General features: G+C 39.4%; 3 protein-coding genes across 6 annotated transcripts in view; 2 read left to right on the top strand and 1 right to left on the bottom strand.

The window, feature by feature from the left end:
* Nucleotides 1–29,790: 29,790 nt before the first annotated feature.
* usp31 (ubiquitin specific peptidase 31) lies at nt 29,791–42,393 on the bottom strand. 2 transcript variants are annotated; one of them, XM_030736102.1, is made up of 17 exons: nt 42,189–42,393; nt 41,324–41,858; nt 40,508–40,642; nt 40,062–40,156; nt 39,877–39,969; nt 38,296–38,431; nt 37,802–37,949; nt 37,533–37,713; nt 37,212–37,323; nt 37,003–37,097; nt 35,912–35,989; nt 34,504–34,633; nt 34,044–34,163; nt 33,594–33,819; nt 32,826–32,984; nt 32,541–32,693; nt 29,791–31,563 (listed from the first exon to the last, which is right to left on the bottom strand). In XM_030736102.1, the coding sequence occupies exons 2-17, from the start codon at nt 41,846–41,848 to the stop codon at nt 30,074–30,076; spliced, it is 3,876 nt and encodes a 1,291-aa protein (XP_030591962.1). In that variant the 5' UTR covers nt 41,849–41,858; nt 42,189–42,393; the 3' UTR covers nt 29,791–30,073. The 2 variants fall into 2 exon arrangements, with proteins under 2 accessions (XP_030591962.1, XP_030591961.1); XM_030736101.1 differs by lacking the exon at nt 42,189–42,393 and having other exon boundaries at nt 41,324–42,128.
* Nucleotides 42,394–60,620: 18,227 nt separating this feature from the next.
* baiap3 (BAI1 associated protein 3) lies at nt 60,621–94,673 on the top strand. The gene is made up of 33 exons (XM_030736324.1): nt 60,621–60,754; nt 70,792–70,879; nt 74,755–74,838; nt 75,031–75,138; nt 75,658–75,717; nt 76,355–76,421; nt 78,481–78,694; nt 78,942–78,986; nt 80,714–80,791; nt 81,428–81,533; nt 82,163–82,270; nt 82,360–82,452; nt 82,798–82,901; nt 82,991–83,108; nt 83,285–83,409; nt 84,431–84,521; nt 85,730–85,786; nt 85,898–85,995; nt 86,164–86,215; nt 86,335–86,486; nt 86,580–86,703; nt 88,066–88,206; nt 88,362–88,457; nt 88,722–88,937; nt 89,053–89,121; nt 89,215–89,294; nt 92,506–92,614; nt 93,081–93,152; nt 93,545–93,628; nt 93,756–93,876; nt 93,958–94,081; nt 94,173–94,378; nt 94,570–94,673. Exons 1-33 carry the CDS (start codon nt 60,621–60,623, stop codon nt 94,671–94,673), a joined length of 3,528 nt encoding a protein of 1,175 aa, XP_030592184.1.
* Nucleotides 94,674–134,387: 39,714 nt separating this feature from the next.
* The window catches only part of gpr146 (G protein-coupled receptor 146), a 12,802-nt gene continuing 3,010 nt past the window's right edge, over nt 134,388–144,179 (top strand). Inside the window, exons 1-3 of one of the 3 annotated variants that reach the window (XM_030736436.1) lie at nt 134,388–134,746; nt 143,206–144,008; nt 144,113–144,179. The exon at nt 144,113–144,179 is cut by the window's right edge and continues 3,010 nt beyond it. In XM_030736436.1, coding sequence (XP_030592296.1) covers nt 143,247–144,008; nt 144,113–144,179 — 829 coding nt within the window. In that variant the 5' untranslated portion in view covers nt 134,388–134,746; nt 143,206–143,246. Of the gene's footprint in view, nt 134,747–134,806; nt 135,169–143,205 lie in introns of those variants that run through there. The other 2 variants (XM_030736433.1, XM_030736435.1) reach the window with 2 other exon arrangements.

Below are 144,179 nucleotides of genomic sequence, written 5' to 3'. Positions count from 1 at the left end.
AAGGTAGTTTTTCTACAATGCCATCCTTGTATTATTCAGAATAGATAAGAGTGTGATAATGTACTGCAGAGGTTACGAAATGTCACTGAATCAGCAATGTTTGAAATCAGGAGCCTTCAGCCGTGCTGCCTTAAACTTCAAAGGGAATCAGTTCACTGCTGTAGTTTTTGATCATTGGAGACAATTGATCTTTAGTGTTCAAAGAATATTTATGCTTCAGGCTTCCCTTAGAAATTTTTCAGACAACCTGCCATGAAGTGTGTGATTGTAATATCAATGTCAAGAAAAATTCAAATCACTTCGTGATAGTACAGTAGAGTACTAGAGTTCTGGGATTTGTCTGTTTTCCTGCAATTACTTAGAAATCTCTTGTTCAGCAATAGTCAGTCCCAGACAGTCTGAGGATTAAATCAGTTGGGTGGATGCTTAGAGGCACTCGTAGACACAGTTAATGCTAAAAAAGCAGTAAATGTAACAGTTTTTTAGCAGGTGTAGGATTGTGTCAGAGAAAATGGCATTCATGCACTTAAAATACTTGCTTTTTCTTTTCATGTCTTTAATGTCTTCATATACCCTGTAAGTACACAAATACATGCTCTAAGAACTCAACAATATATGCAGTTTTTGTCTATCAGTGCATCAAAGATTTGGGGGAAAAAATGTGTTTGTGTAAAGATTGTGTGAGAAAAGAAAACACATAAATGGAGCTCCTGGACTCATACAGTATAATCTCTATTTTAACAACATGAAGCAGGTGTTTGCTGCTAGTTAAAACCTACAGTGCATTTAAATAATTGTTCTTTAGCTTTTTGTTGATTGTGAGTTTTATCAGATATCTGAAAACCTGAAAAAAGGGACCTTTCACCAGGACTATTACTGCTAGTGTACAGCTGTGCTATGCTCCACAGCCCTCATCCACAATAACATCAGCATGTGTTAGTAACTGAGTGAGACTTAAGTGTGTGAAAGCTGGATTTCAGAATGGCATGTTAGCTTTTTTCTCTCTCTTTTTTGAGTGTTTAGTGTTAGTCTCTACCCTACCTCTAAATGCTTATTGTGACTGACTGCATGCACGCTTATCTAACTCAGGGTTGCGGCTATGCTGGAGCCTATCCCAGCTGTCAGGGCAAAAGGCAGCGAACACCCTGGACAGGTCGCAAGGCTAACAAAGAGACACAGACAACCACTCTCACTCACATTCACACCTAAGGCATGTCTTTGGGCTGAGAGAGCAAGCTGGAGTAGTATCCTCCTCTGTTACACCAACCCTCTGCATGTCCTCCTTCACTACATCCACAAACGCTCTCTGTGGTCTTCCTCTTTTCCGCTGGCCTGGCTGCTCCATATTCAGCATCCTTTGCCCAATGTATCCGCTATCTATTCTCTGCACATGTCCAACTCATCTCAGCCTTGCCTGTCTAGCTTTGTCTCCAAAGCTCTTAACTTGAGGTATCCCTCTTATATCCCTTTTTCTAATCTTGTCCATTCTGATCATTCCCAACAAAAATCTGAGCGTCTTCAATTGTGCTTCCTCCTGTCTTTTCATGGGCGTCACCGTCTCCAAACCATACATCACAGCAGGTCTCACTACCATCACGTAAACCTTCCTTTTTACTCTTGCTGTTATAATTCTGCCACCAATCACCCCGACACCCATCTCCACGTGCTCCACCCTGCCTGCGCTCTCTTCTTCACCTCTCTTGTGTACTGTCCGTTGCTTTAGATGATTGACCCCAGGTATTTAAACTCAACTCCAACTTCACTGCCTCTGCTTCTTGTAGCTTTGCTGTTACACTGTTGTAGACTGTCTTGCTTCTACTGACTTTAATTCCTCTTCTCTCCAGAGCATACCTCCACCTTTCCAGGCTCTCTACCACCTGTTCCCTACTCTCACTACACATCATAGTCCGCGGAGATTCCTGCCCGACCTCATCTGTCAACCTGTCACCACTGTAGCTCAAAGCTGATCACCCCCACCTTGAATCCATCTGTCACTCCTACTGTGCACCTCACCGGGGTCTTGCTGTCGTCATACGTGCCCTGCACCACCCTCACATTCTTCTTTGCCATTCCTGACTTCCTTATGAAGTACCACAGTTCCTCTCTTGGCACTTTATCATATGCTTTCTATAGACACACAAAGACACAGTGCAACTTCTTATGACCTTCTCTATACTGTACATCTCTATCAACACTCTCAGCAAACATCACATCTGTAGTGCTCTTTCTCAGCATGAATTCATACTGCAGCTCACTGATGATTACCTCTCTTTTCAGCCTAACTTCAACAGCTCTTTCTCATAGCTTTACTATATGGCTCATCAACTTTATCCCTCTTTAACTACGACAGCTCTTCACATTACCCTTGTTCTTGAAAATCAGTACTAATACACATCTCCATTCCATTGTTAAACAGTCAGGTTAAAAACTGCTCTCTCTTAGACATCTCCACACCTCCACAGGTATTTCACTTGGACCAACTGCCTTTTCAGTTCAATTCAATTTTATTTATATAGCACCAAATCACAGCAGTCGTCTCAAGGTGCTTACTTTTCACTCTTCATAACTGTCCTCACTTCCTCTTTCCTAATCCTCTGCACTTCCTCATTCCCTAACTGTCCTCCTCTCGCTCATTTTCTTCATTCATGAGCTCATAAAAGTACTCTTTCCACCTTTTCAGCTCACTCTTACTCGTTGGTACATTTCCATCTCAAGCCTTAATTGCTGTAATCTGCTGCACATCCTTTCCAGCTTAATCTCTCTGCTTAGCCAATCAATCCATAGAAGTTCTTTTCTCCTTCCTTAGTGTCCAACCTCACATACAGCTCACTATCAGCCTTTTCCTTTATTTTTGCCACCTCTCTTTGCTGTACGCCTAGCCTCCCAATACTCTTGCCTCCTTTTTTCCTCTCACTAACTATCCCACATTTTTTTTTTTTGTTAACCTCTTACTTTGAATATTTTCCTGTACTTCCTCATTCCACCACCATGACTCCTTGTCTTCTTTCCTCTGACCAGGGGGGGTACTTCAAACACCATCTTGGCATTTTGTCTCACCACTTCAGCAATGAAAATTAATTAACTGATTCAAAAACTGAGGATGTTAAATAAATTAGTAAGAGAAGTAACCAATATGAAAACCAGAGAGCTGTCTATGAGTGAAAACAAGTAATTGTGAAGCTGAGAGATGAAAAATCAATCAGAGCCATTGCACAAACACTGGCCATAGTCAATACAACCATTTGTACTGAAGAAGAAAGTCATCACTGGTGTACTAAGTAACAGATGTCGAACAGGTAGACCAAGGAAAACACAGCAGTTGATGACAGTACCGGTCATGGTCCTGGGCCCAGCGTTTTGTGTTCTTTCCTTTAAGGATTTGTTTTCATTGTGTTTCTAAGTTTCCTTATTGGACTCTTGGTTTATATAGTTTTCTGTTATTAGTTAGTTATCCCTCTCTGGTTTATCCCTCTGTGTCATTTCTCTTGTCTTGTGTGTTTTATTCTCCCCGTGCTTACTTATTTCCTGTTTTACTTAGTCAGTCGTTGTCTCTTGTGCTCTGTGTTTAGTTTACTTCCTTGTCTCGTTTTGTGGTTATGTTCAGCTGTGCTCCCCACCTGTTGCCTGTTCCCTGATTATCCCTCTGTGAATTTATTGTCTCAGTCTTCCCCTTGTCTATTATCAGAGTCTCATCATCATATGTGGCAGGGTTTGTTCCTGTGTTTCCAGTGTTCCTGAGTCTCTAGTGTTCCCTAGTTAACATTTCCCAGTTTAGGTTTTCCTTAGTTTCTGTTTCACTAAGTTCTGTTATGTTAACAGCCACAATAAAGGCTCATTTTCTGTTATCTGCATCTGCCTGCCTCTGAGTCCTCACCTCCACACTTGCCACACAGTCTGCTTCCACGCACCGTGACAGAAACATTGTAAGTGCTGTAAAGAAAGACACTAAAGCAACTATTAGTGACATCAGCAACAATCTCCAGAGGACGGGAGTGAAGGTATCACAATCTACTGTTTGCAGAAAACCTCATGAACTAAAGTACAGAGGCGTCACCAGAAGATCCAAATTACTAATTAACAAGAAGAAGGAAGGCCAGGCTGGAATTTGCCAAGAAGTACAGAGACAAACCTCAGAAATTCTGGGACAAAGTTTTATGGACTGGTAAGACAAAGATTAACCTTTACCAAGGTGATGGAAAGGATAAAGTTTGGAGAAAGAAAAGTTCTGCTCATGATCCCAAACATACAAGCTCATTTTGAGGTGCCTTGAGGCGACTGTTTGTTGTGATTTGGCGCCATATAAATAAAATTGAATTTAACTGAATCTGTGAAACACAGTGGAGATAATGTCATGGCTTGGGCTTGCATGGCCTCTCCTGGGCTCATTAATTTACACTGATGATGTCATGCACGATGGCAGCAGTGAAATGAACTCAGAAGTCTACAGAAAAACATTTTGTCAATTTAAAGAAAGATGCAGCCAAACTGACTGAGAGTTCCTTCATCATGCAGCTAGAAAATGACCCAAGACACACTGCATAAAGGAGTTCATCAGAGACAGGAAGTGGAAGGTTTTAGACTAGTCAATCTCCAGACTTAAGCCCTATAAAGCATTTTACCTGCTAAAGAGGAGACTGAAGGGAGTAACCCCCCAAAACAAACAACAACTGAAAGAGGCTGCAGTGAAAGCCTGGAAAAGCATCACAAAAGAAGAATGCAAAAGTTTAGTGATGTCAGTTGGTCACAGGCTTGATGCAGTTATTGCAAACCAGTGTAAGTTTCGTTGACGAAATATTTTCGTCATAGGTTTCGTCAACGACCCTTTTTTCATGACGAAAACGAGACGATAACAAAATTAAAACCACCTAGAAGGATAAAAACGATGACGAAATTAATTTACACTTTCGTCTTGACGAAAGTGTAAATTAATTTTGCAAGAAAATTAATTTACACTTTCGAAAATGGTTTCATCTTGAAGAGTCGTCATCATTTTTATCCTTCTAGGTGGTTGTAATTTAGTTATCGTCTCGTTTTCGTCATAAAAAAGGGTCGCTGACGAAAACTGTGATGAAAATATTTCGTCAACAAAATTAACACAGTTGCAAACAAAGGATTGGAACCTAAATATTAAGTCGTATTCACTTGAATCCATTTTAAGTTTATTTGTTCAAATACTTTTGCTCACAAGAAAAATGGGTGGCTTCAGATAAAAACACGCCATCTTCTGAACTGTGTATCAGATCCAGATGTAAACACCTGGAAATAAAAGCTGAGGTGTTGATTTTCTTTTGTCTCATTGATTGTTTAATGTCAAACCCAAATGTTTTCAGTCTACAGCAAAAATAAAGGGACTGGCCTCACTGTTCCAATACTTTTGGAGGAAAGTGTATGATTCAGAAACTACAACCAGATGTTATAAAGTGGGCCAGAATAGCATTCCAGCACCTTCAGTTAATGAGCAATTAAATATGACGGGCAGATGCATACATGATACTTTCAACTAAGTTCATGTGTGATGCATGCATGGTTCAGATGTCACAGCTGTCTTTAAAGTACTTCGGCATCTAAGTAGCATGACTGAAGAGGCATGATAAAAAGTAGTAATATTCTTTATTATTATTATCATTATTATTATTAGATATCAGATCTATATATGATGTTTTTCTCAAGTTATGTTTTTTTATGTTGTGAAATGTCATGATGACAGTTTAGTGCAGTTTGCCAATAGCTAAAGTGGTTAGTTTGTAGTATTGTGACATTTACAGTAATGTACTGTGTTGGACTGATACAGAGCATGCTGTGGTGTCCATGGTCAATGTTAGGTTACATCAAGGGTACCAGACATCAATTTAAATTTCAGGTGATGATGCTGAGAAGAATCATTCATTGCATTTTACCTTTTATATGAGCTTTATAGTGTCTAGAGGTTGGGAATCAGCCACGATGGCTCGTGAAATAGGTGTTTACATCTTGCTGAGGAGCAACAGATCACAGCCTGTACACAAAGTAAAATCTACTTGACCTCACAAAACAATTTATTGTGCTTTATTTCTAAGCAATTCATGTCCACTGCTACACCAAATCTCAGGGTTCCCCCCGCTTTAGCCCCTGATTAGAACAGATGTATGAAGCAGCTAAAAGAGATTACATTTTATCTGAGTCAATATCAAACATTAGCAGTGTCTCAAGTGGGAACACAAAGTGTTAAAATGTAAGCAAATCTCCCTGTCTTTGCAGTGTAACAAACTCCATGGTTGTTTTCAGTGTCATATACTCTAATTCATCCTGCTTACGTTATCAGTGCATAAATATTTCACTTTTTATTTTATATTATGGCAAGCAGCTATGAGTTTGACATTGTGTCATTTTGGCATCTATAGATAGATAGATAGATACTGCTGCAAAAACAATGACAAGTAGAAAAACATGGCTGTAACAATGAAACTACTGTATGTATATGGGAGAAATAATGTACATTGATAACCAATAGATTAGTACAACTACACTGCATTGTATTAAACTATTCATTTATGACATTTACACTAATCATACATACTGAAATATGTGGCTTGGGAAAATATGTTAGCGCACCAGTTTGCTGATACAGTATCATCTTGTGCAGCAGTAACTCAGGCTTGGGTGAGTATGTTAGGTCAGTCTGACTGAAACCCTTACAGTCACACGTGTCCATCTTGGCAGTGGAATAGATTCTGTCTGGAGCCTCAGGAAACCTGGCTGTTGTGCAAGAGCCTTGAGTCCAGAAACATGTCCAAAAAACAAAGAGGCACTGGCATACTCCCTGGCAGTTTTATCATCAGCGTTTAACATGTTCAGAAAATGGGACAGCCTGGAGTAGTTGTACATGCACTCCAAAGTCTTTGCACACTCCATTTGGTGTGAATGAAAAAGTCTCAAGTTGAATGAGAGTTTGAGCCAAATAACCCCTTGTCCAATGACACTGCTTCATAATTTAGCTAAATTGGCTAAATTGCAATTTGGAAAAAAAAAAAAGAAGAAGAAGACAGAAAAATATCTAAGATACATAACTATGTATTGCTAAGATTTTTCATCACAGAAGCTTTCTTAGTTTGGTCTTGGTTAAACAAATATCTGATGCAGATACACTGAACGTGATCCTGAATATTTATGGCACACAAACTGGCCTAAAGGAACAATCACAAGGCTCTGCTGTACAGTAGGAATCAGATTGCAGCTCTCTGACTGCACACCAGCCACACACAAGCTGCTCATTTGCACTGGCTTCACACTTCTGATTGCACAAGTGGTGCGACTTGCAGTGCGCATGATGAATTTATCTGTTAGGTGTGTGTTTGGTAGATACTTTCTTTTTCTTTTTTTCAAACAGTATATCTTCACCTAAATCAGATGTTGAGAGGACAGAGAGTGCAGCAAGGGTGTGAATGAAGTACATGGGTCACTTTGTTATGCAGTGAGTGGCCCCAAAAGTGGCCTTGATACTGACAATTCCCAATACTTAGCTTCCTGGCCCAATACTAATCTACATGCCAGAATTGTTGACAGGCATTTTAACAAGCTTCTAAGCTCTGTGACAATCAGGAGAGCATTTTTAAAAAGTTTTCTGACTGAACATGAATCTTCATTGTAAAACGTGCTACTGATTGGAAATCCAGAAACCATTTATTATTTATTCTCTAGTGTATTAGCAACGAATTGTCATGGATAGAAATTCCGCATCGGAGGTCAGTTTCAGTGCACAGAGACTTAACATAGGCTTGTTTTAGCCACTGAAGGGGAAATCTGCTGATGCTAGTAGTAATAAATATTTCTTCTGTGTAACTATAATCCTAGTTTCAAACTACATTAATCCTTATTTGAATTTCTGATTTCTGGAGGCTAATGGTAATGATTGAGCTTAATTGACCAGCAAAACGAGTAACACTGAAGCATCTCTGCTTTCATCATTGCTTTTTATTCAAGTGATATTTTTAAATTCCTTAGTTAACCTCCTACACATTCAGTTTTTTTCCTTCCAAATTACTACCTTGTAAATGGGCCATAAAAACTCCTTTATGTTCATTAGTTGAGACATTTTTCACCTTACAGCTGGAGTGAAATGTTGAAGAAACACCCTTCTGAGTAATGACTCCATGTAATAATTTATTTTTATTTTACAGTTCAACAACTGCAAAATGTAGTACAATCCTGTAGGATTACAGTGTTGTCCAAAAATTACCGCATCACTCCTCATTTCTTTATACTTTGCTTCCAAGGAGCCAGACTTTTTTGTAAATGTTTAAAAGTGGTCTTTACGAGAGTTCTCAGATTTTCTGAAGGTCTTTCAAAGTTTTTTCCTTTGGACACTGGCTGCTTTCTCACTCATTTTTCAGTCCAGACCTTGTACCTGACCATTTTCAAAGAAAGATTTTTTTTTTAAACCCACTTAACATTGATAGAGAGTTAGATGAACAGTATCTGAAAGTCATGCCCTTAAGAAAAAGGAGAAATTCAGCAAAGACCTGACATGAGACCTAAGAGATGTAACTGGCCCTCCAGCTGATCCATCTACTGTTCGTCATCAGAAATGGTCTTAATGGCTGTCAAGACAAGGGACCTTAAGAGAGCTGTGCATAAATGAACGTCTGCAAACCTCAGTGAACTGAAGCAACATGGCAAAGAAGAGCGAGTCAAAATTTCTGCATCAAGTCCTATGAAAACTTCCATTTTCACATCAGAATAAATGAATCAGTTTGAGTTGTTCCTTCACTGTTTTTTCGGTTTCTGAAGAACTACATGGCATAAACCATATGTTGAAATTAATGAAAGAAAAATTATTTGACTAAATGTGTGTAGACCTTTGATACAAAAACTAGTGAGAAATGGCAAAGTCGTGCCTGTACACAACAAATGCACTATTATTGCAGTTCTGACTATGAATGCACTGTTTTCTTTTGGTATCTACAACAAATTATCAAAGATTAACTTGCATGGGTGCAGACAGTAACAACAACACTTCATCATGAAGCAAGACCAGGAGATATTTATTCTGTGTTATTTCTTGCAAATCTTTGACAGGCACCATGGATTACCCCTTGCCGTCATGTCTCTTTCAGGGATACAGATGATTTGAAAACACTCTTTTCATCCATGGGATGTCTCGCTCTAGCGTTGCGTTAAAGAACAGCAACAGTCTGGTAAATAACATGTCCAAGTGACACATTGTTCGTTGGCAGGAAGTGGAGTGAAGGCGGACAGGTCACTGCCCTCAAAAACATTCGAGCGTATCCTAACCTCAGCTCTGACAGAGGGAAACTGAAAACAAACAGAAAAGGGCAAAACTGAGCCAAACAACAAGTCTTATATATAAAGTATATTAGGTAGACTTATGTTGCCTTTTTATTGATTTTTCATATAGAGTTCATGTCTTATAAAAAGATGCGTGCAGGGTATTGTACAAAAGATTCTTTTTGAACTGATATGCCCTAGAGGAGCAGAACCATGTCCTATATAATTTATCAGAAGTAAAACCCGACTTGTTTGATGTTCAGAAAAGCCTGCAGATGGACAGATTCTTGTAAAAGACCAGCTAATTGCTAAGTGTTTGCAGGACTGAATACAGTGTGCTAATTACTGCCAATTGTGACTGATCGATTGACGATCATTACCTTTAATGACTGTCATTTTTACAAAGGGCACTGGGTTACAGATAACTATCCACGTGTGCAGTGAAAAATGTGACATTTCAACACAACATGACCCCAAATCATTAGAATATTTTGTCACAAACTGGCTTGAAATGACACTACAAAAGGGGGACCCACTGTTTTCACAGTCAACAAAAATCATTTATGAGAAAAAAAAAAAAATCTAAAAATAATTAAATACAAAACAAAAGCGCAAAATACATAGAGCATGAAGATGAGTGTGGATTCGGGGTTGTGAGAGGCGCATGAGACTGGACATAGTGTGTGAGCGCCGTGAGGTGCAGGAAAACAAAATCAAAAGAAAGATTACCCACCAGGCACCTGAGACATGGGCAGACAAAGAAAACAACTGACAGAAAAGGCCAAGGGTCATCACAGTTTAACACACGCCTGCTGCTGCTGCTGCTGCTGCAGTGTATTCTTATGAGAAGGGCAAAGGCATATTTCAAACAAAAAGATGATTTTTATGTATCAGCGAGCTGCAGAACATCACTGATTGTAAAGCAACATCCCTTCAGATAAGAAGATTCACAGCAGCTCCAAACTGGATTCTCTCCATATTCATTATTGATTATGATGATGTCCATCACTTTAATAAACCCACAGCCACGTGAAATTGCATTTGTGTCTACTTTAACTTCTTTCAAACCAATCAGAAGATAAATTATTGCCAGAAAAAAAAAAAAAAAAAAGCTTCTCCTGAATCAAATAGTTGCAGGAGAAGCTTCTCCACTTTGAAATGATAAAAATACTCTTGGACCTCTGTTTGCAGATTGGAGAGAAGATCGATAACAATCAAGGCACTGATTAGAAGAAAAGGGCCTGTCTTGTTTGGATTGCCCTACATCAGATCTTTTAAAGTATTCAGGTCTGTGTGTTACCAGTGTTTGGACAAATAAAATCAGACATGTTGACTTTTAGTAGTAGTAACTAAAACAAAGCCTCTCTGCTTTTCCTGCTATAGGAAAACAAAGATTTTCATATATAAAGTTCTACACTCATAAAGGAAATGGCTGTGTTCATGTTTCCATTTGATAACCATTTTTTGGTGTTCATGTTTCATATTTTATAGAGAGTATGTGGGTAAAGCTATAGGTAGCTCACGCACTCACCTGTCTTGTATAGTGCACCAGACTGTGAGGATAAGCTCATCCATAGCTGCTGAGCGAGCAACAGTCTCAGTGATCCAGAGTGACTTTAAAGATGGCAGATCAGCCAAGAACTGCAGATGAGAGATGAGAGAGGGAGGGAGAATTAGAAAAGGAGGGCTAGGGGAGAAACAGAAAGAGATAGAGTGGGGTGAGGAGTTAATATCGCCCATATGACATATCCTGCATATCATCCAAGTGAAATAACAGCAAGTCCATCAACGCAAATATGCACAATTACAGCTACTTGATATTTTAGACACGACACGGGGATTTTGAGCTTGAACTTCAGACTGTGGTAGGAATCTAAGTATCACCAGCTGCTGTCTTGCAAAAGGATCAGCCCAATAATCTTTGTAATATCAAAAACACATTCATTAGTCTGCATCGTGAAGCAGGAGGATGTGCCCTTAACTGAGTCACTGATTCCTAGTTTAAACACATGGAAGTCCTCCAAAACTGCGCAGAGACTTCAGCGTATTTACTGTCCTGATTAGCATTCCTTTGCAGCTCTTAAGCTAAGGGTCATGTGGATACCTGATGGATCCTACAGCACATTGTGTCCTTTAGCAGATTTAAATAAATAAACTGTTGTAATTAAACCTTTACATGCAGCAGTGTGTCATCTGAGCTCTGATGTTTCACCTGTCAGTTGAGGTTATCTACATTTTGAAGCTGGAGCTCATGTCCAGGTTCATTTGTGGGGTTAGTACAAAATTGGAGCTGGCTCTGGATGATTTTTTAGGTGAAACAAATAGAATGTGAATATTATTTTTAAACATTTGACATTTGGCTTAATTCCCTGAAGCTCCGAGTCATATTTCATCTTTGTTAAGTTATGTGCAAACATAAATTAGATATTGCATTAGCATGTGCAGAACACATTAACTTCCATGTGCTTCTCCATCTCAATGCCTGGCTTATATTTCAAGTAAATATGACAGAGGGCAGTCATATAACACAGTCTGATTCACTATCAAATGACATAATAAGAAAACAAAATCTGAAAAATTAAAAATAAGAAAATAATTTTCTTTCCAAGTGAATGCAAACCTAACAACAGACACAAACGCAGCAACATTTCTCCTTTATAATATTCCCATTTGCTACTCTGTTGTGGTAATAATCATAAAGAAGTGAGAATTCACTTCTATTGCAAATACATTTCTCTGGTTTCTTTATGGAAACGCTACAATAAAACAAGTGATGGGTTATGACACGGTAAACTAGGGTGAAACAACAAAAGAATATTAGCTGTGGAGGTAGATATCCTGTGAAAATCACCCACATGCATGTCTTGTTTCATCATAATTTCTGCATCCCGACTGAGACTGTAAATCATTCCTGCAGCCTATAAGTTTTACTGAAGACAACTACTTGTGTTCTTGAGACCAGGGTAAGGTTCAACGTGACAGCAGACCAAACTCTGAAGCGTTAATACGTCCCTGTCCTGCCAATTCCTGTCCCGATATTAAGATTAATTACAGAAGAAGCCAGTATGCTGAAATGGGAAATTATATGCCCCCGGGAACAGGGCTCTTAGATGCTCTGTCTCCGTTAGTGGAACAGCCTTTAGATTGCTCTCACATATCCTTATGCTGAGCAAAGCAGGCATGGGATTGGCTGTCTTGGTCTATTCTATGGATCTGACAATACCAGGCTGAGGGAGCTCAGGATATGATGATACTGATTAAAGAAAATTTTACTGCACGTCAGGTGGCGGCTGAAGTCCCCTTATCTTTCTAGTCAGTCATTAATCACAGTAAAACAATGCACCACACAAATATGTGTGTTGTGATGCAGCTGTCAGTACAAATAGTTCTATAAAAAAGTAGGTGCCTGGCAGTATTTTGAGCTGTACTGTGGGAGTGTCATGGCTCACCTGGTGGCGGTGAGGAAGTGGAAATAAATTAGTAACACAACACGGACTTACCAACTATTTAAAATTAACATGACAAACTCTGCAACAAACTGTTTTGTTTTTTTCTGGCCAGCTGGCAAATTTCCAATATTCACTCTTGTTAAGCTTCGCTTTGATCTTTACTAAATCTGGAAAATGTGTGTTTGTCTGGAAATCTGGAAAATGTGTGTTTGTCTGGAAATCTGAAAATGTGTGTTTGTCTGGCTGCTAAATGTGTCACTATGTTGACTTGCTAGCTAAATCTTTTTAATTATTTAATCTTGTTTTGTTTGTTTTTTTCTGAAAACTGCAGCCTACTGCAGCCAAAATGACTGATAGATGTTCATAAGTGGTTGAACTGAAACCATTTTGCTAGCAGTTAATTAAAGGTTTTGTCAGGGCTTATTAATAATAATAATATTACAGCATCTTCTCAGGAGATTAAAGATCTCATGAAATGTCACTTTTGTTTTGGTGTTTTTACGTTTTGAAATGTTGTAACTCTTGCATCACATTGCCCAAGATTTGCTGCCCATTTTTCAAATGCTTCAGAGTTCCAGTTATTATCTTTTAGCTGATGTTTTATTTACACTGACACGAGTGGAATGACCGTCATTCTACAAAACTGCTTTTTGTTAAAACTTTGCCTCCTTGTTACTGCAGATTTTGCTTAAATTTTTATGTGTTGTGCCTCTGAACCGTGCACCCACTGAAATGGGATTACATGTGTAACATTTCTGTTACTGAACCAAAGCTGCACACATACAGAAGAATGATGACTATCACAGACTTTTTTCTCTGCAATCGTTACAGAAACAGCATCAAAGGCCCTTCATGTATTAGAGGAAAAGCTTTGACCAACTTGGACCAGCTGAACCGCCCAATCCCCTACTGTGAACATTACCAAGGGAAAATTCATGCTGAGAGCTGTAGGGGAGCAGAGGAAAGTGTAGCACCTGGCATGTTATGTAATGCAACCTCCTCATTGTTCATTGTGCAGCTCTGTGTGCTGTGATTTGCAGTCTGTGACACATTATGTCCTGGACTGTGTTCGATCCTCTCACCCAGGATGGAAGCTGAGCTGGGCAGCTGGTGGCTGCAACAAGCTTCTAAACTATTTCACACATGACAGACTCTGACAAAAATTTGAATAAATTCACTTTTGAAGAAAGACTGTGAAGAGAACACTGATGACTAATGCAATGAGTTCAGGACAAAAGGGAATCCAAAATCTGAATACAGTGGCCTCCAAAAGAGTGCACCTTCACTATTTTGTGCCGGTTCATAAAATAAATATTTCAAGCAAGACCTGAGATGATGTGAATGATACAGTACAGGTGTGCTCACTTTGGTCCCATTATAAAATGCTGGATTATCCTTTATCCTTTAAGTATTTGTTCTGATGAAGGTCCAGAGTAGGGGTGGGTGATATAGGTGATATCATGATATTTTAAGAAAATTCATGATAACAATAATTCTGAGAATATAGAGAAAAAAAGAAAGCACAGACAGCAACATTTATAAGTGTAAGTAAATGAAGGGCATTTTCCATCCTTCTTTTCCAGCGAGCTACTGTCATTGATGATACACTACCTAATTTGAAGTGTGAATCTATTGAAACAAGGTGCCAGCAGCAGCAGCAGCAGCAGCAGCACCAGCAGCAGCACCAGCATTATAGTGCAATAGTAGAGACACAGCATTATATCCAGTGACACAGCATAAGTCAAATGTAAGCACTTTCCTGGAAGTTTTAAGTGAAAGTAAAATAACTACTTCACACTTCAGTTTAACAGTAACTAAATAAACGTAACCTTGTAACTCTTCGGGAGCTGCACAATGTTGACTCATAAGAATACTGAAAGATATTTTCTACCTGGGATGTGGTGGCTTAAGTCAAACTTTTGAAACTTGCTTAAAGGCCTGCGTTCCCGCTGTGTCACCACAACAGTAATTTCCATCCACTGTTTGCTTTTCCTGTCAAATATAGAGCAACTAGCCAGTGCTCCATTGATGTTTGTGGAGCCATTTGGGTTGCACGCGACCAGATGCTAGATCCTCCATCATAGCCTGGTTATATTTGACAGTGTTTTTGCCTCAAGTGGTGAAACACATTTGTTGTTCCACCTTTAGCAGGAACAATTTCCTTGCATATTTTGCAAAGTACTGTGCTTTGTTGGAGGTTGTTGAAGTACCTCCCTTTTTTGGTAATAAATTCTCATCAGCTGGCAGGTGGCTCTTGCTGTCAGACATGCTTGGACTTGTCTCATTGTTGCGCTAGGGAACGTAAACACATGTTATAGCAACAATATTGTGATATAACAGTCAAAAAAAAAAAATATCGGTTCTATCGCAGATGATATGAAATAGCACAGCTTTAGTCCAGAGAATGTTTGGTTGTTATCGCACTGGCTTACCCAAAGTGTAAAAACAGTCGTAGTGTTAGTTATCAGTAACAGCATTTATAATGGGCAAAGAATGAATATTTTATTTATCAATATTATAAATATTACTCATCAGTGTCCCTGTTTTGAATGGCACAAATGCAGCAAAAGTCAAGTGATTTTTATGTTATTTTTCTATTTTACTTCAACATTTTTTTAATATGTGGTCCTGGCTTCCTCTCCTTTTCATGTATACATTTTCTTTTTTTGTTATGATAGTTGTTTGAAGAACTGAGTTATGCATGTAAGCACTGTATAGAGCAAAAATGAAAGACCTGGGGGGAAAAAAAAACATTACTGGATTTGAACAGTGCTTTTTAAGACTGGCAAGAATATCTGCTGAAGACAAGAGGAAAATACCAAGAAGAATTACTGGACCAAGCAGGAAGGCAGTAAATAATAACAATAAGTATCCATCTATCCATCCATTTATCCAATTCAGGGCTGCAGTTGGGCTGGAGCCTATCTCAGTTGTCTCAGGGCAGGAGGCAGGGTACGCCCTGGACAGGCTGCCAATCTATTACAGGGCTAATTATCAGAAAATCAGTATCCATCATAAAATATCATTAATACATTTTGCAAATAAAGATTTTGCAAGGTTCCCATGCTACGTGTCCCTCCTCTCATGGATTGCACCAAAGTGTAAAAATTTGAAAATATTAGATATATAAGACAAAATTAAATAAAACATCTTAAACAACTGTCCTGAGTAAAGCGTGTAAAACAAATAAAAGCATAAAAATGTGGGTAACTAAACTAAAGAAATGCTAACACTGGTGCAGCCACCACAAGGCCACAACAGGCTTTAGGGGAGAACTCCTGAAAATTTAAGCACTTGCATAGGACAACCTATAGCAATCTTTTAAGGCACTGATATTGATCGGTTAGTAGCCAAAACAAAAGCTGTGACAGAACACATGGACGTCACATCAGTTCCCATACATAAAAATAATCTCATTTAAGGCATAACAGCTCCCATTCCTGTTCTAAACTCACAGAACTTAAGTGAAGAGACATTTTCTTCTTCACTGGCACCTAATTGTGTTGTTCAGCAGACATATTTTTAGCTGTTTGCAAGTTACAAAACAATATGTTTGTCCTTCAAGATCAATACCATTTGACAGGCATTGTTAATATCACAAATCTCACCAATACTGATGATTCACAGTAATCAACAATGTAACCCGACTCCGACTCATTACTCTGGCTAAAATAGCAGATGCTGGGAAGAATTGAGAATAATGGCTTCACGTTAGCCCCAGATATAAGTATCAGTCATGTGAGGATAAATGATGCAGTCAAGGGAAAGTGAAAGTCTTCTGCTTCTTTGTAAGACCTGATAACTCTTTCCAAACTTATCTCGTCCTTCACCAGGATGTCAGAGTGAACCTGATTCAGAGACAAAAGAATGCAATGATTAAATTCCTGCCTTCAGCCATGGGGAAACTCGACACTCGAGAGGATAACAGAAGCCAAGGTCACTGCATTCACATTCCAAAACACGGTTTCTTCTGTTTGCTTGTTGTTGTTTCCTCTGAGCTCACTGTTAAAAAATATGAAACATGGAGAGGAAGGAATACCAGAGACAAATCAGTGGGAGAACCATCCACACGGTGGACTGTAATCTATTACAATGACGTTCCCAAGGATCAAAAGCAATGAGCTGCTGACTGTTTAATAAACTGCAAGCTTACACTGCAGTATGGTCTTAACTATGATTCATTACTGTCACTGCATCTTCTATGAAAATAAAAGAGGCGCCTGAGGAGGCTGCTGGATTCCAGCCACACTAAATTGCTGTAAATTGCCTCTGCATTACATGTAAAGACTTTTTTGTGGAGTTCATTTTGCTCTGTTTTCTTTCCCATTCCCTTTATTTTACCACCAATTAAAAATGCATGAAAGCAGGAGTTTTAAGATCCTCACGAGTTGCCAGGGGGTTTTCAAGTTTACACACTCAAGGCACAGTTTGATATTTTATTCATTAACGTGTTTCCTCGTGTCATAATTATAGAGGTAGACTTAAGGAGCTTGCCTCAGAGTCAGTCCTGACATTTCTTACTTCACGAGGAGCAAACTGCAGTGACTCCGCTGCAGCTCTTATGAGCATCATCTGATCTTTCACATCAACAGCTAAATGAACTCTTTAGAACATTCTGGCTCTGTGGAGACGATAAGGGGGTGTACGCTGAGGTTAGAAATCTGTAGAATGAGAGGTAATTCATTACTTATCACTTGGAATGATTTTTTTTTTTTATGTCTAAATTTGGAGGGGAAAAAAAGTCAAATTTGATATTCAGTTTCATGAAGTCCACCGAGAATCTGAAAATGTTTGTTTTCAGTCTAACCATTAATCGCTTTTGATCTTGGCATCTATGTCTCAAGAAAATGTAGTTCTTACGAAGCCGGAATAAATACTGCTTATTTGCATTTTAAATACCAGAATTAAAAAAAACAAAGGTAGTGTTTATCACTGAAGGAAGCCTGTTTGGGAAGCCAGCCAGAGGCTGGTAAGAAGTGAAGGAGAACACTTGAAGCGCAGCACACACAGCAGCAGGAGCAGGGCTCTGGTTTAGGGTGCCGCTCTGGTTAAAGCCAACACTTGGCTGACTCATTACAGCACCGTGAGTACGCCTCATTAGTCAGTTTCTGTGGGCACTGAAAACAGCTTAAAAGTGCCTTAAATGGTGACCAAAATTCACTGTGTACTAAAGCACTCGAATTATTCTTTAGAGTACAGGGCAATCTATAATTCATTCAGTAGGCTTCATTGTTATTCTCACTGGTGAAAAGGAGACTCTGGGGAATGTGATAGGGTCTCTTCTTACTGTTAATTAGCTGAGCAGAGAGGTTGGCTTTTTTTTTTTTTAAAAACTTGTCATGAACATGACACAAGGCCGTTCCTGAGTGCAGAATTTGATTTATTGCAATATAGCAGAGACACAATCTTTAGTTCACTTTTCTTTTTAAAAACTATATTTTAAGCTATCTTTCAGCAAGTAAATGTGAATAAAATAAAAAAATAAAATAAAATAAAAGGCCAGTCAAGTCCTTCTGGGTTTGTCCACTGCCTCAGTATGTGTTCGTGGTTGTGTTTAATTGAGGCGTTTCAAGGACACATGGGAACCTCGAAACCGAATAAATAAGCACAACTCAGTACAAGGGAGGCACTTTGTTGCCGTATTCATCAACAGAATTCAGCAGAGATTGTTATGAATAGTAAAAGCAGTTTTAAATGTATCTTTGTGTCAACTGCAATGCTATTCTCAAATGTTACAAAAATAGAAGTGCAGGAGCAGGGACATATCCCCTTCAAACACTGTTAGGTTTGTCATTCATTCAATTTCAAAGCACAAGATTGTGTTTATTACGTAAATATGTAAGTGGAGATGGAGTAAAAAGAAAACATAAAGAAATGAAGATCATTTCCGGTATTATCAAGGAGTTCCATTTTCTTTATATTCGGAAACTATTCGCTAGAGCTTTTACTGCTTTCCTGCTTTCACGAGCAATCAACAGCATTTGTGCTTCTGACGATTATGATCAAATTTTCATTTCAGTTTTTATAATGCATCAACTGCAGGATATAATAACAAAAGCGCTTATTTAGATCTTAGTGCCCCTACAGGCTCAGCTATCATCCATTGTCAGCTCCTGCAGATTTTCAGTATGGTCGGGGGGAGGGGGGGGGGGGGGGGGTGAAAGAAAACAGAAGAAAGTGCATGACAAAGTGTTAACTTTAGAGATATGACAGGCAATAAAGAATCCCAGACCAAGCTTAACAAAAATATTAGACCATTTCCCTAAGCCCAGGGACATATTAGGGAAGTTGCAGGATATTCATTCATGAATAAATAATGGTGAAACAGGTTATGGGGAGATCTGGCTTTATATTCGTATTAGCTGCTGTGCTCATGAAACCATGTATCATGATAAAGAGGATTCATAGCATCAAGCCTCTTTAAGATACGGTTCCTTTAAGCCTTTTCTTCCTGCAGAAAAACATAACGTTAAGAGTCGTGTTGTATTTCATATCCAAATCCAATAACATGAAGGTCTACACCAAAAACATACGATCAACAGAACATATCTTATGTCAGGCTAGACGTTTGTTGTATATCTACTCTAAGATATTCAGTTTGCAATCTTGTCCACACATGATCTTTGCAGTTTTTGCTTATTAACTGTACAAAGGGTGATCATAAAAATATGTGCGGAAATTTTTTGAAAGTGAGACAAATCGCATTTGTATGAAATGAGCCGAGATAAATACAAGCGTAGATTCTCTGCTTTAATTTAAAGGGTTGAACATGAATTATCGCATTAACCTCTGAGGAACTGCGTCCATTTGTATACAAAGTCAATCCTTTGCTATCATTCAGTCTTCATCCTTTTTGTGATGCTTTGCCAGCCCTTCAGTCTTCAGTTGTTTGTTCTTGGGTCTTTAGCCATTAGTTTTACATTCAACAAATCAAATGCTTGCTCAATGAGATTGAGATCAGGTGTTTGGCCCACTGTTTAATGTTCCACTATCTGACCTTCAAAACCTCCTGGCTGCTTTTGCAGTATGTTTTGGGTCACTGTCTACCTGTGCTGTGAAGTGCTGCCCTATGACCCTTATTCCATAAGGCGGACTATGAGCAGGACACAGTGTTCTATACACTTCAGAATTCATCCAACTGCCACATCATCAGTAAACACCAATGTAATGAGCCCCCTGTATTTTGTATTTGCTATAACAAGGTCATTTCTCCCTCGCATAAGGACATACCTGCCAGCTGGAAAGTGTTATTCACTTGGCTCGAGTTTGTCTTTACTATGGAAAGGATCCTGTGATCAGCAGCCACCACTGCCCTCTGTGGACATCCAGGACGTTTGATGTTGCCAAGCTCATTTGTGCATTTTTTTTTTCCTTAGAATGTATTAAAACTGTTTATCTGGCCACCTCTAAAGTTCCTGCTCTCACACACTGTTGGCTTTGCTTTGTTTTTGCAGCCTGTGGTCTATTTCTTTTGCAGTGATAACTTCTAATCTCTCAAAACAGGGAACTGTGCGTGGAAATTGTTGTAATTACTTTTTTTTTAACACTTTGAATTAAAAGTGAAATTCTGGACTTCAATTCGATCTTGATTATTGTGATAATGTACAAAAGCAAAATAATGAAAAATTGTCTCATTGTTGAACTACGATGGCTGATAAAGGCAGTGAGTTCAACTGTTGCCTGGCAGCTGCCCCTTTATTCTACAGTGGTACTTACTGATATCAGATCAGTTTAACTTTTTGTCCCTGTTTAATATGCAATGCTGATTTGAAAAGTTAAAACATTGCCAATTTTGACATTTTGTTTTTCCTCACTTGTTGCAACTATAATATGGCCCACAACTAAAGGTGTAATTCTCCTAGAAATAAATGGAATTTCAATGTATTTTATCTGAATTTATGATGTAATTATATTTACTTACTGGTAGCTAAATAAGAGGGTAACAATTTAAGTTTTTACAGGACAAAAGAAACGAATTATACAATAAGTCATTTTAAGTAGTGAGCAACTTAAATATTTTTCAGCATAAAAATAAACAATGTTTCCTCAGCTTATTCAGTAAATACACTGTACTTTTAGGTGTATTATGGAGTGGCTTAACCTTAACCTTCTGGCCTTACATTTTAATTATGCAGTATTTTGGTGTGGATGGTGAATTTTTGATTCTTCAGCTGTACTCTGATAATCAGACAGTAATTACGATGTAATTATATTTACACTGTAAATACATTCCATTGGGCAGTATTATAAAGTGCTAGCAAAGCCTCTTATTCCAGCAACATTTCTGTGATATTTTTTTTATACTCAAAAATGGATTTGTATGTTTTTTGTAAAGCATGGAAGGTTTGCCCTTTTTTGTCCTCCGAGGAAAGCAGCAGGGCCTCAATTGCATGAGCCACAATAACCAAATAAGTACTCATTTTTAAGGAATTGCTTGCAACATCAACATTCATTTCATGTTAGTATTCCAGAAATGTATGCAAACACATCTGTGCAAATGAAGCATTCAAGTATTGACTTGCTCAGTGGCAGGTTCAGGCATGGTTTTTTTTCCCCCACACTGATAGTAATATGACCAAAATAGAAACTGGCCATCAAAGTCATAACGAAAGTCATAAATCTGCTGAGTTGTATAAAGGGTCATTACACCTGTCTGATGCAACCACAGTAACACAAGAAAGGGATTTTTTTTAATACATGCCGCATGCTATTGCTGCAAACTCCAGGGATTCCTAGTCATGCTGATACATGATATCTGTACAGTGATCTTAAAAATAGATCAAAACTATTTGTTTATTCTATTCTGCATTATTCTGACACACACTGATACTTGAACGCTTCCATATATTCAAGCTGCCTGCTGAAGTCAAAATCTTGTATCAGGAAATATTATATGAGAGGCACACAGTCACTGGGTGTGGCCATAAGTATCTGAAAGATCACCCACCTTTCCACAACACATGCTCAATCCCTGAAGTGGAGAACGAGGCAATATCACCTTTTAAAATCACTACTGTGACATTAAACAAATCATTTTTATAAGCATGTTATTTTCATAAGAGAGGAAAAATCAGTGCTACACTGTAACAGCATTGTGATTGGATGTGCATGTGCGTACGTATCTATATTAAAATCAACTCACCGTTCGGATGGCTCTGATCAACATCAGGAAGAGTGACGATTTCTCTCAGTGCTAATCTTGGGGTATTTGCTTTGTCTGAAAACACTAGATAAGAAAGGAAAGGAAATGACAGCAAGGGATAATAAAAAAAAAATCAATAAGAAGACAAAGACCAAAAAAAAAGAAAAAAAAAAAAAGAGAGAAAAATAAAAGATTCCATTTTCTTTGAAATTTTACTCATCCTGAAGCACTGAAAGATCCCCCAGGTGCTCAGATCTAAGTCTGCAGGTACTGAGTACCATTCAGCAGTCCTGATGACAGGGGGGATATGGCCTTCAGCCAAATGACCACACACATGCCCCCTCACATATACACACTTCAGTGAGGGACACACCACATCTGCAGTTGCCCCACCTCCACTCTGCTCTGCTGGTGCCTTGGATCACTGCTCATGTTGTCCAACACTGTTCCGCCTGGGAAAGATCTCAACCATCAATCTCCAAGCTGTCAGCTGTGCTGACCCATCGGATCCCAGACAAATCCTGCAACAGAAATCAAACAGCCCTTCTCCTGTGTAGTCAAAGTCTGTTGCTGTTTTGTCCTGCTTTGAACATTACCCTGACTGAGTGGTCTTGGGAATAGAGGACTAATAAAAACTCAACCTTAAAAGCGACAACTGGAAACAAGAAAATAAGCAACTAATTGGCTGCTTCAAGGAGGAACCTCATAATAAATGCTCATACTAGGGCAGCAGGTTTTATATCAGATTTAGTACATTTTTTCCACTTAAAATGAACAGAAAAATGTAAAAATCTTGCAGTGTTTATGAGCACAGCTGCCAAGAAATGTCTTCTTTTTAAAAAATCTCTAAAATTGGCTTTTGCTGAACATAACACACCTTCCTTTTTATTGAATAAAATGACTTACTGTCACTGCAGCTGCTCGCAGCTGCCACTGTTCCTCTTTTATATGTGAGACCTCAGTAACTGCGAGGCCTGGACACTTTATAATCTGTTGTTACAGACAGGTTCATGTTGGTGACCTTTATCTGTGCCAGCACATGCATATTATGCTTAGGGTCTTGCACCTCTCTGCTCGTACCTCTCTGTCTCTGTCTTCCTCCGGTCCTTCCCTTGAATTCTAACCTCCTTTTCCTGCCTTCTAAAATCAATTATTATTGATTTTTTCTGCACTCTCTTGGGTGGAGTCAAAAGAGGGGACAAAGGAGATAAAACCACAGGCGAATTGCTAAAGTAACTCCACTGTACCACAGGGGACTGGTATTATCGTGAGAAAGGAGTCAGATGCTGCTCCGACTCCATTTAAAAGCACTGGAGAATAAGAGTAAATGGCATCCTCCACTTACCAGGAAATTTCAAATGATGCGTGAGGTGGATGTTGGCCAGGAGCTGACTGTCTGTCCTGTTTGATAGGGTAAGCTGAGATGTTGATAATAATCAAAGAAAGACTAAGATGCCTAAAAATGTACGCAACCACCACTATGGATTAATAGTTGCTTTAGGATGACCCATGACAGGGAGGCAGCATTGAGGCCTTTTTAGGTTTGGTTTCTAAATACTGATAGCTCTTCAGGTGAGCTGGTTATGTGCTTGCTCACAATTGTCTCTACTTACCTGTGACAGAATAAGACAAACTGGCCAGTGAAGGGCCATTTTTGCAGGTACATAACTCATCAAATGGATGGAAGGTAACGGAGTTTATGCAGTTCACTGTTATTTGAGGTAAAAAAAATAATTGAGTTTTTATACAGAGCATTAATATGACCTCTTGATGCATTGTTTTATATGAGAAAATAATATATACTATGCTAAACTAGTAATACATTCATATTGTATAAGGCCTTTTTGTCACATTTTAAAGCTAAACAATCAGCTAATTTAAAAAATAAGAGTAATTCTATAGTGACTCAGACAGTTTGAGGTATTACTGTTGAGGACTTCATCACGTTTTACCTCCTGTCTGGAGAAGACATACATCTTATCTGATGTGTCACAAAATATTGACTGAAAATGATTTCTTTTCCAGCTCGCCTTGAGGACATGCTCTGCAATTCATGTTGCTCATTAAAACAAAACTCATCTAACATGTTTCAACAGCAACAACAACAAAAAAAATTCCTTTTCACTGACACAAAAGTCAAAAGGTGGAAAAAATTTAACAAGAGGTTACTTCTCTTTGAGTAAAAGCTAAGCTCCTACATGCTTCCATCTGCACATCCTGGCCCCTGCACCTCTGTGACCAGCGAAAGCTTGAAATAATAACCCTGTCCAGAAATTTAGAGCCTCTCATGTATTGCAAAGCCTTGAGATCTCAGATAATACAGTCTCTGCTGCAGCAAGACAATAAGCAGTAGATTTCTGTGTGCTCATTCACTTAGACACCCAAAACCAAACTGCATTTGAAATTGATAAAGAGAGGATCTTTGAACGCTACAATACAGCATCTTTAAAATGTATCTGATGCTACTGCAGTACATTGTATGAGCGGCAAGAACAGAGAGTTTTTTTAAGCAGCAAGCTTTGAACAGTGTTCTGAAAACTGAGCACACAGATGTTTGTCTGACTGTAGGTGAGACAAGTTTTTCTGACGTTTATCAATCTCCAGCTGTGTAGCAGTAATGTATCGAATTTTCTCCTCAATGCTCTCATTTTTGAAATGGTGTATAAACCAAGGAAATACAAGAGATGCATGTGGAGTCATGCTGTGGACAAATTTGTTGGAGAAAAGCTCCCCCTAGTGTAAGAATAGCTATACCTCAGTATTATAAAAACAAAAGCACAATGACAGCAGGGACCAATAAAGAGTTTCAATCTTTTTAATCTGATTTTTTCATTTATACTTGCATGAATTAACCAACAAAGTATATACACATTTGTTCTTTTGGAGAAAAAAAAAGTGCATACATGACTAAAAAAAAAGACAAAAAAACAAAAATAAATTAACAGAAGTCTCTGACACAATCTAATGAACTTGAAACTGTTTCATTTGTAAAAAAAAAAAAAAAAAGAAATACAAAAAAAAAAAAAAAAAAAGGAAAAAAGCAGGCATATGCTGGAACAGATGCTCTAATGTAAACTAAACTAAAATTTAAAAACTGGTGAATTCAGACATTGCAGATGTCAATAACTTTATGAACCAAAATCAGCAAGGAATACAGTAAAAAAAAAAAAAAACTTAGAATGAAAACAAATCTCCATAAATGTAGCGTACTGTATTTTACAAAATGTGTTGCAATTTATACAAAAAGTAAAGGACCAAAAAGTAAGAGTCGTGCTTTCATTTAGCACTGTAGTGTTCTTAGAATAGCTTAAAAAAATGGGACTCATGACATTCATTCATCACACTGCTCCTTAGATTCTGTCATCTAAAGATACAAACTGCCTAATACAATTTGCTTTGCTTAAGGCTTCTGAAAAGTTTCAGCATCCTTTATTTGTAGTGTTTCCATCTGAAAAATGCTCTCAAATCCTCACTACCTACTTCACTCCATCCAGCTGTATGCTTGTAGTACCTTGGTGTCTGCAGAACCTTGAGTCTGTACCTCAAATGTAGCATTATGGTAGTTTTGCTACTGGAACTTTAATTCAGGAGTTTAACGCTTAACCGACAGTGATGAATGCAACATCATTAATTTTAACAGCAAAATAAAATTGCCATGTCACAACAATAACTCCAAGCAGGATTCTCTAATCCTAATTAACTTCTGCAGGGAAGCCCGAACGCGTTTTACAACTAAAGTGATTAATGCTTAATAACCACTTCACCAGTCATTAGGGAAAAAAAATGGCACTGCTTTAAAACATTGGAAGTTAGTGTTTATTGATAAACTGTTTCGAATAAAAAAAATAAAATAAAAACATCAAAAGTATTAACCTAATATTTGAATGTCACTGCTCTTGTACTATGTTATAAAACTATAAATTTACTATCTTTCTTTATTGCATTGAGCTACATATATCTATTTTATATGGGAGACAGACCACATCTTCAATGCAGTTGAGAACACGGAAACAGGAGTTCACAAACTGTTCACTGAAGTGAACTAATGGAAGGAGTTATCACAATACATACATACATACATACATACATAATGAATCTGTCTAGTGACCAAAGAGAGATAATCGCATCCATAGTGTTGTCTCTGCTGGTGTACAACAGTAAATATTAAACAAGACAGACAATAACCCACCACCTTGGTAGGAGCACCCAGAGAGCACAGACGAGCAGAATTAAATAAAGTGAGAAAAAAGGGGGAAAAAAATGAAAGCACTAAATGATAGAATGGTCTTTAAATAGATTTTTATATAGGCGACATTTTTAAGTTTAATCCTTTAAAGCGATGATGAAATATTCTATATTTTACAGTTTCTAAATATTGGAATGACGTGCAAATTAAGCGATGGAATATACCAGCCATGCTTTTGCTTTCTACTTTACACAGCTGCAGAATCTTGCATAGTTCATAAAATACATGCATTAGTGTTTTCATGCAATACTGCATTCCTTAATAATTCTAGGTTTTGTACATTGATGACAAAACAAGCAAAAAAATAAATAAATACAGACATGTAACTGCAGCGGAGATAAAGCTAGTAGAAGATCAAGCCTGTGATTGGTGACTGGAAATGTTACATTTTGCTCTTAATCTGACTTCTTAGTTCAACTATTAAAAAGTTCAGTGGCCCTCAATAGTGATAGCTTGACACTTTTTTGTAACTCAAACTGAAAGTAACTGATGGGGAACAAACTATGAAGATTCGATTTTTTTTTTTTTTTTGGTAGTGTTTTTTTATGATTGGAAGTCACTGATAAGCAAGTTTCATGTTTGGCAGCAGGTTTTGTAACAGGTGTGCAAAACACTCCCAGGTTTCCTTCAAGACTTTAGACTGCACAATACCACCAATTTTAAGCTCAACAAGCTGCTCGCCATTAGGAACTTTAACTGCAACTGCTAAATCAACAGCTCTCGTCTAATCCTACATTATAAAAACGAAGCCAAGTTTTAAAAAAAAAAAAAAAAAAAAGGGTTTAGTGTCTACACAAAAAAAAAAAAAAAACAAATAAAAGGTTTGGAGGCATCCACACTGCAAACCACAAACTGTATTTACACAATATGTACAGTGCTTTATAAACACTGTACATTATGACTGAGATTGTCTACTGCTTCACTGGATAATGCAAGAAACTGTTTATGCATGAAGCTAATTTACAGAAATAAAAAAAAAAGTTTAACAGCATGGTCCAGCTCTGAAATGCACACTAACCACTGCATTTCAATAACAGATGTGTAAACAGGCAAATAAGAAAGGGAAAGCTAAATGTAATTAAAATGATCCTGCTTTGATCCAAAGTGCCATTGACAGGTTCCTGATAGATTACATGTTAAGTAGAAAAGAGCAGCTACAGGAATACCACCACAATTAAACAGCTGTATGTAATATCTATGGTCTGTTGCAGCTTGAATGACATAGTTTTTGTTTTGTTTTTTAAACACAGTACAGAGAAAAATCCCAGGTCTGCAGCAGATACCTTTTTATACAACCCCCACACTAACACCAAAGATTATCACACTATATTAAGCCACAGAAGTAGCAATAAAAACGTCCTGAGGATAAATAGGATGTTCATCACTTAAAAGGTAAACTGACTGAGACGATCTTCAAAAGCTTCCACTAAATGTCAGGTTTGAGGCTGTTTCAATAAGTGCCCCAGTTATGAGGTTTACAGGACATTCAACCAGTTATTAAATCCAAGTCGATGTTTAATGGGTGTCTTCAATAAAGACATGAAACATAACCTAGTATTGCTCATTCACACTGTGTTTGTTAGTGCAGCAAACCAGGTGTACAATTCGGGCTGGAAGCGTCACCACGTAGTAATTTACCTGCCAGTAATGCACTGATTAACAGCATATTATGTATCTTTAAAGATACACCACAGAACACTGGCATTGCTATCTTATCTATATCTATTTATTGTTATTAGCTAATTTTTTTTAAAAAAAGCTGTTAAATTTTTTAAATCACTCTGTACAGACCATTTTAAATAATACACTTAACTGTTTAAAATGAAAGGTATTTTCTCCAAAAACCATCTGAGAACCCAATGTAAACCTGAAACCTCATATATGCTACAAATAAACAGCAAGAAACATACTGTAGACACCTAACTAAGAAATGGTAATGCTAGAAGTAAAACATTAGTAATGGTGTAATGACACAGTGGTATCTATAGTGGTATCTAATGTATGGATATTACCTTACAGGTGGGGCAGTTCTATAACAATAAAGCTGATTTTTCACAAAAAGGCCAACAAGCATCACGATGGCAGCTCTGATAATACCCTACCACTGCTTTTAACTTTACTGCAAAACTAACATACAACGTTGCAGCTGATATTTTCACATACACGCCCATATTTGGACAATAACCACTCCGTGACAATATACGTGTAGGTCTACGATCAACCAAATGGCTCATTATCAATATTCTGATTCAGGCTGTTGAAGAACAAAAAGGAAATTATTCTCCAGTGAGGTACTGCAGGTTATGATAAACAATACCTACAAATATTCTGAAATGTGTGGTCACAGTTCTGAACATCATCTGAAAGAATGCTCATTTAAGAAAGAAGAGTCAGTGGAGCAGTGGCATTCTGGAGCACCAGGTGAAATAAAGGGGCGATTTCTTACTAAAAATGACCCCTGAAACATTGAGATGAATGTACCCTTTTATCAAGTCTAAGGCCTGTGGACTCTACTGTTCGATATGTCTCGAAATTAGTAAAATAATTAATAATTATGTAATAATATGACACTACATCTTTACAAAGTGCGAACAAAACATTCCTACTCAGTGATGCGTACAGTAGAAGACTACTATGTTGCCAAAGGCAAATCTGTTTTCATGTACAGCATTGAAAGGCGCTTAAGATTATTTTTATCTTGCTCATGAAAGGAGGAAAAAACAAGGTCACATACCATATACTTTCTGTCAATATATGTACAGACACATATACATATATCTATATACTTTGATTTGTAAAGGGTTTCATTCCAAAACACACTATCCATTTGATGCAAAAGTACTTCAATAAAAATCTAAAAAATAGCTTTCTATCCAAAAGGTACTAGTAAAAAAAAAAAATCAAAAAAAAAAAAAAAAGTTTTGAAATACTGGAGAACTTTCTCAGTTTGTAGACCAATTCTAATTTCTAGCCATCCTTGGTTCCTGTTTTGGTCAATGTCCTGCTATTATCTCTGTTTCACAGCGATCTTTAAATATTCATGATGAACACTTCCTGCTACTCTGCATCAATCCTAGGAACTGTCAGACACACACTATGAGATTATTTACTCCACAGTTTTCTATAAACGCACTAACAAGAACCTTACAGACCAAAGCAGAAGGTGCATGGAGAAACTTGTTTGAAACACAGAGATTTTACTTGTCAGTGGTGAATTTGACAGGCTCAAAATCAATCAGTGGAAAGTACTCTGAACACTTAGCCAACCATATTTCGGAATGAAACTCTTTTGTATCGGTGTGCATGTCTGAATTACTCAGTTTCAGTATTTATCAGAGGCTATTTTTGATGTTACAGTTTTGTATTCTTTGACAATGAGTTTTAAATGCTTACAGAACAGCAGCAGGATTTAAGCATCAGCAGCCAGCTTAATTAATTCCAGAAGAATAACCAGAAAAATAAGAATCTATATAATAGAAAACTACTATAAGTTGGTGGTGCATACTAAGTGAGTACTTCTTAGACATTTATTTTTTAATGTACAAGCTTCTGCATTTTAAATAAAAAAGTTTCATTTCAGGCTTCCAGTAGGGAGTTGTGTTGTACTGGCCCTCGGTAAACACCATCAAATAGGCTGCTGCACCACCTTTTCTATCAAATCAAAATCTTACCTAATGCTCAAAGGGTGTAAAAATATCAATATTTACTACTGGGAAAAGCAAAACTGGCACCATACTACACAAGTGCTTGGCACTCAGGTATATGATGATGATACAGTAGTTTATACAAAACAGCTAAAAACACTTAAAGCTGGCTGCCAATACTCAAATCTCAAAGCCAACATGTGAATTTAATCCCAGTTTACAAAACCATAACATCAAAAATGTGTCTTAAATACATCTGGTGCTCGCTGAAACTTAGGCACAAAGATTAGCTGCATTATGCTTGTTCAATATATTGACTATAGATGTATCATTGAGGCCTCTGTGTTGTTCGTGCAGGAGATTGCATGCTTGATGACAGTCTTCGGGAAGATGTCATCCTTTCAAGCGGCTTCTTCCCGTTTGCAGGAGATTTGGAACTTACTTCGTTAGTGGAAGACTTGGACTTGCCTACATTTAACAGAGAGCGAGTCAGAGAACTGGGAGGTTTGGAAGACTCCTTTGTCTCTTTTGTCTCACCTCCAGGAGTCTCTGTAGATATCTGAGAAGACACTGCGTCTCCCATCTTTTCATTATCACCACCGATCTCCTTGGCTTGTCCATTCTGCTTGCATGTCCTCTCTGAGGTTTTTTTGGTAAGCATGGTGCTTTTTCCCAAATCAGCCGACCGGCGGCTTTCCCTTTGTCGGAGGGCACTCTTGAAGAAAGACAACCCTTTCTCCTCAGATTTGCTGCTGCGCTGTAGGTCTCTGGTGGATACGCTGGGTGAACGCAGGCTAGTGACAGAAGAACTGCTGCTGGAACTCCTCACAAATCTCCTCTCAGGCCGGTTGCTTTCCCCACTCTTGGAAAGTGAGCAGCGTGCCATCGAGCTGCATCTGAGGCTGTCAGCCAGGGGGCTAATGTGCATAGAATCTCTACTCTGGCTCCTTTCTACAAGCCGCTTCCTGCTGCTTGTTGAGGTCTTCTCAGTGACACTGGAATTCTTCTTTGAGGTTGGTGAAGGAGAAGCTGAGGACTGAGGCGTGGAACGGATGCATGGCTTATGTTGTGGCGTAGCCTCTGGAGGTTGAGTCGACTCTTTTGTTTTGGAGGGCGTTCCACTGGGTGTTGAGGTGCTTTTCTTAGCATTTATATTCTTCTCTTTAGTATTGCTCAGCTTTTTGCCTTTCATGGGTGTACTGGAAGACGTCTCAGATGCAGAGGTCTTGTGGGTTGAGCACAATCGTTTTTTGGAGGTTTTATCTTGCTCCACTTTGCTGGAACTCTTTGTGGAACCTGTGCTTTCAGCCTTTAAGCCAAATCCTCCAATACTACTCTTACGTTTCTGTTCTTTGGAGGGAGTAGATTGAGCAGGTAGTATGTTTTGGTCTATAGCTGTAATCTGGTTGTTGTTTTCAGTTGGCTCATTTTTGGTGATCTTCTTTTCCACTGGAGTGGGAGCCCGGCAGTACATCATGTCTAAGAACCTTTTATTGTTGTCTTGGTCGGGGAAATTGCTCTCCATCATAGACAAGGGAGTCCTGCTGCCAAAGTATCGTTCATGTTTACTGTAGCTGCCAAAACAGGATGTGGAAACCTTGTCGTCACATGCCTCTCCTATCCTCTCTAGAGGAGGGGAACACCGAGAGTCAAGGGAGAAACGTGAGGGTGAGTTAGATCTCATGTGCAGCTTGGCAGAGAGAGACCAGGAAGGTTTTATCCCACTGTCACTGAAGGCTAAAGGACTAGCAATGGATGACCTGGAGGACAAACTCTGTCGCTGAATACTCCTCACAAAAGGGCGGACAGAGAATCCTCCTAAAAACAGGGAAATGTTTAAGATTAAAAGACACTGAAAGCTACACAATGTTGCACAGGCTAATTCTTAATTCTTTTTGTATTAACATTAATTAATAAATACTTGTATTGTTTCACACTGGTAATTCCATGAGTATATTAATGTCACTGGAGTCCAACCAGAAGACCAACAAAAATACAGATCTGATGATTTAAAAATCCAATATTTTTGCTGATATTTTCTGTTGTGTTTGCAGCATTATGAACGAGTGTTGCCAACAGGGAAGTTGCAGAACGCCATCTGATGGACAAACTGTGCAATATCAACACTCATAATATGGTTGAATGGTGTCTCGTCTTTACTTTTTTAACTTATTATTGAACCATTTATTAGCCTTTGTAAGATATGGATATACTGGCCCATATATTATCGGCTGGACTCGGCAATAAATTGCCTTATTTATCACATTTTACCATCACTGTAATGTTACTCTCACTGAGTACAAGACCTGAAAACCTGTTTCCATCCAGATTTGGTATTTTGCACTTGTGAAATATTTGAATAGTTTAACAAAACTAAACTGTAAACACTTAATAATAAGTGAGCAATCTCCCACAGTACAGAGATTTATGAGGTCTCATTCATCTCGCTGCAATGCCATGCCACTTTCTGCCTTGTGACTGTAATACTCGCTCTTAGAATAATAGAAATTTAGTGTTAGCATTTCTAAATTTGAGGTAGAAAGTTCCTGATGTAAAATAATTCTTGATTGTAATTTTAATACCACTATAAATATTGTCATAAAAGGGAGCTTTAAATTCTCCATATAAACGTGATGGAATTCATTGGCACTTCTCTCAAAAGCCTGAATCCAAACTCTGAACTTCACGCATCTGCTAAAACCATGACCTGCTCAGTAGATTGTGTGTGTGTATATACTGAAAATGTACCCAATCAGAAACCTTTAAATTCAAATAAAAGTTAGGTACTGTCTCACCATCATCCTCACTACGTTCTCCTGGAAACTCAACTGACTCAGCCAGTGAAGCCAGAGAGGTGCGTCTGGATGAGGCTCCAGAGGCCAAACTAGCAGGCCTGCTGCCAGGTAGCCTGTTGATCCAGTGGTCGCACAGGGATGAACTTGTAGAACCTGAGTAAAACACAACAGGGTAGGACATAAAGCTTTAAATTTAGCATAAAGCATTTTATGCCCAGACATAATAAACATATGGTCACGTTATGGTACTGCATATATCACATACAGTACCAGTCAAATACTGACCAGCAACAGAGCTGTTGGCAGACCAGGAGGGGATGGCTGTTCTCCTCTGATAGAATAGTATATAGGCTGTTTGCTGGCACACATCATCATCAGCTATTGGTGTAACCTCACTGTCATCAAAGCAGTACCACTGACCATCAATGGAGTTTTTGCAGTAGGCTACGAGCACAAAATACGGGAAAGGATGAGTTAATATGGATGACAAAGATGTTCAATTGCCTTTCATGCTCATTTCCAGCACAATATTTATTCTGGGACTTATTCAGAGTTAAAAGTAAATCAGTGCTTCACATTTCTTCTTCTTTTTCCTTTTTGTACTTGCCCTTGAAGGCTTCCTTAGTTCATCCACCATTTGAAGCAAACTGTTTTTGCTTTTGTCTCTTTAAGGGCCCGCTTCACCAAAAGCCTTCTTTCTCCTAATCCCAAAATACTACTCACAGACTGCTCAGCAAAAATTTTACCAAGAAGCCTGTAGTTTGACTTTACTGGCATATAACACTTGGAAATATAAGGAACTCATACGCTTAGCTGACATTAGCTTGACATAAACTTCATCCTCCAGCAGTCTGGAGGCTGAGCTTTTGGCTTACAGGGATTACCATTACACACTTTTACATCATTATTTGAAAGTTTGCCCACATTTCACTTGACTTTCATACACAGCGACACTGCACATATGACAGAAAATAAGGAGAAGCATAAAAAGGTTTAATGTGCATTTCTGATCCATTTAAAAACAGGTCTGAAGCAAAGAACTGCTTGCATTACCAGTGTAGTGGCCTCCGTGCATGTTCCCGTGATGGTTGCAAACAGCATACAGGTCATACAGGTAGTCTTCAGGATTTCTTCCCAGTCCATAGGACCGTCTCCATGGAGACCAGTGGGATGGTAAACTCCAACTACTCTGGCTTCTCTTAACCACATGAGGAGCCATGTCCATCCCCATCAGTGGGAACCTCACCATGTTCTGCATCTTCACCCTCCGGTCCCCCTCCTGAAGCAAAGATGTAGAAGCATGTTAAAGTTCTAACTGGTTCTTTTTATTTGAGCATCGGCTGTCTACCTCGACTAAAACTCTTCAATGTGTGTAAATGTTCATTTTTAACAACTGTTGGTCAACATATAGTGTTTATTGGCAGAAATTTAACCAAAAAAAAAAAATAAAAAATCTATTTGACTCAAAATTTTTACGGGTAGTATTGAGATGAGCTGAAATACCTGTCTGAACCTCTTGAGATGCAGTATGAGTACATCTGGGAGCGTCCACAGACTGAGCTTAATACGGCCCTGCTGCAGCTGCTTGCAGTGGGGACAGCGCCAGGCGTCGTCTGGGGCCAGCTAAAACACAGAAGGCCCAAGGAGCAACTATGAAGAGCAAGCTCCAACCACGGAGCTTATATAACAGACCTCACACAGGATGAGCCCCTGAATTTCCCTCCAACTTTTCTCTCTACTCCAGAGCAATATATAGTAAAACCACAGCGAGTAGAAAGAGTTTTGAACTTTAAAGGAAAAAATAATAAAACAGTAAGGAGGAGTAAAATATGATACTATACTTCAAAAAGTAATTATTACTTGCATGTGTCAAGGCAAGTTTGCAATTTATTTATTCATGATATACTGCTGACAGTGCAGTATTCAGCTGCGTGTGTGCTTGTGTGTGAAGTTAAAACGTTACCTGCTCTTCTTTAGTGTACAGCTGAAAGCACTGAGCAAGGGTGCAGGCCTGCGGCTGGTGATGTTGTTCTCTATGCAGATAGACACTCTCAGCATCCGGAATATACTCTTCCTCAGTGTGCCCAAACAGACTGTGGGGACAGAAAACACACTGCTCATGTAACGGCACAGTCAGGCGAGGATCACAGGATCTGAGATTGATAAAAGTAAAAAGAAAACTGACCAGTATTTTGTTGTCACTAAGACACATGAAGTAATTGTTTAGCATGTCATAGGAATGCTGTTTATCCTTACATTACTGCTTCACACCCAGCAGTGCAGCAAAAGGGTTTTAAGACTTTAAAGGGCTTTACAATCAGTACTTGCACAGACATGAATTCCATGTGAACCTGACAGGATTCATTCAAAGCCAACATCATCAATCACCAAGTACCAAAAAGAAAAAGAGAGAAAAAAAAAAAAAAAAAAGTCAATAATCAACAGATGAAGTCATGACTTCACTTTGGCCAGCATGGGCATTTGTGCTTGTGTCACATAACAGTAACTGTTTTGATGCTTTACAAAAGTTTGTTCTGTGAAGGACAGCAGTTACAGACAGAAAAGGCCACGTCCTCGAAAACAGCCTTTGTTAAGTCTGAGGTGTTGCTGAACTTGAACGTCTTTTCAGAAATCCTTGGAAAAGCAACTACTGTCACCATCAATTTCACTGAAATGCTGACACACATTCAACTGTGAAACCAGATCCCTAACTGACAGCTAAAGTTGTAGAGATATGTGGAAAAAGTGTGTGTGTGTGTGTGCCTCCCTGTAAGTCAAAAAGCACTCACATTAAATTGCGACCAGAAAAGGGTCAAAATTCTGCAACATTTTCACTATGAGGTTCAGCCACATTCATTTCTGTGGTGGTCTCCCTAGAACTGCTTTCAAAGCAAAGTTTGCTAGTCTATCTTTAAAAAGTGGAATTAATTACATATTTAATGTTATGTCAGCATAATGGCGCAGTGGTTAGCACTGTTGCCTCACAGCAAACTCTGTGTCTGCGTGGGTTCTCTCCGGGTGCTCTGGCTTCTTCCCACAGTCCAAAGACATGCACTTAGTGGCTTTAGGTTAATTGGCGGTTCTAAATTGGTAATAGGTGTGAATATGAGTGTGAACGGTTGTCTGTCTCTCTGTGTTAGTCCTGCAACAGGCTGGTGACCTGTCCAGGGTGTACCCTGCCTCTCACCCTATGACAGCTGGGATAGGCTCTTTAGGGGCCACGGATTCCTGATTTTGCAATAGTTCTTCCCGATGAAGATTACACACCAAAACCAATGTCAAAACCTTTTATTCTTTGCAGAATAACTGTGCTGTAGACGAGTCAAATTGACCACAGGAGTCCAGAATTTTTTTTTTTTTTCCCCACTCACTAGTCCTTGGTCTCTTTGTCCCACTCAACCACAATTTTCACATGTGGTGGTCCCCCTTGTCCACAGGACTTGTATGCTCTGTAGTGAGAAAAACATCAGTGGGAAAATGATTAAACCAAGTGAAGCAATATTTTTTTTTCCTTTTTCTTTTCAGAGCTGTATAATATAAGATTTTCATTCACTTAGATATAATTTAAAGACACATTCAGTGTGAAGGACAGATCATTTAAACACATATGGGAGGTCACAATTCACACTTTGAACAGCGCTATGATTATTGATGATTAACTGATCATGATCATAACAAAACAACTATAATTTCACTTTGGTTTGTGCATCTGCAATGTTGTGACTTGTTTTGTTTTTCTAGAATCATTTAGGTTCTAAGCCAAACAGGCCAAACTGGCATTTTCACAATCAAATCCTGTTAGGGCATGTCCTCTACATATGTCATGACAGAAACAACACTGATGGTGTGTGTGTGTCTGTGTGTGTGTGTAGAGATTAAAGCAGAAAAATGATATAATTATGACCTCACACTATTACTCAAGTTCATTCCTGCCTTTACCTTTGTGTTTATCTTGCTACACCAGTGTTTGGTTAGATTTTAACCTCTCTCACTTTAACCTTTCACTGGCATTAATGCTGAGACTGCTGAAACACATTCAGACATAAGTGCAGCCTGGCACTGGAAATCCACCCTTTTCAAACTGCTGAGTTTTGTTTAATTTACTAGATTACATGACTACAAAGTGTCTAAAGGCTATCACTTTAATTGCTTTGCAGTACAAAGTAAAAGAAGAAAGAAAGAAAAAAGAAAACACTGCAGAACATGAAGTGATCTGATATAATTATGCAAATTTAACCAGGTTTTAGAGAGAAAAACAGCCATTTTATATTCTGTCTCTTTAGCTTTATGAATTGGTTTAAACATTTAGGACACTAATGGCACAAAAAGTCACAATGTGAGCAGGCTGAGATTTACTACAGAACACTCTGTATAAACATATGCCTTTTATTTTAATTTTAGGTCACACTTCTCATCTGTAATCATGCAGTTCTCAAATATAACACTGGCTGTCAGAACTGACCTTTCCACAGTTGGATGACACAGTGGTCGCTCATCTTGGGGCAGGAGGTAGGTGATGCCAACTACGCCAACTACTCGAAGACTGAAAGGTCCAACCTGCACACAGAATGAACACTGAATATAACAACCACCGCTGCCGCCAAATGCCAACTCATCTATTTAAGGAAATAAATTGAATATATAAGACAAAGTGAGTGGTTACTGTCCTACCTGAATGTAGACCCCAGGCCTCAAAAGATGGCGCATTTTCTCCAGGATCTCTTTTTGTAGAGTATCCCAGGTCACAGTGCGCTCCAGATACAGTACAAAAGGCAGCCCAAACCTAAAAGCATAAAGCATAACTTCTAGTAGCTGCTATGAGTTTCACCATCAGGCCTATTATTAGGTAAATGACAAGGACCAGCTGTATGTTAATTCAATAACCTGTCTTTAACACTGACAGAACCATGAGAACAGGGCACATATTATGTAATCAGAAGGAGAGAGGACGAGTTAGAAATGTAAAACATAAATCAGTTTAAGAGGCAGTACCTCTTTCCTTGATGGCCAGTACATGCTCTGTTACACACCAAAAGGATCATTTTTTCTGGCCCCAGGTTTTTATTGGGTGATGCAGTTACAGGTGTCACAGCCCCCTGCATGAAAGACGGAGTCCTGCTGATTTCTGTCCCATACTTCAAGTTGTTATGATTCAGATTTGCCAGAAGACTCCCTGTGACAGACAGAATGACACATCAGTCTATTGGTTTAAGTGTGGAACATGCAGAATACAATGTACATAAATACAGCATGTGAGTAACCTCTTTTTGTGCGTATATTTTCCAGCCTGAAGGTCTCAGGTGTCTCAAAGGCAAAGATGGAGTCGCTCTCTTGAATGATGTCAAGATCGTCATCATCATCACAAAACGAACGATGAAAGCCGTCGTAGTACATTTCGGTCAAAACAAACTAAAAGAGAAAAAGAGGAACTTAAAAAAAAAAAAAATTCTGCCACTTATGGTGTATGAGCTCCAAATCAGTATTCCAACAGAAATTCAGTAATCTCATTAGCAGCTGTATCCTGCTTTAGCTGTGATTTACATATACTCTCAAGCCATTTTTAAAATCAGTGTTAACACTCTGTTGTAGTACTAAGGACAAATGCATTAGAATTACATATCATTTCCCAACTGCAATCTCTAATAGCCAGGGGTTTGTAACAAACTTATCTTCTGAGGTGCAACTGGCTTTACAGACACTGTGCCCATAATGTAGTGTCACTGTGTCAGAGCATGATAAGTGACAGGAATAGCACCTGGTCCACTGGGATCTTAGTCTCGCGTGACACAGCATCTCTGAGGCGATACACAGTGCTGTTGAGCGGAACCGCAACTCCGATCCTCATACAGTGAGAGTACTTCCCCTGATACACCACCGTCACATATAGGGGCCTAAGAAAAAGAAAGGCAACACATATTAAAAAATATATAAATAAATAAACAACCTTACACAGCCTCTTCAAGGTAAGACAAAATGTGGGGTGCAGTATTGTAGCTTGGCCTTTAAGCAAGCCTGAATTGATGACAGGCAGAGCTCCACAGTAGTAGACATGGGCACTGTTATGTAACACATCGCGCCTCTGATTCTGGATGCTACCTGAAAGTACACACTAGGACAGCATTACACTAGCTCTGTTTAGTTCAGTGTGAAGGAGCAAAGGTGGGGAAAGGGGGGGGGGTCGTCTTTCACGCAGCACTATGACACTGTGTGAAAGAGCCTGCTGTGTACTAAGCCAGCAGAGGATCTGCTGCTTTAAAGCCTGAATGTGTCTGGACAGTCAGGCAATAATTGTTCTTCAGCAAACGCAGCACAATCAGTGTCAAATATAATAATGGATATTATAGTAAAAGTAAATATTTGGATAGGATCACATTATTATAGAAATAACTATGTTGGACATAGAGCCTTCATAGTGCCCAAGCATCAGGGGTTCAAAAATAATGAGACAGCGACACATTAAAATCATCACCTTTCATATTTTGTGGAAATCTGTTAGTCAGTGACCTTTAAACATGACCAGGCAATTTGTAGCTTCCCTAGTGGCATGTTCCTCTTTCTTTCATTTAGCTAGAGGGTTACCTTTGGTTTATCAAACCACAAAACCTCTGCTCAAAAACTCTTGTCAGCTCTTCTTTTATATGTTTTTTGAAAATTCTGTCTGGTCTTTCAGTCTTTGAGTCTTACTGTGGGGTTTGCTTTTTGTCATGAATCCTTAAAAAGGTTCTGGTCACAGATTTCCAAATTCTCTTCTTCTTGAGGATTCTTGATTTACTGCAGCGACAGAAGATTTCCTCTTCATTATAAAAATTATTCCAGCCAAAACACTCGTGCTTTGTGGCCTACCAGGTGGTTTGCCATTGAATTTAAACCAACTACTCTCTTTATTTCTTATAATGTCAAACAATCTCAATGTAAAGGTTTTTTAGATTGAGGTCACCTCTGCATCATATGCAAGCTCTTCTCTATAGGGAAAGGATTACTTTTTAGCTCATGGCCTGAACGTAACACAACAAAACAACAGAAAGATAAATGAATATGCTCCTATATTATAAATATAATATTTATAATCCTATAAATATTTCTGACACACCCACTTTTGCAAGCACATCTACTGCATACATTTCTCTGAAAAGTTGTCCACACACACTCTGATTTACCTTCAGGGAAAGGTGTCATTCCTCTAAAGACATTTAAATACAACATGCCTGCTTAAACTGTAGAAATGCGAACAATCCTGTAAAGCAATAAATACTCAGTAACATGTAAGAACCTGTCATCAGGCTGCCGTTAAGTCATTACTCCCTGACCCACAGCACAGCTCAAAGGACAAACTCACCGTGTATGTGGCAGCGGGATTGGTAAGGAGATACAGAGGAAGGGATCAAAGGTATTGCTCTGCTTTTGGCAATGTGGACAGGTAAGAGAAGATCTGTTGGGAAAACATTTAAAACCTTAATATGGCAGAGAGATATCACAGCCACACTGTCAGAGCACAGAGCTTCAACAGGACATCATGCTTACCTGTACTGAGCCTGAAAAAGTTCTTGTACAAACGACCCAGCAGAGAGGGGAGGAGATGGTCCCTCTATGCTTTGATCGTCTTCTTCAATAGGTGGCTGAACAAACAAACAGTTCTCTTAGCCTGAATCGTTCATCATAACAAATTCTGGTCTATCAGGGGCTAACAAGCTGCCATGAGAGCTACACAGTCTTGCTACTGAACAGCCCTGGAGAAAAAAGGGGAAACGAGCCCCGGAAGGCTGTGAATGCTGCTCATTCTGAAGCTACATCAAGTGACCAAAACATCTTGAACACTGATGAGACAGAAATTGAAACAAAAATAGCCTCAGAATGAAAACTGAGGAGTTGTGGAAAAAATATCCAGTTAATGGATCACAAGTTTGGCCTGATTCAGAGAGCTGCGTACTGAGTAATGAGCTAGAACACCAAATATTTTCTGGATTCACCTTTATAGCAGGCCTGCTGTTGGGGTTGACCGTGTTGAGATCCTCGTGAACTCTGTCCAGCAGCCACAGCAGAAACTCTTGAGCATCATGCTGAGCATTTCCTTTAAACTGTGTGGCATTTTTTGACACAATATTCTGCAACAAACAGCATGCTCCAAAAGTTACAATGCCTGCAAAATCACCACTGTTCATCCTGTAATTACTCTGAAATTTGAGATCCTTAAATAAAGCTTTATTAACAACAGTTATAACACTTACATGGTGTAGGTAAACATTGTTTTTATCCTATATTGTTATAAAACTACAATCCTGGTCATCGTAAAGAGGACCTATTATGTTCATTTCCAACTCTGTATATATTTTTTTTTAATTCATGTACTTTACTCGAGTAGTTCTGCATGAACATTTCAAAATAATCCTTATTTATCTCATCCCCCCTTATCAACCCTTATGCTCATCTACTACTTAAAACAAGCCCATCCAAGCCTTAAGAGCACATTACTTTAAATTGCTTCCCTTAGCAAACAAAAGCAGGTTGCAACACCCAGAGCTACCTGCCTGAGGTGACCATAGTAAAGGACTAGCAATCGTACATCATACAGAGCCAAGAATAGAAAAAAGTATTCAAACCAAGCCTGAAGCCCAGGCTTTTGGCCCAAAGGAATGCACTGTCCTAATTGTTTGAAACTTTGGTCATGTTAAAAACAATTGCATCCATTATTGTAAGAGTATAGATTAAGACAGAAAATATGGAAAATAACAATAGGTCCCCACATTTGATGTTATCTCTCCTTGATTTATTGATGTCACTCTTACCTTGAAGTCTCTGCTATGCTGGGGGGTATACTCAAACGTCCATAAAGCCCGTACAAGTCCTGACAACTGCTCCGTGACTTCTCCTTTGGACAGAGGACCCTTCCTCTGCAAATGCACACCATTTGTCTTTGGTTGGTCCTCGTCCAGCTCCTCGCCTTTGTAGTGCTCCAAAACGAGGTACTCAGCAAAGAGTTCAGTGTTACTGAGGCACTGCAGAATTGCATTCATAAAGCAGGTATTGCCGTGGTTTTTCAAACCTGACACTCCAGGAACCCTCTCCCTGGACAGGAAGCCCCCGAGGTCTCCATCCTCCATGGGCACATCTTTACTTCCAGATTTAAAAGTGGAAAATCCTCCATCATCTTTGTCATCCTCGGTTTGCACTTCGGATCCAAAGTGTGACAGCGCTGTTAGTGTCCTCAGGACCTTACTCATAAAACTGCCCACAGAGCGCACAGAGCCTCGCCTGAACAGCTTCTTGCTGAAGCTGGACTTCTTGTCCTTGGTTGCGGCTTTGCAAGACATGATTTTTCCCCTTTCACAGAGAGACGGAAAACTCAGAAAGATGTGCTGCGAGGAGCCCGAGCCATCTTACTGGCTAACTGCTGCTCCATCTCAAAACATTTAAGCAACAATAGTGGTTAACGATAAAGCTGCAGGCAGCGATAGGTGTGTTAGCGGGTAACATGTTCACTAAGTTGTGTCTCCCAAAAGCATGCAGCCGCAAATATTGTCGAAAAACATTAGCAAATCGTCCAAAACAGTCTTGCCTACAAAACAAACCAAATTACCTAATGACTAGAAAGATGCAGCATTAACATTAGTCAGGTTAGCTGTTTATGCCTGCAACTTGCTTCAAAGTTACCTTGTTATTGCGATCTACTGCCCTGCAGCATTGAAGCGACCACGGTTATGCTTAAGTAAAAACAGCAGCGTTAGCTAATTCAGCTAACGCTTCAACCAGAGCTGCAGAAACAGCGACAGTCCTTTCCGGCCGAGGCGTCAGGGTCCGAGAGGAACAGACAGTCCGCCATGGTATGCAGGCAATGGCATTCTACTTAGAGAGAGTACAAAACGTAGTTAAACCTCACATTTTCGAGCACATTTGGAGGCACATTCGGGCTAAGCTACCAAGTAGCTTGTCGTTTACTTTTTCTTCTTGTCCAAATAGCCAGCAGATAACTCGGTTCACAGCTATTTTACCGCCACCTATTGGATTAAAGTTGGAGCAACAGCTTAAAATTATTTACTTTCGCAAACTATGATTAGATAACCAGCCATTCAGTTATATATAATGAATAAGTTTTCATTTTTAATAGATATATTACTTTCAGAGGAGCAATCTTCAGAATTCAGATTCATGACAATATTAAAGAGAAGGCTGTACTCACACACAAAAGAGCTAAAAAAAAACAAAAAAAACATGCTGATACCAGTTGTGGTTTCTGTCTCATATTAATCATTTATGGATCTGCTTGCAGTTATTTGCATTTAATTTTGGTTCCTCTGCATCCCATTGTCATTTTTTTTACACCTTTATAGTCATTCTGTCTCTTTCTGTTACATTTATTTTGTTTCATTTCTCATTTGTTGGTTTCATATCTCTTTTGATTTTATTTTGTGTCACATTTTAACCATACTACATTTCTTTATTGCAGATTGTGGTAATTTTAAATCTCTTAATTTTCTCAGTTTGGTTGTATCACATTGTTCTTTGATTTACAATTATAGTCTGAAGTTTACATCATGGGCAAGAGAGACATGGTGCTTTGGAGCTTTTAATATTTTTTTTTAAGCTGTTTTTTTTCCAGGGTGGAATGATTGTACAGCATACACCTTAAGTGACATTATAAACAAGAACTGGGTGCACAAATTTCAATTTGCTTTTCACAAAGGGTCAAAGGTATACACACAGCCTCAAATATGTAAATACATACCCACTAATATTTGGTTCAGTGTTCCTTAGCAAGTTGGACCCTGACAAGAGCAGCAAAACAGCCCCCAGAGCATGATGCTACCACCATCATCCTTGACAGTTGCTGCAATGTTCTTAGGTTTGAAAGCCTCACCTTTACTCCTCCAAACATACCTCATACTTTTAATTAGAGAAAATCCAAAATAAATTCAAACCTGAGCACCCAGTTCTTTTTTTTTAAAGTCATTAAAGATGTCTGCTGTACAGTCCATGTTTCCATCCTGGAAAAAGAACGGTTCAAAGAAATAATTCAAAGCTCAAAATTACCGTGACATTAATGCCCATGATGAGTGTCTATATAAACTTCTGACCACAACTGTATATTGTCCTTATGATAAGACCATGCCCCTCCTGACTCCTTGGGCCTTTAGTAGGATATTTTATGTGGCTATAAACAGACATATATCTTTAGTCTAAGCACCCATTTCCTCTCATTAAACAGTATTTTGGGGGATTTGTTTGAAGCAGATATAAGCTACCTCAAGCACAAATAATTTTTGTTCGGTCAAATATGCTTAGGTGATGTGTTGCTCTTATCTGTTTCATCATTTATGAAAGATATATAGAGCAGAACAGATTAAAAAGTAATTGCTCTTATCAGTTCACTATTCTACCTGAAGGAGGCGCAACAAGCATGCAAAAAGAAAAGGGGAGTGCTAAATGTGCCTAATCGTTTGAGTGTCTGGATTATAGATATTAAAAGGTGGAATGTGTACATTTGCATGTGTGTGAATTTGGTACAGCCATGCTAACATATGCATGTCCATTATTTTGTACATTTTGTGACTCACAAACCAAGCATCAAAGTAATTAATGCAGGATATGTCTGATAAATAAATAAATTGTCGTGACTGTGAGAGAAGACCCGCTGTGAGTCACTGTTTAAGAGGTTGTATTTTATTTATCACTCCAAAAGCAGTAATTCATAATTTAAAAGCAGCTTAGTTAGTCTTTAAAATGTCCCAGTGTCCAATTCTAAATATCAAAACAGTGAGTTAATTAAGTTTTATGAAAAACTTTTTGGCAACTGCATCACTTGCTGCTGTTAAGTCATATCAAACTGCTGCTGCTATTCTCATGATATCAATAAATGCAATGCAAGTTTTCTTAGGATAAAAACAGGGCCGATTCAGAATATTTTCTTAATCTAATGTGTAGGGCTGTGCAAATACAGTACAGTACAAGATATTCAGATGTGTCACCACTTTGCCAAAGTCTGGAAGAAGACCCAAACTCTCACCCTCAGATGAGAGGAAATTAGTAACAATGTTCAGGGACAACCGAGGAACCAGCAAGTCTCAAGCGTCACTGCTCGCAGTGAAGCACGTTTTACATCTGTTTGGACTGAGAGAGTGCTAACCAAGATAGAAGTCCCTGCTCCAAAATCAACACCTTCAACCTCAAGTGAAATTTGCTCACATGGAAAAACCAAATGCCTTCTTGAGAAAAGTTCTATTATCAGATGAGACAAAGATTGAGCTTTTTTGGCCACAACAACAAGAGGTGTGTTTGGAGGGGTAAAGGTGAGGCTTTCAAACCTAAGAACACCGAAGCAGCTGTCGAGCATGCTGGTGGTAGCATCATACTCTGGGGCTGTTTTGCTGCCAGTGGTACTGATACATTCCACAAAGTGTATGGAATAATGATGAAGGAGGAATTAATCTTCTGGAATGACCTTCCTAAAGCTTCAACCTCAATCCTATTGAAAAATTTGTGCACTATGCTTAGAATCTGGATTTGTGACAGGAAACCAACTCATTAAAATGAATTATACCAATTCTGCCAAGGAGAGTGGTCAAATATCCAGGCAGAATTATGCCAGAAGCTTGTTGATGGCTACTAAAAGCATCTGGTCGGGTCCAACTTGCAGAGGAACATTTAAATGTCAGTGGAGGAGTACATCTTGTGTGTATATATTTGAGCCTGTGTGTATACTTTTGACCCTGTGTTGATTAGAGAAAATCGCATGTGCAGTCATTGCACACTGGAAAAAGAACATTTCAAAGAAATCATCAAAAGTGCAAAATTACCATAACATTCATGCTCATGATGAGCGTATGTAAACTTTAGACCACAACTGTATGTGTAGATGCAACACTAGTTCATCCACTCAGTTAGATGTCTTTTTATGTTTGAATGATTCATGGGTCACCGTTAAGTGGCTTCAAAAAGAAACAAGCAAACAAATAAACAAATAAACATTCCTCTGAAAATGGTCAGGCACAAGGACTGCACTGAAAATGAGTGAAAAAGCAGCCGGTGTCCAAAGAAAAATTCAAGACCACTTTAAAAGATTTCAAGAAAGCCCGGCTACATGGAATCAAAATAAAAAGAAACGAGTGGTGGCTTAAAAGTTTTGCACAGTACTGAACATCATCAAAACATCAGGAAGCGGTCGTATGTCCTCCACAGGCTCTTTGATTGACAAGATGGTCAGATCGTGTTGCTCTGTGCTGATCTGTAATCTAACCTGAACGGTGCATGCTCATGGCTGACCCTGATATTTGAAAGTACTCCAAAACACTGACTGCCACTTGTATTTACAGTAAAAAGTAACTTGGCTGAGGAACAAGAAAAGAGGGAGTTTAGTTCATACACTGAGAAGTTTCACCACTTAGACTAATAATTAGACAAAGTGTGTTTTTAACCACCTTATGATGGCAGAAAAAAAAAATTAAAGTAATTAGTGCAGTTCTAATCAAGAAACTAAAGTCTTGCTTCATTCAAAGGAAGTAAAAGATCCAAAGGACTAAATACCAAGAGTATACTCAAGTCTTGGCAGCTGTAGGACTTTAATCTATTTGAGTGCTGGACTTTAAAAGTCAGCCTTGCTTTTGTCTTCCTTTTGAAAAATCCTTCTCTTATTATTTGCCACCTATACTTCAAGCACTTGGAGCCAGCTGGGGAAGTTCACTAATGATGTGTCCATGGAAACAAGGCAAAGGGTCACATGTGTCTCATCACTCAAGACAGGAAAAGCCCTGTGCTTGATTTTGCTTAGATTATTAAATGATGTCAAAACACATCAAAATCGAGGGACACTCTACCTTTTCGGCTTTCCTCGTTAGTACATTTGATAAGGCTTTTGATGTAATTCTTCCGACACCAGCTTCAGAGTCCTTGTCAGTCTATTTTTGTATTATTCACAGGAGGCACTCGCAATCAGCCATGAAAAAAAACAAAAAAATTACCTCTCAAAATAAATAAATAAATAAAATAAACAAGCTCTTAACATTGGCAATTATCCCATCATGACCCTCCCAGTGATCAAGTATCAATTAGCAAAGGCTGTGAGCAGAAAAAAACTGAGAAATATAAGATTAATTCTGAAAACCAAACTTCGGCTCTTATGTTCTTGAATGCCAATGTGTTTACTCAAAATACAGCTGAAGTGTTGTGGTATTGTTTGGGCTTTAATTGGAATGCCAAGAGGCACTAAAATAGATTTCAAACCTTTTGTTTGTTTACAGTGATTTGCAAGAAAGTGCTAAATTATTTCCATTTAAAAACAAAAAAAAAAAAAAAGAAGCTAAATCTTTTCAACCTTTGTAACACAATAACTGCTTCACGCATTTGTGTAGCTGGTCGGCAAACCGTAATAAAGAAATTCCCCAGAAAGAGAAGCTTTGACTTTGCTGATGCTGATGAATAGTATACATTAGTGAGCTGCTACAAGATGATGCCTGCTTGGACCTTCTGTTATGATGTTATAATGTGTGAAACAATGTCTATAATTAGAAAGAGGCAGTGGTATGATTAATCTTCCCGTGCCAGTTTAAAGCATTTGTGCGCATGCATGTTCATTCATGAGTCGAGTGAGAAAACGTGGCGTGTCTCATAAAACAAGGACTCTCATATGCTGTGTTTTATCTGCTTAACCCCAAGAGTAACATTATATTACTGCAATAAAACACAGACACTGAACAGGTGTACTGCCAGGAGGGAATGTCAAATTTGGCAACATAAAGGAAATGATTGTTTCCATTATTTAAAAGCTAATACCATGTTAATTCCTTCATAAATGGGAAATTATGATTTAAATGGATTATCTCCCATGGACATTGTATCCATATGTGTCTTTGTGGCCTACTTAAAGTTTTTGGTTACAACTGCATGCTTACTGTTGCCCCTCAATGCTCTGCCACTGGAGAAGTTTCATGTTTCACTGGTCGACAATGAATGTACCATTCAGACATTGATATATATACACACATATATATATAAAGGTTAAATATTGTCTGTCTGTAGGAAACTGAGACCTCAGTTTGAGAAACCCGTCTTTTTTGGTAGCCTGCATAGGCTATACACTGCTTTATATCTTATTGGGGGTATAACAACACTGTCAGAACAGCGGAAGAGCTAATTAGGCAGAGCAAAGAAAAAAGTACATGGATCTCAATCTGACTGACAGCTGAACTTGCTCCCCTCCGCCGCTGAGAGGATTATTCTCGGCGACATCCCTCAGCAACAGTCAAATGATGCCTTCAGGCGAACACTGTAAACTTCTATATTTCAGTGAAGTAGCTTTTGTTAGTAGTAATCGTCAAGAAACAGGCACAGGAAAATAAATATCAGCACTGTTAATCAGCGTTGACAGTGCTGTCCATTTAAAAGAAAGCAGGTAGAAAGTAGGCTAGTATGTTTATTGACTGAAATGCCATATGCTGTGGGAAAAAAAAAAAGTTGAATATTAATGATGAATGAGGGAGAATCAGAGGGACAGCTCAGGTTGAGCACTTTGGAAACAAAGTTGGAGAGGCAAGGCTGAGATGGTTTGGGCATGTGCAGAGGAGAGACAGTGGATATATATATATATATATATATATATATACTGGGCGAAAAATTTTAAAGATCGAGCTGCCAGGCAGGAGAAAAATTTGTAAAAATTTGAAGGGGGACACGCAGAGGGTTGGTGTGAAAGAGGAGGATGGTAGAGACATGGTGACCCTCAGTGGAAAGAAGAAGAAAAAGCTTAATCGTCATCAGAGGATAGCCCGTGCTTTTGAGATTCCCTTTCAGCAAATATTTTCCCTCTTTTGCTCTCCAAAAGGATCGTTTTCCTGCATGCAACAAAGACTATTCTAATGTTTCTAGTCAATAGGATTAAGACTAAACGCGCATTACAAATGTAGTTATTAATTAACGCATATCCACCTGACTTGTAGCTATAAAGCATCATATTCATGTGGTGCTATAAATCAGGCATTTTCAGCTTGTTTATATGATGCACTTGAAACCCTCCAGTATTGAAAAGTCCAAATTATCAGGTTTCCTGGTTGACTGCCAAAAAGGAATTCATAATTGCTCATAAAGGAGGCAATTATGAACTAATTAGCAAGAAGAAAAAGAAAATGGCGAGAAATAAAAATGAAACCCTTGATTGCGCTTGCTTATTCCTGTATTCTGTTCATCTTGTGAACAGAAAACAAATACTGTTAGAAACCTACCTCAGCCCTCAAAATTAAAAATAAAGTGACTAACAAAAAAGTAATAAGAATAAAAATAAATAAATAAATTTAATTTTCACTTTTGTAGCAAATGTTGGCCATGTTGAAAATGAAAGGTTTGCTTCAGTTACATTTGTCCTGGCTCACACTTTTTTATTTCTATTCAGACGGGCTGGGCTGTATTAATTCCTCGTGCAAAAACAGCGACAAGCAGGCAACACAGGACACGAATTTTAAGATGGCTGTAACCGTCGGTTGTCCACACAGCGGTGAACGCGTAATTGCCGTGCATCCGACAGTATTCAAGGACATTGAAGTAGCGCAGCGCTTCCTATGGCCATATTTGGGGTGAGCATCAGTGGAGCGTGAGCACAGGAAAGCATTTCGATGGACTAAAATGAGCTTTTGTCTGTGGTCTGTCATAAGAAAAAAAAATCCAAACGTTGTTTTCACATAAGTTGACTGCGCCACGTTCACAGAGGGAAGCAGCGTCCCGAGCTTTGATTCACAGGAACTCTGACACGCAGCAACAAAAACCATCTGACACTGGGGAAACTGTCAGGAGACGCAGGTAAGGTTGATTTTTATCTTTTAACAGCATGACAAAAAAACAAAAAAAAACAACCCTCTTTAATTAATCAAAAAATAAAACATTGCGTCATACAACTGCAGATTCCTCATCAAGAAGAAGGATGTTAAATTGGCACCTGTTGATCTGCATTTCCTGTAGTTGAAAATCATTTGAAATTAGTCTTTTTGAAGGATGATAAAGTTCTGTTGATGCACTGATGATATGAAAGTGGGCTCTACAGTATAAGGTGCATGGCACATGATGGACAGCGTGAGGATTTACGGACTGTGCAGCATTTATGGCATTTATGGTGAAAAGATGCCGCAAAATCTCTCTGCCATATGGCCAAAAGTTACCCCCAGTCCAAGCACCCCCCCACCCCCGCTCAGCATGTAAATCATAGTGACCATGGTGCTCAGAACCTAATCAGAACCTCAAGCTGTCTTAGGCAACAAACAAAACTCTCACATGTATATATGGCTGCATGGTTTTACAAGGTAGTTTCTTTATTGTTTTACTGCATTTTGTGCTTGTGTTTGTCACTGAGCTTAGGGTCTGAAGCCTTTTACTCTCCAAATTTCTGAAGATAGCATGCCCCATACATACACACAGACACAGACACACACACACATACATATATACACACAGAGAGACATACAGAGAGATAACAGAGTAGCATCACAGCTCAGCTCAAACCGTGGTTACAAACTGTTGTTTCTAAATGGTTTTAGAAACATTCATGCTTTTCTTCAGTCTTTGGGTTTTCTAAAACAAGTTAAGATTCTCAAGAATATAAAGGTAAGTTGAGTCTAAACCTTTTGATTTGTTTTTTTAACCGCTTTATCAATCAGCTGCGTTCTAAAGCTGACTGAGTTGATTTGTAACGCTTACTGAGCTTTATGCATAAATCAATGTTCTGCCATAGAGATGCTTGTAAAGCGCTCACTCTCTCTCTCTCTGTCTCTCTCTCTCTCCCTCACACACACACACACACACACACACACACACACACACACGCACACAGACGTCTCTGCTTGAAGTGTCTTTTCCCCCAGTGAAAGCCGCAGCAATACTGAGCTGGTAATTTACCTGAGCTATTTATATTGACAATAATTACATGTACAGCAGATTAAAAGGGTAATAAAAAGGATTATGTTTCATTATTCACCATCTGCATAAAACTCCAAGCTAATGGAAAACAAGCTCTGGCGAAGTATGCAAAACAAAGTCATTCTCAATTTTGCAGAAATCATCTTCAGGTGATCATTTTTTTGCTCTCTGTGGCCTCCCTTCACCTATCTTCTTATGAGGCTGACTGGTGCAGGTCATAGCCCCACTTTAGAGTCATGAGTCCATATGACATTAATTAATAATTACCTCTTTTTATTATACAGGGGTCAGTGGTCACAAACCTGTCTATATAAAAAGCAGCTTTCACTCGTTCATAGAGACATGACAAAAGGTTATGATAATGCTGTACTGAGTATTCAGCTGTTTGGAAGTACACCATTAATTATAGCCTTTGTGGAGTGTTGCATGTCTTCAGAGCATCATATTGCAGCTCAGTGTCTCGTAGATGCGGATTGATGTTTTTGCGTAAACTATGGAGCATTATTGCCGCTGCATAATAACTCAATGGTTTCTATTTTTGACAGTAGTGTTACTGCTGCTGAGCTTTTTCAGGGTGACAGAAGATGCATTGTCTGTGGTATAATAAGCAAGGATTTGCACCATTGTTCAAATTTTATATTTTGTACGTGGCTGTCAGTGACTTGCTGCCTTACTGCGCTGCAGACGCCCTTTACAAAAGCTCACAGCCGTCAATTCCAGGGATTTTCTCTGGCAATCAATTTCCAAGCCAGAGTGCCTGTCATGTGCCTTGACAACACAGACTCTGTGAGCTACTGGGAATAGACAGCTGGATGTTCTGTGTTTTTTTTTTTTTTTTTTTTTAGCTGAATCATAGATTAGGTGTTATCTGCAGGTGCATACAGTACAGGTCACAGCGATGTAATGTCTGCACTTTTTCCCCATTGACTCCACTGAAAAGATTTTACACAGAGCTGGCAGCTTAATCCATTTAGCCTTTTGTGTCTCCAAGGGCCAGCAACATAATAACATTCAGGGCCAATGATGAGGGTCTTGGATCTGACTTAAAGGTGTTTTTTAACATGAGCGACTCTGCAGAATAATCTACTTAGAATTATGATATGATCTGAATGTGTGTCCCCTCTGGCTACAACATGCTTAAATTAAGTTTCAAGGAATAGGTCAAAATAAATATGTCTTGTTTTATTCAGTTACATAAACTGCCAGTGTCCTCATAAAGGGAGATGGTTAATTGTTCCCTTTTATTTCAGGTCCCCAGGAGGGATGTAATAGCATTTTAACTGCGCTGATCGAGGTGTCTCTTTGGAGCTGTTGCTAATCAACTACTGTAGAACATGTGGCGGATTTTCTTAACCTGTATTCTTTTGCCTTCTTTATTCTTTTTCCGTCTTTTGGACAAATGGGAAAGACATCCCATTTGATGGAAAAGAAATTAAATATATAAATGTAGTTAAGATGTACCAGCTCATGAGCCATGCTGAAAAAGCTGAACTATAATGATTGGCATTAAATAGGTAAGAAGTGTTGTATACGTACCTTACACATTGTTTTATGCATTCCTCTCTCTTCCAGTTGTTCTCTGGGATAAATCGACGGGATTTCTGTGTGATTTCAGTATGAGCTGTGTATTTTGCAGCATTAAGGTGACTGCATTATAATATCCAGGGTCTTTTTTTTCAGCCCTTGCAGAATTCCATTTACCTGTATTTACCGGCTCCTTTTCCGCTGCTGTTACCATAGAGACTAACCATCCCTATCAGCAAGTCGCCTTTGGCTGCCGGGCTCATTGGATCTCACAGGAAAGAGACACTGGTGAGCCAGTGTTTCTCTGGCTTGATTTCGGCACCAGTGTAGTGAGAAAGGCATTTACTTGGCTTTGAAAGTGTTTCCTTGGCAGCTGGCACCCCACCAATAGTGGCACATCGACCCATTTTGTCACTATGGGTTGACAGCCGAGACAGAGTGAAATCAGCTGGGAGAAATTCACTCTCGTAATTGAAATGAGTTCACCTGGGAGACAGCTGCTCTGCGGTGCCTGTTAGCTGTCAACAGTCCACGCTTGCCAGTCTGCATGTAGCGGATATAATATGATGCCTAAACAGGTATTCCACTGGTGGCGCCATAGTTTGGAAGTTGAAAGAGATTCTTCCTCTTTACCACAATGAGCAAACATGCCTCAGGTATTTCAGCTGTGTGGCCTTTGTAAGCTGTCATGCATAGAGCGTAACACTATTAAATATTGCAAAACAGCTCATTTAAGTGGCACAGTGCACATGGATCCAGCTAGAACATAGCTCATGTAGGCAGTGATATTTGTTAATGTTATAATTAATGCTGCTCAAGTGTGCTTGAGGTTTGCTTGGCATGAATAACTTTAAAATGTTGTGATATTAACTGACTAACTACTTTGCTGCAACATGCATTTTTATACAAATCCTACTGAACTTTGCTTTAGCAGCACACAATATCCTGTAAATACTTTCAGTGTGAACCTTATTTTTTTCTATGCTCACCATACTTTCAGTTTAAAATGGTTAAATATGTGGATTACCGCCACGCTCATTGTTGTCGGTTTCCTCTCACCAACAGCTCACAAGAAAGAGCTGGCAGGACTAAACCGTCAATTCCTATCTAACACTGAAGAAGCAACTATAAGCACTTGAGAGAAGCACCCTGAAAATTAGTTCATAATTGCTTCCTTTATAAGCAACCTTTTGGCAGTCAACCAGGAAACCTGATAATTTGGACTTTCCAGTACTCGAAGGTTGCAAGTGCAAACTGAAAATGCCCGGTTTATAGCACCACTTGAATATAATATTTTGTATTTGTTTAATTTGTAAAAAAACGTCAAAAAAGTCAGACATATAAATGTCAATGAATAACTGCATTTGTACTGCGCTTGTAGCCTTAATATTATTGACTAGACACATTTGCGGAGTCTTTGCTTCGTGCAGTCATTCTGGAGAGAAAAGAGGGATAGTATTTGCTGAAATGGAATCTTGAAACCGTGGGCTATCGTCTGATGACAATTAAGCTTTTTCTTCTTCTTCTTTCAGCTGTTCCCTTTCAGGGTCACCACAGTGGATCATCTGCCTCTATCTGTCCCTATCCCCAGCTTCCTCCTCTGTCACAACAACACTGCATCCATGAACCTCTTCTGAGGTCTTCCTCTCTTCCTCCTGCCTGGCAGCTCCATCTTCAACAAACTTTGTCCAATATATGAACTATCCTTCCTTTTGCACGTCCAAACCATTTCACCCATGCCTCTCTAACTTTATCTCCAAACTGCTTAATGTGAGCTGTCTATGATGTACTCATTTCTAATCCTGTCTTTCCGGGTCACTTCCAATGAAAATCTTAACATCTTCAGCTCTCCTACTTCCAGCTCCACCTCCTGTCTTTGTCAGTGCCACCATCTCCAAACCATACATCATAGCAGGTCTAAATACTATCTTGCAAACCTTCCCTTTCACTCTTGCTCTTTCCTTCTGTCACAAATCACCGCTGATAGTCGTCACCAACCATTCCACCCTGCCTGCATTCTCTTCTTCACCTCTCTCGTGCACTGTCCGTTGCTTTTGATGGTTGACCCCAGGTATTTAAACACATCTAATGTCACCACCTCTACCCCCTGCATCTTCTGTTACACCTGTCTCCCTCTCATTTACACACATGTTTTCTGTCTTTCTTCTCCTGGCTTTCATTCCTCTTCTCTCAAGTGCATACCTCCACCTCTACAGGCTCTCTTCCACCTGCTCCATGTTCTCACTACAGATCACAATGTCATCTGCAAACATCGTAGTCCACAGAGACTCCTGCATGATCCCATCTGTCAACCTGTCCATCACCACTGCAGACAAGGAGCTCAGATGGTTAAGCTTTTTATTGGCATTTTTTATTTTTTTTATTTTTCCGCATTGGTGAACCATGACTGGAAATCTTGGCTCGAATATCTCCTGGCAACACCATTCATATGAATGGGGGCACTGGGGTCTGTGAGACAATTTACACAATTCTTGTAAAATTGGGAGAAATGATGGTGTTGTGATTGAAAGAAAGAAAGATCCATCAGGAGGCATCTCGTTAGACAAGTCGGGAGTTCAAATTTAACCTCAAAAACATCTTTTTTAGTCCTCCTAGTAAACATTAAAATTACTGGCATGTTTATTTGCACATCCACCACTTTTGACTGAAAATAGTAAATTTGGACTGTGTTGCTACCATTTTGGGAAACATTAGAGATCACTTAGTGAGTCAAAGTAGAGAAAATTCCAAGAATTTCCCTCACTGGTGCATTGGAAACCACACACTGATGATATCTGACAGAGAAGCAGTATCGACACTTGATTCTAACAAAGTGAGGTGTGAATTCTCCATGTGGACATCAGATGCCAGCCTCCAGGACTGATAACATACTCTCCTTTGGCACATCCAATGATGCAACTTCTCCCGCGAGTTTCTGGCTTCGAAGCTGGAAAGCCGACTGCAGGCTGCTCTCTCCGTGCAGTTGGTCTGGTGCACCAACTGATAGTCACACACACAAATATGTTTCATTTTTTTGGATCCATTTGGTGTAAGCAAATTCAATTCAAAACGGGCAACCTTCATCAGTGCCATCCAAAAAAAGAGAGAGAGAAAAAAAAAAATCAACGTTGCCAGTGAAACGGGCACCATCAGTTCAGAATCTCTTCCCACATGACCACCAAGCTAATTATCCTCCTCTAGCGTTGATATTGTGTCTTGTAAAAGTCAGAACAAGCCCTTCCCCTGGCTCATTGCATTTCTTTCACGTAGATGTGCAGACATTGGCTGTCAACTATTGAAAAGGAGTCTGACTGTTTGAGGCTGTCTGACTGTCTTCTGAAACAACCTCTCCATCAATCAAACCCTCTCTCTCTGTTGTGTCCTTGTCATTTCTTTTTTGAGTGTTTTGTCTCTTGTTCTTTCACTGTTGTTGATGGCACAGAAACTCGGAGCCGCACAAAAGCCGCTCGTACACTGAGGTGGAGCTGGAATCTCAGTCCCGTTTATACAAATTTCACATCAAAATGAAAACGCCATTAGCAGGGGTGATGGGAAGATGGGAAGGGGATTCTTGATATAAGCTTCAGTTACTAGACAGATACAAGCTACTGAAACTTACGTAATTAATGAGATTGCAATCATTGCAAAGCCTTTTGACATGAAGAGTGAAATGAAAAGTAAACACAGCTGCAAACTGTTTTGCTGCTGCAGCGATTACAAATGTAATGTTAGTACTCGGAAATGTGGCAGCTAATAAGTACATCCTGTGAACATTTAGTAATCAACTTCAGTTAGGGCTCCACAGATATATCATAATGTATAGTGAAATCACATTTTATCATGTAAATCTAGTGAAAACCAAATAAATATATATACATAATAATATATACATAATATATGATATACTCCAACCTGTAACAAGGGGGAAGATGTCAGGGTAGACCCTGATATGATAAACAAAGGAGGGAGGATGAGTAGTGATGAGGCTGTAAATGATGTTTTCAGATTTCCAATTGTGAAAAACCTTCTCATGAATTTTCCTTCCTTTTAAATCTTCTGACCAAAAGCTGACTTTCTGTTGTGCTCTGTCTGAAATAAACAGTTAAAACACAGTTTGGGCTTTTAAAAAAAGGTAAAAGTGCAATGCTTTAAAGAAAAGGAGTATGTCAGATTCATAACACATAATATGAGACTATTTTACTTTATTGCTTGCCACTGTTAAAACTCCTGCAAAACCAGTATGTTGGCATAGCTATGCATCAGTACCAAGTTGATGTTGTTAGATTTAGTGTCTGGTAATCAGTTAGGAAAGGTTGAAACAGAATGAAGATGCAAATGGAGTGAAACGAATAAACTGTTCTTCTGATATCAGACTAAAAAAAACAAGATTGCAAATTAAATACAGCGGGATAATCAGTTCATCTTGATTAAATTTTTAAATAATCACTGGAGTCCAAAATCATAATTAAAAGTAAAATAAGTTTAGTCATCCTAACCCTAACTTTAATTATTATTTGATAATTTTTTTTTTATATATTTTATTTATCCAGGTAAAAGTCTCACTGAGATTAAAATCTCTCTTTTTCAAGAGATGCCTGGCTTAGAGAGCAGCAAACATAACAACAAATGCAACACATAAGAATGTAAGAAGTGAAGGAACAAAAACAACTGATATTCGGTACAGGCAAGTGAACACAAACATGTAAATCATATGCAATAACAAAACATTGCAAGAGTGACATTAAAACCTATGTTAAAAGATACGTGGATTTTGTGTCAGTGTTGGTACAGACTTTGTTACATGCTGATTTACAGCTGATTATTTGAGTTTTCTTTTTCACAAAGCTTTAAATTGTTATTCCATCGCATTTTTCATTTACTCTTTTACATGATCGAAATGACAGCATGTGCAACTTATTTCAATATCTCCATGCACAAGAGTTTGATTGTTTGGCTCAGCATGGAGCAGTGGCAGTGTGTGATATTGTTATTAGGACATATAATTTAGTTACACTTGAAAGACACTATGAAGCCAAAATGAGAATTCATTTTATGGCAAGTAGCTCTGAGAGACACTCAGTCTCAGGGAATTGCTTAGCAACAAAGTGCCAATCTTCTAAATTCATATTTCACAGCCACGATAACCCGACAGCAGCTTTCTTTATATATGCTTAAATAAATTTCTGCATTTGTTAAAAAAAAAACAAAACAAAAAAAAAAAACAGCCATATTATGAAAGAAATATATAAGAAATGAACTATTGAATGTAATCTTGTTTAATTAAATGTGTTATATGGAACAACTAATAGTTATTGTTTGCAAAGACAACAGACAATCTGGTTTCCTCCTGTGTATCTCAGCTGTGCACTCAGTCAGTGTTTCAGAGTCATCTGTGTGCCATAGCTTGATGAATGGCTCTTTAGTTCAATAACTCTAATGAATGCTATTACAAATTGGTCATTACAAGTTAAAACATTCATCAACCTGAATGATTTAATGACCATTGTTAATTTGATCAGAGTTGTTTTTTTTTTGTTTGTTTTTTTTTTGTTTTTTTTGGGGGGGGGGTCGGGTTGGTCCTTGAAGGAATAGTAAAATACTTACTTCTTGCCAAGAGACAGATGAGAGGACAGATACCACTCTCCAAGAAGTGAATATAAAACAACAGAAAGCAGCTGCCAGTTTTCTTTACACAAAAAACAGAAATAGGGAAATAGCAATCTTTGCTTACTCAAAATCAACAGCAGTCAACATTCCTTAATATCTGTTTTGTGTAATATACATAGAACAGTGTAAAAACAAACAGTTCAGTTCAGTTTTTCTAAGCCAAGAAAAGCAGCTGAAGCTGCCAGCTTCGTATTTACTGAGAGACACAAGAGTTGTATCAATCTTCTTAGTCAAAAATAAGCAAGAAAACAAATAAGTTAACTGCCAAAAAATGCAAGACAACTCTGTGCAAAAGCTGCAGACTCTCTAGATGTCGAGATTCCTATTTATCACACAATACTAAATCTAATCAGCTACATCCTGACCAGTCAAGTAATGTAAGGTAACAGTGAGCTCTGAATCCAGCAGACCAGGACTACATAAAGAGTCAGGGAACCACTAAACCCAGAGATTAACTGTTCTGATCTTAAATGAGTGTATATAACTCTTTATCACCTTATTTCCAAAGCATTCTCACTTTACCTCTAGTGCCTAAAACTACAGTAGTAGTCTTTATATGTTCCTAGGAAAATGGGGAATAGGTGCAGAGATTTACTGAAACATGCAAACATACATGGTCATACAGTAATAAGACAAAAACAGATTTTGTCCAATTCTAACAAGATTGAAAGTCAATATTTGACCTCCTTTATTTTTCAATACAGCCTCAACTCTCTGAGGCAGCTTTCATGCAATTTCTTTAAGTAGTCTTCAGGAAGAGTTCTCCAGGCTTCTCGAAGGACATTCGAAGCTCTTCTTTAGATGTTGGCTGCCTTTTGTTCTGTTCTCTGTCAAGATGATCCCACACTGCTTTAGTAATGTTGACGTCTGGGCTCTGGGGAGGCCAATCCATGACTGCTAGTGCTCCATTGTGTGTATTTCTGTCCAGCTATGCTTTTACTGCACTGGCAGTGTGTTTGGTATCATCGCCATGCTGAAAAATAAAGCCTCTGCCAATCACATTTTTTCCAGATGGTGGTAGATCAAAATCTGATGCTTCTGTTTTGCATTTAGGATTCCATCAATTTTGACAAGATCTCCAACACCACTGGCTGAAACCCCAAACCATGGTAGAGCCTCTATTGTGTTCTACAGATGGCTGTAGACACTCACTGCTGTACCTCTCTCCTGACCTTACATATTGATAACAATTTGAGCCAAAAGATTCAAATTTGCACTCATGATTCATAAAACCTTTTGCCACTGATTTTCAGTCCAGTGCTTGTGTAATGACATACCTCAGCCTTTCCTCTCTGTTTTCCTTCCTTAAGAATGGCTTCTTCAGAGCCACCCTTTCACTGAGACCATTTCTGATACGTTTTCAGTGAACAGTAGATGGATCAACTGAGATGCATTTCTCAGGTCCCATGTCAAGTCTTTCTTGAATTTCTTTTTCCGGTGTCTTTGTTTCTTTTTCACCTTGTTGGTGGAAAAAATACTGTTTTATGCCTACCAAACCCGGTTATCTTTGGTAGTTTTTATAGATTGAGTAAAAGAAATGGCAACAAATTATGTTGTTGGAACAGGCTGCTAGTAACAAAGTGCCTAAAAATACTATTTAAAATGGTTGCTTTGTTAAGTTGTCTGTAATTTGTAGACACAACACTGGTTAATCCTGTGTGACTTTTTTGTGCTTGAATGAATGATAGATCATAGATAGATTGATATGGGTGTTCTGTTAACTGTAATTTCCCCATTGTGGGATCAATAAAGTATCATAAAGATCACTGTTAAGTGGCTTAGACAAACAAAGAAAGAAAAAAACAATATGGTCTGGTACAAGTACAAGCCTGAAAAGCTATTGCTGAAGACCCCTTTAAAAAATTACAGTTTTGTACTCGATGTATTGGAAGCAGGAAAAAAGGTTTATGAATTTGGGTACCTTGACAACAGAGCAAATTAAAATGGCAAAGCAGCGGTTTTGTGAGTTGTCACTGGTAGTACCTACTAAGTGGTCTAAGGAAGGACAAACAGTAAGCCCATTACAGAGTCTTGGATATTCATGGCTTACTGATGCCTGTGAAAAGCAAAGGCTGGCCCTTGTCATCAGATCCTACAGAAGTACTACTGTCGCTAGAGTTGTAACTAGAACATGGTGTAATGTTCTGGCTAGAGCTCCGCTGGGAAACACATTGACAACTACCACCTACCTAAAAATGACTGCAAACCAGGTACATCCCTTAATGATATGTCATGATGACAGTGACCTTTTTCAGCAGGACAATATGCCCTCCTACACTGCAAAAACAGAGGTCATTGTGTTGATTTGACCATCAAATCCCCCAGATCTTGAGCATCTATGGAATATGGTGGAAAACCCAATCCAGTCCACAGAGGCTCTACCTCTAGATTACATCTGGTTGCCTGACACACACACAACACACTAAGAGGTCTAGTGCAGTTCATTCCTCAAGGAATCTGAACTAGCAGTACAAAGGAGATCTACGCAATGGATGTTGTGTCTGATTGTGCAGTATATGATTTTTACATCTATATAAAGACCTGGTTTATAATTAATACATTCATTTCCAAATTTAGCTTTTATTTTCACAGTTTTTCATTTTTATACATCTTTTAATTATAAATGTTTTGCAAAGTGTGGTACAAAAAATAGGAATCAATTGGCCCTGAGCCAACTAGACAAAAAGAAGAAAGATAAATTGCATGCCCTGCAGCATCAGTTAGGTACAGACAGAAATAGAACACAGCTCCTGTTGAGGAAGAGTATAATTATGTTAAAGGTGAAAGAGGGTGATTATGCAGCTGATTAGACCAAAGGAAGCTACCAGGCCAAGTGTATTTCTAGAAACAACTAGTTTTATAAATATTATCTCACACCTAAAATTAAATGTATTTTGACAAACCTTCCCAGACTTAAGCTTGCAAATTACTTACTCTCAGTGGTTGCAGCGGGTTGTAGAGACTTAACATTTGCTGCATGTGTCCACTCTGCAGTGAAACATCATGACAACGCTGCTAGACCTGAAGAGTAGTGTGCTGAGGCAGGTGCAGAGGAGCCAGTCGCTGAGGAGCCGAAGAGAACCACCTCCCACTGCCACCAGCCCCCTCACACACTGTCCTGACCCCTTACCTCGCAGGTGAGTCACTGAGGACACATATACACTTTTACATATGGCTTCATGTACCATTGTATCTGCTAGTGTACTCGTAGTGCTGGTCCCAATCCTGGATAAATGCAAAAGAATGCATCAGGAAGGACATCTGGCATAAAATCTTCACGTAGATCATCAAGAATGAGTTTTTCATACTGACTTTCCATACTGCCTCTGGTGTTATTAGCCAACAAGATGCTGGGGGAAACTGTGCTACTGGTGGTTGAAAACAAAGGAAGAGGAGAGGGGGAAGGTGTGCTCGAAGGCAGCGAGAGAGAAGGAAAGGCAGAAAGAAGTATGGAGGCGGGAGTAGGGACTTTAAATGTAGGGACTATGACTGGTAAAAGGAGAGAGAATGGAAGAGAGCTGGCTGATATGATAGAGAGAAACAGAAGGTAACTATATTGTGTGCAGGAGACATGTGGAAGGAAAGCAAGGCCAGGAGCATTAGAGGTGGATTCAGAATGTTCTTCCATGGCATAGATAGTGAAATGGAGTAGGGGTAATCTTGAAGGAGGAGTATGTGAATAGTGTTGTGGAGATGAAGACAGTGTCAGACAGGATCTTAAGTTTGAAGTTGGAAATCGAAGAGCTGATGCTGGGTAGGAAACTGCATGGTGGTGGCACAAGAGAAGTTAGCTGGGCATCACTGGACTTCGGAAATCAAGGGGAGGAAGTGAGTGAAAGCAGAGGTAAGAATTAAATAATGGTGGAAGTTCAAGAAGGAAGAGTTCAGGGAGGAACTGAGACAGGTTCTGAATGGTAGTGACAAGTTACCAGATGACTGAGAAAGTAGAGCTAAAGTGGCAATGGAAACTGCCAAGAAGATATTTGGTGTATCCTCTGGACAGAGGGGAAGAGGAAAAGGAGACTTGGTGGTGAAGTGAGGAAGTACAGGAAAGTATTTAAAGGGAAAGGTTAGTAAAGAAAAAGTGGGATAGTCAAGAAGAAAGTAGGCAGGAGTACTTGGAGTCTAGGGGTACAACAAAGACAGCGGTGACAAAGGCAGAGGAAAAGCCTGGAGGGAGAAAAGGACTTGTATTGACTGGCTAGGCAGAGAGATCAAGCTGGAAAGGATGTGCAGCAGATTAGGGTAATTAAGGCTTTGTGATGGAAATGTACTAATTAGTGACGAGAGTGTGTTGAGAAGCTGGAAGGAATATTTTGAGGACCTAATGAATGAAGAAAATGAGAGAGAAGGATCGACAGGAAAGTTAATAATTCAGGAAGTACAGAAGATAAGTAAAGAGAAAGTGAGGGCAGCTATGAAGAGGATGAAGAGTGAAAGATGGATGGTCCAGATGACATACCTGTGGATGTATGGCGATCTCTAGGAGAGAAGAAAGTGCACTTTTTGACCAGACTGTAACACAAACTTGGAGCATGAGAGGAAGCCTGAAGAATGGAGAAGAAGTATACTGGCTATGATTTTTCATGCTAAGAAAATATGGGAAAGTGTTGTTAAAGCCAGGTTACGAAGACAGTCAGTATGGCAGTATGGCTTTATGCCAAGAAAGAGTACTATAGATACAATGTTGGCTTTGAGAGATTTGATGGAGAGGTATAGAGAAAATCAGGAGTTGTGCATTGTCTTTGTGAATCTAGAGAAAGTATACGATTGGGTCCCAAGAGAGGAACTGTAATATATTATGGGGGAGTCAAGCAGGGCAGAGAAGTATGTAGGATGGTGCAGGACATGCATGAGGACAGCAAGACAATGGTGAAGTGTGCAGTAGGAGTGACAGATGGGTTCAAATTGGGTTTGGGATTACATCAGACACCTGCTCAGAGCCCCTTTTTGTTTGCAGTTGTGATGGAAAGGTTGACTGATGAGGTCAAGCAGGGGTCTCTTGCCTCTTTTCCACTAGTACCTACTCAGCTTGACTCGACTCTCTCTCGTTTTCTATTACAATTGAGTGCCACCTCAGCAAGTCAGTCCGAAAGTCCAGTGACATCAGTTGTATGCGACACAAACACAAACGGTCGCTCCGTCTAGCTCCCTTTGGGTCCTGTCGTCAGCCACCAAGCACAAAAATGTCAGTATTGGTTTGTGTGTAGCCATTTCCTTCGTTGCCGTGTTTTAAAAATGGCAGGTTGGATTCTTGTGAAAAAGTCACTTTCGTGACTCATCTAGTGACACCACTGCCTGGCCAATCAGTGGCATGCATTCTGTTGATGTCACATTTTTGGCTTGACTCAGCGAGCTAGGGACCGCAGCTGAGTAGGTACTAAAAAAAAAAAAATGGTACCAGGGATTACCATCTGATGGAAAACCCAAAAAAACTGAGCCGAGTTGAGTTGAGTTGAGCTAAGTAGGTACTAGTAGAAGAGAGGCATCTCTGGACTATGATGTAGACAACTTTGTAATCAGTAGTGAGAGTAGAGAACAGGTGGAAGAGAACCTCAAGTTGTGGATACCTGCTCTGGAATGAAGAAAAATGAAACTCAATAGAAGCAAGACAGAATAAATGTGTGTGAATAAGAGGTGTAACAGTGAAGCTGCAAGGAGAGGATCCACTGCGGTGACCCCTAAAGGAACCAGTTCGACATACATTTTCACCAATGAGACAACGGCAAGGATGGGTTGTGCATGTGAGCTAATCACTGTCCCTTGAAATGGGACGTAACCAAGAGAACTTGGGTGCAGTGTTAATTTCATTGACGAAATATTTTCGTCATAGTTTTCGTCAACGACCCTTTTCTTCATGACAAAAACGATGACGAAATTAATTGACACTTTCGTCAACGAATGAAAACGAGACAAAAATGCTTGGCGGGGACGACATCCAATTAAACGTACAGTTGCACAAATTTGATCTGCGAACCAGTCACCCAGATCTCCATTCAAAGGTAAGCATTTAAATGTCATGCAGAGTAAAGTGTTTTTCCCAGTTTAGCATTTGTTTTTAGAGAAAATCACCACACCGCGGTGGATTAGCCTTTCCGAATCTTAGTCCTGAACACTGCCCTGTACCTTTCAGAGCGCGTCCTGCTGTAAAACGCTCGTATTATCTCAGTAAGGTGGTGTTAATGATCAGGTGTGTGGGAAGCAAGTGAAATGCTAATGTTAATATTATTATTAATATTCCATAACTTAATAAATGTTTAATTTTGTGTAAGTGTGTATAATGACTAATTCAAGGGAACTGAAGAAAAAGCATTTACATTTTACACCCTTTATATTTTAGTCGACTAAATTGACTGTGGATTTAGTCGACTATATTCTTACGATAATTCCTCGACTAAAACTAGACTAAAACTAAAACTATTCAGATACTAAATTATTACTAAAACTAAATTACATTTTCATCAAAAGACTATGACTAAAACTAAATCAAAATTTGCTGTCAAAATTAACACTGCTTGGGTGGTACCATGTTTGGCAGTTAAACAGGAAGAGTGTAAATTAGGGGTGGTGTTAAAAAAAAAATGAAGCTATGAAGTTGTTCTTTATACTACAAGGCTGCAGGAGCTGTTCTTCTCCATCCACTTTAGGAGTAGATGAAGTTGTGCCTTAGGCTTCCACTGTCTTTCTTTAGCAAAATTCAGCAAGCAGTTCATTATATAACTTTCTCTCGGAACACAGATTCTAGCTGTGGTTAATATTTGCTTGATTGTTGCCATTTAGGACAAGTAAAAGCTTTGATAATGACATGCTTTGTTTTTAGGAAATTAAAGTACAGCCAGGCTAGCTGAGAAAGATAATGACATCCATTTGAAAACAGTGGCACAAGCTCAGAAGCAAGGATTCATGACTTTTATTCATTTGCTGTCAACATTATTGTCAACACTGTTTTAACTGCAAAGAATTTGTTCTAGAGCTGTGACATGCTATGGGAAGGCCATTCACAAGCTGTCTCTTCCCCAAGGACTCATCAACCACACTATTACATGCACAAACAGGCTCTGAGAGGATTACAAATGCTGCTTTCTTGTATATCAGTTTTATACCACCTGGTCTGAATGTCCAAATGTCTTTTTCAACAAGACTGCGGTGTGTTCCACACTGCTGCTTTTATGTGAGTGATAAAGACATTTGCCTGCATCATAAAGCAAGCGATCAAATCACTTGCATGTTTGCTGAAAGTTTTTTGTGTGCATCAATGTAAACATATATATAAATGTGGTTTTACGAGGGTGTAAGTATGTATGTGTATACTGCATACACATACATATATGTGTATGTGTATACTGCATACACATACATATATGAGGAATTAAAAACAAAACCTAACACCTTGTCTTAGTAAGATATTAGGCATCCATGTGCCACCTGAACAGCTCCAATGCATATTGGCATTGATTCTCAAAGTCTCTGGAACTTCATTGTCTTCCAAAACACAATGAACAATTGATTATTTCATGATGGTGGTGGAGAGCGCTGTCTAACATGTCAGTCCAAACTTTCATGTTTGCATCTGTGCAGATCTATGCAGATCATGTGCAACAGTATCAATACCAGCAGTGGCATCTTCACTTCCTGGAGCTGACACACAACTTTACACAGCACAGCTGACAGGCAGGCACAGAACATGCAGCTGAACATGTGAACGGTAGTTGACATTCACAACACTAAACACTAAACAAATGTTATCAGTCCTGCCCATCTGTAACATTAATAGATGTGTTAATTTAGTAGATGAACAGTTTTTGTCTAAAAATGTTGTTTCTCTTAAAGTTTCAGATTGAAGAAAGTCTGTCAGACAAAAATAGTGGCAGCCTACTTTACCGATTCTCTTTGATCAGCAATGAAAATATGGTGCCAAGTCACCAGAAGCACAGCGACACCTCAGACAACCTAAAAAAAAAAAGAGAGAGAGAGAGAGAGAAAGAAAAAGAAAGCAGCAATACCATGAGGAAAAAAAATTCTGCCGGATATATAAGGCTCTCTTTCATGCTAATTTCAAATGTTTTTCATATATTTTAGCACAAACACTAAGACCACAAAAGACACAGTTCACTTGCTTTTAATCTAGAGCTCGCCAAAAATCACAATTTAATATATGTTGAGTTGACCTTGTTTAAGGAGCTCTGCAGTTTCCTATTACAGATTACATTGTAAAATGCTAACCTCAATGCTTTATATGCAGATAGCCAACAATAGAACACATTAATCTAAAATCAGCATATTAGTCACCTTTTGAGCCAAAATATATACAATACCTTTTAAATGTGATGAGTTTCTGCTTCAAATAATCATGAAAATTACTGGCAGATTTATTGTTAATGATCTTCATGCCATCCACACACAGAGGTATACTCTACAGTATAACAAAGTTTTCCGTTTCATTTATTCTTTCTCTCCTATAATGATATTTTTAATTAATTTGTTAATATGTTACCATTAGCTTGACAGCATTATGCTAGGTATGTTAGTGTTTTTGTTTTGTTTTTTTCTTTGCAACAAGTGGATCAAGTTTTAAAAAAAAAAAAACTGTCACCTGATTTATTTCTGTCTTGTTTTGAAGCTTTATATAAAGCCAAAAGTAATCATATGAACCTGAGGTTTCTATAGCAACCTAAACACAGGGTGCTGCTGTGATGTGAACTTATACTTGTAATAACAACCGTGTCTATTTTTAACACGGAAGATAACCTCAATTGCTTTGTTGAGCACTGATCAAATTTGGATTAGGAAGACTAATGCCAAACATACAGATGACTTCTGCCACATTTTTCACACACATTTAAATTCATGTATGACTTAATACAGCGTTTAATGATTCAGGATTTTAATATTTTTAAGCAAAATTAATATCACATAGTAGAACCTGATTTGTACTCTTTATTAAAGCCCTGATTTAGTCTCTTCATTAAGGAATGATTTGAACTGACAGTATCTCACTTTTCTCTCATTTTCCGTGCCAGCTCCTTGGTGCTGCAGCCTCCCCACTGAGCCTCAGCTGTGTGCATACCCTGAGCCCTCATCATTAGAGGCAGGCTGTTGATCTTTGTTATCCATTCAGACAGCGGCTGACCTGCATGCACTTTAACTTTAATTGAGAATTTGCAAATGAGGCCGGGTAGATTTAGGCCGCTCCATCCACCACTGTTGACCCAGTAGTACAGTCGGCTGTCAGAGCCAAGCCCTTTCCGAGCTGAGACCTGCGTATTGGAGGTGAACTTTTTAATGTAGCAGAGCAAATTATGTTTTTACTTCTATATGAGCTGTTTTTTTTTTTTTTTTTAAGTTTGTGGAAAAGCACAATACACTGTCTGTGACCAGCTCGTCTGGCTATACAGCATTTAAACCCACAGGGGTTTATAGTTAAATTTATATTTTGCTTTTTTTTTTTTTTACTTGATTACTTTGCTGTCTGCTTCCACCTCTGTCAGCAGAGGTAGTCTTCATATTTCACACTTGACTTCACTGTGTTTTGAATCCCTAGCTTGCTTAATGGTTCTGACTTCTCAGTGTCACGGTATTGAGGCTCTCATTTTTTAATAATGCAGAATAATACAGTCAATTGAGAATGACATTAAACAGAAACCCCATAACGCAATAAGAGTCAACAATTGCTATTGGAAAGTCAGTCAAGGCTAGTATAATTCTAAAATTTTCTTTACAAGTCCTTGAAAAGAGCAAAACCTACAAGGTTTTACTACACTTTCCTGACTTCCATGTGGCAGTCAGCCCAAAGCCTAGACATTCCTACTAAAAGTGTATTTCTTTGTGTATTAGCTACATTTTTAAAAGAGCTCAATAATTTCCTCAAATAGCTGGGAATTTTAGTTTTTAGCATGTCAGTCAAACACTAATACTAATACATACAAGTGCCAATGTCAAAAAGCAGAATAAGGGGTTTGGGAGAGAGGTTTTTCATGGGTGCAACCCACATACTGAACCCTGCTGCTCAACTCACAGATGCATTTTTTTTTTTTTTTACAAATGTGGGACCATTTAAGGGGAAATAAACAGGCTTTCCAACGGTATACGCACAGAGGATGTTAAAGACGGATCTGTCAGGCAGGAGGAAAAGAAGGCTCATTGAAGATCACAGCAAGAAGAAGATGATATGCTGGGATATGGTGAGATGGAGGCAGATCTGTGGTAACCCCTAAAGGGAGCTGCCAAAAGAAGAACAAGATTCTGCATGTTGAAAGGGCTCTGAGGGGGCACCCCTTGCTCGTAAATATGACAAAAGTATGTCATAAGTGGGGAAAAAGTAAGCGTTGAAGAAGGAATATCCACTTAATTAAAATATATCCAGGAGAACTGTCTTATAATGCAGCAATCCTTTAGATGTAGTGTTGTCTTATAGCACTCTGTAATATAACCAAACATAGTCGGATTTCTTGTTAATACTTGTTTTGTATTCAGGAATCGTGCCAAAGCTTTACTTTACACCTGACATTGATCTTAAAATATTTCAAATCCTCAGTCAGCCATTGACCCAGAGAATGAGAAAGTAAAAACTGTGAAATGCAACTGTGAAGCACCCAAGAAGGCTTGAGTTAGAAATAATTTCACACCAGGCTACTTTTATGTCTGTCGGTACCACTGGCTGCATGGGAGACTGCAGATTCTTCCACGTTGTTGAAAGGAGAGATTCAATCAGAGCTTTTGTGATTTTTATCTCCACACTGAAGCCGTTCCACCTGTAATGTTTTGCTGCTTAATCAAATGTGTAATTAGAGTAAAACAAACAGTCCTTTGTGTTGTATTGAGAGGTTTCTTGTCATGGAGATCTTAGTTTATGATTGGACCTGCAGGCTTATATTAGTGACATCCACGATGAATTAGATTTAAAAAAAAAAAAAAAAAAGCATCTTATTTTATTAGAATGCATGCAGACGTCACTTTGTTTTTAATGCTGCAGATGACAGTAATGTCTGCATTATTAATTACCATGTATGCACTGCCATCATATATTGGGGTCTGAAGTGAAGGGCTTCTGTCATCTTCACACTCTCAGTCAGTGATATTTATTCTGAGATATTCTTTTAGACAGAAGACGTTCTTGTTTTTATTTGTTTTCCTTTTGATTTACTCTCCAGACAGGAAATCATAATTGAAGCATTTGAATGAATTCAGAAAATGAATTACAATAAAATGAGCTTTAAAAAAAAGGACCTGTTTCCTAGCAACATCAAATCAGTTTATTATTCTGGTAGCGTGTGTGCGTGCATGTGTGTGTGTGTGTTTATGAATGTATGTGTCTGTGTGTGTGCATGTGTATGTGTTTGTGTGTGGCTGAGAGATGGAGAGAACAGTTTAACTTAATGCATCCTTAATACATCTTTCTGATGTATCAAATTAAAGTTGACTTGTTTTGCACCATTTTGGCATTATTGCTTTTCATGAACATGTTGTGCCGAGGCCCAAAGAAAGAGAAAATATCCCGTACTGTTTGGACAAATCCTTGTGCTGACTGACAAAAGATGGAACAGATTTCTGGATACAAGAATGCCCTGCACAATTCAGCTCAGATGTTGTACTGTTTGTGCAAATGAAAACTGAAGCTCCATGAAACAAAGTTCCCAATCCCTTGTTAGTGGAGCAGGTTTTGTAATTTGGTTTGGGGTTTTCTTTCAAATGCTGTCTGAGGAGATTCACTTAAGTAAAAGGCATATGTTTGATTCAGAGCTGTTCTTGCTTATATTGATTTTAGATTGGTTATTCTTTGTTTTTGGACTTTCGATTGGACAGAACAAGAAATCTGAAAATCAAGTTGGGTGCAGCATTTTTAATGAGTAAAGGACCTGAATAGGATTTATATAATGCTTTGCCCTGTGCTGTCTCTTCAGAAGTTTAATTTGTCTCGACTATCAGCACAAGCACCACAAGCGGGGTGATGCAACAAATCTATAATTCAATTCGGCAATGCGTGACATCACTCTATTCAAAGTGAACGAGAAGCGAGAGCACCGGAGCCCGAAACACATCTGACCAGTAAGACTACAATGACTCAATCACCTGTGGTGAGCTCTGGACTTTTTATGGCTGAAACAGCCATGGAGAAAATGATCATATGTGCCTAATGATTTATGCAAAAAGAAAAATACAAGAGTATGCTGGCGTAGCTATGAATGAGAACGATCTTGAAATGGTGTTGGACAGTGACTCTCATATTATTATAAAAGTTCACCCAATGAAACATTCACCTTTCCAGTTCAACTGGGCTTCGCCCAGTGGAAACTTCATGAACTCTTCCAGCATGGCAGCAATTAGTATCCATTAAAAAACATCATGGATTTACCAGCTGCTGCCCCACCACTGTGATAGTAAGTACTGGGATGCTAATGAAGGAGCGTTTCAGGACAGCTCTTTTGAAGGATGTGACTCAATTGGGTAAAGGATGAGTAAAGTGGCAGAATATGGTAGGGTAAGGTGGTGGGGGTGAGAAGTTAAAGGCAGACAGCATGGCTGATCCTGACAGTTCTGCTACAGCGCACATCAGAGCTGCTGCTGGTGTCTGTGAATTCCATAAAGGTTGGGAGGAAGATGTCCCTTGAGAGGCTTGGCAGAGATTGGGAGAGATGGGGTGAAAGTAGTGGTGGTGGTGGTGGTGGTGGTGGGGATTCCCAAGGTGTTCAGCCAGCTCAGTGAATGTGCCTGGATCACCATGACAACTGGGGGCTGGTGGGAGTCCGGGGATTCACTCACACCTGGAGGAAACAGGAACATCATTTGCATTTTGCACACAGCCCGGCTCATAGGAGATTAACATGGTTCATGCAGGGTGCAGACATGCTGACTTTTTTTTTTTTAAGCTTGAGACAAGAGGGTGTTTGATAAGTAATAAAAAGCTGAACGGTAGGCGATGGAGTCCAGTAGTTCAACATTAAAAGAAAAAGATCCCCGTTATTGACAGATGCTTCTTCAAAGTGTCTGCAAACAGGATGCGGTGTGATCCCACAAATGTCACTGAATCCTGCTGTAATTACCATCCATAAATATTTTAAACTGATCAGATGGTGTATTTGTATAACATAGCACAGCATGCATTTGAACTCACTTTTTGTTTTCCATCTCTATCTTTAGAGATAATGATTTTCAGTGTGCTCCGTCTACTTGGCAGGATTTCAGAGGAGAGCACGGAGTTCTTTGAACGTATGAATGCCATCCTGCAGAAACAGGAGAACATGATGCGGGCGGCCCAGGCGGAGGTAACCCCCACCTAACTTCCACATTTCTGTCTGTTACACGCTTGAAACATGTACCACATGTGTAGCGAGTATAGATCTCTGCGCTGTCTTTCAGCCCACCACCATGACCACTCTGACGTCTACAGACAGACGGACTAGGTTAAGCGGGGCGCTCAAAGGGCTGGAAGCTCAGCTGTGACAAACTGCTGTCGATGCTATGTTCAGTTTCTCCTGCTGCCAGAGCTAGGCAGCAATGCTTCATAAACATGTTTGTAGAGAGTGGTTGATGATTTCATTTCCAAATTGTTGTATCACTGTCAGCAAAGTAAAAAATAAGCCCAAAGCAAACTGCTGACTGTGATCAAAACATAAGGTATATTCACACAGCATGCCATTTGTTATTGGCAATTCACAATAGTGTCTGGAAAAATGAATTTGTTGGTTTTTTTTCTCTATTTGTGGGTGGGTTTTTTTTTCCTTCCGTTCCAGTGTGAGCTAGAAAGACAACTGAACTCTAAATTTCTATTCCACCAGAAGGATCAAGTCAAGTCAAATTTGTTTGTACAGCACTATTGAGACACAAGGTAATTCAGAGAAAGGGATAGGTCTCAAACGAGACCTTGAGTCTCAATTGAACTACCTGTATAAATAAAAGCTAAATAAGTAATCATTTAAAACATGTAAAACACATATATAGTCATGAAAAAATGCATGCACAAACAATCTTGATAGAATTATTTATAAGCAAAAAACAAACAAGTTTCCAATGTTCACAGATGTTTAGTTCTGGATGCGGTCACCACCGTAAATCCTGGTCATTTCTGCTAACCTTGGTAAAAGCAATGTCAAAACAGCAGTATAACTATGGGAGGATGCAGTCATCTATCGACAGCTGACAGGGCCACTAGAAATTAAAACAAGTACTAGGCTAAGAAGAGGTTGCAGAGATAGTTTATTGATAATGTAGGAGCAGAATATGTATTTACTGGGTATCACGCATCACAGGGTAATCGGTGGGCCTGACTATATATGGTAGGGGCTTTCTTTGTTTGGTCAGGTGTAACACCCAGAAGGAAAAACAGTTTTTGACCGTTGAAGCTGCAAGGACCTTTGAGAATTACAGGTGTTGATGTTTCAAGTGTTTTTGGAAACCTGTGCAAGTTTAATGGACACTGATGATTGTGGATAGAAATAAATGGACGAAGTGTTCAACTGGCAAGTATGACTCAGACTTTGATTCATCAGGCACCGTAACCAGCGCGTCAATTAGGTTAGCCCGTGTGTAGCACCGCAGTGGCTTAAAGCATTGGCTTAGCCTCTACAGATAAGCCACTTCAAATAATAAAGTTTTAAGCCCTGATTTAAATGAAATAACAGTTTTAGCTGATCTAAGGTGTTGAGGACATTTGTTCCCAAGGTGAGAACCATAAAAACTAATAAGTGCTTCATTTTGATTTGTTACAATTCTCCGAAAATACAGAAGGGCAATACAGCTATCTTAGCTCTTACAGATCAAGACTTTACATATAAACCATGTAACTGTCTCAACAAATGCAATGCAGTATTTTCATTGGGAATACTTTTATTTTAAATGTGACTCAAAACCTACATCTAGTGAAAGTTCTCCAGTTTGGTCCTGGGAGGAAACACAAATCCCTTCCATTAGGAAGGGCACCTGGCCTTAAAAAAAGCCTGCCAATTCAAAAGTGTGGAGCTACCCTCTGTGGTGACCCCTTGTGAATAAGGGAGCAGCTGAATGTAGCTTAAGATGATACATAATTCTCACTCTGACATTGTCTTCCTGAAGGTTTTGGCCACTGCTCGTTTCTAAATTCCTTTAGTTGCAAGACTTTAGAGGGGTTTCTGAACCTTTTAAATTCCTCCACTACATTTAAATTTTCCAATCTTTTGTTCTTAAACCAATTCTCAGCGGAAAGTCAACTTGAGTTCATTTTCAACTTTTGGCCTTCCGGCCTCACGTTGTCTTTCAGCGCTTTTTGATATTACACAGAATTCATTGCTGAATCGATAACCTGGTTCCTGAGGCTGTGAAGGACACCCAGGACCGTAACATTTCCATGGGGGAAAGTGGGGAAATAATTATTTGATCCCCTGCTGGATTTGTAAGTTTGCTCGCTTAGAAAAAAATGAACAGTCTCTAATGTTTATGGTATTTTCATTTTAATGAAGAGAGATAGAATATCAGCCAAAGATCCAGAAGAAATACATCACATGAGATTTGCATGTCATTGAGTGAAATAAGCTGTGGATCCCCAATCAAAACATGACTTAGTACCAGATGGAGAAACCCTTGTTGGCAAGCACAATGATAAGATGTTTCTTGTAGCTGGTCACCAGGTTTACCAGGTTTGCACACATCTCAGGAGAGATTTTGGCCAACTCTTCTTTACAGAAGCTGTCTAAATCCTGTAGGTTTCTTGGCTTCTGCTTAGCAACTTGAAGCTTCAACTCCCACCACATATTTTCAATAGGATTGAGGTCTGGAGACTGGCTAGGCCACTCCATGACCTTAATGTGCTCCCTAATTAGCCACTCCTTTGTTGCCTTGGTGGTATGTTTTTAGGTCAATGTCATGCTGGAAGACCCATCCATGACCTTCAATGTTCTGGCTGAGGGAAGGAGGTTCTTGTCCAAACTTTTATGGTACAAGGCCATTGGCCCCTCAGTGCGGTGAAGTTGCCATGTACCCTTAGCAGAAAAACAGCCTCAAAGCATAATGTTTCCACCTCCATGCTTGCCTGTGGGGACGGTGTTGTTTGGGTCATACACAGCATTTCTCTTCCTCCAAACACGGTGGGTCAAATTGATGCTTGATTTTGGTTTCATCTGACCACAGTATTTTGACTCAAGCCTTCTCTGTCACATTTACATGTTCACTGGCCAACTTATGTTTTATAATAGGACTGTACATGTGCCATCTTGAGCAGGGGAACCTTGCAGGTGTTGCAAGATTTCAGTGCATAACAGCATGGTGTGTTACCAACAATGGTGTTTTTGGTGACTGTGGTCCCAGCTACCTTCAGTTCATTTACAAGCTCCTCCCATGTAGTTTTGGGCTGATCCACCACCTTTCTCATGATCATCTTCACCATGTGAGGCAAAATCTTGTAAGATAGAGATAGAGAACTATTAATGGTCATTTTATATTTCTTCCATTTTTGACTAATCACATCAGCAGTTGTTACCTTCTCACCAGGCTTCTCATTGATGGGTAAATAACCATTCTTGTGGGAGCCAGAATTCTGGCTCAACTGTAAGGTAACAAATACTTATTTCACTCAGTGATATGCAAATCAATTTATAACTTTTATGTAATGTGTTTTTCAGGATTTTTGGTTGAAATTTTGTCTTTTGCAAAAGTGTTTGCTTGGCTTGCCCACCATTTAGGTTTTTTGACAGACACTTTTACACCAGCATGTTCTGTGATTACATTTTTTGGTCTATCTGGGTTCCTTGTTGCATCAGAGAGTCAGCGCTTGGGTTAAGGTGTTTATTCCTGGAAAAAAAATCTGTGGCACATACAGTAGGAACCTTTTTTGGATCAGATCTGTGTCTTATTGAGGATAATTTCCATGACATTTCCTCATTGCTCATGACATTTTCAGTGAGTCTTCTTAGATTGTAATTTTCACTTTACTTTTAGTAAAAAAAAAAAAAAAGCTATGATTTTTATATTGTGTATTGGTGCTGTTACTCAAGTAAACGGACTGTATACCTCTCCCACCACTGGAAGATAGACTAAATATAATGCTTGAAGGTCTCTCTAAGTGTTTAAATAAATAATGTTTTACTTTGTCTTCAAGTTCTTCCCTCTCAACACAGCCTTTATGGAAGGCAAATTTTGTTTTGGCTGAACTGGTCTCTTCCTCTCACAGTGCCAAAGAGGGGCCTGCACAGTTCCACCACCCCAAGAGCATGTGGACCAGGCCTTTATCCCCGACAGAACCAGCAGGACAGAGGTGTGTGAGCTCAGCTTCTCTGTTTTCATCTTATTACAGCAGGGATTAAATCTCAAAACTCACAGTAACAACACAGTTGAGGCTTTTTATTCTTGCTTTTGATGTGCGGTGGAGCAGAAAGCACGAGGGCAAAAGAACACAAGCTTTTTATTTTTGAAAGGTTGTTATTAACTGGAGTGTGTTTCCATGTAGCTGGACCTGCTTTATGAGGAAGCTGTGTACACAGTGGTCAACAGGGTTGGAGTGCCCTCACCAGAACATGTGAAAAGTGACGATGAGCTCTTTGCTTACCTGCTGAAGGTATCTGTCTGTCTGTCTGTCTGTCTGTCTGTCTCTTGTGGACACATCAGAAGAACAGACTGTATTTCTTGAGCTTCATTAAATCTCTGTCAGTAACACTGATGGTAGCCTCAGAGAGAGTGTTATTTGTTGTGAGCGGGCTGTAAGAAGCAGAGCAGATGCTCTTGGCTCAAAACTGATTAAACATCAAAACCCAGTCGCATTGTGTACTGATATTCAGCTGTGATATTACATTCATTCAGATGATGTCATGCTATGGACTGTAGTCCCTTTTTTTTTTGTCTTGAGTGGGCATCTTTTTTGTGGTCCTTATTATAACAACAGGTCAGTTTCTGCCAGGGACTTTGACAGAATTATGATTTTTATATTTCAGAGATGTTTTGTGAGCTTTAAGAAATAAATCTGTTATTAATTTTGTATGTATTTATCTTACCACTAAATAAAGCTTGATTAAGATATGGCTTCTTCTTCTTCTTTGTTTTTTTTTTGTTTTTTTTTTTAACTGACCGTCTCTTCAAGGTTTTTGATATGGGTGAGGAGGAACATGAAATCATTCTCCAAAAAGTTCAAGAATCCAAGGTAACTGTAATGTTTGTAGTATTCAAATTAATTTTATGTCTTCTGTAAAGTACCAAGAGAGCGTTGAAAACTGTAATACAACCATGAACAGAATCCAGTTGTGCCTTAAAAAAAATAAGAATCTATATGGAAACCACTCTTTGGGTGGGACTTTTATTCATGCTAGCCTTTAGTTAAAATGAAACATTATAGAAACAAACCCTGCAAAAGTCAGTCATGTCCCCCCCAAGGAGATGTTTTAATGCATTTGCTGATGTTTGTAGTCTGAAAGGTTTTGTAGTAATATGTTGCATGGCCTAAAGAGCCACATTTGGGGTGCCCTTGAAGATGTTTGTGAAATGTAAGACTAGTGACAACCAAAAGCTGCATTTTGTAGAACATGAGGGTTTTTTTTTTTTTTTGCTTTTTACTTGACTGTCAGGGACCTTTCAATATCCTTTCAATAGAACTTTGAAGTCTTTTGAAATGGCTTTGCAGTGACTTTTTTTTGCCTTTTGACTCAGAGTTTATAAGAAAAAAGGAAGTTTTTTTTTTTTTTTTTTTTATATGCCCGCTCAACATGCATCCTGATCCTGATCATCCTTAAAATATACTCAGAGGTTTCAAACTGAACAGACTGTGAATTCTTTTTCCACAGAGAGCCAGTTTTTCCTTGAGAGTTTCAGTTATGAAAGCAAAGAATCTGATGGCCAAGGATGCAAATGGTGAGACATTTCATTCATTACACAACCTATTTTAGAAAATATTTCTTTGAAAGGTGCCTTATCCACACCAAAACTGTAATCTGGATTTATGCCATATCAGTTTTTAGACAGAGGAGTTGTATTGCAAAAATGATACAGATTTTTTTTTTCTGATTAACATTTTGCTAATGTCTGAGGATGCATCAAATAAAACATGGATAGAGAAATATTAAGATTATAGTAAGTGTTAGTGAGGTCCTTTCTGGAAGCCGTGAGTTTTGACATTCACCATCTTGGTGTCTTGACACCAGGCATGATGAGGATTTTATCTGGTTGAGAAACAAAAGTCAGGAAAGAGACCTGCTCTCTAGCCTGCTTTGTCGCTCTTTCTGATGCTAATACGGACCGCTGTTTATAAGTTATATTTACTAAGGTGTGATGCCACGTTCAAAATCACTTAAATCCCCTTTCTTGCCATTTTGATACTCTGTACAGAAAAAGCTAATAAACCTATAGTGTACTGATAAATGCATCTGTTAGAAGCAAAACAGTACAATATATGTGTGATCTATGACAAATTAACCTAAAACAGCTGTACCAGTACTGTCCAACACTGTCTTCTGGTTGTCACCAGGGTTATAATAGTTTTGGATTTTACATTATAGTTTAGTTTTAGTTAGTTTTTACTTTTTTTTCTCTAATTCAGTTAGTTTTAATTAGTTTTCAGAGTGGTTTTGCTCGTTTTTATTAGTTTTTATTTTTGGTTTTATGCTTAGTTTTAGTTAGTTTCAGTATTAGTTTTAGTATTTTCATACTTAATCAGGTACGCTTTAAAGATACCCTTTAAAGAAATCTATTCAGCAACCAACTGTTCACAGACAGCAGAACTACATGCTAAATGTGTGTAATATTAAGGACACACATGAACATCAACAGGGAGAAACTGCTAACAATATGAACTCCAAAACTCGATAAATTCTACAATAAACTCCCAATAAAGTTCAGCCTCAGTGCAGCAGATTAACAACAGCTACATGTGGTGTTTGACAAAAACAAACTCCTTGAAGGAGTCAAAGCTCAAATCCAGCTGCATCCTGATGTTCTCTCCACCTGATGCTGCTTCTGTTTTGGAGCTAGCTTGGTTAGATGCTCACTGATTAGACTTGCAGGGTCTTTGCGGCCTCTGTAGCCTACGGAAGTGTCCGACCTCATGTCCGCATTTATGCATGTATAGCTGGATTGCGTGTGTTAATTACCTTGTGGTTGTGTGCTGGGGTTTTTTGGTCCTCGCTCTTTGTGCTCAGTTTTTAGGGTGCAAACATATTTGTCCCTGTTTTTTCACTTTCTTCATTCCTTCACGTCCATTCCCATAGTTTCAGCAGCTCCCTCCAGGAATTTGCTGACATTTGTGAGTCCTTATATTGATGCTTTGATTATTAGTCCTGATTGTTATTATCTGACTGATAAAGTAGCCGGAAACGCACAAGGACTAAACACAACATTGTGGCTGCGTTGACCCGACGAGTAGTCACGTTTCTCTGGAGGTGCAGGCCGGGTTGCCTTGTAGGATGAGAGCGGTTTCCGTAGCTGCCTTGTGTGCGCTTCTCAGGTCTACTTTGATGTTGGTGTTTTTTTTCCTGACTAAGAAGTGTTCCGTACATTTTTCATCATCCACAACATCATCCACAACAAGACACTCGCTGCTATCTGTGCTATCATAGTAAAAAAAAAAAAAAAAACACCACATGGGACTCTCTGAGGAGCAGCGCGGTGTGCGCACGCACGCACATGCGCACCCATTTGCCCGACGGCATTCCGAGCTTAAACTCGGAGAGAGGAAAAAAATTATTTCATATCAATCCACAAGACTTTTTAAAAAATAACAATATCTATAATTTCAGTTAGTTTTAGTTAGTTTTGTAAACTCACAATTCAGTTTTAGTTAGTTGTCGTTTCTTCCTTTTAATTTTAGTTTTTATTTATTTCAGTTAACGACAATGTTTTTTCAATTTCAGTTTTCGTTATTTCGTTCGTTTTCGTTAACTATAATAACCCTGGTTGTCACCCTGTGCCCTGCCAGGCTACAGTGACCCCTATTGCATGCTGGGCATCCTTGTGGGCCAGAGCCCTCGGGAAACAGAGGAGAAGAAGGAGAGAAAGTTCAGCTTCAGGAAGAGGAAGGACAAACTGGAGAAGCGCTCCAGCACCAAGGAAGTGCTACCTGCCAGGTGTATTCAGGTGACGGAGGTCAAACCAGAGACTCTAAACCCAGTGTGGGATGAGCACTTTGTGTTGTGAGTACAAGAGAAACTTTTAACCTTTTCTTAATGATCTGCACATCCTGCTATGTGTCATATGCAGGATTCACGGTTTCATTAGATTGACACTAACGCCCAGTGCTGTTAGTTGTGTGACCAGTGCAGCACAACGACATTTCTATGAAAGGAGCCACTGAAGAAGTGAGCTGGTTGTTGTCACTGTTACTGATGAAAATGAGCATTTAAATGAGCATTTATTGTTTTTGCTTTTATTCTTTTTTAGTGAAATAGATGACGTCCACAATGACCTCCTACATCTGGACATATGGTAAGATTACTCAAGTCAACTTCATTTATTTGCCAAATAAATAAAGGTTTAAAATGTAATAAAGTAATGCCAAGACCTTACAGTATTATAGGTTACAAACATAACCTTTAGTATATTAGATTAGATTAGCTTTTGCTTCAATGTAGGATTATTGCATTGTATTGCATATAGAATTCAATTCAATTAAATTTTATTTAACTAGTGCCAAATCACAACAAACAGTCGCCTCAAGGCCCTTTATATTGTGAGGTAAAGACCCTACAGTAATTACAGAGAAAACCCAATAGTCAAAATGACCCCCTACGAGCAGCACTTTGCGATAGTGGGAAGGAAAAACTCCCTTTTAACAGGAAGAAACCTCCAGTAGAACCAGGCTCAGGGAGGGGCAGTCATGTGCCATGACCAGTTGGGGCTGAGGGGAGAGAGACAGGACAAAAGACACACTGTGGAAGAGAGCCAGAGTGGGGTATAAAGAGAGTAAAAATAGGTGAATGAGAAGAAACAGTGCATTATGGGAACCCCCCAGCAGCCTAAGCCTATTGCAGCATAACTAAGGGACGGTTCAGGGTCACCTGATCCAGCCCTAACTATAAGCTTTATCAAAAAGGAAAGTTTTAAGCCTAATCTTAAAAATAGAGAGGGTGTCTGTCTCCTGAATCCAAATTTGGAGCTGGTTCCACAGAAGAGGGGCCTGAAAGCTGAAGGCTCTGCCTCCCATTCTACTCTTAAGTATCCGAGGAACCACAAGTAAGCCAGCAGTCTGAGAGCAAAGTGCTCTGTTGGGGTGATGTGGTACTATAATGAGATAAGATGGGGCCTGATTATTCAAGACCTTGTGTGCGAGGAGAAGAATTTTAAATTCTATTCTGGATTTAACAGGGAGCCAATGAAGAGAAGCCAATATGGGAGAAATATAGAAGAAAACATATTTGCAAAGAGAAAACAAAGAGGCAGTGAATGATTATTTTAAGTATACAATAACATGCTGATTACTTTCTCAATTAAGGATTTATTAATAATCGTATCTTTGAAAGCTTTTTAAAACCATAAAAAAAAGAAAAATTAATTCTGAACACAAGGTGTTTGTTTTGATCAGTTAACTGTCCAAAATCCAATAATATTCAGTTTGCTTAAATGTAAGGCCAATAAAAGTGACACGGAAATCATACAATTTTTTGATTTTTTTTTGGAAAATAATCATTAAATCAACAGTTGATGTCCCGTGTTTGAGCAACAAAACATTAAAAGCAGCTAATTACTGCTGTTCTAGAAAAGATATTCACAAGACTCTTATCTTTTTTAATTATCATTTAATCAAGAGTTTTACAAGCAGCCCGATTTATCTCCTGTTTCTTTTCTCTTTCTTAATTTTAGGAGATCATAGTTTCCCAAGCAAACAGAAAAGTCCAAAGTGAAGTGAAGCAATCATTGTTTCTAATTATGCCAAAACTGTAACAGTTTTATCCACATCATTCAGTGTGACTGTTATTATTATGCAAATCAAATAGCCTGTTAAAATGTGAGATTCTAAATCACAAAGTGTCCCCATAATTCAGCTGTTACAGAAACTTTTCCTCCCTCTTGTCATGGTAAAAATTTTCTTTTCTTAAACAACAGTGGGTCTTGATTATAGATCACCTTCTCTCCTCAGTTTAACTTATTGCAGCCTCTCATGTTGTGCAGTAAATGAGGGTATAATAACCTTTTACTTCTCTTCTATCCTTCAGGGATCATGATGATGATGTGTCTGTTGCTGAGGCCTGCAAAAAGCTCAATGAAGTCAGTGGACTTCGAGGAATGGGCAGGTAGAAGGCTAATTCTGTATTTCTAGTGTCATTTTGTCAGAAATGCTTAAAAATCCAGTTTTTGCACCTTTTCTAGTTTGGGAGACAATTGCATAACTTGTTAAATCATGAATCCAGGTGGCTTTAGAAGAATAAAAATACGAGTCATTAAACTTGTCAATCAAAGGGTCATTTCCATGTGAATTATGCTAGAAGTTCCAGCTGATGAGTAAAGAGACATAGTTTGTCTGCACATGTTCAAATAGCTGACACCAGCCTGCTTGTTCATTTTAGTGGATCATTTGGTATTTGCCCTTTGAAAGACTGACATACAGGAAAGTCCGGTGCCAATAAATCTGTGCACACAGAGAACATGAGGAGATCAGCGAGGTCACAGAGAGACTAATAAATAGCAGACATGTCTAATGAAAACCTGAGAATGTCAACCATAGCCAAGAGACTAAAGGATCCTAATCCCGTGGTGAAAAATGTGCAATTTTATTTCAACAAAAAATAGACAAATGGCCAGCTGACATCAGTGAATAAATGCAGTAGCTCTAATTGTAAGTCACACAGGATAAAGGCGTTAGCTAAATGCAGAAAAACTGAAAGCTTTCCATTTACCATTTCTCCTTGTGTACTGGATTTTCTTCTTAGGTATTTTAAGCAAATAGCAAAGTCGGTGCGTGCCAATGGATCTGCATCATCAGGCTCTGAGGAGAACGTAGACGACTTCCTCGGATGCATCAATATTCCTTTGAATGTGAGTGTTCAAATTGAAACTGTCTCCATAGAGAAATCAAACACAAACTCTTCTTCCAGCTGCTTCCTTTAGGGGCCACCTCAGCGGATCATCTGCTTTCATCCCATCTTGTCTCCAGCAGCTTCTTTTCTCACACTAAACCTTTGTCTGTCTCCCTTCACTAAATCCATGAATCTGCTTGATAGTCTTCCTCTTTTCTTCCTGCCTGGCAGCTCCATACTCATCATCCTTTGTCCATTATAGTCACTATCCCTCGTCTGCACATGTGCAAACCATCTCAGCCTTGCCTGTCTAATTTTTTTTTCCAGTGCCATTGTCTTCAAACCATGCATCATAGCAGGTCTCACTACTGTCTTGTAAACCTTCTTGTTTGTTTGCTGCTATCGTTCTGTCACCAGTCACCCCGATACTCGTCTTCACCCACTTCACCCTGCCTGCACTCTCTTCTTCACTTCTCTTACGCACTGCCCGTTGCTTGAGATGGTGTTCACCCCAGGTATTTAAACTCCTCCACCTTCACTGTCTCTGCCCCTTACATCTTCGAAAATCACACACAAACTCAAATAATGTGACATAATGTGAAAGTTTTCACTGGCAGTATGTCATGTCGGGCTGGTTCCCTTCTTCAGGAACTCCCTGTTATGGGCTACGACACCTGGTTCAAACTTGAGCCACGATCAAGTGCATCTAAAGTCCAGGGAGAATGTCACCTCATTCTGAAGCTCTTCACCAGCCAGGTATTAAAAGTAAAAAATAAAGAAATAAAAATGTGTCCTCTATGTACAATATGAAGACTTACAGCTTCTAATGTTCATTTGACCTTCAGAGAGACACAGCTTTGTCTAAGAAGGAGACAAATGTCTCCATTCACAAGAAACTGCTGAGTCAGATTGTGGAGTATGAGCATGCTCATGTTAAGGTGAGTTTCCTTTATTCTAAATTTCTTCTAAACACACTATTTTGCAACAGCTTTTATTTTTGTCAGTTTAACTATTTAATTGTCTTTATTATGATCAAATATAAGCTAATACAGACAGAAATAATATTCTTTTGACTATAATAGGCCTGACTGAGTTAGGTCAGCTGTCATAAAGTGAAAGGCAAGGTACACCGTGGATAGGTTGCCAGTCTATCACAGGGTTAAAACGACTGTATGCTGATTTAGAAATTAAGCATCAAAAGTGTGCAAACTGTACAAAGAGATTCTTCTTACACTGGTCAAAGTGTGATTGAAATGACTGTAATCTTCCACATGTATTTCCAGCGAGAGCCGTACAACTGGAACGGGCAGGTTTCTCCTCCAGCATGGACTGTGCTAACTCACCATGCTGTGCAAACTGATCTCTCACCTCTCCAACAGGCTATTATGTGAGTATTAATGATGGAATAAAATTGATCAAATGTTATATGAAAGCTTTAGCATCAGGTGGAAGGTGCGTGTTTTATTTTTAATGCAGTCGCTGGCAGTGCTACAGCAGCCACCATAGGACCCAGAGGGTGTGCTACTCCCTGCTGCTGCGCCTCCTGAGGACTATCGATGCAGAATGGGACCCTCCCACTGTGCGGGGAGACCTAGTAGGTTCTACACCATTGCTTTCCCAACAGGAAAAAAAAAAACCTTTCATCATCTAGACACAGTCACCTCATTAGCTCAGCTCCTCACTGACATTCATCAAGGTTTTTGGTTCAGCCAAAAATGTCTCACAGCCAGTGTACTGGAAGCTATAACTGAGGGCCCTTCCTGTGTCCAGGAGAGGCAGCTGTCAGACAGCTTCAGACTGTACACAGAGCACTGCCTGTGCCTGATGAAGAACATGCGTCAGGTTTTCCCCTGCACCAGTGCTGCTGCCATTACACGCTACGAGCTCATGCTGAGGTAAAGGCACACCACCATCACATCACGCACTCGCCCATGCTCTCATAGCAACAACATGTTCAGCCATTCACCCCAACAAACACAGAGAGACTATAAGCAGTCAGTCACACTCTGTGGAGGAAGCAGTGTTGGGTTCCTTACTCACTGAAAATGTTTTAAATGTCATTGTTCATTACTCATGTCAAAGGAAGTATAACACTTGTTCCTCAAAGCCCAATTTGTTGTACAGCACTGACACATAGCAGCTACATGTGCCAGCATACTGTCATATTAGTAGTTTTATTGATGTAATGTAATATTCCTTATGGATATGATGTTATGCTTCGATTCAATCTGTAAAATTACTTACCAAATCATCATACAGACTGGTAAGTGAGCCCTTTTGTCAAGGTCTGAGAGGATTGGTCGCCTTTCAGAACCAAACTTTGTTGATTTTCGGTACAGAAAATTAAAGATTTCTTGGCAGACATTGTGACACTACAAAATCCACACAATGTTTCTAATACCTGACTAATGTACTCAGCAAGGGGAAATTTTAACTGGAAGTCTTGGATATCCATAAAATCATGAGAATCTAGATAAACAAAAGAAGAATCACCATCCTTTGGCTTTAGCTTGGAGTCAGCAGTGACCAAAAGAAGAAAGTAAGAGCACAGAAATAAGGAGTCTGTTTCTTATAAATTGCACGCAGGAAAATCAGCTAATTATTGAAATTCATATGCCTATTTTGGACTAATTTGGAGGAGACTGGCTTTTTATAGAAGCCTCTATAGTAAGAAGTCAAGCTCTGCCCAGCACCTCAAGGGAGCTCTTTTCTACACTTCTCTGAAACACACACACATATTCACACACATAAAATGACTCACCTAACAGTTAAAGTTATCTTTCTCATTTTCTCCACAGATATGCTTAACCTTTTATATTTACTGAGGTCTAAAGAACATTATGTCATTGTATAATTACTTAATAGTGTAATTACCGTCATGCATTATCATTGGCTTTTTCTGTCTGTGAATGTCAGGGGGATTGGGTACATGCAAAACATGCGTGCCTTTAAGACTGTATGTCCTCTTCGAAATGACCTGCATCTGGACATCACTACTGCTATCAAGGTAACAAGAAAATGTAGATATTTGTTTTATACTTCACTTCAAGGTGGCCCAGGAAGCTTTTGACCAGCAGAGGTTTTATACAGTAGATGGATGAATTGATCTCCTTCATACATCAAAGTTTGCTTTGCATGCACATTATGAAAACAGTACAGAGAACCTATACTCACTGGTCACTTTATTTGGTATGCCTTGCTAGTATCAGGTTGGGTCCATGTCATAGATTCAACAAGGTGCCGGAAATATTCCTCGCAGATTCTGGTCCATATTGACGTGATGGTGTCACACAGATGCTGCAGATTTGTCAACTGCACACGTCAACAACTGATGGGAATCTCCCATCCCACCACATCCCAAAGATGCTCTACTGGATTGAGATCTGGTGGTTGTGGAGGCTGTTTGAATACAGTGAATTGAATGTCATGCTTAAGAATCCTGTTTGAGAGGATTTGAGCTTTGGGGTATGGTATATTATCCTGCTGAGACAAGAATAACATGCATACATTCCCTATACCATTAAACCAGCAGCAGCTTAAATCAAAGATAGAAGGTAGGATGGATCCGTGCTTTCATGTTGTTTACACAAAATACCAACCCTAGTTTTTTGTTTGTTTTTTCCAATCTTCTATTTTCCTATTTTCTGAAATTGACAGAAGTGGCACCCAGTGCTGTTTTATCTTTTTCAGACCATTCTCTGTAAACCCTAGAGCTGGCTGTGTGGGAAAGTCCCAGTAGATCAGAAGTTTCTGAAATATTCAGACCCACCCATCTGATGCTAACAACCATGCCGTTCATTCAAAGTCACTTAAATCCCTTTTCTTCCCCATTCTGATGCTCAGTTTCAACTTCAGTAGGTCACCTTGACATGCCTAAATGCTTTGAGTTGCTGGCATGTGATTGGCTGATTAGATATTTGTGAGCAGTTGAACAGATGTACCTAATAAAGTAGTTGGTTATTGTGCAGAGTGCAATAATGTACTGCATATCTGTGGGTGTTATTGTTGGCTTTAAAGCAGCAAATTACTAATAGAATGTGGAAATGTGGAGATTAGTTTTAAATGAAGAAGTAATAGTGTTTAACACTTGAAGCTTTAAGGTTACATAGAGTGTGTTTTAATGAGAAATGCTGAATGTAAAAAAAAAAACCACTAAACATTCAGTAAGAGCCCTTTACTTCAACCTATTTATTCTCCTTTTGATCATTTCAACAGAAAGGAACTGCTGAGTGGTACGAGAGCTTAATCGCTCGATATAAACCGGAGGACGGAGTAAGCTTGTTTTGGTCCTAAATCGTAGAAATCTAAACATCCTGTAATTTCACTCACTGTACCTTGAGATTTCCTATCCAGGATGGTGTTCATTATGTTCTGACAATGCAGACTCTGGAGGAACAGCTGAAGAAGCTGGTTCAGGTGATTGATGCCGTATGTGCAGATGTCCAGAGAGCCCAGAACATCTACAACAAACTCTTCTACAGGTGAATATCTGTTTTTCTGCAAGTTAGTGTCAGTGTTGTACATCTGAGAAAAAGAAAAGAGTGGAAGAATGTTGTTATGCTGTGTTACCTGGCAGTGACACACTGATTTGTGTGCTTAGTTGTTGGATTCATGTGATTTCACCTTGTCGGTTTGTTTTGTTCTCACAGTGCAGTGAAAGTAGATTTCTTCAGCATATCGTACAGACTGTTGGAAAAACAGGTATGTCACTGAAAATGATGTGAAAGATCCTTGTAAACATGACTTATGAAGTCTTTCTGTGGCATGTTTCTGCTAACTTTTAAATGGATGAAACATGCTCAGTTCCTTTGACCTGACAGGTAGCTGATGATGTGAATGTGGCGATGGAGCGTGTGTGTGGCACTCTTGAGCAGGAGAGCTCCAGACTGACTCAGACAATGGGAGAGACCATCTTTGAGCTCTTCATGTCCTTGAAAATCCTCAAAGGCTTTCGAGAGTTTCTTCCTCTCAAGTTGGTTATCCGTTTGACTCTAATGACTATTCATGCAACAGTGTAAAGGCTCTATATACAATGGATACAGTTCTGAGGGCATCTCTCTTTCAGGGATGCTAAAATGTTGGCCTTGACAGGCTACCATAACTGGTTCAAGTCCTCGATTCACAAGTGGCTGCAGATCGTTCATGACAGATCTTGTGACAGGATTCGTAAAGCGGTGGAAACAGACAAGGTGAGAAGTGAAGACAGTTCAACAGTACATAAAGCACAGGTGTTTAAAATATGGCTGCATATCACATAGAGGAGGTCCTTCTTTCATTCATTCATATATAATAATATTATATTATTATATATAATATTATATAATATTATATATAATGTGTTGTAAATGATTTATTACCATTATTAAATATGTACAGTATTAACTATAAATGAAAGTATTAATCTGCAGGTAAATAATTTATTCAAGTCTATAAGTTCGCATTCTAGATGATCAGCCAGTTTCTTGAACAGCTGATGAGTGATCGACAAATGCAGTAATACAAACTTTGTCTTCAGAAGGTGTGATCAAAAGATTCTTCAAGTACACCCATAAGAATGTACTTGAAGAATCTTATATAGCGCTTTTCTACTCAGATATGAGCACTCAAAGCGCTTACACAACACGTTTTTACATTTACCCATGCACACCCATTCATACAAGCACTTCCATGATTAATTAATTAAGCTAAGTGCTTTAATTATGTAACATTCACTCACATTCATACTCCGACAGAACGGTCGGAGAGCAACTTGGGGTTAAGTATCTTGCCCAAGGATACATTGGCATGCAGCCAGCAGTAGCCAGGAATTGAACCACTGACCTTCCGATCAGTAGGTGACCTGCTCTACCTACTGAGCTACAGCCACCCCAAGAGAGGAAAAAAAAAGGCAACACCCTTCAGTGATTTAAATTTGTCAATCTCCCCTTCAAGGTCTTCACCTTGTGCAGCACTGGACCACTTCATGTGCTGCTGCTATTTATAGATCACTCACCTGCACTGTGTCAAGATGGTGCCCCTTCAAATTGAGAACTCATTTTTTTCTTGACGAATTCATTTTGCAGCCAAGTACGGTTTGTTGTGTTGCTTTGGTCGAAAAGCTTTTGCCTTTTCACTGCGCTGTGTGCTGGCAGACAATGGCAAGCAGCAGCATTAAGGTAATTTGTGCTGATTGATTTGGTAGAACTCGACAGTCTGACCACTGGGGAACGATCACTCATCACCAATGATTATGATTGACATGAAGGATAATTCAGTTTCACACAAAAGTTGAGATCTAAGTTTGAAATCTACAGGGAAATCACAAATGTGCACATGGAAGTGATGCAGCACTTTACAAACAGACGAACTTAAAGTGGAATTTTTAAATCAAGTTTTTTATGAATGGAGTTTCAGAACTTTTTGATTACAACTCATATACCTTCTTGGAATTATATTATAATCTTTAAATATGTTAAATTTTAGGCATTTATTCATTGTCTGTTACAAAACCTTAAAAAGTCATGTTTATGTTTGTGTGTGTGTGTGTGTGTGTGTGGGATTTTTGTGAATAGCTTGGGCCTTTGCAGCAAGCCAAACACAGCTCCTCAGCAGTGGAAGTGACAGCTTGCTTCAGCCAGGTACGCGAGATCTGGGTCCAGCTGGCCTGGCCAGACTCTGCGGGGGCCTTCATCTTTGTCACACGTTTGACAGACGTGAGTGCCACTTATAGTGTTGCCACACTCACATACTCATAATCTGTGCACATAGAAACACGACTTTGTGGAAGACACATACAGTTTATCAGTCAAAATCATAAAGAAAACTCAGAGCTATGCTATAATAACGAGACTGACTTTATCCACTACAGAATTTCTGCAGCGAGGCTGTGTGTTACTCAGAGATGATAACGCACAAGATTGAGAGGAACCAGCTGGGCCGAGACCACAAGAGTTTCACAGTGCAGGTAACGCCTGTAGCAAAACAGAACCGGGGGTGGGCACAGAATGACGTCAGCGATGTCAGCAAGCTTTCTGTCAACACAAAGGGCTCAGCGGGAGAGCAGATATGTTATACACACAAAAACAAAGCAGTTGCTTCTTGTCGTCATCAATCATTTACACTCACACTCAACCCCTTCACTTCTCTGTAGCCCTGCTTCTTTTCCTTCTTTTTTTCTCCACCTCCGCCCTCTGTTTCTCCTCTTTTGCTCCTCCTCGCTTTCTGCTAGCTCTGCATCGCCCTGAACAACATAGAGCATGTGCGTGTTTTCCTGGGTCACCTGCCCCGTGACCTGGACTGGCAAGGTGTGGAGCGTGCCATGCTGGAGTCCTGTGGGGTGGAGGGGAAGGAGCAGGTTTACAAGGCTCTGAATGGACAACTGTTCAACATGGACCTGGACCTACAGAGAGAAGCCAAACGCCTCATCACACTGCTCACTGACAAGGTGAACACAAGGAGTCATATTTATCATTTCTCACAAACCAATTGTAGTACTTCTTGAGCATATGTAAACATATATTCACCTGCATGAACATCTGTGACTAAATGTTTCTGTGCAGATGTTGCCTGAGCTACGGAGATACATCCAGCACATCAGCCTGTCTCCGGATTCCATCAACAATGACGACGTATGTAGCAATGAGTGTCTAGTCTTTTTTATTCTTGTATTAGTGTATTAGTGGTGTTTTGTGGTATTTATGTAATGTGTGATATTTTTCCAGGCTGTGTCCCCTCTCATGAAGTACTTACAAGACACTATGGTCATCCTGACAGAAAACCTTGTAAAGGAAAATCAGACCAAGTACTTACTCTTCTTACTTCTCTCTTCATTATAAATGTATGTTTGTCCTTGTCTTTGTTTGTGAAAATAGCACATGCATGTTTTGTTGCTTTTAGGAAAACATGCTTTTTGAATCACTGTGTTACGTCACTGTAAGACTCCAACAAACAAAATTATTCCAGGTTTTTAGTCTCTTTTTTTCTTTTTTCTTTTTTTTTAAAAGGGGGTGGATGTTAATAGATTAATAACTGTTGTGAGTCATGATTATGCTAAAAGAAAGAGACATCCAGTACAAAATCACTGAATCATGTCATACACAAACAAGAACATACAAAATCATAATGGACACTTACAGCTCATAATTAAAGAGGCGTACATACAAAACTAATCATAATGGCAGTTTGCATTGTAGTGGAAATACTGTATGCAGCAATGACTGTGTAGTCTTTTTTATTCTTGTTTTCTTGTATTGTGAGAACAAGTTTAACTCTAGCAGGAAAAGACACTTGTTTAGATTTTTGGTTCTGACACATTGTTACCCAGTTCTGAGGCTTATTTCTTAGTAGGGCATCTTTATACTAACGTAACTCTTAAGTTAATATATTCTAGATACGATGTGCGTAACTCTCATCCGCATATTACAGATTCATATAATAAACACGTCACTCAGGCCACTGAGTCACGGAGAGCCGTGTTGACAAAAAATCTTTCATGTGTACCTACACTAAGTATTGAGCCATCCTTCATTTCTTTAAATTTTTTTTCTAGGGACTTCTAAGGGGTTGTCAGTAATAGTTCTCCAGGCTTTCTTAAGGTCTTTCAAAGCTTTTACCCCTCAGACTAAAAAGGTATTGCCGTTACCCCGCCGGGCAGATGGGTGAGCAGGCCACGAACTTTCAACTTTGTGAATGTGATAACTTGAGAATGATGTCACCTAGGATTTTCAAATTCATACCATAGCTGAATCTACTAAAAATCTCAGGTGAGTTCGAATCTCAGTGACTTTGACCTCAAAGTCAAGGTCAGAGGTCAAGGTTTCTGAAAATCTTGTGAATGCGATACCCCCCTCTGTACCAAATGACCACTTGCTAGTTCACATGGTTGCACCGCTGGGTAACCGTAATGATAGCGATCCGCTCTGGTAGCTAACAGCAGAAATTCTCAGCCCAGCACGATGGTAGTCGTGTGATAGCAAGAACCCTGTACAAGGACTTTGCTGTTGTTTATTTAAGCCACTTAAGAATCATTCGAGCATGAAAAATCACATAACAGAAAACTTAGCAAAGAATCCCTGATAACAAATGCCTAAATTGTACCTTTAGGCACTTTGTTATTAACAGCCTGTCACAAAAACACATCATTTGTTGCCATTTCTTTATTTAAATTTGCAAAAAATCCCACAGTTTGACAGGTGTAAAATATTCCCAAAGAATAGCCAAAATCTGTATTTTTTGACAAAGAAGAAATGAAAAAAGGCAAAAGTTTAAAAAAGTAAAAAAAAAAAAACCTCATGTACTTTAGACACTCCAGCAAAGAGCTGACACAGGACCAGAGAGAGATGCATCTGGCCCTTGAGTTGATCCATCTACTGATCACTGAAGCCTCATCGCAAAGTGGCTGTCAAGAATCCATTCTTAAGGAAGGGAAACAGTGAGAAAAGGCTGAGGTATGCCAAATTGGACTGGCCTGAAAATCAGTGGCGACAGGTCTTATGGAGTGAAGAATCCAAATTTGACATTTTTGGTTCATATTGTCATCAATATATGTGGAGGAGGTCAGGAGAGAAGTGCAACAGCCACAGCGGTGGAGAATCTGTCATTGTTTGTGGATGCATTTCAGTCAGTAGTGTTGAAGGTCTTGTCAAAATTGATGGAATTATGAACTCAGACCCATCATGTAATACCATCTGCAAAGTATCTGATTGGCAACAGCTTCAGTTTTTTTTTTTTTTTTTCCATTATAACAATGATCCCAAATTGTCATTGTTTGGCAGTGTGGCAGGCAGCATCTGGACCCAATTGCAGGACACAGGAGGCTGAACATAAACTCAGCTTTATTGCTGGTAACTCACAACATACAAAAAAAAATAAAAATGTGGAAAGCCCTACATGACCAAGTAATCTAAAACACTAAGGCCCTCTGGGAGACAGAACAGACACACTACCTAAGAGGGAGGACATGACAAAGGCTTAAGGCAAGCTGAGGGCTTAAATACACATGAGGCAATTGGGGAAATAAGAAACATAAGGGTACACAGCTGAACCCAATCATGGAAAACAAGGCAAAGGAAGCAAAACTGAACACAATGCACATAATAGGAAGTAATAAACAAAACACACAGAAATGCAGACTAGACACAGAGACACAAGGAATTTAATACAAATAGCAATAACCAAGAACAGAACTCAGATAACTAAGAAGGCCTGAGGATACAAATAAAGAAACCAACCCAGAACTATAAAAAGGTACAAAACTGCAAAACCCACAATAATGTAAGGATCTCACAGACCTTAAATAACAGTCCAAAACACCAAACGCTGGGTCACATACCCAGGATCATGACACAAACACACTGCCAATGCAGTAAAAGCATACCCGGATAGTAAAGCATGAAATGGAACACTGTCAGTCACAGTTTGGCCTCCACAGAGCCCGAACTGCAACATCATTGAAGCAGTGTGCAATCATCATGACAGACAAAGAAATAAACGGCAGCCAACATCTAAATAAGAGCCTTGAATGTTCTTCAAGAAGCCTGGAGAACTATTCCTGAAGACTACTTAAAGAAATTACAAGAAAGCTGCCTGAGAGAGTTCAGACTTTGCTGAAGATTAAATGTGGTCACACCGAATATTGACTGTATAAACTCTGTTTTTGCTTTATATACATGTTTCAACTACATCCAATTTTCCTAGCAAAATGCAAAGAAATAAGAGTGGCTCGAGACTTTCGCAAGTTACGCAACAAAATCCATTGTTTCCTCGTCTTAAATAGAGATTTTCTCTATTCCGTTGCACCAGATGAAATGTGTGACAGCTCAGCAAATAAGATGCTGCGCTTGTGTATGAATGTAAGCTTTGCAATAATAATAATAGCCTTTAGCACTTACACCACTTACAAGTATTCATTATCAGGCTATTATCTGTGAAAACATAGTGAGAGCACATGGGGTGTAATTGGAAGAGCTGGTAAACACACACGTGTGGGTGTCTCATTGTCTGCTGCCTGGTAGAGTTCTCCAAAGCATGTGGGAGCTTCTCCTGCGGATGATCCTGGACACGGTCACTGAAAACAGGGGTGTTCAGGTGGAGTTTTACAACCGCTTCCAGTACACAGTAGAGGTCAGTGATTTCTGCATCACACTATAATCGTATTAGTCTGTGTGCCCCGTAAATGAATGCACTGTTTAAAAAGACATGTGTCTAATATGTTAAGATTATCATTGCTGCTTGCATTCTTTAATTAGCTCTGTATGCTCTTTGGCGTGCAATCATTAGCATGTATCAGATATTCATGAAGACACTAGGTAATAGTTCAGTGCCAAAGTGAGCTCCCTTATGAATGACAATGTGGGAACTGCTGTATATTCTTATTCCAATTTAACCAGCTGGCAGAGGACGTGACATATTTGCATGAAAAGTCATGGCATGCCACATGAGTGGGCTGACTTTGGAGGCTGGCAGACAGATAGAATGTTTGCCAGAGGTTTCATGCTGTTTGTGTGAACAACAAGTCTATCAGAAACAGAGGGATAAATGTTATGACTCCCAGCTCCTGAGTTTGATATTTTTTATTCAACTGCTTCAGACCCTGTTGCAGTTCTTACATGCCAAGGGAGAGGGTCTTTTCCTGGAAGACATGAAGAGTGGAGACTACAAGGTAGGAATTTGTGCAATCTGCCAACCAGGGGCCAGATGTATAAATGATGTAAATCTTTTCCCTGTAGTACTATAGTTTTTCTTCTGTTCACGATTCCATAATGGAAACACAAACTGTGCAAACTGATTTTTATATGCAAATAAATTAAAAACTGTATTCATGGCTAAATATGGAAGTGGTAAAAATTCAGTTCATAGTTCATAAAAATTCAGTTTTTCAGATTTACAAAAGAAGCATATTTCTGCTTTTGTGCGTTACACACACTTTTAGTTGTGAACCTCTACTAGTACATGTATCTGGCTCCTGGTATCTTGATGAGTGCGTGTAAGGTCAGACTTTGCCTTATCCATCATGCCGTTGATCGCTGTGTGACAGTCGCGATGCTGTTTTAGGTCTTGGATGAGGAGCTCAAGCTGAATAAATGTTCATCCTTTGAGCTGATTGAACAGTACTATCTGGAGAAGATTTCCCACCAGGTGCGTTTCAACCTAGAAGACTGACAATCTCATTTTGTTCCCCTTTGAAGTGAAGAGAGAAGTATTGATTGGACAGAGAGCACTCTTTCTTCTGCTGTTACACCTCTGATTAAAAATCTGCCTGCAGAAAACTCTCAAACATACACGTTATGGTCGGATCAGTGTGAAGTGCTACTACGACGCTCCGGAGCAGCGACTGACAGTGGAGATTCTGCATGCTGCCGATATCATCGCACTGGATGCCAATGGTAAAAATGTGAATGTCTGAATTAAATAAAATTTTTTTTTTTTTATGCTAAATATTAAAGTTGAATGCACAACTTCCTCAGGTCTGAGCGATCCCTTCATCATAGTGGAGCTATGTCCTCACCACCTCTTTCCTATGGCCAAGAGTCAACGCACGCAAGTGAAGCTTAAGACACTTCACCCGGTGTTTGACGAGCTCTTTTACTTGTGAGTACCCCCACCCCACCCCCTTTTTTAAATCTCCCTGTTTATCTGTACATACCCTGTGCCTGATTTGTTTGATTCCATTGTCTTCCAGCCATGTCAGTCCTGAACAGTACAGACACAGGTTTGCCTGTTTGACCTTTACTGTGATGGACTATGATTGGCTGTCGACCAACGACTTCGCCGGAGAAGCCGTCGCTCCTCTCAGCGACTTCTGCTGGCCGGGGAGACCAAACGCTTCAGCAGCTGGAAAGAGCGTCCAGCCTGTCATTCTGCATTTGTCTCGCAGTAAACCCAGTGGTACTTACAGCTCCAGGCTGTATCATTTTTTTTTTTCTTTACTCGAATATAATATTAGCTTCCTAGAAGAACCAAGGCCTGTAGGTCTGGGTTTCCAATTACTTTTTCAATGCAGCATGAAAAGCCATTCAATCAAGAGATATTTCTGTCAGGTGTAGAATCTGTGCTCATCTGTTTTCTCTCCTCTCCAGAGAAGCCAATCATGAGGATGCTGGACGCTCGTGTTGGAGACCGGGAGGCTCAGGAGTTTGTCCGCAGGCTGAAGGAGATTGAGAAGTCAATGGAGGAGGAATAAAGGGTGACAGTGCTGATCGTGTTGGTGTTTTCTGACCACGTCTTGCAACATGTGCTTTTGTACTGGTACAATGTTTACAATATTTAAATTCTTTTTTCCAATGTATTGTTTGTTCAGTAATTATACCAAAATGGAAAAAAAAAAAAAGGAAGACAGTGAAGCCCATTTCTGTTTTCTTACTGAATGAACATCCTGTCACTGTGCAACCCTATGCTGTCTCAGTTAAACTATATTTTAGAATTTAATGGATAGCTGATCCTAAATGTTACTAGTCTATATTTTTTGTAATGAAGTAATTGTTATCTTTGTTGTATAATCTTTGATATGATAGATTTAACATTTTAGAACTATTTTGTGGGAGTAGCTTACACGTCCAATAGTAATCAGTCAAAGTCTATACCTCAGATATGCTCATTAGTTGCAGGGGAGTTTCACATCTTTTACGGGCTTTGTGGTGATAAACTGTGGGAAGGATTATTAAGAATGTAAAAGCCTGAACCTGCATTTAGTTTCCATTCCATAGGTAAAGTTTTAAATAAAAATTTGTGCAAGAAATCATGAAAACATAATGCACAGCTTCGGGGAACTGCACTTGTAGACGCTCTGAGTTTTAAGGCCAGTTAGTCTGCTCAGCAGCAGCAGGGAGCCTGAACATTCCCCCCGAGGCACACGCCACAGCTCGGGTTCATTCAACTTTTCAGATTGCTCCTCGCAAAGATTGTGATGGGTCAGTGAAGAGACCACAGACAGTGCTACCTTAGTCCTGGAATTCTTTGAATTAATTCCCTTGCTCAATTGACAGGTTATATAAACCGTGCAAACATACCATGCCAGAAACAACTGTATCCTCCATGTACAAAAGGTTGAAATGTTATGTTAAATAATTGAATTTTTTGTGCATTTCTTTAGTGGACGCTCATATTAAACATGACCAAATCCTCAGATAATGAGGGCATCATGCGCATAGCTAGTCCCTATGAACTAAATTGCTCTGAACACTCAGTTTCAGACAGTTTTTTTTAAACTTTTGGATCTGATATGATGTCACTGAGAGGGATATACTAAATCCTATAACACGAACATCAGGTGATTTTCACCCACGTGAAAGTGAGAGTGATAGTTTTACAAAACTCGTGTTCTAGGGTTAATATGGGCATTTCAGTCACACAGCACTGAAGCTCCACCCACCTGTTATACAGATCTTTTGTTTGCAAGAGGCAACCAATCAGAAAAAAGCTGGCAAAGGGAGAGGAGCTAAAACAGCTTTTTTTTTGTACAACTGACGAACTGAGGGGCTGCATAAAGACCAAGTATAAGATGAATAAAGATTATTTTTTTCATCCAGAAATGCTGTAGTACAGTCCAAGAATAAAGATGAGGTTGAAAATAGAGTATGAGGTATAAGAGGGCCCTATTAAACAGTCAATTGGTTTAGAGCGCAGATATTCCAAGAAGGAAATAAGTCACATTTGTACTCCCTTGGTTCAGTATTAATTAATATAAATCTGATTTATGGTAGGGACTGTTGTTATATTAATACGCACTTTGTGTCACATGCACATTGACTTATTTTGACTTATTTTTATGACCTGATTTCCGAGCCAGTGTTGGGAAGACGGAGAGTAAAGTTTATAAAAAACGGGTTTCACTGAAATCGCTGCACATTAAAAATTCAAATCTAAGAGTCATCTGTTAAAACGCACAGTCAGGAGAGCAATGACGACTGTCTTAGTAATGCTTTCATCCACATCTTCTCAAGTGTGGAAAATCATGCAATTAAGCCCGCTCACCACCAAAAGACTTTCACACCATATGCAAGGCCTGTAGGTATTGCAGAGGGCATCACACTGATGCAAAGAAAAGTCTAATAACATAAGCAGGAGAGATTTCAAAGTGTGCTATATTAAGTTGATAAATTTGATTTTTGTTTTAACTGAATACTTGTGAAGTTACCAATAACTGATAATTGAAAGGATGACTGATGACTGATAATTGAAAGGAAGAAACTACAGCCCCTGATATCTAAAGAGATAATGCAACTCTGCGGTACAGTCGGTGGCCTTATGTCCAGGTGGAAGAGGTTCAAAAACACTGATTAGGAAAAACAGTAGTGTTCAGAAAACCATCAAACATCACCTTCCTTATCCAAATTTGAACGGACAAAAAAAATATATATATAACATTATGCCGTGCTCTGAAGCTTAATCTCTTGAGGTAAAAAGGAAAAAGGTTAATGAACCTGTGCTGTGGCTTAATTATACTTAAGGGGTAAAGCAAGCCCTCCTTACCATCTGCTGCTCTTGTAGGCCTGACAGGCATAACACTGTGTCTCACCAGTCTCTCAAAGCTGTGTCAGTGACTGAGAGGATCTTAAGATGAGGGTTGAACTACATCCTGAAATCCAGCCACTATTTATCTTGTTAAGAATGTGATGTTATATTTTTATGCAACTTAAAGATTATCAAACATATTTAAAAATATTACATATATTGCAGATATTACAGTATAATAAGGGAAAATTCTCAATTTTACACTCAGTATTTTAAAAGCAAGGGCCTGTTTCCTGGAGAGATTTGAATTAAAAATGAGTTAATTATGTTTTAAAAAGAGGCGTTTTGAAAAACCCACATATTAACTTTTAAAGACGAGGTTGTGGACTAATGAGCTTAATTTCAGTCATCGGTGTTAGTAGTCTAGTCAGAGTGAGAATAATATCAATAAATTGAGCTATCCTTGTTAGAAAAGGCACATTTGAAGCAAAAACCCTGAACAAAAAGCATAAAAAGTGACAAAACTGTGAACAGTGAGTAATGTACTTGAGCCACAAATCATTTATCTATATTTTTAAGGAAAATTGGAAATGGCTGCAGAGATTTTTTGAAATGTGCAAACTTGCCTGGAAATACAGTTTATACAAAATAGTTTGTACAATTTTAATGAGTTTGAAATTCAATATAAAGTTGACTTTGAATTGAACTGAATCCTGTAGATACTTTTTTTTTTATCCCCACCACTTCTTTTGTTTTCTACATGCCCACTTTCTTCATATAGCCCAAATATGCCAAGTTTTCGTAATAGCTCATTGAGAATCACCTTGTTGGTGCAAAAATACTATTTTATGGCATTTTTTGTAGACCCAGCTAAAGAAATGGGAGCAAATTATGTGTTTCAGCAACAGGCCGTTAATAACAGACTGCCTAAAGATACAATTTAAAATTGGTTCTTTGTAAAGTTTTCTGTTATGTGTAGACTCAACACTGGTTAATCTCTTGAGTTAGGTGCCTTTTAATGCTTGAATAATTCATAGGTCAGTGTTAATTGGCTTAATGCACAAGAAAGAAATCCTCTGAAAATGGTCGAGTAGAAGCAATAGACTGAAAATGAGGGAGAAAACAGCCAATGTCCAAGGAAAACCTTTGAAAGACCTTCAGAAAGCCTGGAGAACTATTGTTCAAGACCACTTTAAAATAATATAAACAGGTTGGGCTCCTTGGAAGCAAAACAAAAAGGAATGAGAGGTGGCTCAAGACTTTTCCACAGTACTGTACCTTTAATTGTTCTCACTGCCACCTGACCTTCTGGATGTTTAATTATATACTCGTCTAGGAAACTGGCCCTTACAGTCATAAATGTAGCTTAAAGTTCACAGTTGTAATGCACTAGGCTCACCATTCTAAGTAAGAGCACTTAACAGTCGTCTACTGTTGTAAAAGCTACTTTCGGCTGCTCACAAGGGGTCGCCACAGCGGGTAGCTCCACATGCTTGATTCAGCAGAGTTTTGCACCGGATACAACCCCTAAGGGGATTTGTGTCTTGTGTTAAAAGCATTTACAAAAAAGGAATACAGGCAGGCTATTGGGAGTATTAAAATTGTTGCATTAATTTTGAAAGGCACCTTTTCGGGCGTGATCACAAAGTAGTAACGGAGGTGTAGTGAAGAAACACTGAAAAACACTGTAGCACGTAGCGAGTACTTAGCACCAAAATCTTCACACCGACAGCATTTTGATAGTGATGTAATTTTACAGTAGCTGCTTGTGTAGTGCTTTGTCGTTACCCTGTGGAGTTGTGAGGATGAAGCACCCAAAAACCATATCTATGCCTGGAGAGTGTGCTGCATTTACAGGCATTGTTAGTGTTTGATATGTCTGCCTTACACACAGGACCTGGGAATGCTTTCAGTCCATCTGAATAGCACTTGCCTTTGCATTTAGTTTTTAGGATATTTCAGGTAGAATCGTGTTGGCGTTGTTGCAGAACTCTGTTTAAAAAAAAAAAAAAAAAAAGATCACCCAACATCTCCACTGTCGAGTCTACAGGTTTTCATAAGCGTGATAAAAGGATTTAAGCGTGATATTCGAGTGAGTAACAGTGTTGGGATTATATTTTCTCTGTATTACTTTCAAACCAGGTGTTCTGGCCAGATGTTTACAAAAAAAAAAAAATGCAACCTCACTTTGAGTGTAAGCAGCTATTTTAAAGAAATATAAATGTATCACATAAATATTATATTGTGGGATCAAAGTGCAGAAGAAATTTACACATTTCTAGGCAAATTAAATCTAACGGTGACAATTTTAAAGTATAAAAAAAAAAAGAAAAGCAAAAAACTTTTTTCCAGAATGCAGTCGAAGAAAGCAAAGTGTATTTTCCATTTATTAACAATGTGTCTATACTCAGTCACAGTTTTGTAAATTTCCTAATGTTGCTCCTAGGCAGGCAAATCTGGTCAGTATTATTATGGATTTATTCTGCTGATTATTCGAATTCAAAGGAAGCATTTTGTTCTTCAAATGTTCAGTTAAGTCAGTGTATTAATGTAGTGTTTGGTTCCTACCAAGTGCATTGCAAAAGATGGTAAATATTTAGGCAAAATTCTGAGGCCTGAATATCCAGGAAATATGACAAAGCACATCAGACTGTGAATCAACACAATGTCATTATGACCTGGTGTCACGGCTGCCAGTGCTGACTAATTTTATTTAAATTATTATGTGATACAGACACGTTACTGAATTGAATACTTTCTTTGACATCTGCCTAAGGATTCAAAAGCACTGCTGGTGAAAAGTATCTCCGAGAGGCAAAACTCTTTCAATTTGTTATTGTAAAAGTGAATTATTTGTCCTTGAATTGTAAATGCCTGTGTTGCTGTTTATTGGATCATACCTTTGGGAAATGTCTATAAACCCAATAAAGATTGCATTTAACTTTGAAATCTCGGTGCCGTCACTTAGATGAAGCATTTTGCGGTGTCTGTGTCAGTGTGAAGAAATGCTGTAGGCTGATACCAACTTGCTTGCTTGCTTCATCTGCCTCCTACCCCACCCCCATTGCCAGTATTGTGTCCGTGGCTTTCATTGACCTTTAATATTTTACATCCCCTTGGCAGCAGTTCGCTGGAGATCAAACACACCTTGTAACACAGCAGCAACCCTGCAGAAAAATCACATGCAACCACAGAAATGATATTCCACGGCCAGAGAAACATAACTCGACACAATCACCTTACTGTTCACATTTCTCAAGGAGCTGCTGTGATAGTAGATTAGACAAGAATTTCTCGCAGCTGGAGGACATGAGTGTCTCTGAGTGTTTGTGCTCGACTGAACACTAGTCGATACCTTCTAAATTAGAAGCCTGGTGATGACTGAGGGGTATTGAATTGCATGCTGGCTCAGGTGTGGAGAGGAACTTGTCATCTAATGCAGACATCATGCCCTCTAGTCAGTGCCAGTTCTCAAGGCATCTGTCGGTGCATATGACAGCTCACTGGTCCTTTAATGTCTCTGTGCACCTGTGAGCTCACTTAGAGATTATTAATACACTCACTGGCTGACTGTCACAAATTCTGGATTCTAAAATATAAGCTATAGTCAGTGTTTGTGTGATAACATGCAATTGTGCAAGAGAGACCGAAATTTTCCCAAGGATTTCCAGTTCTAACCACTAGATGTAGTCGTAACTTTACAAATCCTTACTTACCCTCATGGGGTAGCCCTAGGCCTGAAGTTCCTTAATTATTTAAATAACTTTGTCATAAGAGCACAGAATAAGAAATTAAAACTTTATCCCACAATATCTGTTTAAGGTTCATGGCCATGTTCCTCTATCAAAGGGACTCTGTCTCTGATTGTAGAGAGCCGTCAACTGGCAACATTGTGTTTCCCAGCAGTGGGGACATGGTGTTTTCAGACATAGAGGCATATCAGGTACTGGAGGCTGCAGTGACTAGTAGTTTGATTAGGCCATATAAAAAGTAAATGTGCTTAATTGTAGAAAAGGACATGATATTATCATCATGTTTGTGTGAAAAATCTTAATCTGAAAGTAGGCATGAACATAGCTGTCAGTTAAATATACCAAAGAGTTGAGAGAAACGATGTTGCTCTCTGAGTTGTGGTTTTGTAGAAGTATATTTTTCCATACAATGCCTGTGCTTACGTGTAGCAGTGAATTAGTAAAAGTACTCACAATGTAACAAATTGCTCTGCAAAAAAAAATTTTTTTTAAATAATCAACTTTTCTTTGTAAATATTGCTGAATGCTGTAAGACTGATGACCTTTAAGATTAAAAAGATGAGAGCAAGCTACTGTACAGGGGTTTTTTTTTACATGTAGACTTTGCTATAATGCAGTTTCCATTCTTTGTGTTACTAAGAACAGCATTAAGGCATAGCTTCCAATGGGCCACATTGACCGAGACTAACAATAAATACAGTCAGACTTCTGTCACCTTGCGTTTGCAAGGAATCGGGAAGGTTGAGGATGTGCATATATTCTTTTTCACAATAAAAAACTGTAAGCTTCATCCATCCATCCATTTTCTTCCACTTATCCTTTTCAGGGTCACCAATAATGGGTCTGCCATTATTGCATTTCATCAGGGACATTTTTTCCACTCTAAGTATATTCAAACAACATAGTTTTTTTTTTTTTTTTAAACTGCAGTAAAATTAGTTGATATTCCAATCAATACCCTAATTTAAAACAAAGCAATAGAGACATGAGAAGATAGTTTAGTGGGGTGGAAGCTCCAGTGAGCTCCCTCTATCAGCTTTTCTTTAACTTTTGGCAGTGGAGGAGAGAGGTGGGAGCATTTAGCTCGTGTTGATCCCCAGGAATGTTGGCAGAGTCTCTGCATTGCTGTAGCTCCTCTGCCGGCTCTGGCAGATACATTTAACAGCGCACTGATCCCACAATGTCTTATCTTCCCTCAAACAACCCTAATCCTCCACACAGTAATGTTACACTACAGAGCCCATCTCCTCCCACTGCAGCAGGTCAGCCTGAATCCCCCCCCCCCCCACACACACACACAAACTTCTAGTTTTGTTTTGTGTTTTCTTCTGAAATGTAAGATTTCACACCTGCAGATTTCCGGACGTGGTACTGCATGGCTTTCTTACAAAGACTGGTTTAGTTTTTGATACATCTGCTGAAGGAGGAGGTGGAGATTATTATTTCAGCCTAACCAAGCTGTCATGTGTGTGCCTGTATACCTGCATGTGCTTGCTTGTATGAGTTATTTAAAGCTCTTTAAAGTTCCACTTAAAAAAAAAAAAAAAATGAAAGGAATTCACATCTGAATTACTTCCACAGAAAGATCCATCTTTAAGGCTTCATGGAAAATGTGATTAGATCAGACATAGCAGCTTTCTTCAGAATAAAGGAAGGTTCCTTGCAGACTAAGGACAAAAACACCTGTTGACTGCAGGTGCATCCTTTGCTGTGGTGTCAGCGTTATTAGGCATTTCTGTCTGGCCTCTCCTCTCCTATAAATATGATGTGTGTAGAAGCCGACACAGAAAGTCCTTTGTGGCTTCAGGGGCCTCTGATGGAGTGAGTAGAGATAATATTGGACAGCTTGCCCTTGAGGAATGCAAATAGGATAGTTTTTGGGCCAAAGCCAGTGACTTGCTGAGCCTTTTAACCAGACCCATCCCAGAATCATCTTCACACAAAGTTGCATCGGCTGATCTCTGTACAGAAAGGGAGCGAGTAGTCTATTCCTGCTCCATTAATATAGACTCACAGGCTTTGACATATTCTCATTACCTTTACCCCACTGTGCAAGCAATAAGTGTTTGAGGCCTCCCTTATGTCTATAGTCCAACAGTCACTGTTCAACAGAATTACCCATAATTCATAGCATGGTTACATTATTAAAATAAATGACAAAGGAAACCCAAAGTGGAGATGTGACCCCAGATTTGGAAAGAGCAGATTTAGGCTTACAAGAATATAGCCAGGCAGCAATCTCGGTGTGGTCATCCAATAATAACAAATTTCTTATGTTTATATATGATCTGAGCCAGCAACAATATGACTACATTATTAATATCCTCTTTTTCTTTCTCTTTGAACACTCATTTAACGAGATACTTCACTCACCACAGAAATGCCTGTGCTCCGGTCACTATGAAGTGCAATGTGCTATTTTGAGACATTGTGCTCATGCATTCATCTTATGCTTGTGGGTGACGTCAGCACAAGCATGTGGGCCACCACTTAGGGCAAAGGGTGACAAGTGCCAGCCACCGTGGCTGTACCAGCAAAGCCAGCAAAGTTTATACCAAGCTTTTACATGCAGTTCTTTTAAATACTAAAGCTGTTCTCTGTTATACAGCAAGAAGGTCCTGGGTTCAAATCCACCATCTGGCCAGGAGTTTGCAGATTCTCCCTGTGTCTGCAGTTAGTGGGGTTAGGTTAATTGGTGAATCTAAATTGCCCATAGGTGTGAGTGTGAATGGTTGTTTGTGTCTCTGTGTTAGCCCTGCGACAGACAGGCGACCTGTCCGGGGGGTGCCCGGCCTCTGCCCCTACGACAGCTGGGATAGGCTCCAGCACCCAAGTTTAAACCAGGTCACTGGTTTGTTTTGCTGGTCACAACCTCAAAGCTAAATTCTGTAGATAGCCCTAGCAATGCAGATAAATTAGGCAGACATTTGTGAGGGAGCAAGAAGGAATTTGCAGGAAGTTAACCATAAATTTAAAAGATGATAAAATGCCAGTGATGTGTTCAATAGGTTGTTTAGGCTCCCAAAAGGCCAGAACATTCTTTCATTCATTTAGACACAAAGAGAAGTTAGAGTATCAATACCTACACAATGCCACTTCACACATCAGTACATCCGTGTTTAACTTTTTAGCCGTGTCGCAGCTCAATCCACTGGGCATCCTTGTATCTACACAATGTATTCACACGCCACTGAACTCCATTCTTCTCTCAGTGTTGTGCATTATGTTGTTGTTTTCTTTGTCCACAGTTGCTCCACATGACTCCTGGGTTGCAATAATAATTAACTTTTCCCCATTCTTCGCTTGACGGAGTGACAGTTGGAAGTAGTTTAAAGAACAAACTAATCAAGGAGACACCCCGCTGTCTGACTCTCCTGCTGGTGCCCTTGCAGAGTCTGGCTCAAAGCCTTTCACTCCATCTTCCTGTTCACGCCCTTCTTCAAATGTCTTCATTGTGTTCACACAGTAATTGTGTTGTAAGCTTTGAAGAGCTGTAAATAATTAGTTATGACAGCTGAACAATAGAGTGTGTACAGGAAAAATGTGCAGTGCCTCAGCACACCACTAAACAGTGTGGCCCTTTTTGACTTGTGATAACCAAAAAGGTTATCAAATGATTTTTTTTCTAGTCACATCCTAGGGATAACTAGACAGCATGCGCATGAATCTACTCCTTTGCTGGGAGACCTTGGACCAAAGTCAAGTCTACAAAACCAGAACCTAAAATGCAGAGACAGGAGCTCACAACTGAGGCAAGCCAGCCTCATCCTTTGATGTTGGTGAAGGATGTTCATTTTGGGACTTAAATAAAAGCAGAACAGTTTTCTTTCTTCTTTTTTGTAAAGAAGTCATTATTGTGGCAGGGCATGTCCACATGAAGCCTCTGTTTATCCACTCTGTGCAGGGAGCACACTAACCGCAGTTCGCTCAGTTGGTCTCAAACACGCACATCTATCCCCAGCTATTTCTGCAACATTATAAAAGACTTATAGTTCCACAGCAGTATGTACTTAAAGCTCCCAAACAAATCACAATGGTGAAAAAAAAAACAAAAAAAAAAAAACATGTTGGTAAAGTAATTATATAACTGAAAGTGAGCATTAAACATTGTTATCTCCCCTGGTATTCTCCTCTGTCTGTGGAGCATATAGTATGGGCATTCATGCCTGATTTCTCTTGGCAGTGGGTTTTAATGGAGAGACTAACTGTGCCTAACTTTGCTGGTAGTCTTAAAACGAGCCTCTAGTTTAACAGGAGGCCAACACAATTTGCTGCTTGGCAGGACTTTACATGCAAGACTGGCCCCAGGAGCTGCTGATGTCTTAAAGCAAGTCTTCAGCAGTAAGTTGCTCCTAAAATGTAATGTTTAGCAGAGAACATATGGTCCAGAGGAGATGTAAAATGGTAAATAATGGAAAGTTTGAGATTAAAAACTTGAACTAGACACGAGACTGTGCATAACTTACCACGCTGCGCTGTGCTGCAAATGTCAGTGCGAAATATACCGCTTGGTAAAGAAACAGTTACCATAAATGGTTATTTGAGAGGAATGTGTGTGATTATAATTTTGGCTTTAAATGCAGGTTGTGTTTAGGGTTTTAAATATATGAGGAAACATATCTCACCACAAGGATGTTTTTATTTTCATAGTTTCATTTACAATTAGGGGGACTTGTTTATACTTCTGCTCTGCTTATTAAAAAAAAGCAAAATGAAATAGAAGGCATTTAAATTGTTGTGCACTCCCCTAATAGTTTCATTTATTCACTGAAAATCAGAAAAAACACACTATTTCAACACAATATGCACTCTTATTCACACTGTTTGTTTTGGCACCGCAAGAGCACATTGGCAGACTTTTAGGAGAGTTGCATTTAAGGGTCATGCCAATAATCTGGCATTGATAAAACAGTTCAAACAGAATCAGTTTCATCCAGCCCTAAATCTATTTTTCATCACATTAGTCATACAACGTGACGCAGTCTTGCTTTTACTACATCTACACAAGCAAACACAAACGTTTTCTCTTTTTGGCTCATGCTGGCTGCGTTGATAATAAAACTTGTTTCTCTTCCTTAAAGAAATGGAAAAAAAAAACTGCACTCCCTCTAATTTCACCCAGAGAGCAAGAAGGTCACAAAAGGTGAAGACCGCATCCAAAAGAAATGATCTGCATCTCATGCATATCAAAGAATGCACACCATTGCATCAGTGCCTGGGGTGACATTAAAGATGACATTTTGACCAGAGTTGTTTAGTCCACTTGTTATTCATTCGTTGTCCCCGCTGCCCTTTTCAGAGGCAAGAAATAACAGAGCCAAAGTCTGAATTCTTCAAAGTAGCCGCCGTGCCACCCAAAGTCGGTATTAATTGAATCTGAAGGACCACCACCTTAGTATTTATCTCTGAGTGGCCAGTGTATTCTTCTCTCTTCTTGTCGCAAAGGCTGATATCCTTTGGTGTAAAGCCTCTTTTTATCCCTGACTGATTGTAGTCAGACTAATCTTTAGTTCATTTCCTATCACATCTCTCCACAAGCAGGGCATCTGAGGGTCAAGTGGTCAGTCGCAAAACCAAAGTGTTCACAGCTCCGTCTTTGAAGTCTTTGAAGGCCGCTAACTAATAAAGATGACTATATCCATGGCCACCACTGCTGAAGGAGGGAGAATGTGACCTGTCACTGTGGCTGAAATCTCCCGGTTCAATTCAAGGTTAGCAGACTTTTCACACTTCCCACACTTTGTTGGACAAGATATTCATTCTGTACCAGACCTTTGCAACTCTTTTATAAAGTGTATAAAGTTGTGATGATTCATACAGGAAACCTTGGCTGCTGAAGCAGACTGTCCCTCCTCTTTTGTCCCTCAGGGACTTTTGTATGACTGCAAATATTTAATAAAGTATACGTGAGCGCTGCAAAGAGCTTTCTTGTTTTTCATTGCCAACCATTCAGTTTCCTTGGAAGATTTCCAGTCAGCTCACATGAAGGATCTCATGCCCTCTTTCACTGCATGCATTAAACTGGATGACTGAACAAGGCTGACTGTGAATGAAGTGGTGAAATATGAGTGCATTAAACAGCAAAACACATATCTTGACTAACTTTTTTTGCAGCAGATTGCTAAAAGTGCCACGAAGTCAAATTTCACAGAGTAGAGGGTACCGCTGTATGTAGTGCCCCCTCTCATTTTCTTGACTGGAACCTCTCATGGAGGCTGTGGGAATGGACGTAAGGAATCTTCCCAAAAGAGGATAAGGGTGAGAAACACAAATCTGTGGTCTTGGTGCCTGTGGGTGCAGTGTATAAATGTCAGCCTCTGTCTCATGCCCCAAACCTCCACATAAGCCAAATCAACTTTCTCTGGGTGGCGGAGAGTAGGTGCATGGGATCTCGGTTACGGGAGGGGGTTGGCACTTTCAAATTGTGTGTATTTTCATGGACAGAAGCAGCTACTTAAATGTTATCCTAGCATCCTGTCCGATCACACGTCTTTTACAACAGGCTCAGCTGTCTCATGTTTGGTTTTACTGCCTCCTGTGATTTTGACTTTAAATGCCTATTAACAGATTATCAGAGCAGGTTAGAAATCTACCACAAATGGCGTGAACAAAGACACAGAGTCTAGCTTCTCTTGTTGGTGCTGAAAGATGCAAATGATTCCACATGAGCCAAGGGGAAAACTGAGGCTGTCAGAAGCAGACCTTTAAATAGTCCCGTTTTCTCCAAAACATTCCTTCAGCCATTCCATGGCTGAATAAATAAACAGCTTTAGTTAAACATACAGTATGTGACCACATAGCAGAAGAAATTCAAAAATTTTTAAAAAGTTGTTTTTGTTTTTTTTTCTGTGTTGCAATTGGTCTAAAACGTAAGTGTGAGTGTGTCACTGGAGCAAAGATGCCAATGCAGAAAGAGACAAACAACTTAAAGGTGACAGTTTACTGCAAAGCAAATTATGCGGCCTCAACAAGCCAAAATGCTCTACACTTAGACTTCAGCCAAAAACCCACATTCAGCCTCTTCAGTTTGCTCAGAGCCCCAGTGGATGCCATCATTGAGCCCCTGGGACCACCATGGCAGCTGCCAACACTCACAGTCTGCTCTCATCAGCTCCCACACAGCTAAAAAACTCTGTGGCCACTGTGGGTAAGCACTGCTGTGTGTTTTCATATCATGTGGACTTCATGTGGTGAGATTAAAAAAAAAAAAAAAATACTGCCATCCTGTATTCCAGTAGAAATGTAGGCTGGGATCCTGCTCGTGCTCAGTAGTTGGCATTTCTTGTCTTATGTTGTTGTACTTGTTTGTTCTTACTGGCAAGCTTGATGAAGACCATTTGTCCCTAAATTCTTTTGAAACATGCAAACAAATTTGTAGACTTTGTTCTCAGCAAAAAAAAAAAAAAAAAGTGCCTCTAAAAGTTACAATCAGGCTAAGCAGTCAAACATTCTCATTGAACAGAAACAAAAGAAAATGTTCATCAGTCACCACCGGGAAATGAAGCTTCCCCTGCCGTGATCACAGAGGAGTGCACAGCACTCGTTTTCCCTTACGTATTATTAAAACTGGCCTTTGGACAAGCATGCATGAAATGAGTGCATGTAAGTGAGAGGGCCGCCCCTCTGGTTCTAATCAGTGTTGCTTGTTTCGCGAGCACCATCTGCTGAGGACCAGGCCTCAGCGGGATGAAACTCAATCCAGATGCCTGCTATTTGGCAACACCAGCACTGTCTCATCCTATACCCCTGAGTGGATTCCACTAACAACATGGCTGATTCCTCACATGGCCACTGAGCTGTCTTTTATCTTGGCTTTAGCAGTAAAATGATCCATCGGTCTTGAAACCTGGGCACGTTTTCCTAAGTTTTAGTGCAAATGCTTTATTTTTCAAAGTTAGTGATAGCCAGTGAAAACACTAGTGTGCTCTATCAAGATGAGATAAAACACAATTTATTATTTCATGCAATGATATTTATACAACATGAAGAATAAACACAAAATGAGGTTAACCAGTCGTAGTTCGTGTACATATCTCCCAAAGCGTTAATGGAAAATACCGCACGGCTACCATAATCAGTGCATGAGCAGACAGACTGTACTTTATCAGATCAAGTGTATACAAACATCCACACACTTACACATATCAGCCCAGCCAGCCAGCCAGATACTCACACACACACACACACACACACACACACACACACACACACACACACACACACACACACACACACAGCTTCCCTTTCACTCAGATCCTAGAAACACCCCATGGTTGTTACACAACAGTAAAATCCTGCAGTTTGCCCCAGAATGCACTGCTCTCTTTGAAGTGAGGAGAGTAGGGAGTGGTGGGATTGTATCATCTGAGGAAGAAACCCTACTGTAAAACTACGCTCGTCTAACATTTATCTCAGTGTTACTGCAGGAGCAGACGTCTGTATGCAGATAACAAACAGCTTAGTCTGGCTCTGTGTTGATCTACGTCTTAAGTTTCCCAAGTGGATAGAGCACAAAAAAACCCCACAGAAACCATTACATTTTCAAAGTGCTCGGTGAATCGAGTTTAAAATATTCAGCAAGACTCACTCGCACACTTTTTTTTTGGCTTGTGTGCATACACTTAGACAATAATATGTGTCATAAATCTCTGCAGCAGCTGAACTGCAGTGTAGTATACAACATTTAAAGAGCTATACATCACACTCTTCACTGCGCCAAAACCAGTAAACAACCCATTAGACTTAATGAAATGTTAGTTGTGGAAAATCTAATGCTAGAGAAAGAAATGCCAACCTAATGACATCAGATATTAATGGGCTGGAAACACTTTTCATGACGATTTCATCCATCAGCAAAACTGCAGAGGTGTGTTAACGTAAACAGAAAAAGATTCGCAGTTTCAAGAGCAATTTGTGGTGAAAGTGGTTGACAACGCAAGTGTGACTATTGGTTTGAGGGATAGAAGATTTAGATCCAGCATTTGGAAATCAGGATGCTGGAGTCAAATGAAAAAGTTGGGACTTGAGAATAAAATCATTATTAAAAGGTTGGTTAATAATAAATTCTGATTGAAAAGAAGGAAGATGTACTTTCAGAATTATATACACAGAAAGAGATGAAAGCTTTTAAAACTTTATTTTAGTTTTATTCTCACATATCTGGGATTCTAGTAATATAGTGAAGCTATAATAAAAAAATTATAATCAAATGTGCTGTGATCCCTATACTTTTGTACGGCCCACGTGTACATGTATTTGAATGTAAAACAAAGTTTTCTTGTTTCTCAGGTATTATATGTTGTATGGTTTCATTTAAATTAAAACACAAGTGACTTTGAATATGAAATAGTTGTTGGTGCCAGATGGGTTGGTCTGAGTATTTCAGAAACTGCTGATCTGCTGGAATTTTCCTGCACAATTGGGCAAAAATGCCTTGTTGATGCCAGAGGTCAGAGGAGAATGGCCAGACTGTTTCCGGCTGATAGGAAGGCAACAGTAACTCATATAACAACACATTACAACCAAAGTATGTCAAACTTTGAAGCAGATGGGCTACAGCAGCAGAAGGCCATACCTGTCAGCTAAGAACAGGAAACTGAAGCTACAGTTTGCACAGGCTCACCAAAATTGAACTACAGAAGATTGGAAAAACATCGGAATTGATTTTGGAGGAGTTTAAGTATCTCTTGTTTACAAGTGAGGAAAGAGGGGAGTGGGAGACTGACAGGTGGATCAGGGCCGCAGCTGCAGTAATGCGGATGCTGCATTCTGGTCCATTCTGGTAAAGAGGGAGCTGAGCATAAAAGTGAAGCTGTCGGTTAACTGGTCGATCTACATCCCTACCCTCACCCATGGTCACGAGCTTTGGGTTGTGACTGAAAGAATGAGCTCGCGAATACAAGCTATAGAAATAAGCTGGGGTGAGGAGTTCAGTCGTTGACTGTCTCTGGGGGACTCAGAGTAGAGGGACTACTCCTCCACATTGAAAGGAGCCAGCTGAGGTGGTTTTGGCATCTGACTAGGATGCTTCCTGGGCGTCTCCTGGGTGAGGTGTTCTGGACATGTCTTACTGGGAGGAGGCCCTGGAGTAGACCCAGGACACGCTGGAGAGTTTATGTCTTTCGGCTGGCCAGCATGCAAAATTTGTATAGCAGGATCAGAATTTGGCTTAAACAACATGAAAGCAGGTTGTTGTTGGTGGTGTAATGGTGTGGGAGATATTTTCGCAGCACACTTTTGGCCCCTTAGTGCCAATTGAGCTTTTTTTTTTTTTTTAAATGAGTATTATGGCTGACCATATCCATCCCTTTATGAGCACAGTGCACCCAGCTTCTGATGGCTGCTTCCAGCAAGATAACGCACATTGCCACAAAGCTATATCATCTCAAACTGGTTTCTTGAACATGACAATGAGGTCACTGTACTCGAATGGCCTCCATAGTCACCAGATCTGAATCCAATAGAGCACCTTTGGGATGTGGTGAAACAGATTTGTGGCTGACAAATATGCAGCAGCTGCGTGATGCTATTATGTCAATATGCAACAAAATGTCTCCAGCACCTTATTGTATCTATGTTGAATTAAGGCAGTTCTGAAGGCAAAAGGGGGTCCAACCTGATACTAGTAAGATGTTCCTAATGAAGCTTCCAGTTAGTGTATTTCATCCTTTTGTTTGTGATTAAGAGAGACTAAAAGTCTTGGCAGGTAAGAGCGATGTAAATCATCTTTTTCCTTGTGCAGCATATTTTCTTTGAATTTAATGTAGCCAGGTGCTGGAAATTCAGAAATGCCCTGGAGGGCTTTGAATATAATGATAGCATGTCTCCCTGTGTCCCAGCAAAGAGCATTAACCCCTTGTGACTCCAATTGAATGCTATATTGAAATTTTAAAAATTAATTCTAACTTACATATACTGTCTTATGTGCATCAAACAAACTGATGCGGTTTCTTAGATGCACGTAAGGGAACAGTTATGCAAAGGTAAACAAAAAGTAAAAAGCTGTTATATACAAAATGCTTATGTAACTGCAGTCAAGTTGGTTATTTAATATGTAGATGCAGTACTGACTCTCTGAAATCTCTATGGCATTTAATGCTGAATACACCACTGGGGTGGCCTATTATGTACAGTAGATGTAAGCTCTAATCACATCTTTCTGTGTGATCCAGTTAGGTGCAAGCAGACAAAGGCTTCTGCCTTTATAAGCAGCATGCATCTAAGACTGCCAGTGAAATAGGGGCCACAGATATGCAGGGAAGACAAAAGCCGTCTTGTGTAGCAGCTCAGAGAAGTACATGCCTGCTTCCTGGACTTACTCTTATCTGATTGAAAGCACACGGAGGCCCATGCATTTATTTGGTCTTTCTTGTACGAGCCTGTTAAGCTTGAAGTCTGGCTCTCCTGCACAGCTGCTCTGGAGTGACTCAAGTTCAAGATGTCACCCTGGCAAACCCAGGAGTTTGGAGGAGTCAAACTTTGTGTTGAGGGCAGTCAGCCTGCCTTTGAGTTTCCGGACTGAGCAGAGGCACGCTCTTTGTTTGCACTACAGTCATGTGTTTCTGGGTGTGAAGGATATGTGGCTGATGTAAGCAAAACTCTGTAATGACACCTTTGTGGTTCAGTAGTCCTCCCTGAGGTCCTCCATGTGATGACTATAAACACAGATTTCACACCTATATAACCTCACTATACAATATAGACTGATCCAATTTCCAGTCTACCAACTTAAACATATAATATGAATGTTTAAACATATGAACAGTACCCCCCCGTGCACCTACACTGTGTAGATTCCAATGTCATCTGCTAAACTCTGCATGTCTCTCGAAAATCCTGTGCGGTGAATGCAGACCTCCCATAAAACAAACCTTCCAGACAAGGGTGGCCAGCCTCAGCTCTACCTCCACACAAGCAACCCACAATGCACTAAAAAGGCCCATAAATAGGGCTGCTGGCAGGCAAAGGGTGGGGAATGTCCTGAGAGTGAAGAAACGTTGGTGATGTGTGATGGAAGCAGACAGATATGTCCCGTAGATTTGTCAACTAATTAGCTGTGTTTAACGTTATATTTGTTATTGCAGTTTTCGGGAGCCAGGCAGTTAGCTTGGGGGGGGGGGGGGGGGGGGGGGGGGGGGGGGGGTGTTTGAGATGTTTATAAATAGGCCAGTGGAGCCTGTACAGATGATAAGAGCAAGCCTCAAACAAAGAACCAAACAGATGAACAATGGAGCGTAGGAGGGTTTTGGAGGGGAAGGAGGCCCAGAGAGGGGCAACTGAAAAGGCCCACAGTGTAGCCAGACAGAGAGCGAGAGAGAGACACACACACACAGCACCATGCCGACAGCACCACACTGAAAACAGCATAGCTAATGTGTTTTGCTTGCACTATTTCACAGATCAGCAACTACATTTCATTACTCAGACACCAAAAACCTACCTATCTTCCCGCTGTAAGAGAAACAGCTGAAAGGAACCGATTTTAGGGAATGGCTCTGGAACCTGGAATAAATTAAAATTCAAAGTGTGATGTATTTCCAATGCTTTTGGCTCTTTTAAGTCTGCATTTGAGTTGCTTGTCATGTCACCTACATGAAGCTTACAGTCGATGATTTACGATGTGTGTGTGTGTGCGTGTTAAGCAGTGCTGGCATTTGGAAGGGGTTTTTGCAGAAGGATTAAACCAGTCTTCTACAAAAAACATTTATTAACAGCTAAACTGTAACAGCAACATGTTTTGGAAAAAACACAAAGTTACTGCAACTTGCACTACAATATCCTTTTGTAGTGACTGCAATCCTCGCACTCCTGAGCTCAGGAAATATCTGAGTCTATGCAAACAAAGCTTACAGTGACCCGAGACACAACGTGTTGATTTTATTAAACCACATCTTTTTTCAATATTAACCGAGGTTAGATTAGAAAACTGTGTGCTTTTTTTTTTTTCTAGGAGACAGGGTTACTAGTGAACAGGGTCCACTTCATTTTTCCATTTCAAATGATCTTCTAATTCAGAAGTGCAGTTTTCAACACAGACCAACAACTTATAATTCATCGCATGTGTCATTTCTCTAGCAAAGTCAAAATAAGAAAGAAGGTGGATGAAAAATATTGATATCTCGCTTCTGGATGCTAAGAAGCATTCTGATTTAACTCCAAAACAATTTGGCCCAGTTTCCCATACAGGGATTTTGTCTAATCCTGGACTAAATATTTTTTCCTATTGTGGTCTTCATTGACTTTTTCCTTTTAGTCTAGGACCATGCTTAATCCATGAATGGGAAACCAGCCATTTCTGCCCATCAGCACATCTGAAGCTCAACAGTAAGCACGTAGTTAATTAATTAATTAATTAACAATTAGCTTTATTGGAAGTTTCTCAGAACAGCCACAACTAAGGTCATTGCAGCTCACTCAGGTGTGCGATTTATGCATTTCTTTATTTCTTTCACTCAAGCTAAACGTCACCAAAAATAATGTGCTCATCTAACCATCAGCAAGAAAGCAAAGACTCCACGTTTAATTTCCTAAAATGTGTCAGCTGTTAAGATCAAACTTGCCTGTGAGAACCTTGGAACTGTTCCTCCATTTATACTCACTGGTCACATTATTGGGTACAGTTGTTCACACTTGTTCAGCTGCTCACTGACACAAATATATAATCTGCCAGACACAAATATATAATCTGCCAAACACATGGTAACAAAACTCAATGCATTTCAGGTTGGCAGACATGGTCAGCCAACCTGTTGAATCAAAATGGGAAAGGTGACTTTAAGTGAGTTTAGCGTGGTGTGGTTGTTGGGGAATTTGCTGATTCTGATGAAATATCCAGTGAGCAAAGGTTCACGGGGCAAAATTTCCTTGTTGAGGCCAAAGTTCAGAAGAGAATGGGCAGACTGCTTTGAGATGGTAGGGAGGCAACAGTAACAACCACTGGTTATAGTCAAGGTATGCAGAAGAGTCTCTCTGAACACATTAAACCATGAAGCAGATGGACTAAAGCAGCAGAAGACCACACCAGGTGTCACACCTGTCAGCGAAGAACTTAAGAACAGCTAAGAGTCTCAGTTTTTGCTGATGGTATGGTCAGAATTTGGTGTAAAACAACACGAAGGCATGATCCATCCAGGCATATCAGTTGTTCAGGCTAGTAATGGTGGTGTAAAGGTGTGGGGAACATTTTCTTGGTACAATTGGGGCCCCTCCACTTTGTCATGTTATCACGCCAATATGGACCAAAACCTCTAAGGAATACATCCAGCACCTTGTTGAATCTATGCCACAAAGAATTAAGGTAATTCTAAAGGCAACGGGAGGTCCAAGCTGGTACTAGCAAGGTGAATAACCTTATTGAACAACTAGTTGGCACACACTCACTAGTAAAGTGAGCTTCAGTCCAGCCGTTACAGGCCCAACTCTACTTATTAGGACACAGCTTATTCACTTGACTTTTTTATTAGATAACAAAATTACAGTGTGTCCTCAGGGTATCTGTGTAATATCAGTAAAGCAACAACAAGGTGCAGGAATCCACTTCCAGTTATATCACTTTTGCCAGTAGAATTTAAAACGACAGGCAAAAACACTACAGAAAACATATCCCACACAGTCTATAATCATCATGGTCAGAGTACTAGAAGATAAAACACATCAAGTTTGGTATTATGTTTGCAATAAGTCTAAGATGGATTTCTGGCATTATGCTCAAAACACAGCTGTTTTATCCATTTGTAATGCATGCTGCTGCTATTTGTATCTTGACAGTTTTGTCTCATAGTATTAAACTGCTTATTGCCACACAATAGAGACATGTAAAAGGTTTGAATTATGACAATAGCCCTGAGATTTATTGCCCTTTCCCAACCACACTATGCTGGGTAAGCTTGTCCAGACCTCCCTCTATGTGGCTTGAGCCATGGTTAAAAAAAAAAAAAAAAAATTCCCTACAGCCAAGATGATGTTTTGATCGTACAACTAACTGTGCCAGAAAGGCTGATACTGTTTTTCCCTCTTTTTTTTTTTTTATCCCCATGTGAGACAAAGCAGAAATGTGTATTTTGTAAAGAAGCTAATGATTAATCTTTTTGGAACTATTTCAGCATGAACCCACCTCGTCCCTGATGAATACACTGAGATTGTTTTTCACATCCATTTGTCTTCCTTCCTCTGCTTTAATTAAAGTATTCCCCTGCTTGGAAAAGATCAAGTTGAGAAAAAATACACAAAAATAATACAAAATTAACTTTTGTGCATTCATAAATCTCCATGCAAGTGTAACCTGATCTGTGTCTGCACTATTCATCAAGTTGGAACAGGTGCTACAACCACTTAAACATCATGCACACAGCAGATGTTTTAATTTGGGCGTACTAGCTTTTTACATGAAGAGATTTCATGCAGCCAGTCACCCATATAATGAGCATCAGAGCAAGATCAATAGACTTCATGTGCATGTAGTTTCATGTATTTTGAGCTCTAAGAGAAAAGGCACCCTTTGAACTTTAATGCAGGAACATTGATTATCAGTGTTTGAAGCTGGTTATGTAAAAATGACAGCTGTATGGTTTGTGGCTTTGCAAATTTTAACAAGTTGAAAAGAAGCTTAGGATAATGACAGAACTTTGAGAAGTCCTACCTCATGCACTAAATAGGCTATCAGATACATCAGACAGAAAAACTAATACACACGTATAGGCAAGTGATGCTAGAGCGTTTCCAGCTAGACATCGATGCCTAACCGTACCGTTTGAGGTAGAAGAAAAGAAGGAGGCAACATAAATAGATAATTTAAGGCTGATTGCATATATCTGCTAACACAGTCAAGTTCTCCTTGGAGTGCATCATTGCAGACTATATGTTGCCCATGTAGAAATCATTATTGGAGCTGTTGCTATTCAAATGCTTACAAGCCAGCATGTATGTGACCGTGCATGAAACATGTGGTCCTATTCTGTGGCTTTTTTTCCGACAAAATCCACATTTAATGTTAGATCACCCGCTGGTGGCTGTTTGGCACACCACAACGGTGTGAAAAGAGAAACATCTTAAAAATTGTGGTTTTAGCCTGATCTCATGTTAAAGCTACAACATGGGCAAAAACCACATCAAGAAGTCATAAAGCTTCTTGCTTTTTTGGTTTTTTATTATTAAATTACACATAGACCTCGTGTGTAATACAACAATACAAGATGTATTTGCATTTAGAAGTCGCTGATATTCTTTTGAAACCTGCAGCTGGCAAGCATTTTTGTTGTCAGCTAAAAAAAAAAACTTTCAGATTGATCAAACATGTAGATGGATGAAGTCACTCTTAGCTGTTAGCAAAAGAAAGATTTTCTAGAATTATGTGTATTATTGTGTGTGTGTGTGTGTGTGTGTGTGGGGGGGGGGGGGGGGGTTCTCACAGTTATTCCCCAAATTCAACTTTATATTTTCTACACATTTCAATTTATACTGTTTGTAAATTAAAGCCTTATTTTTAAAAAAAATATATTTTTCAATACTATACAGCACTTGCAGCACTCCTGTGTGAACTAGAGCCAGTTCTTTCCAAAGGAAATACAGCCTATCAGGATTTTCAAGTGTGGTATTAAACTTGTCATTTCTCGCTTCCTCAAGTTGTACAAAGTTGTGTCTGTTATGTTGTGTATGTACAGTATGCTGCCAGTACTTTTATAGGTAATTTTACAATAAAGGCATTGAAGGTGCATCAGCAAGAAAGCTAGTACTGTTCTTCAAAAGGTTCAAAATCAACAGTATCGCTTCACCACCAACCGCAACATAAGACTTAGGCCTCAGTCACTCAGGCCTAGTCAGCAACTTTACTTTTACTTTAAAGGCAAACAGTCCCCATTTCTGGTTTGTATCACACGTTTTACAGTTGTCTACCACTTAGTGAGAGGTTGGCAAGTATGTGCAGACATGTCCTCGCTACAAACTGCACCACAGTAATCTGCTAGGGATCAAAGCAATCAGAAGTAAGTTTTCGGTGGAGCACTGTATAACTCTTTAACCAAACAGTTTTACCTTGCAACTTCCGGCAACCTCCAGCAACCAATTGTCATCCGGTTTCTCTCAAGCAACCAGTGGCTGCCTGGCAGTTGCCAGTCGGTCTCTAGGTCTCTGTCACTGAGGCCTTATGAAGGTTGAAGGAGGCCTTGCAGCAGGGGGTATGCATGTACACTTTGAAGGGCCTTCCTATTCTTCCTTTACCTTAAAAACTTCTTATCTTTAATCAGAAAGTGTAACACTGAGTGCTTAAAATGTTTCAGTGTTCACAGATAAGCAGAGGTCAATGACTGGGAGATATCAGAACAATCAATACTGTTACAGAAAATGACACACGTGCACCCGGATGTAGTCTGAACTTGACGCATCAATGTTAGTGAGTCATTCATACTTTGAAAGAAGGTGGAAGTTGGGAAACTATTTTTAAACAGAAGGTGTCGCAGAAACTTTATGGTCCTTGGAAAAAAAGAAGTGATCTAGACTCAACAATCTATCCTGACAAAGGGCTTTTCAGCTTCTGTGTTCTCATTTCTCCTTCACTAGAACTGTGTGTTTTTGACGTCATTCTTCCCCTGACACCCACTCAGTGTAACTAAATCACAGCAAAGGTCATGTGCATCTATCAACCTGAAGATATATGTCCTGTTTATTGCCCACAAAGATTAGCATTTCTTCCCCTGCCGTCGTCCGTTCCCTTATACAAACATCCACACCAATTCAATTCTCCAGACTCAGCGAGGCTGCCCTGATTCACAGCCAAAAGCTTATACCGCCATGCAGCAGAGACAAACTCCATATGCTGATCAAGAGTCATAAAGAGAGATCCACAGGCTCTTTGTTCTCGATTGGAAGAGATCCTGATCACTTCTTGTTTCTCTTCCAGTCAGTCCCATGACAGTTCCTGTGTGTCTCTGCTTCAATTGTTCTAAAAATGGCTTCAGAGGAAACCACACGGGCAAGCCTTCAGGCATCAATTCAGTTTTATTTATATAGTGCCAAATCACTACAAAACATTCGCCTCAAGGTGCATTAACATATTCACAATAAAATCACACTACTGTTTTCAAATGCTGCGTGTCCCTGTCAGGAGGATTGTAGGCAGAAAATTAAGAAGCATTAGTATGCATTTTCATAAATCAATTCCTTTTTGATCAAACCTGTTCTAGCTTATTTTTGGTTGCATGTTTATATAACACACTACTGAGCATGAGGTCAGTCTGTTGTTAAAGCCAGTGGAAAGCTGTTGAATACTGAGATGTGACATAAAATATAAATAAATCCAGCAGCTGATTTATGTGTTGCACTCTCAAGTGGCACCACAATTTGTCAGCAGAGTGGAACTGAAGGCTCGCTGACAGAAAAAGCAGAGATGTTTGGGCTGATCACAGTCAGGAGCTTCCCCCTCAGACAGATGATGGTAAACTTGAGTATATATGAAAGTTGCTCAGCATCTAGAGGGAAATTCAAGGTGTGGAGCGGACCCTGACAGTCTCATCTCATTGGCTGATGACTTGTGATTGGCAAGTCATCAGCCAGTGAACATTTCCTGGATAGTCCTCCTTTCTAATTCTAATAATGGCTATAATTTACAAAATACAGTCAAAGGTTTGGACACACTCACCCATTCATATGCATAGGAAAGTGTGTCCAAACATTTGACTGGTACTGTATAGATCATGATTACATAAATCATGAAGTTCTCGTGATTTATTCAGCCCATGAGGTCATAAGAAAAGAAAAGTGTCCTGACTTCGCAAAGCAAGGTAGCTGAGGATTGTTTTCCCCATACAGTCGCCCCTGCAAGCCATTAGAAAGAATGTAGGTTCAAGTCACTTCAGCACTACCTTCGCATTTCAGACCTGGGAGCTGCATCAATTTTTATATTGTCAGAGTTATCAAAACATCACAGAAAAGGTCAGAAAATAGGACTTAAAATAAGTCCTCTTTCAATCTAGTCATTTAAAATGAATGATTGATTTGCAGCAGGAATAATAATACCTATCCATCCATTCTCTGATTAATAATAATTTGGACAATTTTAACATTACCACTACAGCATCAAAGATTGGATTTAGTAATCAATAAGCAGGCTGTTCTGAGCATAAGTCATCATACTTCAAAGTCTTCCTGTGTAGCTGCAACAAATTGAAAAGAGGACTTATAGTGGTTTATCTGTACCTTAGCAGCAATGGGGAAATGCAGTGAAAGTTTGTTTCCTGAAAAACTGAATGAAGAGCACTCTTAACAAGACAGAATAAGCTCTGCACCTAAATGAGCAGTTTGCGCCAAGTCTGACTGTAATTAAACATGATGGATATCATAAAAAAGTAATCAGCATGTTCTATGTACACTCCTTATCCGTCCAATAATAGGCTTAAGAGATGACTGCAGTACACTGCAACTGAATGATGAGCAGAGCTAAAAAAAATATCAGCTGATGGGAGGTTGGTTGTTGGTTGACTGGCTGACAGCCAGGGGCTCCTCTTTATGGTTCACCTCCATTTGCAGGCTAAACAAGTCTATTTTGCAGATAGTACATACAGCATTTATTGTGAAATTTACAATGCTGATTGCACATGAAGAAATACTGTGTACACACCACACACACACACACACACACACACACATACACACAAAGCAGGCAGTTGTTGTAGTGGATGGTAGACCACAGGTTGTAGGCAGACAGCCAGTGAGTCAAAATGAGGCCCAAAGTAACCACTCTGAAATGAACACTTTAGAGGACAGCCAAACCACGACATCAAACACACAAACACACACAGTGAGTGAGAGGAGAGACACACTGAATCCAAAAATGTTTTAGCAATGTTGTGTGCAGACCAAAGCCTTCTAGAAAAAGTTTAGGAGGACAGCAATTTCTCCTGACCGCTCCACTTTCCAATTTATTGGGAAAGTCTTTGACGGAACAATGCAGCAATGCAGCCCATGTTAAAAACAAGAACTCTGGTTCAGACACCTTTGAACTAGTGTTTCTCCTGGATATTGTTTCTGTTTGGTCATGTTTAAAAGTTTACTAGGCCTGGTAAAGTCAGGTTGTGTCTTCCAAAAACTCTTAAAAACCCACAATATTTCCATTTCACATTCCACAAATGTGAGAACACAGTTTTTCTTTCCTTGTATCATGACATGACTTATTTAGAATATGATGGTCTCCAAAGCTTATGATAAATGTAGTACTGTATTTATAATTTTTTTTTTTCTGCAGCACTGTTCGGTAGCTGTGTTTTTTTCATTAGACACTCATCATCTGTCTTAAAAAGAAAAGAAAAATCTCTTTGTCTACGGGGATTGTTTTCTGTAAATAGAAGCTGTCAGCTAACAGGAGCTGCTATAGGGAGATGAAATATGACTACAGCACCCAAAAGACAAAAATTCAACTTTCTTTCCTTGCGCTGAAACACTCATCTGCCAGCAAGGGTATCAGTACATCCAGAAGAAAAACATTTTTTTTCTTTTCTTTTTTTTCTTTATGATAAGATTAGCTATTAGTACACAAGAATTTTAGCACTATTGCTTAGGCCCCAGTCACACAGGCCCAGAGACTGGTTGGCGACTGCCCTGGCAAACACTGGTCACTACGGAAAAATCTGTATTCACTGACTGGTTGGCAGGTGGTTGCTGGAGGTTCCTTCAGTTTGGAAGACCCCCAACTTAGCAAAACAGTAGTGAATCTGTGAAAAGTGAGAGAGGAAACAGACACCATTTGCCTTCAAAGTAAAGTTGTGCCTTACTGCTGCAACCACCCCCTTTTAAAAGATGCAACTTTTACTTTAAAGGCAAACAGTCTCCGTTCAGCAAGTAGCTGACAAGTATTTGCTGACAAGTTGGCATCTCTCATGCACACAATGGATGACTGCCACAATCTGCAAAGCAATCACAAGGAGGTTTTTTTGGTACAGCACCTTCTTTGTGACCAATTTCACCTAGTAACAGTCAGGGACCCGCTCGACAGTCAGGGAAAATCTATTTTTCCCTAGTGATTGGCGGTCACCAGGCAGCCATCGACTGGTCTCTAGGTCTGACTGAGGCCTTACATGCTGCTTATATGAGATTATTGGTCAAAAAGTAATGTGTTACATATTATTTGTGACTTTACTTCCCTGTTTAAAGTAGTTTAATGCTATGTGTTGCATTATTCTGGGGTACTTATCAGTTAAAAAATATAACATTGAGTCCCCACATAATATCACAAATCTCTATGCTATACAATATAATAATCAATCAATTAATAATAATTATGCATGCATGCATCTACAAGAGAAGTCTGTATGAAAAGGCCCATTTGATTTTTTTTTCCATCCATAAGGCACATAATGGGGGGATGGATGTTCTAAAGCTGAACTTACATAACTCAAGTTACTTAATAGTTTGATTCCTAACTGATGTGATTACTGAATTTAGAAACAGCAATGTGCTACTTTGTAATGCATGCATTACCCCAAACACCGCTGCAGTAGGAGACTGCAATGTCTCCCCAAGACAGTTCTTAATATTTTTTATTTTAAATGCATGAAATGTTTTTACACAAAGCTGTCTAAATTTCAAGCAGTTGTGGCTATTAAAAAAAAAAAAGAAAGACAACACATTTAGATGATGTTGTCTGTCTGAGCACTTCTCTCCCACAATTCCTCAGAGAGAGTCTTGTTTCTCTAAAAGCTTTCATGCTGTTCCAGAAATTTAGGAGTTCCTGCTGTCTGCAGTCCGAGAGTTCCCTGAACTGTGAGGTCAGTGGGAGGGAGAAGTGGTTCAGGGTTGGAGCCAAAGCCAGAGACAGACCAGAGGCCAGAGCATTATGAAACACAAAAATACACAGCTGTGTGTGGACAGCCTCCCAGTGTTCAACAGCTCACTAATCCCTCTTAGATCTGCTCATCAGTGCCAGACAGTGCCCACCCAGTTGCGCTGCTGCATCTGGTGGAACCAAACAGTGGAATAATCTTGGCTTACGGCCACACCAGAATGGAGCAGGGAGCCCACGAGGCAGAAGTCCTGGGCTCCTTTACTGAATCCCATTTGTGATACTCTTTGTCACATGGAGAAACTATAAATAAAGGAAAGATACCAGAAGGATGAACCTCACACATCTAAGAATGCTTTTGCTTTACTTTAAAGGGAAATTGTTGTGGGTAGAATCACATCAAACTATGAAGTAACTTGAGTTGTGTTAAATTAAAAAAAACAAAAAAACAGTTGTATATCTAATTCTAATTATTCTATCAAATTCAGCTAATTATTTTGTTGAAGACATTATAGTGTATTCAGAATTCTATTTTCTTAAATAAGCAACAATCAAAGGAGAAGAAAACAAGGCTGTTACACAATTAATGTGTTTAAACCCAATAAATTCTTAACTGGATTAGGTGCAAGAGGATTTGCATGGCCTCCCCAGACTTACCAGCTCTAATTAAAACAAACAGCTGAAAAGGACTGCATAGTTCAATATGACTTAATCCCAATGTATCACATGCACACACTAATGACATTATTGTTTTGATCATTATTATATGAATACATTCTGGCTTTTGGTTTCATAATTATTCATTTGAAAGTATTGCTTTGCCCATGCTTTCAGAATATTTCAGCAATGCCTGCTAAATACATCTTTTGTGTGTTTATCCACCTGTTTTTGTTTTCTCAGTATAACCTTGATGCAAGTTAATCTGGTAAATAGGTCTTTCATACCAGTGCCAAACAGCACCACCAGAGAGATGCCTTAGTATTACTAATAACTTATAAGCAACCCCAAACATGGCTGTCTTATGCACAATATGCCAATAGATTAATCAAAAACATAATGAGAACATATGGAGAAAACGCTCAATAATAATTTTGCCAACAAGAGACAAGAGACAGAGAGGCTATTTAATCACTCACATTCTTAATGGAGGTCACCCCAATCTTCTGGATTTTATTAACACTAAAGGCCTCTTGCAAGGCGACCTGATTTGAACTCCTGTTACAAAAGGCAACAATTCAATTTCCCTTGAGATACAAGGAAAATTCAAGAAACGTGCCACAAAACTACTGCGAAAGCATACAGCTGAGGTGGATGTTATTGAAAAGGATACATTACAAGGTTGACCTGAGGTCAGTGCTCATTCTGTCACTGGGGACAAGCTAACAGGAGAGCAGTGGATGGAGGCAGCTGTCTGTTTTCCTCCCTGTTCTTGAGTTACTCTGTACCTCCTCTTTAAATACACCCAGTACCAAAACATTAGTCCTTTTTACCTACTCCAGGAATGTTACCAAGCCATGAAGGCATGCACTGTGCAATATCACTACAATGGCACATGTAAAAGCAAGGTATATAAGAATATTTCTGTTTTAAACAAAGCAAAGTATGTGTTAGATTACAAGCAATAAGTATTTCGTGTATACATAGCACAAAAAGCAGTGTATTAACAGAAACTGTAGAAAAAAACAAACAAACCCAAGAAGGAAATTTCATTTTATGGTTTCCTTTCACTACTTTAAAGCAGATGTGTGCTTCAGCAGTTGAATTGTGAAATTCCCTGAAGAATTACTAAAGGGGTTGTGGAAATATCTTTCAGTTCAACAAAATGTACAAAGAAAGAATTATTAGACTATATGATACTGCCAGAAAATTGGTTGCCTCATCTGATAGCGAAATATTGTGTATTGCTTGATTATTGTTGTATTTGTTATGTAACTGCAAATGACATACAGTTACAGATAGTTAAATTAACACTTTACTTCACTCCTTATAGGAATATCTGCAAACAGAGTCTTGACTGTGAATCTCTTTTTGTGCTGCAGGTATGCATTTCCTTTAGCTGTCCAAATAAAGAGCTGACAATAGTGTCGGTTCAGGTAAACCACAATATCAAGCTAAGCTCCAATCCCAGCAGATTAGCTTTCCCTCTGTGTGCCAGTTAACATCAGCTGACCAATCAGCTGATAATCTTCTATGCAGCTGATTGGCTAATCTGGCATGCTAGTTGAGCTTTTTTTTTTAGCGTGCCCACTGTCCAATTCAGTTCCATTCAATTTTATTTATATAGCGCCAAATCACAACAAAGTCACCTCAAGGTACTTTATATCTTGAGATAAAGACATACAATAATTACAGAGAAAAACCAACAACCAAAACGACCCCCTTTGAGCAAGCACTTGGGGACAGTGGGAAAGAAAATCCTCCCTTTTAACAGGAAGAAACCTCCAGCAGAACCAGGCTCAGGGAGGGGCAGTCATCTGCTGCAACCGGCTGGGGCTGAGGGGACAGACAGGACAAAAGACATGCTGTGGAAGAGAGGCAGAGATTAATAATAACTAATGATTAAATGCAGAGTGGGGTATAAACAGTAAAAAGAGGTAAATTAATTCTCAGTGCATCATAAGAACCCCCAGCAGCCTAGGCCTATAGCAGCATAACTAAGGGATGGTTCAGGGTCACCTGACACAGCCAACTATAAACTTGATCAAAAAGGAAAGTTTTTAGCTTAATCTTAAAAACAGAGAGGGTGTCTGTCTCCCAAATCCAAACTGGGAGCTGGTTCCACAGAAGAGGGGCCTGAAAGCTGAAGGCTCTGTCTACTTTTAAATACCCTGGGAACAACACCTGACACTGCAAGCCACCTCCACCGCAGCTTTCATTGATGCCTGCTCTATTCACAGAACTATCTAACTTTGATCATAGTGGTCCTGATTGATAAGATAAAATATCTGCATTACATGGGTAGCATGGTGGTGCAGTAGTTAGTGTTGTCATCTCACAGCAGGAAGGTCCTAGGTCTGAATCCATCTGCTGTGTGCCCTCTACATGGGATCTCTCTGGGTACTCTGGCTTCTTCCCACAGTCCAAAGCCATGCACATTAGGCTGACTAGTGAGTTGGATATGTGGAAGAAAGTTTTCACATCTTCCTAAAAACTTTATTGTTTTTGGTGGTAATTGAGAAGGTAAATTACTCACATATGCATGTGATGTGGGTTAATATTCCTATGTTTAAAGTAGCTACTTAAATGTGTGACCCTGATAGTTTGGGTAAAAATTTATCAAATTTGCAAGGTTACATTGTAGCTCACTATGATAATGTGTATCTGCAGTACTGTAGTTGTTAGTGTGAACCATTTGGTGACCTTGTAATATTACACAGGTAATGACAGCACACACACACACACACAAGTGTGTTTTGCTATCTTTGTGGGGAATTTCCATTGACTTCCATTCATTTCTACAGCCTAAACCTTACCTTTACCCTCTTCCTAACCCTAACCATCACATACCTAACCCTAACCCTAACCTAAACTCAATTCATACCTTAGCCCTAACTCTGACCCCTGACCCAAAAACAGGGTTTTCCCTTGTGGGGACAAGGTTCCAGTCCCCACAAGGAGCAATTGGTCCCCACAACGTAGTATATGTCAGGAAAATCGTCCCCACAAGGTATTATAAACATACGCACACACACACACACACACACACACACACACACACACACACACACACACACACACACACACACACACACACACACAAGGCTGCTTATTTCTACATTAATAGCAGGTAATATGTTACCTTCTACAAAGGTTATTTATCCACTGTAGTGGGTCATGGTCATGATTAACACAAATACAGATTCTTTTCTTTTTTTTTTTTTAATGGGATGACCAACAACAATATCATATAGCACTTTGTAAGCAAATATGAAAAAAAAATTATAGAATGAATTTATCTTTAATAGCAGAGTCAGAGATTTTATAGGTTTTGTGGTTTAATGAAACACAGTTTGGTCAGAAGGTCTTAACAACTCAACAATTAAAAAAGTTTTTGTTGATGTGGCCAAGCACAGCATGTTTGTTTGTTTGTCCAGTTGCTTTTAAATCTTATGTTTTACCAGAATGAAAGGGAATTAATATATTGCTCTAAGTATGGAAACAGAGAGATTCTATTGCACAAAAAGGAACATCTGTGGTATTAGCCTTAATTAGTCATATCAGTCTAATACAACTTGTCAATCTAATTAATAGCTGGAAATCATCTGCATAACAGTTATTGTGTATACAAAGAATAAAGTCATGGAGGTGTGAATAAGACAAAATAAAATGAATTCCAATAAGAAGCCCTGAAGCACATCTCTGGTTGCAACAGAACAACTGCACACAATATTATGGTTGGAGACAATATAGTACTGTGTGTGTGTGTGTGTGTGGCCATCTATTAAAGTACTTAATGGATGTACAGACGCTTTACAGTACTGTACATAAATTATAGTGCTTGACTTCTTCCCAAAGTGTTCCATTATGACCATTCTACCTTCATCAGCACTGATTAGAATAAAAGACATTTCTTCACTCTGGCAGATGTGTTATTTGCTGTTTTCCTCCAAGGCATACTGCTCATTTCAGCATAAATATGAAGATGAGCCAGGACAAAGAAAATATCACCACTGCTCATGACATTATTTGGCTCACAAAGCCCAAATGTTAATGAATCTTTGGAGAAAAATGGATGACACAAACAGATGGGAAGGGACTACCAAAAACCTGACATCAAAAATGTTTCTAAAGCATAATTTGTCCCATCAGGGAAACAGACACCAGCTTAAAGGATAAGCTTATGTTGTGTTATATTAATCCAGTCTCCGCTGGGCTTCCTTTTTATTCCCCAGCAACACCATCAGTTATATGCGTTCACCTATACCTAGCCCACCATGTGAATATTTTAAAAGCTTATTTATAGTCACATTTCTAATTGCAGAACCCTGAATGGCAAACACATAACCAGCACACACAGACACACTGCTTCTGTTAGTCAAACTCGATGACACAAACAAAAATCCTCCAGAGAACCGAGGAAAAAAGTGTCTTTCAATTTAACTTTTTTTGTGACCACTACAGAGGACATAAGGTCTCGGGAGGCTGTTACCACATCGAAAGTCTTTTTCCAGAAAGCTGTCTGACAGGATGACAGACCTCTGTGTACTGAAAAATGAAGACAAGCTGTACAGAACATACTGACGTTTATATTATGAACTCGTGTTTTAGGACGATAGCTTACCGTGCCCGAGTTCTGCTCTCTGGCTGTAAATGTAAATATTATGCAAAGCATTCCTCTAGTTTGTTTTTTGTGGTGTGGTTGTGTGCTTGCAACCATGTTGTGTGTTTCCTTTAGTTATTTCTATCTTCTTGCTGTCTAATTGTATGTATTAGTGCAGGAGCCATCTGTCTGAAAAGGAAGTGTTGATAGTGAATAAGAAGAGTTCCTCCACCCTCTTCTATCCACTCTTTTCCCTGCCCTTTAAAAATGAGGAGACGTCCAAGCCGCTGGACGGGGCTGCCTGGTCTGCAGTAAACCATAATCTCTGCCACAGACTTAATGAGCTTAATGTGCACTCCCAGGCCTCTGAGCTTAAAAGGAGTGTGCACCACATAGTGCCGTGCAGTTTCCCTCTATGTGTTTGTGTGCACGCAGGTCCTCACATAAATATTTTTTTAAAAAGTCAAATAAGCACTGAGTTCTGTCTGCTTCTGTGAAATATCTGGATAGTCTAATCTTTCATTATTTCATTCTCTCTGCAATAGGACAAAAACCTAAGACCAAAATCTGATTAAATATTTCAGACTTTCAGAGTGTCCACAGATGCTGCGGTTTATTCATAATCATTAGGCTCACATTACGTGTCTGAGACCATCTGGTGCCAAAGTGACTATGCAAACAGATGACTTGCATCCTGGGCTGAATGACGCTGAGTGTAGATGAGCATTTGTAAACAACCCCTATGTTGTCATGCAGCGTAACATATTTAAGGGAAAGTAAATTCAGACCAGAACCTTACAGTGGATCGAGGCTTCCAAGAAGAACAGATTTTTTTTTTTTTTTTTTGCATGATTAGGGATAAACTGTGTTTAGTCCAAAGACTCACGACACACTCTGCCCCTAACACTCACTTTCTCCCTGCTGCAGTAAATGCCAGCATCACATGCACTGCCACGCAAACCAACATAAATCAGTATGTTTTCCCTGCTTAAACCTGCAATCAAGACTTTAAATAAAGAATTTGTTATTCAGATGACACCCATCATTCTAAAAGTGAAAATGTGTTTGATTATATCTTGTCAGCTATTACAAGTCATACAAGCCAGAACAGAAAACTGGCAGGCAATATAGTTTTGACATCATAGGACAAAAAAAGTAAATAATAACCTTTCAGAATATTCAAGCAGCCCAAGAATGGAAATAGATTCCAACACTTCCTCAATCTACCTGTAAAAAAAACAAAAAAAAACATGAAAAAAAGACTTTGGTCAAACACTGGTCTTTACAGACAAGATCAGGTGAGTAGTGCAAAGCATTAAAAAGTCTTCCAGGGATGTAAGATGTTGTAAAATGGTTATAAGGAGAGCAGCCTTTGAATGCTGCATAAAGTCATTCTAATAATCACATGCATGTGCCTGTGCTCATCTTGTGAACAGAGAGGGTAGAAGAGCAGTGCTGCAGGAGGGGTTATTTATTCACATTTTTTATGCATATTTTGCTTTGTTTGTAGAGTTCTTCTTATCACCACTTTAAACTCTGCATGGCATATACCAGTGAATTAATCAGACTAATGTCATGGGATAATTAACACCCACCTCCTCTCACAACCAAATTTGAATCTCCTGGCCAATTCAAAAACAGTCAAATCCTGATGATAACTGCCTGTTCAAAAAAAGGATTTGGAAACAATTATATTGTAAAATATATTGTGCATGCATTCAGCCAGCTTACCAGTTAGTTTAAAAAATCCAATTGCACTGGATATGGTGGCTTAATTTACTTCAATGGATGTGCAGAGCAGGTGAACTTGAAACATCTCAGCTGTCGGAATTGTTCATCCAACCAAAATATGCTCTGCAGACCCCAATTTACATGACAGCACGGTAAGCGTACTGCTAAAAAAAAATTCAAGGAACAATTTTTAATCAGAGTATAGCATCAAGCCAATTAAACCTCTAGGATATTGATCTGGTCAGTTAAGTAGCAGAGGGGGTTGTTAATCAGTCTCAGCTGCATTGGTGTTAATGAAATGAACAACAGGTGAACTAGAGGGGCAACAATGAGACAACCCCCAAAACAGGAATGGTTTTACAGGTGGAGACCACTGACATATTTTCCCTTCACATCTTTTCTTAATGTTTTTTTTCCCTAGTTTTGCATTTAGCTGGGGTCAGTGTCACTACTGGTAGCATGAGGCAACACCTACAAAGGCACCTCAAAACATACCAATTCCAGAAGGTTTGCTGTGTCTCCCAGCACAGTCTCAAAAGCAGGACCGGTATCTGTTCCTCTGTGCAAGGAGGGACAGGATGAGCACTACCAGAACCCTACAAAATGACCTCCAGCAGGTCATATGTGTGAATGTCTCTGGCCAAACAATTAGAGGCAGGCGTCCGCTCGCACATCAGACTGGCAAGGAGCTCAGTGACGCCCTGGTCCAGATCAATGAGGAGGTCCCCCAGGATGCCATCGGGCACCTCATTAGGAGCAGGCCCCAATGTTGTCAGGGATGCATACAAGCATGTGGGAGCCGTACAAAGTACTGAGTACCATTTTGAGTTGTTACAGTGAGTTGCTGCATCCTTTTTTTCACGTTTGCATTTTGGAGTGTCTTTGAATTCAGCCCTCTGTAGGTAATCATTTTCATTTCCCTCAAACAATGTGGCAACATTTTGTTCCTAACACATTACCCAGTCCATATCAGTGTAGCTATCCAGCATGATTTTTTTCCCCATTAAGACCTAATGTGTTTTCAAAGTGGTCCTTTATTTATTTATTTATTTATTTCTGAGCCCTGTATAAAAAAATCTCATTCTGTTTGACATCAGGTTGCCTGGCAACCACCAGGCAATGTAATGGCTAAGAATGATTTTAGCCTTTATTCACCGACAACTTAGGAGAGGATTCTATCTTTATATTTCACAATAATATCTTATTTATATTCACAAAAGTTATTCCTGCCTAGCAACCACCAAGCAATCACCCATTTTTACCATATAAAAATCTACCATCCCTAACTATCTATCTTTTTTTTTTTTACTTTTCTGAATTTGGTTAGAAGCAGCGAGAACATGCCAAACAATACTGTGGCATGGGCATGTACTAGTTAAATAAATAAAGCTGGTGTCACATCAGCAGGTTTTTGCATCTGTTTATTAAAGAAAAATCTATTTGTTTTAAATCCCACATTTAATTATTCATTCCTGCCCCTTCTCTTAATTGTTTCTTATTTAAAGTTGGTCTCAATAGCTTTGAGAATAACCTTTAAGGACTTTCTGAGTCATTTAGAGACACTTGCAGTACTAAAATACTGATTTAGCCATTTAATGCAATTTCATAACATGAAACGGCCTGAAAACCTGAGAGACAATGTGTTACGGGTTTTGCGCGATATTGAAATTTATTGATCGTGAAGAAAATCAGGCCTGTGTGAATCTGATCAGTTTTCAGAAGCGGGCAGGAGTGATGCTCTCATGAATGAGCACTTTGTGTTCCAAGGACAACGTGACAAATTCTGAATGTCTTATCAGACAAAGGAACACAGTCAATGGTGTAATCACTGGAACAACATCTCTGTCTCCAGGGCGATGCTTTCACAGGAAGTGCAGCGAGTGTGTGCTGTTCCACTGCAACACCTCAATTAGCTGGAAAGCAATGATAAAAGACAGAGATAGGCAGGAACAAGAAAAATAAACACTTTACGAGAACTGTGGGGATTGAAGTGATACTTAATTTACCAAGTGGCCATTATCCACCTAGTTACCAAACTGCTCTACTATTGCTGCTGTTTTGTCCAGACTTGACTCTTTTTTATTATGACTTTATTTTGCTGGATAGTTGCAATGTTGGTCATAATTTTCTGCTTGGTCCAAGCCTTCTGTAATAAACTAATGCACCTTTGTACCCTTATACTCAGTAACACTGATTTTCACTTATACAGCACAGAGTTCTTAGTTGTTATTAGCTGACAGTTGGTGCAAAGGGAACAGTTATCTTACAGTTTCCTGTATGACGTCAGTTATCTGATTAAACTTAATGTTCTCAAACATCACAGTTCTCGGTATCTCTGACTGCCTGTAACTACTCCACAGAAATTATGCTGATGCAGCTACTTCATTTCTTTGAAAGTGGCACAAGAGACTAATGTTCAGCACTCTCAAAGCCCAGGAGTGCTCACTGAAAGACTGCAAAGCACTCTTATTTTCTACTGTGTATTCCAAATTTTTTTTTTTTTTTGCATTTTTGTTACACGCCTTTAACTAATCCATTACTTACATGGAGAACTGGAGGAGCACACAGACACTATATTTCTTCAGATATTAATGATATTAATCTGCTTCACTTCTTTAAACACTGTGTTTCACTTCAGGGCTTTCTTTTTATGTCCATCATTCCCTCAGGTGAGCAGAAAATTTCCTTTCTTTTTATGTATGACTCTTGTGTGGACAAAAAAAGCTGTTGTTATACGGTACTGTAAATACCTGAAATCACTGAGCTATATTTCAGCTATAAAATTATATTATCTCAACTGTTGCATATTTCATCTTGAAACACCACTGCCTTTAAATAAAAGAGTTACTAACTTGGCTCCTTATCTTGTAACAAAGTAATGTTTGGTAAAATTAGCTTCCGTTTACACAACTTAACTAGTCACAATAATCTCACATACATTGTTGCTTTTTATGTCACTGGCATATATTATAATCCTGAAATCTGCTTTGAACTGCAAACAATTTGCATTCTAATGATTAATCTTCTTAGCAAACTCCAGCTGCTTTGTAAGAGTCCAGTCAACAGGACAAAGGAACTTCATCATTCTGCTTTTATTGTAATTTTTCCCAAAACTGATTATAAGCTTTGCTGTATTACAATTTTTTTCCTTATGTGTTTAGCAGAGTAGAAATCCACCAGCGCTCCTCCTTTCGGCTTTTGAATGTAATGTTTGTTTTCTTTCCTTTGGAGATGCGGAGGCCTTGCATTTCATCTGCATTAAAGAGAACATCAACAAAAAGCTTTTGTAAGAATGGATCTAGGAGATTACTTTTACTTTCAAATTGAAATTCTCTAATAAAAAAAAAAAAAAGGGTCAAAAATGTATTAAGTTTGAACACAATACTATTCTCAGGAATCCTATGAAGTCACAGCAGAGAAGACATCTACAGACCTCTATCTTCACCTCTACCAGTACTTCAGTTGTTGCTCTCCAGAGTTGCTGTTTACTCAGCTGGAGAAACACTAAAGCCACTCTGAACTTTGCAGGTGGGAAAAAGGTGAGGCAATGGTGTTGAAGTCCAAATTCAAATAAATTTTAAGCCTCCAGTGTGGATGAAACTAATGCAACTACCAATTCTGTTTGAACTTAATTGAGCACGAGGTCCTAAAACTGTCATGTGCCAAAGACTTTGAATCATGAGAGTATTTGAGTCATGCAACTTGGAACATTTAGTTGGAAAAGAGGTTTCGAAACTCCCTTTGTGCCCCTGAGCTTCAAGAATACAAATTCTGCTTTTGCACTATTCTTTCACAAACTAATGTCTTTGACAGACTATATGCTGATCCCAGACCAACTGACCTACTATCATTGGGTTGCCTGAACCCAGCATTAAATTAGGTTATGGTTCATTTGGGCTTAAAAAAACACATCTTTTAAAACAATGAGCTGGGTTGTTTTAGATTGCGGTGAGATAATAAAACACAAACTGGGAGGTACAGTTTGAGTAACAGACCAATGCATTGAAGTTCAAAAATACTTCGCTCAGACAGGATGCAACATCTCAGGAAAAACATCACAATGGTAGCTGTTTTGTCTTTCATCCCAAAGCCTAAGCTAAGAATAATGCTGTACAGTGATCCTGTTACAAATTAATATAGCAGGAATGTGTGCTTATTTTGTGTATGCATCAACACAAAAGCACTTTGCCTGACCTGTGGCAAACCTAAACCAGATTTTCTTTTTTCTTTCTTTCTTTCTTTCTTTTTTTTTTGGACTAGTTACCTTATTATATGTTTCCAGGATGCCCTTTTCATGTTGTTTTGAACATACCTTAAGTAAGATAGTGACAACTATTTAGGATGGGGTTAGGTTTAGGCAGAGTAAGGTTGGTTGGATGGTAAAAAATAAGCATTGCAGAAAAAAGGATTAAATGATTTTAAGGTCAAGCAAAAAAAAAAAAAAAAACAATGCAACAACAATGGAACTATGGAACCATGATGAATGTTGATATGCATAATATAATTTTTTATATTTCACCAGTTACAGGCTAGTGCATAAAAATTACTTAGAATCCACAAATCAGGCAGCAAATTACTCCATCCTACTGATGAATTATGGCATACACTGTATATTTTGCACCATGGTGTCCTGGATATTCATTGGACTGCTTTTTTCTTTTTTTTTTGGAGGGGGTAAAAAAACAAGTCCCCATAGCGTTCGTAATTAATTTTGGCACGAAGGCTTGGCTTGAAGTTCGGGTACGGTTTGGATTAAGCTGAATGTTAGGATACGACTCCAGGAAACAAACGTAAATCAAAGTAATGTCCTCAAAAGTGATGGAAACACGACTTTGTGTGTGTGCGTGCGTACGTGTGTGTGTGGGTTTCCCTCGCGCCCCACCTCCCTGTCCTCCGTCCAATCAGAGCAGAGAACGGCCATTCGGGCCTCACGACCGTGGAGCAACAGCAGCAGCGGGGAGCGGAGCGAGGAAACAGTGGGGGAGGGTCACGTGTGTACACACTGTAGAGCTCAGCAGCACTCCAGCAGTAGTAATGCCTGTAACGGTCGGCCCCTTTTCAGAGCAAGCCTCGTCCGAAAAGTTGGTAGATGCGGAGCGACTCAACTGAAATCCACTAAAACCGCGTTTTCACCCCGCTGTTTTACTTTTCACGAGCGCGTGGAGAGTCAAAGAGACATTTTAATGCGTCTTCCCCCCTTCCAAATGAAACGACTGAGAAATGCCAGTGGAAATCCTACATCAAAATCCAATGCCTCCGTAGGTTTGTCACCGATCCAAACCTGCACGTTTGTGGTGAGTCCTCTTCTCGTTTCCATTGTTTCTCTCGACAAATGCAAAGGTATGGTCTCTGGCTTTCACCTGAAAGTGGGAATAAGTGAATTTACACCGCTGGGGATGACTAGGTGTGAGAGTGAGTAGTCGCAGTTGTGCCAACAATAGCCGCAGAAAGGGGAGGAATAAATAATGGTAAAGTCGTGACAGCTATTCACGCTTTCATCTGTCTGGTCAAGTGTAATGACACGGCAGAAAAATAAACACTCCCCTACTCCGGGAGTTGTTGTTTTCTTAGCTTTGATCAGCTCGAGAAGTTCCACAATTTCAGCAAAAGGGCTTGTATTTGAAAAACAACACCTGACGAGGAGTTTTCTCACGGGATCAGCTTGCTGAAGTGCAGGGGGAGAAAAGTTGTAGCATTGTAATCGGAGGCCTCTCAGGTAAAATGCTCTTTATATGAACACTAGTCTACCATCTGTTGTTGATGTGATATCTTCCAGTGGGACCTATTACTAATGGGTCTCTTAACTATGAGCAATATTTACATTATAATGGGTTGCAACATGAACACAACTTTGTTAACTAGGTCTGAATGTACTCCCTTAAATCCATGCCTACATATACAGTCTTGTAGTGATAAATGGTTAAAATACATTGGTAAAGAGCTTAAATCGTATTTTAAGTGACGTTTTACACCAGTGGTTTCAACACTGCTTTATGTTTCTTTTGACAAAGCATGCATTTTTGCTTTAACTACTTCACCTTGCTTTACAGTTCATCATTGTTTTTAGGTGATAAATGATCAGTATTACTAGTCATTATAATATTTTATCTTTAAATTTGGAACGGGCACCACCTCCTCGCAAAGTAGGTCCAGCCAGATCAGTATTACCACTCAGCCAAATGAAATGCTTCTTGAGACTCAGGCTTTGCACTTGTCGTCAGCTTCATCCATGTGACCGGAGGGAACTTAGGCGTGTGTGCCTGTGGCTTAATGACAGTAAGCCTGCTTTGTGCTGACCGTTGAACTCTGACTTTGTTGAAGCTGTTGACAGTTAAGCAAGTTACTGGAAAAAAGCAGCCAGGGGAGGCTGCTGAGACTGAGGGTGACCTATGTTTGACCAGACGTTGTTACACTAGAACTCAATGAGAGGAATTAGTGTTTCCCTAAAGATAATCAGATGCTGTTTGATGCCCTTTGTGAAGCAGATAATCCATTAAATCATCAATGATTTCGACCTTCTCAGTTTTCAGATTTGTGGATGAGCTAATGAAAATGGGACTCAGGTAACTGATCTGTATAGTCTGCAGCAAAATGTGTAGTTTTCAAAACTTTCAGACTCAAGTACTACAGAAAATCACATTCAGCATTATGTCACCTGTCACCTCTGATAGTGTCCCCTGGAGAGCATGGGGTGGACAGCCCCCTAAGACAATGAGTATGACCAGTGGTGCTTTTATATTATGGTATTTTGTGCTTCTGCTTCACTATATTTTGGTTGTTGTACTTCGTACCCCATATACCATTTATTTCAAAGCTTTAGTTATTATTTTGCTGACTTCAAAATATAAGTCTACTAATATACTATACTGTTATTACAGATAAAGCCACACTGCAGTAAATGCCATTAAATCATCTCCAGCTGCAACAGTAAACTTATGTATACATCTATTTAGAAAAAAGTAGCTATGTAATAAAATGTATATAGTGATGATAATAATAATGGTCATTTTTCTTTAAATATTTTAAGTGTATTTACATTTTTCAATATTTTTAAGAGTCTAAGTACTTGTTTCACCACTCGTTATTCCACGCAAAACAATTTCCAAATTGCCCAATATATTTAAAGCCAATTTTCTACACTGTTTATTTACAATCAAATAATCAGATTTCCTTGCCACCCATTAAAGAAATCCTGGAAACAGCCCTGCACAAAAATGAGTTGTGTAATCTTATTTTCTCACTGTGTTATATTCTGCTGCTGCGGTGTTGCACACTGCTGTCGGCATGGCTAGAAAAAAATCATGTGACATCACTCGCAGCTTTCTGAGAAGGGCCTGTAAATTCCAGTAAGAATATACGAGGGGTGTGGGCCCAGTATGTCACACTACTCCCATCAGGGAGCGATATCTGGCTTCAAAACGCTGAGATGTCAAGCACGTGGGCGTCACTGTTACACTATCGTGTTTGGTGGGGGCCGAAGCATGCTGAAGTAGGGCCGACCCCTCTGGGAATATTAAACTTAACCACTTTTGACATTGCATAGTGCAGAAATTTCAGACAAGGTTTAACCAAGTATACAACTGCAGTCAAAGTCACGTCCAAGAAATTTCAGCTTGGGCTGTAGAGCTCTCCTCTAGTGTGCATGCTTATAGCAGTAGATGTAAATGAATGAATGGTTATATCTCTTGTTAGGGCATCTGCATGATTAATGTGGCATAAAAGCAGGGAACTGTGATGAGCATATCCTCTAGGGAATGGCCTTCGAAAGATTTTATTGAGCATTCATGTAAGAGGAAAATAGAGTGACAAGTGACAGGTTACCACACTCCTTGGATAATTAATAAAAGATATTATGCATACATCAGTAACTGCAAGAGTATAGCCTTGAACACGAGCTCTGACAGCGTGCATGCCGTAATAACAGCTGGGCGTAGTGTCTCTCTCTGACCTTCACTCAACCCCAGCAACGTCACCTCCAGCTGTAGCCTTGACAGGCTCCAAAATGGACTAGAAAATGAAATGGCCCTCATTACACTGAATCAAAACAGACATGGATCATGCAGCATGAAACCGCTCTGCCTCCGAGTCAGGGGTAGACATTCGCTTACACCTCGCTTGTTTTTCCCTCAGTTGAGTAGAAAACCAGAGATTTCATTATCACGGGCTGCTGGAAAGTATGCAGAGCTAAAGTGCACTGACTTTCACAACCATTGATTGGATGTTGCCCAGAGTGGATAGATGCTTACAGTAAAAAGCTTGCAGTCCATAAGAATTATTTGAAAACATTTGATGGAATATGGGTTATTGCTGGTCAGTGTGCTTCCCTTTGCAGTAACTGGCATTTTTGTTTGTAGTTTTGCACAACAGCTTGGTATGCAGGTCATAATTTCATGCATGTTTTTAATATTTCAAATAACATTATACCAGTGTAACACACCTACTGTGGTTTTTTTTAAGGGGTTTCAAACATATAATGTTGTTCGCTAGTGGTGCTGATCTGCATTAACTGTGCACCCTTCATACTCAGATTTCTAATTGTATGAATTAGATGATTAGTATGAGACAATATTTGCTAATCATCAAAAACTGGCTTTACATCTAACCTAAACTTAACAGGCAGCTTGTTAAGTACTGACTCTATAGCCCTTTGCTAAATGTTTAACTGTCCTTAGCCTGAGAGTCAGTTATTTTGTATTTTTGTTCTGTGGTCATGTTTAATTTTATGTTTCTTTTCTGATTATTAAAGTTTTTTGGGTTTTTTTAGCTTTTCACCTTTTAGCCTTTGTAAAGGCTCGCTTTTGCAGAAATAATATTCATAATAATACCATGATATACAGTGAAACCGCCAGAATTGGTTAGTGCTACACTAATTGCTTTCAAGACAGTGTTGCTGAATAAGACTCCAGAAATCTTTAACTCATTTTTGGTCAGTTTTTCTTTTAATTGTGAGATTGGCAAAAAAAAAAAAAAAAATACTATTTCACTGTACATTGTGGATGTGATCACTCTAAAGCTTAGTTTATAGTCACTGCATGGGTTGCTAGCGGCAGCATCTCCACCGCCCCTTAGCTGTTTTGTTCTGGCACTGCAGTCTTCTTCTGAATACCAGATGTCAGAAAAAAACACAACAGCGCTGGAAGAAGTCAAAAGAAAATGCAAAGAAGTCATCAAATTTTCTCCAGAGGGTCTTTTTTTTTTTTTTTTTTTTTTTTTTCAAGCTGTTGCAGTGTCTCCCTGTCTGTGTAATCTGGGAATCTATGAGTTCCTGCACTGATACATCGCTGAAATGTCAGTAAAGACCAACATGTTCGTGCACTCATGTCTCCAACACGGAGACACTACACGCACCGGGTAAAGAAAAAAGGTGGACAACAAGCCAAAACAGTGCCGCAAAATTTATAGTCTTTGTTGGGTGCGGCCTACAGTTCAAAAAGAATAGAAGCAAAGGGAACATGTGATTTGTGAGTGAGGAAAAATTGTTTCCTCTCATAGTACAATTATGGATATGCTGCTGCCAAATATCAATATTTTAATCAAACATGCAGAAGCTCTAAGTGGATTTACCAAGGCAGACAGCAGGAGAAAGCAAATTTCAGAATCTGGAGTTAAATAATAAAGATAATATTTTCAGAAAGCCAACCAGCTATGAGGCGAATCTTGACCATAGAAGGATTTGACTTGGATTAAAAAAATAATAATAAAAACAGGAAAAAAAAGGAAAGATAAAAAGACTGTGTAGATAATTCCTTTTAACAGCGAAGGAACCTCTCATCCCATAATCCACTGCAAATCCCAGATTCCACAACTTCCACCTTCTTCTCAAATTTGATCCTTTTCATCATTGCTGCGTTTATATGGTTAATGTTGTATAATAATTATTTTGAATGTATTTTGTAGTGTGTGTGTGTGTGTGTGTGGTAAAGTATAGCCTAGTTATTAATATGATACAGTGTTTCAGTCCTGCTCAGGCATCCCACTATCTGCAGGTTTAAACATTTCCACAGTAACAGCAACCTCCACCAGTCACACATCACTGTTTCAGTTTACTGAGTAGTTCTTTTCCACAACATTGAGAATGAAACATGTTTTTGTTAAAACAAGGTTGAAATCATACAGGCTTGTGGTTTCCACAGGATCGTAGGCCCTATTAAGTCTGCTTTGGATGGTTACAACATTATGGCCCATAATCAAAATCCCTATGGAGAATACTAATGGGATTTTTACTTCTGGAACGGCACCATTGTCTCATGAGTGACTTTGTGATTCCCACCCATTGTGTGCCTGCAGCAGGGAAGCACGACTTTGTGCTAGCAGGGGAGCACTGTCCATAAGATCACTGTTTTTTTGTTTTTTTTCCCTGAAAAGAAAGTTAAGTTCTGTTTTAGGCATCATGATCACTACTTTGCGTGGGAAAGATGTCAGGGGAATAAACTGAGGGTTTTTCCCTGAGAGTCTTTGGCATCCCACAGATGCTTTTATCCAGATGCAAAGAAAATTCACGAGCAGTGTTACAAAATCATATTTTTAACCTGTTTTCTTCATTTGGGATTCACTTATTCAAGCATAGTTCTGCATAGTAATTCTTTAATCAGATATTCACAAATAAAAGAGAAATAGAAACAGCATAGCACAGACTTCATACCTTTCCTCATATTTGCTACCCGAAGTGCAAATATGCAGGACATAACCGAGAACAGTTGAAACAGACAGTTTTTTTTTTTAAGCTCACTCTGCAGCTATCGGAAGCTGCAGAGTGAGCCAATGTGTTAATGACAGGGGGTTAGAAATGTCTGTATACAGCAGGTGATAATGAATGAGGACTGCCAGCCACAATCCAGTGAGTCCTCTTTAATAATCACAAACTTCCCCTTATGTCATTTTCTCTGTAAGTGATGAAAGGTTGCAGGGGAAGTGAAGGGCAAACAAACTTCCTGTAATTTTTAGCAAATGGAGGGGGGGGCACAAATCAATGAAAAGAGCAGAACTGGTTGTTGTGTGCTTTTGTCAAGGTCTGCTTTTGTCAATGAGTCACCGAGCTGCCAGTGTTTGAGAGCAGTGTTTACAAGTGGGCTGACCAGTGCTTCCGTCTCAGTGAAGACTTCCCTTCTCCTGGTCCACTTCCAGTCCATCTCTGAGCTCCAGCCCCCACTACAGTTCCATTACAGCCAATTGGAGCAACATAGAGCAGGGACTGAGCGTATATGTGTGTGAGAGGCTTAAGGCCAAAACAGCCCCTCTGTAGTGGTGTTGCGTAAGCACACAGAAGAATGTTTCCCTTTTACTGGCATCGTTACTCATCTTCCTGAAAGCAAAATTGCCTCCCTACACTTTGTTCCTGGGTGTTTTCAAGGAGGAAATTTCCAGAAAATTCTGCACAGATTAGCGGGGCATACTGTTTTATTGTAAAAATGTTGTTTTCCCTTCAATGAAGCCTTTTTTTCAAAAGCAGTTTTGGGAGGGAAGCATGTGGAAACATCACAGTCAAATTAGTGCTGTGGAAATTAAATGTAGTGGGACCTGAGTCACTTATTCTCCCGTGTAATAGGAATGTTCCCAAGAATTACCCCAGTTATAGGAAACATCAGAATTATGCAACCCCATCAGCCTTGGTCCCAAATGCTTCTGACATATATGCCATCTATCTGTTTCCTTTGTTTTTTGACCTTGTCCTGAACTCCAACCCACACCTTGTTCCTCGCTGACCCTTCACCAAAGCCGGCTTCACATTTCACTCTTTATAAATCTACCCATCACGGCCTGCCCAGCCCCCAGCCAGTTTGGCAGTAACTTGAACAGAAGATGAATGTGTTTGACTCAGCGCAGGAGCACCAGAGCTGTCTGTAAAGTGTTCTTCATCATGCTGCATAAGAATGAGAAGTATAAGGGCAGCTCTGCACAGTCAGCAGCGCCCTTGCATGCAACTGTAAAAGAGAGAACAGGCGAGGCAGAGCGAGAGAGAAAAAGCTTGCGAAGGTGTCAGACAAATGCAGTTTTGTGTTCTTCCACCAGAACAAAGGCGTCATTTGCTCCGGCCAGTGAGGAGAAATAGTGGGTTTTTGAGGCTGAGCTAGCAAATGAAACATATTGTGAGGCGTTTGTGTTCAGTCAGTCAGATGCAGTGAAGTGAAATTAACAGTGTTACCCATGGCACAATAGGCGAGACGTGGCGGACGTGTTTTTGAGTCGTGGCTTTGCTTACTCCTGTAGCCAGCACCAAAAACAGAGGGTTTCTTCCAAAACAAGACACTTTTTTATGACATCAAAGAGAATAAACTCGGAGACTGGTTGATAAAATGCATGATTATTATATCAAAGATTTTTAGGGGTTATTTTATAAATGAGGTATTGTTATAATTTTTTTTTTTTCCTGTGCTGTCTTATATGATTTACAGTAATATATACAATTGTATACAAATAGATGACAAAAACCTGAACTCACCGACTCCATTAAGCTCTATAAATGTATTTTGCTGCCATTGTTTAGGTGCACTTGTCCCATAAAATGATTTGCTGCTGATGGTTGCCTAGGTAATCCACTAATGTATTTAGCCATATGTCAACAGCTGTATCCTTTACTTCCATTGGTTGTCGCTTCAGTCTCTCACCCCCAAGTCGAGATAAGTTTACCTTAATACTCACAACTCAACTCATATCCGGGTTGTTATTTTGAAGCCCCTATCTAAATGAATGGGGAGAGTGCCATGACATTAATTTTAATAATCGCTGGGATATAAAAATTAAAGTCGTACTCCTGGTACCCATGCACCAGGAGTGAACGGGAGTTACCATTCTGCTTCTACTGACCTTTATGCTCTATAACAGGATTGGCTAATGTCTCCTGTTTCCCATTTTGTTAATTGGCTCAACACCCGTGCCCTCTTTGGTGGCCGCCATCATTAGCATTTCAGAATTCTCTCACAGTTTCCTGTGTATGTAATGTCAATAGAGTGGTGTTTTTCAGGATTACAATGCCTCTGTCCAGAGAACACAAGAGGTGACTTAATGATTTGTTCTGTCTGAAAGTGATGTAATGTCCATTCCTAGTACATATGCAGTAGGGATGGGCATTTCGAGCAAACATACTAGTCCACTTTCACTGGGACCTATTGGACTATTATTTGAAGATCGTATCCAACCCTAAACTGCTCTCAGATGACTGCATAGTTGTGGTAAACTTATGGCACGTTTTAGCTTTATCTGTTCTAGTTTGCACTGGACCGTGTTTTTATTTATTATTCCAAGGAATTCCACACATGACTTTTTAATGGCTGTTAATCTTTGGGTTTGCGTGCTTCTCCTATTTGTACAGTGCCGTCTAACGTTACAGTATTATGCCTGTTTTATCCGCCTGATGCCTGGTAGTTATAGTGCATTCTTCTATGGTGGGTGTCTAATGCCAGTTGGCAAATAGTTTCTAGGTGCATTACCCCCAACTTCTGACAACAGAAGCACATAACTTCCTACCAATTACTGGTAAAAACAAGTGAAATTTGTATATTTTAGACAAAAAAAGTCACGCCAACTTAGATTTTTTTTAAAAACTTAATGTCAGCTGTTAGGGAGAGTGGTGACCTAATCCTTACAGAGTTTAAGAGCTTCAGTGCCAAGGTGCATGTAGGGGCCCAACACCCTATTAAGAAATATCATGTTGTTTTTAACTTTGTCAAACATTTGAACATATTGTATCTTTAACAGCTATGTAATTTGTTATCATTGCAGTGACTAATTCCTGTTTCCCTAACTCTGCCTACAGTTGACCTGTTGAGAATACTTGACCTGTGCCAGAGCCCAGCGATGTGGATCTGCATGGTTTACAATGAGACAGACACCAGTGTGGACTACCGGCTCTGCCAGGACTTTGGCCTCATTCTGTCAATTCTCTCCCTCATCTACCTCCTGGTGTGCTTCCCACTGGGGCTGTGCTACAATGTGCTGCTGGTCGTGGTGAACCTCTCCAACAAGGTGTCCATGACCATGCCCGACGTCTACTTTGTCAACATGGCCATTGCAGGTCTGGTGCTCAACCTGGTGGCGCCCGTGGAGCTCCTGAGCTCTACCTTCACCCGGTGGCATGTGTGGCAGTACAGTGACGAGGTCTACATCACCCTGCTCATCCTTTTCAACATCTCATCCCTGGTTATCATGTATTCCACCACGCTGCTCAGTCTGGACTACTACATAGAGCGGGCGCTGCCTCGTACATACATGTCTAGTGTGTATAACACCAAACATGTGTGCGGGTTCATCTGGGGTGGCGCAGTGCTCACAAGCTTCTCTTCACTGCTCTTCTATGTGTGCAATCACATCTCCACCAAGATGGTTGAGTGCTCCAAAATGCAGAACAAGGAGGCAGCGGACTCGATCATGATGTTCATTGGCTACGTGGTGCCCGCTCTGGCTGTTCTTTATGCTTTTGTGCTCATTCTGCGCATCAGGAAGGAATCTACACCTCTGGATCAGGACTCTGCTCGCTTGGATCCTTCCATACACAGGTTGCTGCTAGCCTCAGTCTGTGTGCAGTTTGTACTGTGGACTCCATACTACATGACCCTTTTGGTACATACTATAGCTGTTGCACCAGGTTACATTAGCAGTGCACATTACTTGCCTATCTATTATTTCTTGAGATGCGTATCTAAACTGCTGGCTTTCTCCAGCAGCTTTGCAATGCCTCTTATGTACAGGCAGATGAACAAAAACTTCTCCAACAAGCTCCAGCGGCTGCTC

Source organism: Archocentrus centrarchus, chromosome 8 (assembly GCF_007364275.1).
Source record: "Archocentrus centrarchus isolate MPI-CPG fArcCen1 chromosome 8, fArcCen1, whole genome shotgun sequence".
Lineage (NCBI taxonomy): Eukaryota > Metazoa > Chordata > Actinopteri > Cichliformes > Cichlidae > Archocentrus > Archocentrus centrarchus.
The sequence above is the reverse complement of the archived record's forward strand: the minus strand, read 5'-3'. Positions and strand labels throughout refer to the sequence as shown.

Excerpts from the sequence above, each read along its gene's own strand:
- usp31 (XM_030736102.1), bottom strand. The coding sequence starts at position 41,848 with ATGTCTTGCAAAGCCGCAACCAAGGACAAGAAGTCCAGCTTCAGCAAG. Across the intron at positions 35,990-37,002 it reads TGTCATCCAACTGTGGAAAG|AGCATACAAGTCCTGTGGAC; the intron begins GTCAGTTCTGAC and ends TTCTCACTACAG. Across the intron at positions 32,694-32,825 it reads TGCCAACAGCTCTGTTGCTG|GTTCTACAAGTTCATCCCTG; the intron begins GTCAGTATTTGA and ends TGTTTTACTCAG.
- baiap3 (XM_030736324.1), top strand. The coding sequence starts at position 60,621 with ATGACAACGCTGCTAGACCTGAAGAGTAGTGTGCTGAGGCAGGTGCAG. Across the intron at positions 60,755-70,791 it reads CCTGACCCCTTACCTCGCAG|GATTTCAGAGGAGAGCACGG; the intron begins GTGAGTCACTGA and ends TCTACTTGGCAG. Across the intron at positions 88,458-88,721 it reads ACAAGAGTTTCACAGTGCAG|CTCTGCATCGCCCTGAACAA; the intron begins GTAACGCCTGTA and ends GCTTTCTGCTAG.